We start from the raw sequence: 121,941 nt of genomic DNA on the forward strand, positions 1-121,941 counted from the left end.
TTAAGTATGTATTTATGCAATATTTACTACGGTAATTGAAGAAACGAGTCAGGTTTTGCAGTTTTGTTTTTACTAAAATTTGTGTTTAGTCGAATAGGTAATGGTGGATTATATACGGAACTATTCCCACCTTTCGTTCCCACCGCTGCAACTCCTGTGTAGCCAGGATCTACAGCTTGACCGCCAATAACCCAACCAGTAAAGGTTAAGTTTGTCCCGGGGGAAAGTTGAATTGTCATTGGACCTGCAACGAAATTGAAGAACTGGAAGAAATTAAAGAACTTATGAGGAGTTCGAAGTTAAGGTTCGATTTCCCTCCAGTGCAAAGCGGATGATAGGAGACATCGCCGCAAGATCTCTAAAAAAATCTGTATGTGGTTCCAGTAGAGTCACATCTATGTATATCTAAATTTAAATAACTCAAAAGTGACTGACTGACATAGTGATCGATCAACGCACAGCTCAAACCGCTGGACGGATCGGGCTGAAATTTGGCATGTAGGTAGATGCTATGACGGAGGCATCAGCTAAGAAAGGATTTTACGAAACTCCACCCCTAAGGGGGTAAAGAAGCTCAAAGTTGCACAGCGTGCTATGGAGAGGGCTATGCTCGGTGTTTCTTTACGAGATCGAATCAGAAATGAGGTGATCCGTAAACGAACTAAAGTCGCTGACATAGCCCGACGGATCAGCAAGCTGAAGTGGCAGTGGGCAGGGCACATAGTACGCAGAACTGACGGCCGATGGGGCAGCAAGGTACCGGAAAACGCAGCGTGGGACGTCCACCCACAAGGTGGACCGACGACCTGATAAAGGTAGCGGGAAGGCGCTGGATGCAGGCCGCTACCAACCGTGCGATGTGGAAGTCATTGGGGGAGGCCTATGTTCAGCAGTGGACGTCCTGTGGCTGAAATGATGAAGGGGGTAAAACGGTAAAAAGTCGCGGGCGGCCGCTAGTTGAAAATAAAGAAATAGGAGGTTATTTATCAATCTAGATTAAATCCTTTTGCTACTTCTCAGCCTAAGCACCAGCTGAATATTAAATGTTGTTCCAAAGTGGTGGTAGAGCTAGTAAGTCATTGGAACGTGTACCTAATTTAAGTACCTATAGGTACCTAACTACCTACTCTGAAAATGGCCTACCTACGACTATAAAGGACGAAGCACGCTTATCAACCCGGAAACGGATTGAAACCGTATCAACTCGAGACGGTCATTATTCTTTGTATGAAACTCTGTACTGCAACGCACACTTATCCGCATCATGTAGGGAAACTCCGAGCGAGCATAGCCATCGCCCTTTGGATGCAAACAATTTGAATGTGATTTTAAAAATCCACACCATTTATTAAACCAATGAACTACAGAGCATAATAATAATTAGCATTCATACACGCTGCACTCCATCATGGCAGTTTTCCCGCGGAATTGAGCCGCCATTTTCGATATTTTTTGCGGAGATAAATTTGAATAACGTCGTCTGCGCCCGACAGTGACGTATTAACGGGAATACCGCTTTAGGTGTGGGCCAGAGCTGACGGGAATTTTTTTTCGTAAGTCCTGGTTTTTTTTAAAGCGGAGCGGAGCGGAGAATGTCGTTCCGTCAAATCTATATCTATAAAAGCGAAAGGTCCCTGATTGACTGACTCACTCATCACGAAATCTCAGAAACTACAAGTGCTAGGAGTCTCAAATTTTGCATGGGGGTTCATTTTAGAACGTAGGTGCTCACTAAGAACGGATTTTACGAAACTCCACCGCGGTGGGAACGAGAGGTGGGAATAGTCCCGAATTATCATCAGATCATTACTCTACTAAGGAGTAAGATACTTTCTAAACCATAGGCATGGAGGCTTTGGCCTACACTCCTCACAGGTGTTGATTGCTTAGGGCTTAGGGCATCAATTAGGTAAATACATAGCCTTAATCCGTCACTGCCTTTCCTCTCCGCTTTGGTGGAAGCCAGGGTTATTTGGCGTACCATACAACCAATACAACTAGGTAAAAAGCTAAAAGTAGTATACCTACTTATTATTTAGCTTAATCTCGTGCTTTCGTAAGCAAGGCGCTGGATGCAGGCCGCTACCAACCGGGCGATATGGATAATCATTGGGGAAGGCCTACTTATGTTCAGCAGTGGACGTCTAAGGGCTGAATGATGATTCTCGTGCTTAGAGCAGAAAGAAGCTTACCTAGCGAAACGAGTGAACTGCCCTGCAGTGCTCCATCACGTTCATCATCGTTACCTATAAAAAAACATACAGATGAATTTGAGAACCTCCTCTTTTTTAAGACCCCCAAATATTTTTGTGTTGGTTTTGGTTAGGTAAAAAAGGCCATTAAAAGTTTAGACATCATGCTATGACCAATAGGAGCGGAGTATCAATAAAAGTTTTTCAAAACGGGGAAAAATTTTCACGCGAATAATCTTATTAATGTACAGTTTAGTCAGTGTGAATCGGCTTTTAACTCCGTGGGAACGCGTAAATATGCTTTTATAGATCTGGAATATTACCCCAGACATTTTCCACACACTTTTGTTGAATAGTGGAGCTCGCGTTCCATATTTGGCCCATTGTGGCGACAATAGGAGTGTGACATATCCTATTATAATATTAGAATAAATTAGCTGTGCCCGCGACTTCGTACGCGTGAAAAAGGCTTGAAATTTTTTCCGTTTTAGCAACATTTTTCATTAATCCTCCGCTCCGTAACGAGATGTTTGAAATAAATGGACACAATAACACAGAGCAAATACTCTTCAGCTTTATGATGTAATAAATAAGTAAGTGTAGATCTTAAAACTACTATAATGTGGATGGATAAATTTTTCTAACATTTAGGTACGCTTAGGCGGTTATCACACTGCGCTGCGCTCCGCCGCGGTACGCGGGACGACAGATTTAATCATTGTATGCAAGTACCTCAGTTTGTATAGAAAACACGCGCGGCACAACACACTGACAACGCGTCTGCGCACGGGATTTTTTATATGAAATCACGCACTCGCGGCGCAGACCACCGACTTTTAGTTGGCCAATAGTTGAGTCGGGCTGTTGATCATTATGGAGATGTATGAAAGTGCGCACATTACACCGATTTGGTATCGGCCGATTCTTCATACAAATTATAATCAGGCCCAACTATCGGCCAACTAAAAAGTCGGTGGTCTGCACTTAGGCCTAGGCTTAAACTGAAACTAGGCTCAAACACGAAATTATTATTAAGTAGGTAATAAATACATGAGCACTTACAGCTTAACGTTTCGCAGTATAGCCGTGGTCACAAGCAGACTGGCGGCTCGCGGCAGTCGCGGCATTGTTGTGGCTTGAAGTTCTTCAGCTACCCTCAAATTGTCCCTTATGTAATAATACATTGTCATTCATCACTTCAATGTTTATTTTTTTGAAATATCATTTCACATAACACTGGCTGCCTAAAATTGAAAACTGCAGAAAAAAGCTTTCGAAAAAAGTTTTTATCAAGCTTTTTTTTAAATGATGTTTTACGGCTCTGGGTACAAGCTGTGTCCCAGATAAAATATGACATTGATAGGAGGGCGCTATTATCAATTTGGGTTAATAGTTCCGATTTTTGCCGCTTGACGTTTCAGAGTCGTTTGACTATAACTTTTTAAGGACAATGTCTTTAAATATTAGCCTTTTGTTGAATAATTTTACAAGATGGTAACGCAGTAAGAGATGAGGCGATTAACACAAGCAAAGATTTGTATCTGCCCCCCTAGACAAAACGCACTTTTTGATCGAATCGAAAATCGAATCCGTCAAAACTCCATACAAAAAAGGGGCTTTTCGACCACTTTTCGACTGGTTTGCGATTATAATTTGCACTTTGTCTAGACCCACTTTATACGAATGTCTGTGCTGACGTCTTGCGTAGTCTGACCACAGATTAATAAAATAAGTACTGTCTGACTGACAAGGGCTTTCTATCCCGCTTGCACACTTTAGCAAGAGCGAGGGAGCTAGTGTATTCGATATTTGAACTTGAATTAATGTCATTATTTGTTGTTCTTGTTAGTGTTCTGTATTCAAATAAGTATTACATTCTAGATCCAAGCAAAATGGCGACAGCTACGGCAGTTTATTTATTTAATAAGTAATAGGTATATTATACTACAGTTGACAATCGAGTTATTTGTTATTAGTTTTCGGCGAGGACATGGACACGTTTGCCAACTCCAATAGTGACGTGCTTCATTCATTATTTAGCAGTGACAGCGCTTACCGCTTAGCGATCGTCATTTTGCTTTTTAACGCTTACAATTTCGATTTTCTGGCTCGACTATTGTGGTGAGCTCACTTGTGACACAAGCATACTATTATTAATTTGAGCAATAATAAATTACTGATAAATAATCTTTAGTTTCCAACATGGCAAAAATCGGAACCAGCGATTCGGTATTGACGGTGGCGCCCCCTATCAATGTCACGGGTGCGTGGGATAGTTCAGTGTATTTTATTGGGTCTATACAAGTCTGAAGAAGTCTCGCTGACGTTTGACGTCACAAAAACACCCTCCCGTGCCGCTCCCATGCCTCAGGCACTGACTTAGTTAGGCGCCAGACCTAAAGTGTACCTACTAGCTTTCCGCCCGCGAATTTTGTCTGTCACAGAAAAACTATCACGCGTGTCCCTGTTTCAAAAACCGGGGTAAAAACTATCCTATGTCCTTTCCCGGGACTCAAACTATCTCTATGCCGAATTTCATCAAAATCGGTTACGTGGTTTAGGCGTGAAAGCAAGACAGACAGACAGAGTTACTTTCGCATTTATAATATTAGTATAGATGACATGCCCATGTCTGTTGTGTCATATTATGAGGTAGTTTAAATAAAACATAGTAATTTATTTAAACAATTTATTCTATTAATAACTAATGTTACAATTCCAGATTATAATGGTCGTTACAAAAATACAAAATGCATTGTTTAAAATCTCATTATTACACTACAAAGTCTTTTTATTTGCACCAAGTTATTAAAAATAATTATAATTAATTTTAAACTTCGTCTTCAGTACAAAACTCGAAGGCAACTGAAAAAATTGACATAATACAGGGTAGAAACGTTAAGTGATCTCACTCGATTATCTCTAAACTATAAAAGAAATGGAAAAACTAGTTACTGATCCTGAAAGTGCTTCACGAGCTCGATCAAACGGTATCAATAATAGGTTACAGAATAAACTGGATCTATCCAAAAATTCTGTTTCCAGCTTAGTTAGTGCATGAAGGATGCTACTTCGATTAATATTAGAAGTGTTAAATTTTTTAATTTAACTTATAATAAACTCAGTAACCAGTTTTTCGATATCTTGTACAGTTTAATAATCGAGTGAGATCACTTATCGATCCATCCTGTATAGCAGCAGATCGGACGTAACTCATTGACTTAAAATCATCTTATTACGCAAAAAATAAGTGTCTTTTACAAAACAACTGCTACGTTAGACATACCGTCGGTAGTAAATTTTAATACCTATTGAAGACTATAAATCGTTTCATCCACTCAGACGCGCCCCACCATTCTACCGCGAATGTTTGAGTGTTATCGGTACACGCTAATGCTCCATGAGTGCACACGCACACTACAGTAATGCCTTACGGATTGCTCGGACCACACTCCCCGCACCCCGCGCGACCGGGACCTAACATTGGCAAGGCGCGTCCGAGTGGATGAAACGATCTATACCTAATAATAAATCAATCTTCATGAACATTAAAATTAGTTGGATTCCTAAGCCTCGACCTAGTAGGCTTAACATCTTTAGTCAATTTACCTGGACTAGTAGCCCTTTTCAAAGTCTTTTTGTCCCTTTCAATTTTCGCCCTTGTCGTCCTTGTAGCTTTAGGGATTTCTGACCTCTCCCCATCAGTTTTTAAGGTCGAATTTCCCTTATCAGCTTTCGGCGTGGAGAACTCAGCTTCTAGATTTTTCACTATATTGTTCCTCAATGATTTTTTAGAATAGGTTCGTAGGGACGTCATAGGAGTGAAAAATTGCTCTGCAGGCGTCGAGTTTGGAGTGAAAAATTCACTTCTATCAAGTTTTGGGGTCTCTTTTGTATCGTCTGTGGGTTTTGTCACTAGTATTTCGGGTCTGGACCGAGTACGCGGCGTGATATTTTCAAGAACAGGTTTAGTTGTCACTGGAACAGGTATTTTGAACTCTGGTCTCTTTCTTGTAGGTTTTGGGACTTCTGGCTCGTCTGATGCGTCGTCTAAATTGAGTTTTATAACTTTTCTTTTGACGTTTGGTAGTTCTTCGTTCTTAACAATCACTTTAGTCATTTTGGGGGGTAGTTTGGGCTTGTTCAAAGGCGTTTTAGGTTCTTCGTCTGTAGGAGTCAGTTTCAAATTCTCCATTTCACTCTCAAGTCCGGTATCAGAAGGTTTCTTGACGATTTTTCTGATCTGAGCTGAAGTCGTCATCAAATTCATCACTTCGTTTTTTAGATAGACATTTATATGAGTCATGTCTTGCATTATTTCGTGTATTCTAACGATCAAATCGTCCGCTTTCTCGTACTCTTTCTGAGCCAGTTCAAAGAAGGCTGCTTCTATTAATACCTCAATTTGCACATCCCTAAACTCTTGCCTCACAATACATTCAACTAAATCAACTACATACCCTTCAAATTTACTTCTAGCGACTTTAAAATACTGCCTAATTTTCGCTTCAGCATACCCAAAACTTTTGATAGTGCCTTCGAAGTAATTCCTCGCTATATCCCACTCTTTCGCTCTAAAATACATGGACGCTTCCAACCCAGAAGTAAGACAGGCTAGAATGAATACTTCAGGCTGGCAACCAAAGCATTCACAGTCCATATGTTTGAAGAACTCTGGCATTTTATAAGCCAGAACCGAAACGCAAGGCAGAGACGGGCTGGTCTGCGTTTTCTTGAACACAACGTTTTCTAGCATGGTTTCTAGGTTCTCGTGGCGTGGCGTTAAGAAGACAGGTTGGGTTTTGTCGGATTTGTGCTCTTGTGTGTCGTTAGATGGTTGTAGGCCTAGGATGTGCTTGAGTCGGTTGTCGATTGTCGTCTGGAAAAGAGAGATGTTTTAAGATTTGGAGTAAGTTCTAAGGTTGAATAGTTGTGTAATGAAAAGAGCAAAGTTCTTCAGGCTGTGGTCTCATATAAACGCCATAGGCCGCGTCACAATGCTTACTATAGAAATGTACGTTTTGGCTACAGGATACTATTCGACAAGGCCTCACATACGAGCGAACATTGACTCACGCACGCGTATTCTTGTGTATGATGGAAGAAAATAAAGAAAATGGAAATAAATACTGTGCAGTATTTAACTGCCTAAATAATAATAAAAACACAGAATGTACTTTTTTAAGTTGCCTCAAGACAGTGAGAGGTAAATAAGTAGTTAATATTATTCATGATAATTCATGCTAAATCATGTATTTCCTCCGCCATTTTCCGCAGTTTGGCACCTCACGTCACATCATTTTACCGAAGTCATCCCTATAGCTTCGGCGCAGTGCCGATCACTGACGTTTGTCAACAAAATGGCGCTTGACTCTTGAGACAGGCTAAATTACACCATATTGCTAATGACATTGAGCATACATTTTTTTAAATACCTTCGCGAAGTAAAACTTCTGTACGTAGTACTTATTATTATTCTGTGGTTTTGGTCTCTTTCAGACGTATGACGTTGTCGTCATACATCGCGTTTAATAGTAGACTATGTATTTTAACACATGTTGAACGTCTAGTTGGCTCGGGCTGTTAATCAGTATGAACATGTATGAAAGTATGCACATTACATCGGCCGATTCTTCTTACAAATTAGAATCGGACTATCGCTAAACTCGGCTCGTGATAACGTCATATTTTTTTTTTACTTAAAAGATTTATTGGCTGACTAAATTTTTAAAGAATAGTTTGTTCAACTGTTGATGCCGTTAACACAATGAAATGTGGCTCTGACCCAGAATGTGCACTTCGTGTTTTTTTACACTTGTAAGGGTTTTTTAAATATTATTAGTAATTTGTATTGCACAAATTACTAATAGTCCTGTTAGCCTCTCGTGGTAAGCTAAACATGCTTGTTACGAGTGAGCTCACCACAATAGTCGACGGCGGTGGGATTCGAACCCGCGTTCCTTGGGTCACGAGTCGGCCAGTCCGACCCCTTCACCGTAGAAAATATGTACCTATACAGGGTGTTAGGTAAATGGGTATATGAGCCGACACTAACCCATGTTAACATGGTCATATAAATGGTATGGTGAAGTCAGAAAATTGATATCTTCCTTTTAATTATTTCAATTTTCATACAAATCGGATTTTATAAAATTTATTTAGAATGAAAATTAAAAAAATAAAATGATGACATCAAATTTCTGACTTCACCATACCATTTATATGACCATGTTAACATGGGCTAGTGTCGGCTCATATACCCATTTACCTAACACCCTGTATTTAGTATCTACCCACCTGAGCCACGTCCATCTTACTGGTATTCGTCACAGCTGCCCACAGCAGGCACTGAACCCGCGCCGCCGCCGCTCCTAAGGCGGAGCACGAGCCGCGGGCGCGCCGCCACGCGCGCAGTGCGCGACAGAAGGTCGCTGTGCGTAGGCTGGTGTGGCTTATGAGGTGCTTGAGGGTTAGGGAGAAGAGACGACGGGAAGACCACTTAGTTGCTAGAAAAAAGAAAGAAAAATTATAAATGAAGTAAAATTACTCGATTTCGGACTCTATTACAAAGACACAAGCTTGAAAATACAGCTGCGCAGTGCGCGACAGAAGGTCGCTGTGCGTAGGCTGGTGTGGCTTATGAGGTGCTTGAGGGTTAGGGAGAGCAGACGACGTTTGGTCCACTTAGTTGCTAAAAATAAAAAAAAAACGACAAAATTAGACGATTTTGGACTCTGTTGCAAAGATATAAGGAACAAAATTAAGCTGTGCGCGACAGAAGGTCGCTGTGCGTAGGCTGGTGTGGCTGATGAGGTGCTTGAGGGTTAGGGAGAGGAGACGACGGGTAGACCACTTTGTAGCTAGAAAAAAAGAGATCAATTACTCGATTTTGGACTCTATAAAAAAGACATAAGAATCAAAATTACAAAGACGCAAGCTTCAACATTAAGTGCGCGACAGAAGGTCGCTGTGCGTAGGCTGGTGTGGCTGATGAGGTGCTTGAGGGTTAGGGAGAGGAGACGACGGGTAGACCATTTGGTTGCTAGAAGAAAGTGAAAAAAATTATAAATGAAGTAAAATTACTCGATTTCAGACTCTATTACAAAGACACAAGGTTGAAAATACAGCTGCGCAGTGCACGACAGAAGCACGCGGTAGAGAGAGAAGTGGTACTGATATGATGCTTGAGGGTTAGGGAGAGGAGACGACGGGAAGACCACTTGGTTGCTAGAAGAAAGTAAAAAAATACACTTATAAAGAAAAAAATGGCGCAAAAAATGGTATTCTAGATAAAACTACTCGATTTTAGACTCTATCATAAAGAGATAAGGGTCAAAATTCAGCTGCGCGTGCGACGCCACGCGCGCAGTGCGCGACAGAAGGTCGCTGTGCGTAGGCTGGTGTGGCTTATGAGGTGCTTGAGGGTTAGGGAGAGGAGACGACGGGAAGACCATTTTGTAGCTAGAAAATTTTTTTTTAAGATAAAATTACTCGATTTTGGACTCTGTTACAAAGACACAACGTTATAAGGACGCGCAGTGCGCGACAGAGACACGCAGTAGAGAGAGACGTAGAGCTGATGAGGTTTTTGAGAGTGAGAGAGAGGAGACGACGTTTGGTCCACTTGGTAGCTAAAGCCCGGTCTGTGAGCACGTAGAATTTTGTCCAATGACCCCAAGCTACCCATCCTTATCGCTCGCGCGTAATTATGTTGCTGTCGCGACTGTGCGACGGGCGCCCGCAGTGAGTGTGCGAGCGCGACAGCATCATAATTACGCGCGAGCGATAAGGATGGGTAGCTTGGGGTCATTGGACAAAATTCTACGTGCTCAAGGACCAGGCTTTAGAAAAAAAAGAGACAACATTTTGGATTTTATTGCAAAGACTTATGATTCAACATTTAGCTGTGCACGTACGTAGTAAGCGACAGAGGATAACTGTAAATAGGCTGGTGATGCTTGAGAGAGAGAGATTAGACGACGGAAAGACCATTTTGTAGCTAGAAAAAAACTCAATTTGGACTTTATTACAAAGACATAAGGTCCAATATACAGCTGCCCACAGCAGGCACTGAACCCGCGCCGCCGCCGCGCCCAGGGCGGAGCACGAGCCGCGGGCGCGCCGCCACGCGCGCAGTGCGCGACAGAAGGTCGCTGTGCGTAGGCTGGTGTGGCTTATGAGGTGCTTGAGGGTTAGGGAGAGGAAACGACGTTTGGTCCACTTGGTAGCTAGAAAAAAAAAATAAGGTAAAATTACTCGATTTTGGACTCTATTGCAAAGACACAACGTTATAAGGACGCGCAGTGCGCGACAGAGACACGCAGTAGAGAGAGATGTAGAGCTGATGAGGTTTTTGAGAGTGGGAGAGAGGAGACGACGTTTAGTCCACTTGGTAGCTAAAGCCCGGTCTGTGAGCACGTAGAATTTTGTCCAATGACCCCAAGCTACCCATCCTTATCGCTCGCGCGTGATTATATTGCTGTCGCGACTGTGCGACGGGCGCCCGCAGTGAGTGTGCGAGCGCGACAGCATCATAATTACGTGCGAGCGATAAGGATGGGTAGCTTGGGGTCATTGGACAAAATTCTACGTGCTCAAGGGCCAGGCTTTAGAAAAAAAGAGACAACATTTTGGATTTTATTGCAAAGACTTATGATTCAACATTTAGCTGTGCACGTACGTAGTAAGCGACAGAGGATAACTGTAAATAGGCTGATGATGCTTGAGGGAAAGAAAGAGCGAGAGAGTAGATGACGAAAAGACTATTTTGTAGCTAGAAAAAGACTAAATTTTGGACTCTTTTCCAAAGACACAAGGTTCAATATACAGCTGCCCACAGCAGGCACTGAACCCGCGCCGCCGCCGCGCCCAGGGCGGAGCACGAGCCGCGGGCGCGCCGCCACGCGCGCAGTGCGCGACAGAAGGTCGCTGTGCGTAGGCTGGTGTGGCTGATGAGGTGCTTGAGGGTTAGGGAGAGGAGACGACGGGTAGACCATTTGGTTGCTAGAAGAAAGTGAAAAAAATTATAAATGAAGTAAAATTACTCGATTTCAGACTCTATTACAAAGACACAAGGTTGAAAATACAGCTGCGCAGTGCACGACAGAAGCACGCGGTAGAGAGAGAAGTGGTACTGATATGATGCTTGAGGGTTAGGGAGAGGAGACGACGGGAAGACCACTTGGTTGCTAGAAGAAAGTAAAAAAATACACTTATAAAGAAAAAAATGGCGCAAAAAATGGTATTCTAGATAAAACTACTCGATTTTAGACTCTATCATAAAGAGATAAGGGTCAAAATTCAGCTGCGCGTGCGACGCCACGCGCGCAGTGCGCGACAGAAAGCTGTGCGCAGGCTGGTGTGGCTTATGAGGTGCTTGAGGGTTAGGGAGAGGAGACGACGTTTGGTCCACTTAGTTGCTAGAAAAAAAGAGATCAATTACTCGATTTTGGAGTCTATCGTAAAGACACAAGGTTGAAAATTCAGCTGCGCAAGCGCCGCTACGTAAGTGGTAAGCGACAGAAGGTAGCTGTGCGTAGGCTGGTGGTGCTGATATGATACTTGAGGGTGAGAGTAAGTAGACGATGAGAAGACCATTTTGTTGCTAGAAAAAAAAGAGACAACATTTTGGACAAAGTTTGGTCCACTTGGTAGCTGAAAAAAAAATATTTGGGGTAAAATTACTCGATTTTAGACTCTATAATAAAGAAATAAGGGTCAAAATTAAGCTGCGAACACGTTGCTACGCGCGCAGTGCGCGACAGAAGCACGCGGTAGAGAGAGAAGTGGTGCTGATGTGATGCTTGAGAGAGAGGGAGATGAGACGACGAGATGACCACTTGGTTGCTAGAAGAAAATAAAAAAATACACTTAAAAAGAAAAAAATGGCGCAAAAAATAGTATTCTAGATAAAACTACTCGATTCGGACTCTATAGCAAAGACACAAAGTTAAAAATTCAGCTGCGCGTGCGACGCCACGTGTGTAGTAAGCGACAGAGGCACGCAGTAGAGAAAGAGGTGGTACTGATATGATGCTTGAGGGTTAGGGAGAGGAGACGACGTTTAGACCATTTTGTTACTAAAATAAATAAAAAACGACAAAATTAGAAGACTTTAGACACTGTTATAAAGACACAAGGTTGAAAATTCAGCTGCGTATGCGCATATTGCGCGCGCGACTGTGGAAGGTGGTACTAATGAGGTTCTTGAGGATTAGGGAGAAAAGACGACGGGAAGACCATTTGGTAGTTAGAAAGAAGAAGAAAGATATGTCATCATCATTTAGCCTCCACTGTACGAGCCCGACCCTCTTTATGCCAAAGGCAAATGGAAGATTTAATATAAACACATTTTCCCTTACGCTAGCATATGACGCTCGCATATGACGCTCGCATATTCTCCTTTAAGTCACTTTTAGTTCAATGCTTGAGGCTAAATAACAAATTATCTCGATTTTGGACTCTATTACAAAGATAAAAGCACGCGGTAGATAGAGAAGTGGTACTGATGAGGTGTTTGAATTTAGACGATTTTTGATTCTATTGCGAAGATGTAAGGATCAAAATTCAGCTGCGCATGCGCATCCACGCGCGCAATGCGCGACAGAGGGTAGCTGAAGAGAGGACGAGAGTTTGATGTTGACTGTACTGAAATCTTAAGCACATAAGAAATAGGTACATATTAATCTTATGCCAGTTTTCACCATCAATCCCTAATTTTTAAGTGACCCCAATGATATTCGTCTATGAAAATCGTTTAACTAAAGTGATACTTAGTTAGGGAACACATGTATTGATGGTGAAAGCGGATATTAGTGTATTATTAAAATGTCCACTGACCAGTGTTGCTGACAGCCAAGTAGTGCCGCTGCGTGTTGGTGACGGCGCTCAGTGTGGCGCCCTCAGTACTGCCACAAACTTCCACTTGAGCCTCTAGTAGGCGGCCTACTGCTAGGTCCACTGAAAAGAAATATGTAGTTAATAAAACCGGTTGCTACAAACTTATAAATTAAGATTTTTGGTAAGTAGTATGATTAGGGTTTTCGCGAATGAAAGATCCGCTAGATGGCGGGACGTGGATGTGGGGTCTGACTGCTGCGTGATTGGTGGATTTTGACATATCTGTCAATGTCATGTCAAAAATAACCAATCATGCAGCATTTGGACCTCACGTCTACGTATTATATCTGGCGGATTTTTCATTCGCGAAAACCCTCATTGAGTTGACAAAATAGTGACGTCACTTGCTTGTATTGCCATACAAAATCTATGGGATACTCGTTTTGACAGTTTTAAAAGTTCCGTCAATTGATTGGTGGTGGCAACTGGCAACACGTCTATTCTTACGGTAGCTTAAAAAGGCCCGAGATTCTTCACTCCTTGAGAATCACATTTATGGACTTTCCCAAAAACGCTGGCATAATTTGTTTTACAACAAAATCATATTATTTATGTCACCGTAAAATTGTGAATTCCGTCAGATTATAATCTGACGCAGTTAAATTAATTACAATCTAACCTGACCTAACCCACTGTTAGTTTACAATCTAACGCGTTATATTATAAACTGACTAAGATCACAATTTCACGTTGACATTTATAACACAAAATGTATACTACAAAATACTAATAAATACTCTTAAAAAGGTCACCCACACGGTGGACCGACGACCTCATAAAGGTAGCAGGAAGGCGCTGGATGCAGGCCGCTACCAGCCGCGCGATGTGGAAATCATTGGGGGAGGCCTATGTTCCGCAGTGGACGTCCTGTGGCTGAGATGATGATGATGTCACACTCACGGTTGACATCGGGGTTCTCTTGCAAGGCTCGCAGCGTGTTCGCCTGCACCGCTTGAAGAAGTCTCGCCGCTATACCGGTCGACCCGCATCGGTAGTAGTACATCTGAAGGAAGTAAGGAAGAGAACAGAGGGCTTAGTGTGAGTTTACATCAGGGTTGCATTGTAAAAACTCATAAAACTCATTTATTTCTGTAAATAGTCTTTAAAAAAGCACTTTTACACGTCCCAGTATTAACCCTACCACTGCTTCGGGACAGTAAATGGGCCAGTGCTGAGAAGAAGCAGCGCAAGAAACTCAGTCACTATTGTCAGCCTTAATGAAAAGAGTTTAGAACAAACTCTAAATGACTTACCGCAGTAGTGGCCAAGAAAATAGCCACTATTCCGTAGTCCACAGCGCTACACAACGGCACACACCGCGAGATGAGAGTGGCTATGTCTTCGCAGTGGCTATGTGCATGGTAGATGAGAATAGTGGCTGATCGGATGTAAGCTTCACTGTGAAGAAAAGAAAAATACTTATAACTAGCGCCCGCCCGCGATTCTCAGCCCGATCCGTCCAGTGGTTTGGGCTGTGCGCTGATAGATCACTGTGTCAGTCAGTCAGTCAGTCACCTTTGAGTTACATATTATATTTAGATGGGTAGTTAGCCACTGAAGATATAAAGCGAGATGGGAGTGGCTATGTCATTGAAGTGGCAATGCGCATGGTAGATAAGAACTGTAGCAGATCTGATGTAGGCTACACTATGGAAAGAGAAGAAATGTCATCAAAATAAATATATAGCCACTCAATTGGCCACCGTAAGATAAGCGTGGCTATGTTTTAAAGGTAGCTATGGAGATAACAGATTTGATGCAGATGCTATATGGAAATCATTGGTGGAGGCCTATGTTCAGCAGTGGACGTCCTGTGGCTGATATGATGATGATGATGATGTAAGTTTTGTTGTAAGGAGATTAAACTTAGCCACTAGTATGCGCGTGGTAGAAGAGAGAAATGGATATCCAATAATTTTAATTGTGTAATGTGTTAAAGTCTGGTCGCGGAGCACGTAGAATTTTGTCCAATGACCCCAAGCTACCCATCCTTATCGCTCGCATGTAATTATATTGCTGTCGCGACTGTACGACGGGCGCCCGCAGTGAGTGTGCGAGCGCGACAGCAACATAATTACGCGCGTGCGATTATTGGGTAGCTTGGGGTCATTGGACAAAATTCTACGTGTTCAGGGACCGGACTATACTTTTAATATGGCAATCTAGGGATCATAGCCTGTTTTTTTCTTCCTTTTTAATCTGTACTTTGACAGCTGTCAATGTCACTAACCTGTCAGACACATGAGCGGCGACCTCGCAGCACAGGTGAGCGAGTTGTAGACCGTGCGTGGTACTGCCGAGGTGTAGGAACTGCTGGATCCAGACTTGGTATAGCTGGAGACTGTGGGAGACGATGGTAGATCGCTGGACTGTGGAGGAAATGGAATTTGAAGGTATAGCCACAGAATAATAATAAGTACTACGTACAGAAGTTTTACTTCGCGAAGGTATTTAAAAAAAATGTATGCTCAATGTCATTAACAATATGGTGTAATTTAGCCTGTCTCAAAAGTCAAGCACCATTTTGTTGACAAACGTCAGTGATCGGCACTGCGCCGAAGCTATAGGGCTGACTTCGGTAAAATGATGTGACGTGAGGTGCCAAACTGCGGAAAATGGCGGAGGAAATACATGATTTAGCATGAATTATCATGAATAATATTAACTACTTATTTACCTCTCAGTGTCTTGAGCAGTGTTGCCAGAAGGTTACTTTTGTAACCTTTTAGGTTACTTTTGAACTGCATTGGTTACTTTTAGGTTACATTAATGAAAAGGTTACTTTTAGGTGATTTTTCAGAAATTGTAGAATTAACTTCAGGTTATTCACTAAAAATATAAATAGTGACTTGACAACTTAGATTAATAAAACCTAGATGGATAGTCTTCATACAAACGCTTCGTCAAGAGTGAGGCAAAAATCTTATGTCATTAGTGTCAATTTTGTTGGGGAGTGTAGACAGTGAAGGCGATTTTCCCGAAAGTAGGGAAATTTTTAATACGTTTTTAATTATTTTATAATTAACAAAAACAAAACGCATCATGTGTAGCGAATATGAGTTTTAAGTTTTACTTTGTGATATTAAATTAAACACAGTTTTTACGATCTTACGAAGGCAATCGCCGCCATTCTTTTATTTTTCAATAGACCACAGAGAAACTTCAAAATATATTTTTAATCATAAAAACGTTAAGGCATTGGAACAGCGATTACCAGCCAGATACAATAATCGATAACACCACCTCTTAATTGCTGTCCAATTATGCATTAAGGTTTTCTTACAAATATTGAGTTAAACTAATTTTATAACTAAACTAATTACTTTATTATTTATTTATTTAACTAATTTTAAACAAATCTATGACTCTAAATTAACAAACATAAACCATACCGTCGGCTGATTGCAAGAAGTCATTAACTAGCAGAAACATGATTTCGAGAAATAGCTTAATGAAGTTTGGAGAGAAAAAAGCCATTTAAAAAAAATATATAATAGGTAGCGCCGCAATGAAAATGCCGATACATAAAAATAAGTCTTAGTAAAAAATTTTAGTTACTGGCATTTCAAAATAACGTACACAGTATTTTAAAAAAATCAAAATATGAAGTTAATGTCTTTTGACTGACGGCCAACTATAACAAACCAAGAAGTAATTACTTTTTACTTTATCGGATTACCGTGATACATGTTAAATCAAGTTAAATTACGTTTAAAATAATATAATAAACAATCATAATAACGAAATATGTATTATGACCTGTCATCTTCTGGGTCACATTCTAAACAAAAAATTCAGAAACAGTGCAGTGTGGATGACATAGAAAAGACAACACACGAGATGTTTTCTTCATGAATTTTCGCAACTACAGATGATATAATTTTGTAAATCTGTAGCTACGAATTCTTACATAACCGATGCTAATTGCTAGATAAAAATAGGGTATACACGAGCACAAAATAATCCTCCCTCAGACACTACCGTGTAGAAAATTTTCATGAAGAAAACATCTCGTGTGTTGTCGCAAAATTTTCGCAACTACAGATGATATAATTTTGTAAATCAGTAGCTACGAATTCTTACATAACCGATGCTAATTGCTAGATAAAAATACGGTATACACGAGCACAAAATAATCCTCCCTCAGACACTACCGTGTAGAAAATGTTCATGAAGAAAACATCTCATGTGTTGTCTTTTCTATGTCATCCACACTGCACTGTCTCTGTTGGCAAGATTAAGAAGAGGTGCAGCAAACGCAGTTAAGGAACGGCTGGGATGAACAAGGATAGGCGCATTATAAATCTTTATTAAGTTCTGGCAGTTAGTCAAAACAGTGTGTGTATCGACTATGTTACGACACAAAATCATTAATGGACAATAATTACTTTAATACTATAAAAATTGACGAAACTGTATTTATCAAGTTTTACAAAAATAAATCTTCCAAAGTACGGCAGATATCCATTTACTGATTCTTGCATAATATAGTATAAGTCGCGGCCAATATCGCCATGCTAGTATGGACACTTAATGACTTTTTGTAGTTAATGACTTCTTGCAATCAGCCGACGATACTTTCTATTAAGATAATCATAAAATTGCTAAGCAATTATTTTAGTGCATATGTTACTAAACTTTTCAGAACATAAACTTTTAGTCATAATATCAGCAAGGTTATTGTTAGAGTTTACATATTGAATTGATATGATGTTTTTACTTATGATATCTTTTAAGAAATGGTATTTGATGTCAATATGTTTGGCTCGTTTTGAATTTTCAAAACTTTTTGACATCAGTATTGCACTTTGATTGTCAACAAATAGTTTTACATCATTCAGACAACCCAAATTACTTGCCACTCCGATGAGGTTCAGCAGCTCTTGTGTAGTTGCAGCAGCGGCCACATATTCCGCTTCTGCCGTTGAGAGCGCCACGCAGCCTTGTTTTTTGGAGAACCAAGTAACTGGATTGCAACCATGCAATATGATTCCTCCGCTTACACTTTTTCTGTCCTTGTCATCTCCTGCCCAATCTGCATCTGAAAAAGCATGTAAGTCATATGTACTTCCTTTCCTGAAAATCAACCCTTTTCCTTTTGTAGCTTTCAGATATCTCAGTATTCTTTTAGCAGCTTTCCATGTACTCTCATTTGCTTTATCTAGATACCGGCTTAAATAGCTCACTGAGTATGCAATGTCTGGTCTTGTAGTCGTAGCTAGATAAAGTAGACTTCCCATTAGTTCTCTGTATCTCTCTTTAATTTCATCTTTACTTTCCTCTTCGTGTAGTATCTTGAAGTTTATTTCCATTGGAGTTTTCATATCTTTACATTCATTCATATTATATTTATCTAATAATTTTTCTATCATTTTTGTTTGTGTAATTTCAATAGAGTCCTCTTTTCTTGTAAATTCTACTCCCAAAAATGTCTTGATTTTTCCCAGCTCTTTTGCTTTAAACTCCTCCTTTAGTTTGATTATAATTTCTTCATAATTCCCTATTAAAATTATGTCATCCACATATAATATTATCCAGCAATCATTTTTATAGTATAAACAGGTATCATACTTTGATCTTTGGAAATTATTTTCTTCAAAAAATTGATTTATTCGTTCATTCCAGCATTTGGGTGACTCTTTCAATCCATATAGCGATCTCTCCAATTTTAATACTGTATTATTTTCCTTTGTTATATAACCTTCTGGTGGTTTTATGTATATTTCAGACTTCACTTTACCATTGAGAAAAGCAGTTGGTATGTCTAATTGTTTGATATCTAATTGTTCATTTATTGCTTTCGATATTAGTAAACGGACGGTAGAAGCTCTAGCAACAGGTGAGTATACTGTTTCTAATTCACTTTCTTTCTTTTGTTGAAATCCACGTGCTACTAGTCTTGCTTTCTTTGTACCATCATCTTTTACTTTAAATACCCATTTCGTATCAATTGTTTTCTTATTTTCAGGTAATTTTACTTCTTTCCAGGTTTCATTGCTCTCCAGCGCTCGTAATTCTTTGTTTATGGCTTGTATCCAATCTTCTTGTTCAATGGCTTCTTTATATGTCATGGGTGCTTCTTCTTTTCTTTCTTCTTCACTTGCCAATAGTGAGTAGTCTTCTAAGTAATTAGGTTTCTTTAAGGTTCTTCCAAAACGTGATTTAGAATTTTGTGTACTTTGTCTTGTTTCTTCTGAACTTCTCATAGGGATTCTTTCTTCTTCATTGAGTGTTTGTTCTGATGTTTCTTCAGTTCTTATTTGGCCTTTTCCTTCTTCTTCTTCTTCATTAAGTATTTGTTCTGATGTTTCTTCGGTTCTTATTTGCTCTTTTTCTTCTTCTTCTTCTCCAATTATTATTTCTTGAGAATTGTCGAAAACGAATTTTGTTTGTTGGTCATCTTGTTTTACTTCTCGTATTTCTGGTTTCTTGAATATAACATCACGTCGGATTACGATTTTTCTAGTGTTTGGATTCCATAGTCTATATCCTGTTGGTGCATATCCAACCATTATAAGCTGTTCATTTCTTTCATCCAATTTTTTAAGCGCTACGAGTCGTTTCGCATATGCTTCTGACCCAAACGTTACCACATTTTTGACATTAGGTCGTTTCCCTGTCCACTTTTCAATGGGGGTTTTAGTATCTTTAGGAATTCTATTTATAATATAAGTCGCTGAACATACTGCTTCACCCCACATGTCTTTTTCGAGACCTGACTGAAACAGCATAGCTCTCACTTTTTCCATCAGTGTGCGGTTAAAGCGTTCTGCTTTCCCGTTTTGTTGTGGAGTGTATGCGATAGTATAGTCCAGTTTTATTCCTTTATCGTTACACCACTCTGTCAGTTCAGTGCTTGTATATTCTCCTCCATTATCACACCTTATTTTGCTGACTTTCAACTCAAACTCTCGTTCAACTTTTAGTATGTATCTTTTTAGGTACGTTGAAACCTCGGATTTATACTTGAGTAAATAAGTTTCGGTGTAGTCTGTAAAATCATCTATTATTGACAACACATATCTTTTTCCGTCATAGGACACAGGGGTAACTTCAAGTAAGTCTGTATGTATTGTGTGTAATTTTCTCTCAGATTTCTTTCGATTATAAAATGGTAACCTCGTTTGTTTTGCTTTCAGGCAAATCTCACAAGTTGTCAATTTGTTTATATCATCATTTCTTATGTTCATGCCATCTACACTCTTTATTATATTTTTCAAAGTCTCTTTACCAGGATGGCCAAATCTTATATGCCAATCTTCAGCTGTAGAGTAGTATGCCTGTTCTTCAGTTTCAGCATTTAGTTTTATGCTATAGGTCCCATTTTTATTTTTATCTCCCATCAATATTGTGTTGTTATCCTTTTTAATAATTACCTTATTCTTGGTGAAGGTGACTTCTCCATCCTTTTCTGTTATTACATTTACTGATAGTAGATTCTTTTGTAGGTTAGGTACAAAAAGTACATCTCTGAACGTAACATTCTCTAACTCTATTGTACCTTTATTTTCTGATTCAATTTTAACCTCTTTCTCCGCTGTCTGTACTTTAACATTATATTTCTTTTTATTTTTTAGAATATCCTTATTATTGGTCATATGGATAGAGCATCCGGAGTCAACAACGAAGTCTTCAGTTGTAGTAAGAAATGAGAAATGTTCTTTGTTCTTGTTCTTGAAAAAACAATCTTTCTCAGTATGATTTGTTTTCTTACAAATTGAACATTTTCGCAGACCCTTATTTTTAAAGAAACAATCCTTGTCAGTATGGTTGTTCTTTTTGCATATCGAACACTTCTTTTCAAATTTCTGATATTTTCTTGTTTGTGCTCTAAATGCTACTGTTGTGGTCATGACATCTTCTTTATTCTGTCTCAGTTCTTCCGATAACAGTCTTGACGTTAGTTGATTTAACGTTCTTTCTGTCAATGGGGTTGAATCCCAAGCAGTGATGAAATAATTCCACTTTGGTGGCAAGCTTGAAAGTATCTTCGATATTATCATATTTTCATGGATGTTCTCTCCTAGTGAATTTAGCTTTTGGGCAATGTTATGTATGTTTGAAACGTTATACGTGATGTCTTTCGTCTGATCAAACGTATACTTGTAGAACTCTTGTAACAAATTGCACTTTTGCTCACCGGATGTTTTTTCAAATATGAACTCGAGTTTGTCATACATCTCTTTAGCGTTTTTCATGCACATGATCAAGGGTATATGTCGCTTATCAATTGTTTGAACAATGATTTTCTGTACCTGTGCGTCCCTTTTGACGTCCACAACTCTTTGTTTTTCATTAGGTTTTTCATCTTGTAGTTGTATTACGTCCATCAGACCATAACTGTTTAGTAGTATGGTAAATTGGAATTTCCACATGGAATATGAATCGGCGTCCACGAGGCGCACAATATTATTTACTTCCTCATATCGCACCTCCATTTTGAGGAACTACGCTCTGCTACCATGTAGCGAATATGAGTTTTAAGTTTTACTTTGTGATATTAAATTAAACACAGTTTTTACGATCTTACGAAGGCAATCGCCGCCATTCTTTTATTTTTCAATAGACCACAGAGAAACTTCAAAATATATTTTTAATCATAAAAACGTTAAGGCATTGGAACAGCGATTACCAGCCAGATACAATAATCGATAACATCATGTACTTACTTATTTATTGAATTCAAAGTACCTACCTAATAACAATAAGATAAATCGACTTAAAAGTCTCGATTTCATAAAAAAGGAAGTGTATTTGTACGGCGAACAATTGGGAAATAAATTTTCTTGTTACTGGTATCATTCCCGTATTTAATTTTTGAAAGCCAAATTCAAGCAAAATACGCGTCGAATTGTAGTACTTACTTATGAAATGTACCACTGGTCACTTTCTTTCGTTTTTCTGATGTATTTTAGATACCCTTTCACAGCTCAAACCGTTTTAATTAATTAAAATTCGTCGGACGTGTTTACCAATTTTTCACTTTGACAGTTCATGTGACGTTTACGGGTAAGCCGTGCCGGCTCCCTAAAAACTGCCTCACCTTTCGTGCACTGACTATCTATCTAGGTTTTATTAATCTAAGCTTGACAATTTAAAAATGATGTCATAAACTGCATTTAAACATGAATTTGATTGATTATTAGTTAAAGAAAATGAGTTTTAGCGAATGTTTTTCGATAATAAAACGCAAATCCATGAAACGGTTTTAAGCGAACCGGTCACTTTTCGGGTCTTCATGGAATGGCAATTTCCATGAACAACCATAAACAATCGCTCCGCACCCCCCCCCCCCCCGTATGAAGGTTACTTTTTATTCAAAAAGGTTACATTTTTTTATATTTCTGGTTATTTCTGACAAGACCCGACTGGCAACACTGGTCTTGAGGCAACTTAAAAAAGTACATTCTGTGTTTTTATTATTATTTAGGCAGTTAAATACTGCACAGTATTTAGTACACCATTTTCCTTTATTTTTTTCCATCATACACAAGAATACGCGTGCGTGAGTCATTGTTCGCTCGTATGTGAGGCCTTGTCGAATAGTATCCTGTAGGTGGGCCATCGTGCGTGTTTTGTTTTCGATGTAAACTCGCGCAGATGAACAGGCCTGGTATAACTGACAATAGTCAAGGGTCTTCTAACTAACTGGGAGCTCTGGACATCTAAGAACTGTTTCCCGCGGACCATCCCGTTTTTTGCAGGATCCCCTTTAGTTTTAATACTCAACATTAAGGCGGGTTTTAGAATCGCGCTGACCGCTCGCTGATCGTCGGCGCTGACAGATCAATATGTATGTAATTGAAGGGAACGTTCCTGAGTGACGCTGATCGCTCGGCGCCGACGCTTCATACATTTCGGCTGTCAGCGTGACTCTAAAACCAGCCTTACTGGACTGTTTGTCCTAGGTATACATAATTGTCAACAACTTCGAGTGTAGACATAATTAACCCTACACATTCAACAAAAACATCTGAACATTCAACATTTTTTGTAGGCAATTTTGTTGAATGTTGACATGTTTTGTTGATTGTGTACGGCAAAACACGCACTGGAGACCCGGCTTAACAAACACTTACTGCTTGTAATGTCTTTAACAGCTTTGGTCAGTAGATCCACAGCGTCCACCGCTCGCCTCATGGCTGTATGCTCTTGCGGCAACGTCCTGCTGGCTTGGATCAGGTCTGGGTCGATATTCTGAAAGATTATACAGGGTGTTATAGATATCAGTTTTTATTTTTAAGTTTTTTAATTATTAATAATCCCGTTAACTGTGGACCGACGACCTCATTAAGGTAGCAGAAAGGCGCTAGATTCAGGCCGCTATCAACCGGTCATTATATAAATTAGAGGCCTATGTTCTGCAGTGAACATCCTAACAGTTGAACGACGATAATGAATCCCGTTAACCCCTCGTGGTAAGCTAAATATGTTTGTGTCATGAGCCAGCGGCGGGAATCGAACCCGCGTTCCTCGGATCACGCACGAGTCGGCCAGTCTGACACCTTCACCATTTTGTCACATGAATCTCTAAACAGATTGCTCTGGGCACTATCTGCATGTCAAAGTTTTCATACAATACAAATAAATTCTCAAACAAAATGTAAACTGTACTACGACGCAGGCATCCGCTAAGAAGAAATGGGGGGTCTCTGAAGTAAAAACTTAGTTAAATAAGTTAAAAACAAGTTTTACTTTCTTCTCAGCACTAGCCATATGTTTGTCTCGAAGCGCTGGTAGGGCCCAAAAGATAAGGAGACATGTAAAGTGCCCCATAAGGGCTACCTTTTCTTTTTTATTATTTACTATATTTTGACGTTCATAAGTGCCACTTGGGGTCTAAACTGAATAAATATTTTTGATTTTGATTTTTGATCGATAGAATTAAAGTACTCACAGGTTCCGTGATCTTCCATCCGTGCTTCTGGCTGGCTTCAGTCATGTCGTACTCTGCTTTCAGGAAGAGAAGGGATGATTGCACGAATTTCAGGTCCGTTGTGGATGCCTGGGAAGCAATAAAATATAACAATAACAGGTAGCGCATAACGGAGTCAGTGCCTGAGGTATGGGAGCGGCGCGGGAGGGGCACTGACATATTCCCCCTTCTTATGTTCTTCTGATTAATTTCGTTGCGGGTCCAATGACAGTTTAACTTTCCCCCGGGACAAACTTGGCCTTCACTGGTTGGGTTTGGCGGTCAAGCTGTAGATCCTGGCTACACAAGAGTTGCAGCGGTGGGAACGAGAGGTGGGAATAGTCCCGTATTGTGCTGGAATCGAACTTGCGACCACTATTCTAAGCGGTCAAACGCGAAAACCTAAGCTAAAAAATAAAGTAGAATAACTTACTGGGCGCTTCTCAAATCTATCCAGCAGTTGTGTGACTATATCCGTATAATACTCGCTATGTATAGTCCTCACGACAGTTGGAGTCTCCAAAACCACTGCGTACAGGGCCCACAATAATTCTTCTTCGTTCTCAGCTGAAAACATGAAACAAAACATTTATTTTAAGTTGAATATGAATTATGTAATACATCGTAAGACCCGGTTCCCACTACGGACCGGTAAAACTCCCGGAAGGGCTAGTGGCTGTACAATTTATACAGTGTGTTAGGGATAGGGCTAGCGATAATTTAAGACGTTGTTGTGATGTCAATTTTATCGACAAAAATGCCCTCATATGTGGGCCCACCCTCTCCTCTTGAAATGGGAGGGGCTTAATTTTTTATGTGACTACCTAAAAATTGTTTGTATTTCTTACGTGACCGTCTTACAGATAAATAAAAAAATGCATTTTTAAGCCTATAATGTGTCATTAAAAAAAACACAAAAATGAAAAATAATGACCAAAAAACTTAAATGAATTTTTTGTGAAAAAATTTAGTTTTGACGGGCAAGTTTTTGAAGGCATTTTAGCCCTTCCGGGAGTTTTACCGGTAGTGAGAACCGGGCTTAACAGCTAATAACAATAAAATGCAAACTACCACGTAAAAAAATCAATTGAACAAAATTCGGCAGGTTTGCCGCAAATGCCGGTCACCGCCAGAAATAATTCCTTTAGACTTACGTGTTTTATGAAAAAATCTTACCTTTACACCAAGATTCGTGCTCGTTCTTCAGTAGACTATGGAGGGATTTCCATACGCCCGCTATTGGCACTATGGAAGGCCATAACTTGGCGTACATTGAGAATTCGTGCCTTAGGAGTTCGCTGTGGAAATATAATAAGGCTGTTAAAATACATTTAAAATTAGCTATTATTTTTAATAACGTAACATGCGACGTCTGCCCACAAAGTGGACCGACGACCGCATAAAGGTAGCGGGAAGGCGCTGGATGCAGGCCGCTACCAATCGGGCGATGTGGAAGTCATTGGGGGAGGCCTATGTTCAGCTGTGGACGTCCTGTGGTTGAAATGATGACTAATTCATAAGATTTGTGAGAATGAATGGATAGAGGTTTAGTCTCTTCTCACGCAAAACGTAATGAACGTATTTTGATGAAATTTGGTTATAGAGATAGTTTAAAACTCAGAGAAAATCGTAGGATAGTTTTTATCCCGGATTTCGAAAGGGTTTAAGACCTAAATTGACGCGGACGAAGCCGCGGGCAAATGCTAGACCTAGTACAGTCAGCGTCAAATAGTTCGTAACACCCAAAGTGGCCAAAAAGTTGACACAACCTTATTCCAATGAGGGCTATCGTTTTAGCGCTCACCAGTTAGCGCCTCTGTAGAGTAAGGTCCTGTCACTTGCTAGTAGCGAAGACAGTGGCACCAACTGGTGAGCGCTAAAGTGGTAGGAGGACTATCGCATTTGCACTCATCAAGATGGCGCCACTGTAGAGTAAGGTCCTGTCAATCACCAGGGGTGCTAACTGTTGAGTATAAAAACGATAGCCCTCATTGTAACAAAGACGTGTATGAATAATAAGTACTACGTACAGAAGTTTTACTTCGCGAAGGTATTTAAAAAAATGTATGCTCAATGTCATTAACAATATGGTGTAATTTAGCATGTCTCAAGAGTCAAGCACCATTTTGTTGACAAACGTCAGTGATCGGCACTGCGCCGAAGCTATAGGGCTGACTTCGGTAAAATGATGTGACGTGAGGTGCCAAACTGCGGAAAATGGCGGAGGAAATACATGATTTAGCATGAATTATCATGAATAATATTAACTACTTATTTACCTCTCAGTGTCTTGAGGCAACTTAAAAAAGTACATTCTGTGTTTTTATTATTATTTAGGCAGTTAAATACTGCACAGTATTTAGTACACCATTTTCTTTATTTTCTTCCATCATACACAAGAATACGCGTGCGTGAGTCAATGTTCGCTCGTATGTGAGGCCTTGTCGAATAGTATCCTGCAGGTGGGCCATCGTGCGTGTTTTGTTTTCGATGTAAACTCGCGGAGATGAACAGGCCTGGTGTCACGAACTATTTGATGCTTACTGCACTCCTAAATATCGACAATAAACAGTACTAAAAAAATACTTACCTAAACTTCAAATGGCAAACAAAAGGTTTCAAATTCCCGTACTTTTTCTCTTCCAACACCTTTTTACATACTTCTAAAACCGAAAACAGCTGGAATTCGTCTTTGTTATCTTCCTCGTTAGTTTTCGACTTCAATTCTTTCGCTTTTATATCCATCACTAAGCTCATATGTTTCTCCGTCTTCAAGCCATCTGGCAGCGAGAAAAGCAAGCTCAAATATGCATCTTTTAAAGCGTCTTCATATAATTTATAATCCAGTTCGCATATACTTTTGTTGTACAGCGCTCTGCTAATATTCTTCAAGTCACTAGTGTCTTTAAAATGACGAATCTCCAATTCTACGTACAAATTGAAGAGTTTTATCGAGTATTCGTAGTAGTGAGCCTTGTTCAACGTTATTGCTGTATTATGGATGTCCGTTTGAAGCTTTCTGAAGCACTTCTCGTGATTTGCACAACCTAATGCTCGTAATTCTTGCAATACTTTGTGTTGAATTGTTACTAGTTTGTAGTAAATTGGTAGTATAGGTTTCACGTCCATATTTTGAGCGATAGATATGTATGGAAAGTGCTTGATTAAGAATAGCAAGCGTAGGGTGTCGTGGAGACCTGATTTGACCTTGCAGTTGTCACATTTCAAAAACTGATCGCTTTTCTTCGTTGAAAGATACATGATCACATTTAGATAGCTGTACTGAATCTTGGGATTGAAGACTTGAGACCAATCTGCGATTGTTACAGCATTGTCAATGAGTAGCCGGACGATTTGGTTCAAAAATGGATACGTTACTTTCATTACTTTTTCATAAAGTTTCTCATGACTGACAAACGCAGCTAAAATTTGGTTTAAGGTACTCTCAACTGTAGAAGCTTCGTTTGTGTTTTCGATTATTTTACAAAATCCATTCAAATAAAAAGTATCAATGCAATTTAAAACTTCAGGATTGTGTTCGAACCAACTCCTGGCAGTTTCAGCAACCAAAGTCAGACTGCAACCTTTGAATTGGAACTTCGAAGCATTCTCAGCGATTACATAAAAGCAATCGTTATATTTCTGATACAAATCCATCGTTTCTTTCTCTTTCAACTTTCTAAACGAACTCAAATCTGTCTTCGCTTGTATACTTTGGAATATTTGTCTAAAAACATTGTGCAGTTCTTTGGAATTTAAATCGTTATACAAAAAATGAAGTTTCTTTACCAGAAACGTTAATATATTCACACATAGCTGAACAGTGTCAAATATTTGGATAACTTTGACGGTGTCATCAATGAGTTTTGGCAGCAGTTTCATCAGATTGATCTTTGGTTTGAGTTTCTCCATAAACGTGATACGGTCGATGAGTATACTCCAGTACGTTTTGCTGTATTCGTGAAGCAAATGTTTTGTGTCGTATTCGAATGGCATAAATGATAGTTTGAGAATAAGCTCTGGTGGGATTGTTGAGTGCTGAAAAGATAAAAGTTACTGGTCATTTGGCATATTAAGAGTAGGCGCACACCGTTGATTTTTAGTTGGCCGATAGTTGTGCCCGATTTTAATTTGTATGAAGAATCGGCCAAATCGAATCGGCGTAGTGTGCGCACTCCCATACATGCCCATACTGATCAACTGCCCGACTAAACTATCGGCCGACAAAACATCAACGGTGTGCGCCTACTCTTACACATTACAGCAGCGCGGCAGCGGCGTTTTTATAATGTGAAGGCAGGCATCCGCTGTCATATAGTATGAAATTTTCGGCAGCGCGTCTGTCGCGCGTTTGTCGCGCTGCTAATGTTACCTAAATGTGAAAGCGCTCTAAAGCCTTCAGACTAAAGGCTATGTATTACTATGAAATACCATCCATAAGTAGCATGTCTTCAGAAGGTATGTCATAGAAATACTTAGAAAGCTAGTACCTCGATGGGGTCAGCACAGGACTGGTTGTTATGGAATTCCTTGGGGAAGGTTTTGTCCAACAGTGGACGTCATTTAGTTGAAATGAACAAATGGACAAACATGGAAATCAGTGCGTCTCGACTTCAAGTCATCTGCTGCTACAAAGACTCTGCTATGAACTTGTAAATTAACCCTTAGCCAAGCTCTGGTATCCACAGAGCCCATATCAATTTGAACTTTATTCTATGAAGATATGTTTCAAGAAAACCAATTTTTTGAGCCTGGTTAATGGTTAAGTCTATAATGTATGAAGCGTGTATAGTCTGAGTTGCTGTCGCGCTCGCACACTCACTGCGGCCGCCCGTCGCACAGTCGCGACAGCAACATAATTAGGCGTGAGCGATAAGGATGGATAGCTTGGGGTCATTGAACAAAATTCTACATGCTCACAGACCGGGCTTTAGTCAGTTACTTACCACTTTGACAGCATGCTTGTGGATATGATAAATACACGCCAACGTCTTGACTCGGTCTGGCTTGTCGGAGCACCTGGTCTCTCGCACACAGCTGATGCTCAGTTCTAGCAGTAGCTTGGCATCGATACGGTCCCGCCATGTTGGAACTTTGTCGATGTTCCTGAAAATTTGTGTTCCGAGGTGAGAAATAAGAACTGACTAAAGACGTGCTCGGGGCAGGGCACCGACGAGATGGTCGGACGCGGTGAGGAAGACAGTGGGCGGGAGTTTGCATCGTGCGGTCCACACAGCTTATGACCGCAGTCTGTGGAGGAACACTATCTGTGGTCGTGACCCTCATCAGTGAGGGACCGAGGAAGAAGAAGAAAGCAGTGGTTCCCAAAGTTGTCTGGGCTACGACTCATGTAATACAAGTTCCCAAACACGGGACCCACCTATAGGATAAACCATTACCAATATACATGAAATAAAGGACTTTCTACAGGCAGAGCCACTCAATGTTCGCTCGTGACCCACCACTGGGTCGCGACCCAAAGTTTGGGAAACCCTGGACTAAAGATTAAAAAGGAAGACAGTGTTAAGAGATGTCATTATGAGAATAGGCGATAATTAGCTTGATCTAGCCCAGTGGCCTAATTCACGTATTTTGACAGTCAAAATTTCATTAACGTTCAGAAGTCGTCCCATTGAAAAACAGTTCTAAATCCGTATTCACAAGGGTCATTTTGATAGAAAGATAACTCGATAGGATCGCAACTCAGCGATTTGTTGTGCGAAGTTTTGTAACGTGAATAAGGCTACTGGACAGGCAAAAGTGGAGCAAGTTGGAGGCTTTTGCCCACACAGGGTGCCACAGGAATTAGCAAAACAAATATTTGTTAATAATTTATTTATTGTAACCAAACTGTTTTTGGGGAAATAAAAGCTTTTTATTTATTTAAAGATTTAAAAAATTTAGACTAAAAGCTAAGATATCATGTCAGTTACTCATCAAGTCACAGAACTAGCTGTGTCCTTTGAGATTTACACTAAAAAGATAAACTTAACTTTTTTTCTATTTTTTATTTGTACTGAACTAAACTAGTAACTTATTTCACTGAAGTACTAGATAGTAAAGAGGATATCTCTATCCAAATTTATTATTAAAATTTGTCAGTAAAACACTTGCAAATGGTCAGACTAATAAAGTAGAAAGAAAGATTCCAAATTGAGTTTTCTGCTAGATATACACTTTTAAATTAATGCATAACAGCAATAGAAATATCAGAACTACAAATAAATGAATCTGTGGAATCAAAAAACTTCAATATTAAGCAATATATTAGGCAAACTCAGGATTAAAACGACAAAGCATGGCGCAGACTGAGTCTAAAAATTATTGAAGTTTAAAGTATTTTAACAAGGATCTAAGTACTAATACATACCTGCAGAGTATGCAGAGGACATTCAAGGAGAAGGGTGCTTTATCTTTAGTACCTAAACCACTCAAAATCGCCTTGTATTCATCAAAAACTGTGCTCAAGTCACACATATCTTCATTATTCCCGTTTGCCTTTAATTTTGCAACAAAATCGTTGGCTTCCATATTTAACACTTTAAGAAACACTAATACCGCTTAAATATAAAGCTTTTAAGCATTTTATTTGTAACAAAACAACTAAAATTAGTGAAATACTTTCAAAAATGATCAAAACCGTTGGTGAGCTGTCATCATGAAATGAAATTGTGTTCATATTCGCAACATTCCATAAACTTGAAAACTCAGATTTCAAACTACCTATCACATGGCTTCATCAAGACCAATTTTTCGAAATAATCAAAATAAAATGTAAACGGAACATGCCCGATGAAAATCCGTTTCATTTCACGTCCTCATGTTTAATGTTGATATTTTAATAACAATAAAAATTGATTAGCAATTACGAAAATTACAAAACAAAATTAATTTTCTTAAAAAATATTGAAATAAAAATGATATGGCGAGTAAATTTTAAACTTCTTTCGATTAATTAAAGTGAGATAATAAAGTAAATTGGATTTTTGTGCTGCGTGTAACGAAAAAAGGGTACACTGCGTTTAGTTATCTTACAATAAAAATAAGTACCTACGTGTGTATTAAAACATTTGAAGAAATATAATTAATTTACAGTTCATTGATAAAATTCATTACATAGTTATGAGCATAATTTATAAATTATAATATCCTTACTTTATTTACTTTCTCCACAAAATCAATAATTACGTTTAGTTCATTTCATTTGCAAAAAAATGTCAAAAACTTGCCGCGCCGCCGCCATTCTTCTTGTCAGTAATTTTCGCCCGGCTTGTTGTATTTTTCTGAAATGTTAATGTAAAATGCGCTCCGAACTGACATATTATGAATGCAAATTAGTCTCCCAGTGATAAGGCTACAGTGTATGCGATAACTCCTATTCCCGAGGTAATTTAGCCATGTATTTTGTATCACTATACTTTTTCTATTATTTTTCTAAAATTACTCAGTTTTACCGTAATTCGGCTTTCTTAAAGGACCTTCAAGGATTGTAATAAGGTGTAATTAGTCTATTATTGCGTGTAGTCATCATAGGTAGTGGTTCTATAATTTCATAGAATATCATAGACTTACACATCTACATTTTATAAAATTAATTGTTTTGCTTTTTATTTATATCAAAACTACATCTTAAACCTTTATCATTACATCAAACATCTAAAATTCTAGGGGCTTTAGGCTTTGCAATTTACAATAATCCAATGTACTTATTCATTTTTTACAGATAACCAATATCCAACATTGAAATCATGGTCTACATATTAGGAGTTTGGTTTCCCAAAAGGCGGCTAGTGTATCTAGGGGCATTGATCCTCTACTTTGCAATATCCAAAACATTGTTCGACAAAATATTCGCTACGAGCCACATAGTCATTGATGAGCTCTTCCACATACCCCAAGGAAAGGTATTCTGCGCTGGAAATTACAGCCACTACGATCCGAAGATCACCACACCGCCTGGCCTGTACGTCATCACCACAACACACCTCGGTAACATGTTTTTCTCATGCAACATCTATAATCTTCGATTTGCGAACCTGATGGGCTCATGTTTCAACTTCCTAATCATCATGTTCCTTTTAATATTAATTTATGGACGAGGAATAGACATTTATTTACTCATGGCTCAAGTGTTCACGTTAAGTACACTCCCACCGCTGTATTTCTTCTCTTTTGTTTATTACACTGACGTCTGGTCGCTGACGTTCTTGTTGTTGTATTCAGCTGTGAGTTCTTTAAATAATCGGCATATGTGTATAATCACGTTTGGTATAACCGCCATCGCGATGCGGCAGACAAATATCGCTTGGATAATAATGTTTTTCGGCCATAAATGTCTGGAGGTTTTCATCAAAAGCTCCCGAGTATTCGGCAACCGAAACTTGACTTCTGTTCAGCTGGGTGAAAACTCTTTGATTGGACAAGACACAGATACATCGAAATTGAAACGCCATTATGAATTTGAAGACTTCTGGATTGCTCTCAAATACCATTCCGGCACATATTTGACGACGTTTTTTAAATATGTAACGCTCAGAGATGCAAAGACACTTGCCAGTCACTTGTTCATTATACTAACATTTGCAACGTTCCTTGTGTTCAACGGTTCCGTTGCTTTTGGTGATAAGCAAGCGCACGAGGTTACTATCCACATACCTCAGCTATTTTACTTTTTGCTATTCTACGGATTCTTTGGCCTACCGTTTGTGGTATCGAAGGTGCCGGATACGCTGAGTCTGATTTTCAGAAACAAAACTAGAGTTTTACTTATCGCATTGTTAATGTTAGCCATAGTACACGTCAACACTCTAGTTCACCCGTATTTGCTCGCTGATAACCGTCACTACACATTTTACATCTGGAACCGCTGGTACGGTAAATACAATTTTGCCAGATACGTAATGGTGCCCATATACACGTTCCTTTTGCTGAATCTGTATGAGAACTTACGGAAGCATAACTGCGTTTCATTATTGATTGCATTCTGTGTGAGCATTTTTATATCGTTGTGTTTCCAAAAGATGATTGAGATCAGATACTTTTTGGTTCCGTACATGATTTGTAGGCTTCGTTTCCGACCACCCACGTACAAGTATGTAATTCTAGAGTTCTTGTGGTATACTATTATAAATGCTGCCTTTTTCTACGTATTTTTCACTAAAGAAATTAAATGGGAGAATTTTGAACAAATGCAGAGGATAATATGGTAATAATTTACGTTTCTTGTACGATTAAATAATTTATTAAGATGTGTATGTAAATAACTAAAATACATTTAAAAAGAAGACTAAGGCCCAGAACAGACGGTGAAACGCAACTGCAACGAAACTGCAACTGCTAGTTACTTTTGAGTTGCATCTAAATTTCTGCCATAGCGTCCGTCGAGAGACCACACATGACGCGACCAGTTTGAATTTCAGTTTCATTCATCAGAATCATCACAAAGTTACAGTTTCGTTGCAGTTGCGTTTCACCGTCTGTTCTGGGCCTAAATATATAATATTCGCGCAGGGAGACTTGAGGCCATCAACACAAGCAAAGATTTGTATAAAGCCAGGTCCAGACCGGTGTAACGCGTAATGGAATGTATCGTGTATGTAAATAGGTAGTTTCTTCCACGAAGACGCGCCCCACCAATTTTTGGGCCGGTGCTGCGGGGAGTTTGATCCGAGCAATCCGAGCGTCATTATTGTAGTGTGCGTGTGCACTCATGGATAATTTAGCGTGTACAGATAACACCCAAACATTAGCGGAAGAATGGTGGGGCGCGTCTTCGTGGATGAAACGATCTGTGTGACTGACAAGCGCTTTCTGTCTCTCTTGCACTCGTTATATTTAGCAAGAGCTAGGTAGCTAGTGTATTCTATATTTGAACTTGAATGTATGTGTGTTCCTGTATGCAAATATTACGTGAGTGAGTACCATAATATGAATTCGCCTCAATTTTCGTTGTGCGATCTATAATTATGATGATTCCAAAGGATTAAAATAATAAAATCAAAATAATATCTCTGATTGCATATCGGATGTGTTATCAGATATCATCTAAGATAGTTCCACTACATCCGGAATTAAAATAATAATTAACATTTAGCCTAGGCGCAGACCACCAACTTTAAGGCCCAGAACAGACGGTGAAACGCAACTGCAACGAAACTGCAACTGCTAGTTACTTTTGAGTTGCATCTAAGTTTCTGCCATAACGTCCGTTGAGAGACCACACAAGACGCGACCAGTTTGAAACTTTCACTTTCATACATCAGAATGATCATAAAGTTGCAGTTTCGTTGCAGTTGCGTTTCACCGTCTGTTCTGGGCCTTAGTTGGCCGATAGTTGGGTCGGGCTGGAGATGTATGAAAGTGCGCACATTACACCGATTTGATATCGCCCGATTCTTCATACAAATTAGAATCGGGTCCAACTATCGGCCAACTAAAAGTCGGTGGTCGGCGTCTAGGCTTAATTTAAGTCGCCAACTATTTGTTATGGCAGACATTTGCAGGAAAGAAATCTGCGAAACTATGTTATTAAAGTTTTCCTAAGTGTGCCAATTCTAATGTAATGAAGTCTTAATATAATACTGCATTCTTTATCAATATCAAAAACTAATAACTATCTTGTATTCTCAAGGTTAAATGCACAATGGTATACTCCTCACAGACTACACTTTGAGTCGGCCGATGTTGGGTCGCCTTCCGATTTGTATGAAGAATCGGCCGATACCAAATAAAAACTCTATACTCACCATCATCATCATTTCAGCCATAGGACGTCCACTGCTGAACATAGGCCTCCCCCAATGCTTTCCATTTTGATCGGTTGGTAGCGGCCTGCGTATGTATACTCACTCATAAAATTCATTTTATTTTTGCGAGTAGGCTTATAAGGCCCAGAACACACGGTGAAACGCAATTGCAACGAAACTGCAACTGCGACCACACATGACGCGACCAGTTTGAAACCATTTTGAAATGGTCGCGTCATGTGTGGTCTCTCAACGGACGCTATGGCAGAAACTTAGATGCAACTCAAAAGTAACTAGAAGTTGCAGTTTGGTTGCAATTGCGTTTCACCGTGTGTTCTGGGCCTAAGTATACGTCCCAGTACTAACCCTACCACTGCTTCGGGACAATAAATGGGCCAGTGCTGAGAAGACGCAGCGCAAAAATCGGTTTAATGTGCGCACTTCCATACATGTTCATAATGATTAAACAGCCCGATCTTACTATCGACCGACTAAAGCCTGGTCCGTGAGCACGTAGAATTTTGTCCAATGACCCAAAGCTACCCATCCTTATCGCTCGCGCGTAATTATGTTGCTTTCGCGCTCGCACACTCACTGCGGGCGCCCGTCGCACAGTCGCGACAGCAATATAATTACGCGCGAGCGATAAGGATGGGTAGCTTGGGGTCATTGGACAAAATTCTACGTGCTCACGGACCAGGCTTTAAAAATCTGTAGTCAACAGGGTGTTATTGGATTAAGTTATAATAACAGATGGATGTTATTAGTTAGTAAAAAATAATGTTTTAGCTCAAGTCCCTAAGGCTAATAAAGAATTGTTATTTTTGAATAGGTATCCCATATATTGGCGTACTTTAATTTAGTAAAGAAATTCAAAATCTTTAGTCTTTATAATATGTAATTTATGTAAAATATAGAACCTAGATGTACCCAAAAATATTACATAATATAAAACATTTTAATAGGTATGATGTACCATTAAACATGAAAAGAAAACTTCTAAAACATTACCCACCTTTGCGTTGCGCAGTCGGGTAAATATGCCACGATATTTTGAACCAGGGATGTTGTGAAAATTAAGTTAGAAAGAATAAATAAAATATTTTTTCCAAATCTAAATGTTGTAATAAACTATTTAATTTATAAAAACAATGCATAAAGAGTCATATCGATAATTTATTTTGTTGTGATATTATTATTTAATTGTATTGTATGAATGATCTACGAATGATTTAAAATGTATGTATTAGTGCATGAAATGTGTTAATAAGTATGATAATAAATAATTTCATGTGAAATACGATTTTATTTACTTCCCTAAGGCACCTTCACCACAAATCCCAAATTTTTAAGTGACCCCTATGGTAACATAACAGGTCTTATAGTTCTTGCAACTCACAAAGGCTAGTGAGCTTTATTTGTGCGTGTTCATCTTCCTTACTAGGTTTTACAATAAAAATGACTAGTACAGTAATAAAATATTTAATTCTCTAAAATTGTACTTTACGATGTTGATTAAAACTTTAAATAATAAATAATTTACGTTAATTTATTAATAACAAATGTTTATATCGTTTTCTTTACATTTTGGCATGTTTTTAATTTAAGTACAAATACTCTGTATAGGATGTTCTGTTTAAAAAATAATCACAATCATTACTTTAGTGGTAACGTAAATAAAAGTAACTATCACAATAATTGTAAATAAAAAAACTAACAAGTAACAACACTTGACAATAAGTAAGTAAGTGATTACAATTTTTTCTCACGTAATAAAATGCAAAATGTCTTCAAAGTTACAATAATTACGAACAATAATATTATTATCATCAAATACTTCTGATTAAAATGCTAAACAAACATCAATTAAGATGTCTCGGAAAGCTGTTTCAAATGATGTAAAAATGTCTCAAAAAGCGATACTAGCAATAAAACTTGCAGAAATTTACATCCGCAAGCTGTCACCACTGTGTAAATCTTGCAGAAGTTGCCTTGCCACAGTTATTTACACTAGTAAAGATCGTTTCATCCACGAAGACGCGCCCCACCATTCTTCCGCTAATGTTGAGTGTTATCAGTACACGCTAAATCATCCATGAGTGCACACGAATACTACAATAATGCCTTACGGATTGCTCGGATCAAACTCCCCGCACCCCGCGCGACCGAGACCAAACATTGGTGGGGCGCGTCCGAGTGGATGAAACGATCTTTAAACAGCTTGCGGAAGTCAACTTCTGCAAGTTTTAATGCTTTAGTCTGGTCTGTGAGCACGTAGAATTTTGTCCAATGACCCCAAGCTACCCATCCTTATCGCTCGCGCGTAATTATGTTGCTGTCGCGCTCACACACTCACTGCGGGCGCCCGTCGCACAGTCGCGACGGCAATATAATTACGCGCGAGCGATAAGGATGGGTAGCTTGGGGTCATTGGACAAAATTCTACGTGCTCACAGACCGGGCTTTAGTCTAAACCTCGCATAAGAGTAGAGTTGTGGAGAAATTTTCTTTCACCAGTTGGCGCCACTAGCGAGAGATAAGACCTTACTCGACAATGGCGCCAACTGGGAGCAAAATCTGTAGCTCATTGACTTTTTTCAGTTTTAACAATGTTTCGGCGCGCCGTAGTCACTCTAGAATCATTGGAAGTTTGAATCCATCTGTATTTTAACAAAAAATTACATTCATGACAACAAGCAAATAAAATAACTCAATATAAACGTTCACAATACTTTCAATTACAAATAAATTCGATAATTTGTACATAACATCATTATAATAAAATCACGTTGTAATTAACATCAATTAAAATTATATAAATGTATAAAACTAATAAATAACACTGGTATTAAAGTTCAAAATTAAATAATATAGGTACAGTCAGCGTCATATAGTTCGTGACACCCAAAGTAGCCAAGAAATTCGCAACACGTCTTTGTTACAATGAGGGCTATCGTTTTAGCGCTCACCAGTTGGCGCCACTGTAGAGTAAGGTCCTGTCACTTGCTAGTCGCGAAGACAGTGGCACCAACTGGTGGGCGCTAAAGTGGTAGGAGGACTATCGCATTTGCACTCATCAAGATGGCGCCACTGTAGAGTAAGGTCCTGTCAATCGCCAGGGGTGCCAACTGTTAAGTATAAAAACGATAGCCCTCATTGGAATGGTTGTGTTGTCAACTTTTTGCCCACTTTGTGTGTCACGAACTATTTAACGCTGATACATAAGTATATTTTATATAAAAAAAAGTTTAACATACCACGGGGTAACAATATTCGTTTGTTAAAACTTAAAATATCTTGCCACTCATGCTAGATCATATCTATTTCATTACGTATTATAATTACATACAAAAGAAAGATTCAATACACTAAAATAATCAATTTTTCTTCTTTCTTTATATTAATGATTATATTAAATAAACCTTTTAGTCATAAAAATAACACCGTTCTAAATATGCGTACGATTTTGTCTTTTTTTTCGTCGTAATTTACAGAATTACAGAAAAAAATAATACAAAAACCAAAAACAAAGGAAAAATAAAAATGCTAATGAGTGGGCCATAGTTCCAGCTACCAATTCCCGATTTTTCTCTCGCTCTATCAAATGGCGATTCTTTGCGATAGAACGAGACGACATGACCGGTAATGGGTAGCTGGAAGTCTGGCCCATAGTACCTACCTAGGTAAGTATACTTATGCCTGTTTTCACTTCAGATCCCTAATTTTTAAGTGACCCCTACCTATGGTAACACATAACAGGAATTTTGTTTTCACAGTGGTCACTTAAAAATTGGGAATGAAAACGGGCATTAGTCACACATTAACGTTTTTATATCAATGAAAGGATAGTGTTTTTTTTATTAATAAGATTCATCTATTTTATTTATTAATTAATTATTCGTGTAAAAGTCACTTATGGTCAATAATCAATATAAATCATTTCAAAATTGCTAAAACTTAACGATGCATCTAACAAAGTCGATTTTTGAGATTAAAAATATAAATAAAAAAATTCTACTTTTAAACATCAATCTTTGCGTTGCAGTACGGAGTTTCATACGAAGAATACTGACCACCTCGAGTTGATACGGTTACGATCTGTTTCCGGGTTGATAAGTGTGTTTCGTCCTTAAATCCATAATTATTTCCCATCATTCTGCTTAAATACAAATCTGATGAACATGACTTAACTTTCCCGCCAAAAAAATCATTTTTTTTATATAGAGGGTGGAATTTTGTAATGCCACCTGAAGGGAAAGTACTCTTAACACTGTAGATAGTCAATTTTACTCAAAGATTTTCAAAAATTTGCTTGCTACACTCGGGAATCGAACCAACTAAAATCTGTTAAAAATTACACCCTGTATTTTTATTGCATCGATCGTTAGGGTTAAGTATAAGGATAAGGATGAAATCTCTCAAACAAACTTGATAAATCAAATAAAAGGAAAACTATGATATCTTAAATTATTGTAATTATTTACAGAAAATTGTATGGTAATTGTATTGTATCGAAAAAAATTCGAAAATCTTTGAATGCAGTTCTCTTTCTTTTCAAAAATAAAGGAATGTCTTCTTTGAGTAAAATTTCTATCTACAGTATTAAGGGTACTTTCTCTCCAGGTGGCATTACAAAATTCCACCCTGTATTTCTAACCTCAAAAACGACTAAAACAACGGCAAACGGCATTACAGACTTCTAAATGCTATATCTCACTATTCTGTATTATAACTGGACGACTATCTATTTTAACTATGTCTTTATATTAAAATGCATTTATCACACATTAATTAACTTCTCACTTGGAATATAACTTTCGATTTTAGTCGGTTATTTCACAAACTACAATAATGTAGCATGAAAATATGTATATTGTAACACAAATAAAAATACTGGGTGTATTTAATATGTAACACAAAAAATAATTAAATTCTTTAACTGTGCACCAAGAACTAAAACCTTTCGAAAGAAGGAATTACTTTTTTCTTTTGTCGTTAGATTGGCAGCATTGAATCATGGCTGCCGTATTTCCGTTCACCAGTTGGCGCCGTTATCGAATTACTTATTCGCCGATGGCGCCAAGTGGTTCATTATCACCACAGTCAATTGACGTACTTTTAAATGTACCAAAACGCGATTTCCCCGTAATTATGTACGTAACTCAAATGACTATAATCATTGCTTGATTTTAAACCTTCAAATAACTAAAAAATATATTGGGATTAAGCTTAAAGTTCACTGGTATTAATTACCCAATGAAGGCTTCAGTGTTTTCGCTCATCAGTTGGCGCCAAAGTCTTAGCCACTAGCGAATGACAAGACTTTGCTTGACAATGGCGCCAACTGGTAAACGATCAAACTATACGTCTCATTGACTGTGGTGTTAAAACGCTCAAACTATAGGTCTCATTGATTGAAGTGTCAAGTTGACGTGTCGTCAAGTTGACACTGTCAACTGGTCACTTGGCGCCACTAGCGAGTCGGTACTGTACTTCGATAAAGGCGCCAACTGGTGAACTCAAATACGGTAGCCCTCATTTTACTGTTTTTTTATTAACTTGTAAAATGGTGGTTTTCGAAACACTAATATTTCACAGGTGCACAGTTAAAAAAATTGGTTTATAAATAAAAAATATCTCGTTAGGTAGCTTTCATAAAGCCTTCCCATAAACAATCAATTCGTTCTCAACAAAAAAGTCATAAACTTCTATTCTTAAAGAATAGACAAAATATGTTAGACTAGCACTGGTAACTTTAGTTTTAACAGCTTAACTATTGTTTAACTGCATCGTCGTTGTAACATAAAGCCATTAATCTCTATGGATTAGCGATAAGACCTTTACGTACCTACTCAGAACCTAACGCCCGTATTCACAAACATTACTATGAGGACTCACAGTGCGCGCGGACTCACAGTGCGCGCGGACTCACAGTGCGCGTAGACGCACAGGGTGACACACGAACCAATCACAGAGTGAGATTCAACGCTGTGCGTTCGATTTGTTACTTCACATAAGCAAGCATCGTTTGTGAATACGGGCGTAAATTTCTCTCGTTTGATTCCCAGTGGGAGTAAAATTTTCTGCTCACTTTGGTTCCTGGTTCTAACATCCGTATTCACAAACGATGCTTGCTTCAGTGAAGCATCAACGCTTTGCGAAGTCGAACGCACAGCGTTGAATAGAGCTCTGCGATTGGTTCGTATGTCACTCCGCCACTCACGTATTGTCTATGAATAGGTTTTTGGGACTCTAGGTGCGTTTACGCGCACTGTGTGACCTCGTAGTAATGTTTGTGAATACGGGTGTAAGTCCGGTAGCTACCTAAATCTGTCGACATAATAAACAAAGTTAACAGCATTATTGTTCCGGCAGTTGGAGGTAAGATAGCCAGTTCCTCCGTGGTTGAGGATTCTGGGTGAAGCTCCTTAACTCCGGCCTGATCATCATTTTCCATCCTGATCAAGTTTATACACAACAATGCTGTTAACATTGTTATTGTGACGTCTAACTGAGGTTTTTGATTTTAAAGTAAATTTTTATTTCTACTCTGCTAAAATTGGAAGTCCTTGTGAATTGATATTTACAACTGCTCTGTTCATTATTTCTTTCTCCGTTTTTTCTTGTACTAGTGTTTGTTTTAATGTTCCTATTTATATCTGTTTAATTTTTTATGTGTTTTTTTCTCCTTTCGCTTTCTGTCACTTTATTTTTCCGTGTTTTCTTTTTCTTCTGTTATGTTTTCGAATATTTTCATGTGATGTCTCATTGTAATAACATTTAATTTGTTGTTTCTTGACTTTTTCTGATATTATAATTAGTAGGTATTCCATTTTTTTCTTGTCTTTTTTCTCATAAATATGAAGTTAAACAACGAAGTCTAAGTCCTAAATCCATTTAACCATGTTTTTTCTTTCTTTCTTGTCTTTTTTTCTATTATTTTACTTTAACTGGTTCTATATCCACTTGTCTTCTTTCCTCGCACCGTTTAAAAGCGGCGTCGACTCGATCTCCTTGCAGTCTCCTTTGATCGGACTGATGTCGGATTTTCCGTTCATGTATTTGACCATATTTGAGTTAGAGACTATGTAGGGAATACCTGATAGATCGGAGGACAGAGGATTGTAGTACTGACGGTAGCAGAACACTGCTGTCGTGAAGCCGAGGATCGATCCGACTAGGACGTCTGGAAATTAGAAATAAATACATAATTATATCATGTTCATGGTTTATGTTGTAATTAATAAATAAGGTATTTTTTACTATTTGCAAATCAAAATCAAAAATATTTATTCAGTTTAGACCACAAGTGGCACTTATGAACGTCAAAATGTAAATAATAAAAAAAGAAAAGGTAGCCCTTATGGGGCACTTTATATGTCTCCTAATCTTTTGGGCCCTACCAGCACTTCGAGACAAACATATGGCAAGTGCTGAGAAGAAACGCCGGAACAAACTCAGTCACCACTTATTGCAAGGAATTATCTAACGGTAAGAATAGCCAAATTTAAGTACATCAAATAATGTGCAGACTGAACTGACCACGCATCCTTGTCATCAATATAGTCTCGAACCTTGTAGTTCCCTTTGGACATAAGGGTATTTTTTATATGTATCTTAAATTTGTTTTTTGGCAATTCGACAAGGTTGTGTGGTATTTTGTTAAATATGGTAATACATTTCCCCAAGAATGAATTACCTATTTTATGCAACCTAAAAGATGGAACAGTAAGTTTATTATTATGTCTCGTGTTAAATGAGCATTATTTTTGGAGCGCAGGCTAAGTGCATGCGGTTTCTAAAGACTTTTATTATTTTTTATTTTTCATAAACAAACAAACAGCATGTCATGTGTAGCTTAAAAATTAAACTTTAGACCGAATGAAAATTCGACGAGCGTTGACACAGTAGAAAGATTCGCATCCTAAAGGTTTCCTTAATTAAGTTAAGCCTGGGTGCAGACTACCGACTTTTTGTTGGCCGATAGTTTGGTCAGTTAATCAGTATGGAGATGTATGAGAGTGCGCACATTACACCGATTTGGTAACGGCTGATTCTTCAACAACTTAGAATCGGGCCCAACTATCGGCCAACTAAAAGTCGGTGGTCTGCGAATAGGCCAACTGGTTAACGTAATTAAGGAAACCCTTTATCCATTAAATTTGATATTACACTGGGAAAGGCACCCAAAAATTTATTTTTTTCACTCACCCTGCCAATGGTGGTGGTAGTCGCATGTCCTGGACAGCGCGATGCAGGCCGCAGCCACCAGCGGCGCCAGGCAGCATACTACTCGGGCGCCGCTGCCGCGCCCGCGAGATAGGACTCCGAGGCGACCGCAGAGCCAGACTGATGCCACGCCCAAGGAGCACCAGGATACTAGAGGAGAGAGTGAGAGAGAGTCACGCTGACGTCACGCTGAGGAAATCAAAGCCAAACTGATGCCACGCCCAGGGAGCACCAGGATACTAGAGAAAGGATAGAGTAAGACAGCCGCTTACACACATAGAGAGCGAGTGTGAGAGAGAGAGAGTAGGAGCATTAGAAGTCAGTGGACGCCGAGGCGCCCGCACAGCCAGACTGATGCCACGCCCAGGGAGCACCAGGACACTAGAAGAGAGAGTGAGACAGACGCTTACACACTTAGAAAGCGAGTGTGTGTGAGATAGAGAAGGAGCATTAGAAGTCAGTGGACTCCAAAGCGACCGCACAGCCAGACGGAAGCCACTCCCAGGGAGCACCAGGACACTAGAGAAGGAGAGAGTGAGACAGACGCTTACACACATAGAGAGCGAGTGTGAGAGAGAGAGAGTAGGAGCATTGGAAATCAGTGATACAGAGACGAGAGAAGACACCAAGACGACCGCAGAGCCAGACGAAAGCCACGCCGAGGGAGCACCAGGATACTAGAAGAGGCGTGAGTAAGACTTTTAGAACATAGTGAGAGCGAGACAGTCACTAATCAGGCCCCTCTTTCCCACTGGGCACTTTGGGCACGTGCCCAGGGGCCCCGTCTGCTCAAAAGACCTTTTTCCAGTTGATAGGGTCCCCCTTAAGTGCCCAGGGCCTCTAGTAAGTTAAAGACGGCTCTGACTCTGATGTCATGCTGAGGAAATACCACGACACTAGTAGAATTCGAGGTTACATAGACTTGAGACGCTCGCGCATGTGATGCGTGCTATTAACATTCTTAGAAAGAGCGAGACAGTCGCACTGATGCCACGCCCATAGAGCTAGACCGATGCCACGCCCAGGGAGCACCAGGATACTATAGGAGAGAGAGAGACAGCCGCTTTCAAACACGTAGAAAGAGTACGCTTAATGTAAAACGATAATGGAAAAGGAGTGAGTGACACACGCGCTTCCAGTTAGCCGCTAACATGACACAATGAGAGAGAGAGAGAGAGGAGCGTTGGAAGTCTAGTATGAGCCACCAGCGGCGCCAGGCAGCACACTACTCGGGCGCCGCTACCGCGACCGCGAGAAAGAACGCCGAGGCGACCGCAGAGCCAGACCGAAGCCACTCCAAGAGAACACCAGGACACTAGAAGAGGCGTGAGGGAGACTTATGTACTAGAAGAGCCTTGAGTGAGACTTTTAGAGCACTTTCAGACAGCCGCTTACACACATAGTGAGTGAGAGAGAGTCACTCTGACCACGACACTAGTAAGAGTGAGTATTCGAGGTTGAAACTAATACTTAGAGAGAGCGAGACAGTCGCACTGATGCCACGCCCATCGAACACTGGCATATAAGCGGTGGAAGCTGAATTTTTTCACACACAGCACAATTGGCCGCAGTCACACTACGACTAGTAGGGGTAATGTTACACACACAGCACAAATGGCCGCAGCCCCTAGTAAGATTGGAAGTCTCATGAGACTGCGACACTGTCAGCAATAGTAAGATGCAGGCCGCAGCCACCAGCGGCGCCAGGCAGCAGACTACTCGGGCGCCGCTGCCGCGACCGCGAGAAAGAACGCCGAGGCGACCGCAGAGCCAGACCGAAGCCACGCCCAGGGAGCACCACGATACTAGAGAAAGGATAGAGTGAGACAGCCGCTAACACACATAGAAAGCGAGTGTGTGAGAGAGAGTAGGATCATTGGAAGTGTAGTAAGCCACGATACTAAAAGAGGCGTAAGTGAAACACTAGCACTTTCAGATAGCCGCTTACACACATAGTGAGTGAGAGAGAGAGAGTCACCCTGAGGAAATCAAAGCCAGACTGAGGCCACTCCGAGAGAGCACCAGGATTCTAGAGGAGAGAGTGAGGCAGCCGCTTTCAAACACGTAGAAAGAGTACGCCTAGTGTAATACGATAATGGATGGAGAAGGAGTGAGTGAGACACGCGCTTCCAGTTAGCCGCTAACATGACACAATGACAGAGAGAGAGAGGATCATTGGAAGTCTAGTATGAGCCACCAGCGGCGCCAGGCAGCATACTACTCGGGCGCCGCTGCCGCGCCCGCGAGAGAGAACGCCGAGGCGACCGCAGAGCCAGACTGAGGCCACGCCCAGGGAGCACCAGGACACTAGAAGAGAGAGTGAGAGAGAGTCACGCTGAGGAAATCAAAGCCAAACTGATGCCACTCCCAGGGAGCACCAGGATACTAGAAGAGGTGTGAGTGAGACTTTTAGAACACTTACACACATAGAGAGAGCGAGACAGTCACTAATCAGGCCCCTTTCCCACTGGGCACTTTGGGCACGTGCCCAGGGTCCCCGTCTGCTCAAAAGACCTTTTTCTAGTTGATAAGGGCCCCCTTAAGTGTCCAGCGCCTCTAAGTAGTAGGTTAAAGACGGCTCTGACTCTGATGTCATGCTGAGGAAATACCACGACACTAGTAGGAGTGAGAGAGGTTGAAATTCAGACGAACTCGCGCGCGTGATTCGAGCAAGTGACATTCTTAGAAAGCCCATAGAGCACTAGCATAGGAGCATTGGATGCTAAATTATTCTTTGCACAGATCACAAATGGCCGCAGCCATTATAGGGGCATTGGAAGTCTCATGAGACTGCGACACTGCCAGCAATAGATAAGATGCAGGATGCAGGATGCTACTTGGGGGGAGCACCACGATACTAGAGAAGGAGTGAGTGAGATAGCCGCTTACATACATTGAGCGAGTGTGAGAGAGAGAGAGTACGAGCATTTAATCCTGAGAAGAGTCCAAAAATCCTGAAATCTCAAGATAAGTCCTGAGATATGGTAACCCTACATTTACACGACTCTGGTAGGAACATTAGAAATCCAGATAGCCAGACGAATGCCACGCAGAGGGAGCACGATACTAGCATTGATGTTAGACTAGACCCCTTATTTACATGACACAGTTTAAGATCGACTTTCCTCCAGAGTAAAGTTAATGAGAAATGACAAACAATAGATCTACTTGCCTGCTACTTTTAATGTTCTTGTAAGCATTAGTAAGTGTCTTAACCTTGACTGTATAATAGCTCAGTAACATACAAATACACTAATTAATTATGCGAGGCAGGCATAGGTAACCTAATGATTGATATGTAAATAAGTATCTGTCTGCAAAAATACATATTAAATGTCTAGCGCTTAACAAAGTTAGTGCCTGAGGTATGGGAGCGGCACGGGAGGGGTAACACGACAACATTATGACGTGACAGAGCGTTCTGAAGCACATAAGTCTCGCTGATAGACTAAGTAGTCCAGTCAAAATAGACATGAACCCTGCAATAATTCGCATACAGCTGAAAATCGGTACGAATGTTCGGAGCACCATTATGAATTAACTGTGAAAAGTCCCCATCGATCCGACATGTGCTAAAAAAAAAAAATTCTAGGTCAAACTTAAAAAATACGGGTTTTTGAGATTCGTATTTTTTAAGATTGACCTTGAAATTCATAATGGTGCTCCGAACATTCGTACCAATTTTCAGCTGTATGCGAATTATTGCAGGGTTCATGTCTAATTTGACTGGACTAAAGAGCTAGTGAACGCCAGACCTAACTACGACATTTTATAAAAGCTGAAAGTTTGTCAGCGTATGCTCCCAATATAGGTTACGTAAGAAGAATCAGTCTATTGAATATACAGAAAAAGCCACCATAAAAGTTAGGCTTACGTTATACCATAAAAGCTGATTTTTACATATAATATTTGGACAATAATTAGAAGTAATTACCTCATCAGCCAGACAGTTTTGACAGTTCCAACTCCTTGTCAGACAGTTTTTTTAGGATAGCTGCCAAAGCCACGATGACCCAAACGTCATGATTCACCAACATTCTAAATTATATTGGGAGCATGCGCTAACAAACTTTCAGCTTTTATAAAATGACGAAGGTCTGGCGTTCACTAGCTCTTAGTCTATGACGTTTGATGTTACAAAAACACCCTCCCGTGCCGCTCCCATTCCTCAGGCACTGACTGAACTAACTATTATTATTATTATTACATTATACATTATATTATTATATTATTACGAGACTTATACATAGTTTACTCACAACTGCTGTGTCCGCTCGGGAAAGACTTGCGTCCGTCCATGATTTCCATGGGGTCCCCGTTGCATTGCATGTCTTCAGTCTCTATACCATCTTGGAAGCAGCGGTAGAAGAAATCTGGCCTGGGGCGACCTGGGTCAAATCAAAACAAATAAAAAATTATTCTGATGTTTAGGCAATAATACTGTAGTTTCATCAAAATTCCTTCAGTAGTTTTTGCGTAAAAGGGCAACAAAACAAACATTATACCTTTTACCATTTTCCTTACAAACTTTCGCGTATAATATTATTAATATTAGTATACACAATTAGGACACAACCGTATTCACAAACATTACTATGAGGTCTCAGTGCGTGTGGACGCACAGGGTAACACGCGAACCAATCAAAGAGCTCCATTCAACGCTGTGAGTTCGATTTGCTGATTCACTTATGCAAGCATAGTTTGCGAATACGGGCGTTAGGCCCTTTCCAGGGCACTTATACACGTCCTAAATATAGCTTGCCCTACCACCACTTCGGGACAACATATAGGCTGGTGCTGAGAAGTGGCGGAAAAAAACCTCAGTCACCTTTGTCAGGTAAAACTTGATTTGTTTAAACCAGAGAGCGCCATAAAGCATGACCTTCCGGTTTTTTCTTTCAGTTAAATACATGAGGTCGGTTTCATAGAGTAAATAAAACATAAGAAATGAAATGTTACGTGCCTGCTACAAGTTTTATAATGTCCGTTAGAACTCCATTTATGCCAAGCGCCAGAGACCATGCCAGCAGGATCTGAAACGAAAAATTACATTTTGTCAAATACACACACATTGCTGACCAATCATAATCATGGATCACAAATCTAAAGTCCAGGCCAGCTCTGGGGACACCTTTTGAGTGCCTCTATTTACAGAGAGGCAGTTGCGCCGCATGACGATTTTAAATCGGACAGGTGAATCACAGCTTTGGTTCCATGTAGCTGTGGTGTTTTGGGCCCTATCAGCTTCAAGATATAAGTCCACCACCAGTTGCCGCGACTATCTAAACCACAAGGAAGTAACAGGACATAGTTCGCTAGAGGCGCCAACTGGCTCAAGCAAGTGACAGGATCATTCGCCAGAGCCGCCAACTGGTGAGCGCAGTTAAGGAAGCCCTCATTGAAAGGTGGTATTGAATGTTATTGCTGTTAGTTTTTTAATGGGACATAAAGCGTCAGATTTTTTGATAAATATTGGATAGTGTGCCGTTTTAGCGCGGCGCTATATAGCAAGTACCTATAAAGTAACATGGCGCCGCAGCGCTCGTGTGCCCACCACAGATATTTCTATATGACGAAGCAGCGAGATCGCTTCCGGCGTCGTACAATCGCAGCAAAGCATCGTGTGCTTGACTCTAAGAACTGGGTGCCTTATTTTCAACGATTGCGTGAGACAGCAACAACGTAGAGAGATGAGCGCAGTCTGCTGGCCTAGGAGCTGATATCCAAGTCACACTAGCTGATATCCTACCTCCAGCGCGTCGCTGCAATCGTTACAGGCCGCCCAAGCGAGCAGCGAGAGAGCGCAGGGCACCGACAGCACCACCGCCCAAAGCAGCCCGCCCGGCACGTAAGACTCCTTGCGCGGGTATTTGTACGTAGACTCCAGGTCGGATTGGTGGATCACTCGGACGAAGGGCGGCATGGATTCCATGTAGCTGGAATTGAAAGCATTAAAAGTCATTTAATTTTTGTAAAGCGCTTTTACATGTACCACTTAAACCCTGCACTGCTACAGAACAATAATAAGGATCAATATTTTAAGGCACAACTATAAAATAAAACTCTATTCTAGCTATAAAAACTTAGTTCCGCTTCAATTCAGTTTCAAAAATTTGATATTAATTAGATTTTTAGTTTTCAAATGATTAATATTGAGTCATTCTGGCTCACCATCTGGCTTCAACGCGAGATCGGACCTCTTCCTACTAATATGTATTAATTATAAATGCGAAAGTTTGTGTCTGCATGTTTGTTACTCTTTCACGCAAAAACTACTGAACGGATTTTGTTGAAACTTTACAGTATTATTGTTTATAACCCAGAATAACATATAGGCTATAATTTATGACGATCTGTAAAGCCGCGGGCAAAAGCTAGTACTTAATAATGGCTCCAACTGAAGTGGTGTAGGATTAGACTCCATTTGCACCAGTTGGCGCCACCGTCAATTCTATCTGACATTCGTTGGCGGCGCCAACTAGGGAAATACGGTAGCCCTTACTATGTCGGCGAAATAGTAACTTATTTGAAAAATAGGAGAGAATGTCAATTGAATGTATGTTACAGCTTATAAAAAAATAACAATTTAATCAATCAAAAATCAAAAATATTTATTCAGTTTAGACCACAAGTGGCACTTATGAAGATAATTTAACTCTATTTAGAAAAACATTTGTTTTAATGGAGTAAAGATTTTACCTACACCAAAATTAGAGGGATCTTACAGGGTCAATATTTGAGTCGTCTAGTTTCAAAACCCGCTAAAACGCTCCTGCAACTAATTTCTGTTTATATCTCTAAATGATGCTACTGCAATTTTCTCATCATACTGTTCAATCCTCAGATCATAGAAAGGAATAGATGTGAAACGGGGGCGTGGCGCGTGTCTCCGCGATATGCCCAGAAACGAACATCGGCCGCGTAGCTAGGTTAGTCGCGATTCAGTCGTACTAAGGAAATGTTCTCCGAATTTTTTGGATAATGCGTCGATACGTGCAATAAAACAAGTGAAACGAAGAACTACAGGAACAATGGAGTCATTTACTACATGTAAGTATTGCAAATCCATTGGTATTTTGGTTATAAATAAAAAAAACTTAACATTTTTACGAACGAATTCAGTGCCGTAACAGTTACTGCGATATCGAAATCAGTGGTGATAAAAATTCTAACATACTTGTACATTGACGATTTAGTTAGCAACCACTTTATGTCATGCTCAACTACTGCGCGGTGTATTTAATTTCTTCCGATATCCACTGTCGTGTGAAAATACACAGTACGGCCGCATGTGCCGGTCGTAACATAGTGCCGTGCTCGTGATCTAATGCAGTTTCCTATTATCGATAAATAGAAGTAAATTATAATTTTCTATTTTGTAATTTTAAATAAAAAAATTATGTGTTACTTGCGATTATAAGATTTTACAAAAAAAATAATAACAGTAGAAGTAATTAGTAACTGTCAACTATGTAATTACTATAAGAGCTAGTTGAAAGCCTAATATAGGCATTATTTTTGATAAACATATGCGGTACGCAGATCGCCATAATTAATCCTTCAAGGCCCGCGAATCTAGACACAATAGATAATCAATTGTTATGACATTAATTAATGCCGTCTGGGACTCAAGCGGTTAAAAAGTAAATGCGTGATAGTAGGTTAATAATAACGTATATAATGATATTGTTCGAAATAAAAGCATTTATGCGTTTCTGAAAATAAATAACAGAATTAACATTCAAAGCTCTTATTCCGTTTCATTAACCGATTTAAAACAATATTAACATTTTATCGGTAATTTATAAAATACATCTCCATGACACATGACATGCTCGTGTCACATGACATTTTACTCTTAAAGAAAAAATAAACCAAAGACAACCTCAAAATAGGTTTTCTTTACATCTCCCCCCCTAGGAGAGAACAATTATTTTAAGTAATTGTTCATTCATTATGCATTGGGTATAGTTTTGTAATGTGATAGAAATTTGATTCCGATTTCTGGTGGCCGGTATCTACTTCATAGATTGTATTTGATATCTTCTTCAAAATTTTGTATGGACCAATTCTCAATTCATCCATCTTCTTCCTATTCAATCGATTTCCGTTCTCTACGTAGACTCTATCTCCCTCTTCCAATTTATAGTCTTCTCTACGCTGGTCGAATATCTTCTTATTATAATTGTGAGATTTTATTGTGTTTTCCAGAGTAAACCAAAATTTTCTTCATTTTTGTCACCTAGTACATCAGGAATCTTGACAGAAATCTTTCAGCATCAATGTGTTCATTAAAATTTATTTCACATTTATTTACATAACTGTTTTCTGGTTTTAATACCCCAGTTTGTAAATTTTCTTCATTTTTGTCACCTAGTACATCAGGAATCTTGACATTTTGTGAATTTAAACAAACATTATGCTGGTAGTTAGTCTATGTTACTTAAGTCCTCTTCAATACAAGTTTCATCTCTTTGTTTTCGATTGTTACCCTGTACCTATGATGTTTAATTCCTCATCTTGCATTAGTTTGAAATTTTTGATACAATCCAAATGGTGTTTGACTTTCCATCTCCCGTTGGCTTCACCATAAAGTCAAATCTCAACTTCTCCATTTTTCTTGAAATAATTGCAGCGAATGTTAATTTATAATGATATTGTTCGAAATAAAAGCATTTATGCGTTTCTGAAAATAAATAACAGAATTAACATTCAAAGCTCTTATTCCGTTTCATTAACCGATTTAAAACAATATTAACATTTTATCGGTAATTTATAAAATACATCTCCATGACACATGACATGCTCGTGTCACATGACATTTTACTCTTAAAGAAAAAATAAACCAAAGACAACCTCAAAATAGGTTTTCTTTACACGTATAATAATAAAAAGGTTTTCATACATAAGCATTTTGTGAAACCAGTTTCGAGCCTTGCCCCTAGCGATTTAAAGTATCGATATCTTGTCGACTTCATTTTATCTTTGTTCTCTCACTAGTTTTCAAAGTGTGCGTCACGTCACGCGGCCATTGATTGGCCATAAGGCACGCCTTCTGGCCAATCACAGCACTTTTAAGCCGGTTGCACATGTTGTCGTAGACTCTCAGTCGCTTTGTTTTTACACATTTGAATGTGTGTGTGGGAGCTGTGGTGGGGGAAATGTGGGGACACTGGTTCTCGTTGTAGTTACGCGCGACTTCATATCTATTCTCTTTCTATGATCTGAGGTTCAATCATTTTCGATCAAAATACACTAAAAGACTACTAAACTAAACTCTGATTTTTAATTCGACGGAATTTTGACATTTCAGAAGTGTTGTCAACATTGAAACATTCCCACTAAGAATGGAGAGCATTTTCACAAATTAAAAAATAATCCTTTCTTGAATTTAAAGTTTCACTTGAAAAACTAAGGCTTAAAAATGTACTGATCATTTCAAAACGGTTATTTGAATTTTTATTATCATATTATGGAAGTTACAAAAAAAATTGGGAAAATATTTTTCTATTACTGGAATCCCTGCCCAATAATCCATGGGTTACAAACCTTTTTTATGAAAATCCTTTTGTTAATAAAATCTTAGCTTCATAAAATAATCAATTTAACAAAATGCCAATTTTATAATCCAAGTTGATTATGATGACGACAATGATGATTGATGATCAATACATATTTTCGTTTATGTTAATATGTTGTTTTACTGGGTTAAAAACACGTTTTTTTCTATTTAATCTCTAAAATGTAGGGTAAACCAGAGAGTGATTGCCCAATGGTAGTGATTGCCCGCTTTAAGAATAATATTGTCAGGTGCTGACTTTGAATCACTCTAGTTAGATTTGAATTGACTAAGTAGATGGCTCCGTGATCAATGTACAGTAGATTTAAAATTTACAATAGGAAACACTAAAAAAAACAGTTATGGCGGATTTTGTCAAGACGGGTGAGAATGTTACTCAAACAGGTAAAGACTTTAACAATTTTACTAAGGAATTACTTGCTTAGAGGTTAAATTTTTTTTCCAAGTTATTTAATATTCAACTAATGGTGTATAGTCATGATGAAATTATAAGTGTTTTCTTCATTATCAATGAAAATAACTGATAAAATTTGATTTCTAACGGTCATTTTAACGGTGGGTAATCACTGCACGTAAATCTGTATATTTTTAGTTATTGCCCACCATCATTTCAGTTATTGCCATATGTTAATGTATAGTTATTGCCCAGGGCAATTATTACTAGAGTGTTGCCACCATGCAGTAGCAGTGTTTAAGTTGCTCATTGCTAGACTTGTTTTGCAATTTACAGGCATAAATATTGAAATGACTTTCAATGTTTCATTTTCAGTATGCCAAAGACTCCAAAAGTTCAATATAGCATAGAAAATTTGCAAAAAGCGATCGAAGCTGTACAAGATGTATCCAACAATTTATCTACAAGATAAATTGCTGAAAAATATGGTTTGGCTTGAAAAAATTGATAAAAATTCAAACGCAAATACAAAAAATGAAAAATCTACGTTAAATATACTAGTGAAAATGTTAATTGTAAGGAAATAGATACAACTTTAGGGAAGAATAACCAACAGCTAATTGAACATTCTGAGCAACCACTTGAACTGATATCAAAGAAGATAAAAAAATAAATACATATAACATTTACATATAAAATTCAAATTTTTGCGTCATCTATGTTTTGAAGTAGATGATTCTGTCTCTACCGATTCTGACTCATCAACATCAGCTCAAGAAATATTTGATAATATTTATGTTAATAAGGCCAAACGCAATTTATTTTGAAATTTTGAAGACTGTACTACTAGAATTTAAGTTTAATGTTTTGTTTTGTTTATTTAAAGCCTATTTTGTCATTTTAAAATTGATTATTTTGTTTTAAGATACTGGGCAATTACTGTGCTTTGATGTGGGCAATTAGTGTAAGTAATGGGCAATGACTGTACTTTTTGGACGATTTTAAATTTATTTCAATATTTTCTAAGTTACGTAAGTTTTAACTAAAAACTGTTAATATTCTGTTTAACAGTTTATTGAGTTATAAGAAAAAAGTCATAAATGGTCGATAATTAAAATACTTTCTTTAATTTTTCATCTCAATGTGTTTGAAATCTTTAAGTGGGCAATAGCTATACGGTTTACCCTACATAATAATTAGTGTACATTGAATTCACAATACAAACAATAGTTTATTCTTGTAAATTGTACTTGATGAAAATTAAATTAAAATTATTTATTATTAATTCTAAGCAAAAAAGGCTTATTACATCTGAATTATCAAAAAATGACAGCTGTCAGAATTCCGTCGAATTAAAAATCGGACTATAGCACTTAAAATTAGGTTTGTTACAAACTCCGCTAAAACGCCGTCCGTTTCTTTCAAAACCCTCTAAAAGTTGATTGACCAATGGTAGCACGGTATTTTGGTCACGTGACTGCGAAATCAGTATGGAGATTTTTTTATAACGTGGTTGCTTCATAATTTGCTCTTATCAAATCCCGCTAAAATACAACATGTCCGTTTCAAATCCCATTAAAACCGAATGTTCGTAACAAAATACGCCAAAATGAAAATAGTTTTCATTATAATTCAAATTATATTTAACTAGCTTTCCGCCCGCGGCTTCGCCCGCGTGGAATTTTGTCTGTCACAGAAAAACTTTATCGCGCGCGTCCCTGTTTCAAAAACCGGGATAAAAACTATCCTATGTTCTTTCCCGGGACTCAAACTATCTCTATGCCAAATTTCATCAAAATCGGTTGCGAGGTTTAAGCGGGAAAGCGTAACAGACAGACAGACAGACAGACAGACAGACAGAGTTACTTTCGCATTTATAATATTAGTTGGGATTTAAAGATAAATAGCAATTACTGTTAGTATTGCCAGATGACAATAATAATTCGTATCATATTTTTTTTTGCCTAAGGCCAAAGCTATATGGATAAGCGGTTTTTTTCAATTTCTCGAAATCTTATCAAAACCGTTTTAGCGGGATTTGAAACTAGACGCCTCATTTATGATGCATGTTTTGTATGATAAAAAATTTTTTGGCTAAATTGCTTTTCAAATATTTGTGTAGATTATTTGCTCTCATCGCTCTGACTGTGTCATCAATTCACAAGAATTAACGCTATACTTTCTACTTAACATAGTTTTTTATGAAGTGTAATGAATAAAAAGCTTTTTGTTTTTGGAAAGATAAATAAACAAAATATAGCTCTTAACATTGTACTTTAACAAGGGGTCAGATGTTTTGTTACCTCCAATTTTTTAAGTAGTTTGGAGCAAAGGAATATAAATAAAAATTGATATCAATATTTTGTCACCTTTTGACTGAGTTTGAAGCTGCTGGAAATCTATTTTTAATACCAATTGTGTCTGAAGTAAAATTGCAATTATTTTTTAAATGAGTCATTGTATAAAATATGTAAAGAAGTAAATGTAAGTAATTAAATATTTATAAATAATAAACATACATTAATAATTACATCCCACTTAACATGAGGTGCGATTGTGGTCAAATATCTGCCTTGATATGCATAAAAGAAAATAAAAAAATTGGTGTCCATAAAAATTACCACTACTGCTGAAATGAATGACACTCGCGGGATTCGAACCTACAGCCCAGAGGTGTTTCAGTTTGAATGTTAAACCTCCAGACTAGTAGCATTATGGAAAACATGCTGTGTGACAGTAAAATATTAACATTATCATTCCAGTAATGGTCTATATGGGTTCTGAATAACCATACAAATATAAATATGCGTAATGTTATCAATTTAGCATGAGTGTTTGACGTTATCAGTCTGTTTAATTACAGATAAGACATTTTACAATACCTGCCGTTTTCCACTAAATTTGACATTGCACGTGTACAAACAAGACAAACAAAAAGTAAACAACAACTTTAAAATAGATTCAAGCTATACTTTACGATGAAACATGGTAAAATTCAGTTAAATACGGTATGGAGTATAGAAGTTTTATAATCGATTTTGACTTCTTTTCTCGTGGTTAGGACGAACTAAGAACTGTAAGAGGCTAAATAATACTTAAACTTACAATAAGACTGCGAAATTTAGTGGAAAATACGGAATTTCAGTGATGAAAACTAAAAATTGCGAAAAGTTAACGTAGGCAACATACTGTTGCAACTTACCAGAAAGCGGAGACCAAAGCTATCCGAACTAGAATTTCAACGAATAAATTAAAGTTTGCGGAACGTACTAGAGGCATTTTTGATCACCAAAACACAGTTTTCAGCCAGAATTAAATAGTTTTGCGAACTTCGCAACGCGACACGGACTGAGAATTTTGACGGCTGAGTCATCCGTTCAGAAATTTTGCAACACTGCAAACTGTCAACGTCACCTGTCGTCGCAGATTTCCGAACGAAATTGCGTTTCGTTATGGCACTAGACGTTTCTGCAAAAAGTTTATATTCGCTTAATATTTTAAATTAATAATAATGGTTAACCTTTTGAGCGCCATGGTCTTCCATGTAAGTTAATACTATCCAAATCTTAACATTTCGTAATAAACATACATAAACAAATATAGTAACTTTATTTTGTGCATATTTTTAGATAATTTTTAAAGGGTAGTTTGTTTATTTTCAAAACAGTAAATAAAACTTTCTTTCTATTACAGGCTTATAGAATCTAGTCGTTAATTCCTCAATGATTCCATGCCAAAAAGCTTCGCGCCTGATATGGGTTGCATGGCGCTCAAAAAGTTCGAAAAATAAAACACTTGATAAGTATTTTGTGATAACTGTATTCAGAAGAAAAATAAATAAAATGTATTATACTATAACAAAATAAAGGTTTAAGTACAAGAACATAAAAATAAGCAACAATTTATTGTTACATTTCATACAATCACACTATTGTCTCTAAAAATATTGCATTTTCGTAAGCTACAAAAAAATGCTGTGAGAAAATACTTAAAAGTAACAAAAACTGGTTTTGCAACAGTCAACGTTAAAAGTTATTTGTCAAACCGTAAAATCTTATTAAATTAATACAATAATAATTATTTTAAACTTATGACTATGCTGAACATCTTCTTTTTTATAACTTTTATTTAATAATTGCAAAACCAATTCAGAAGTTGTACCTTAAACTAATTACTTTTTCTTACTTACCTATTACATAATATTCATCTTGTGACTATAACAGACTTATACAATTTTTATCATATCAAAATATTGTTTTCGATGAAAGATCGTATAAATGCCGATTATAAATACATATTACACCTAATTTACAGATCTTTATACCTCAATTTGACAGTATCTTAAAGGCTAGACCGCTTAACTCAGTCACTACCTGTGGGTCTAGACAAAGTGCAAATTATAATCGCAAACCAGTCGAAAAGTGGTCGAAAAGCCCCTTTTTTGTATAGAGTTTTGACGGATTCGATTTTCGATTCGATCAAAAAGTGCGTTTTGTCTAGGGGGGCTGAGTGAGATAAGGAAGCAGCACGGGAGGGGTGATATTGACATAAACGTGACAGAGCATACAAATCTGAAGCTTTTCTGAAGTCATGCTAATGTTTGACGTCTCAAAAACGCCCTTTCGTGCCGACTGAGTTAAGAGCTAGACCTATAAGCTCGATTCACACATATCAGTGAAGTCACAGTTCAGGCTCAGTACCGGCACAGTGCGAAATATTCTTTCATATAGTTTCTATGAACGCTTCCCCACTTGTCAGTGTCAGTGACGACACCGGCAATACGGACGTATTCGTTGGCGACGATATTTTTTGTCGGATCACGGACGCCGCCGCGGAATCAAAAACAAAATAACTTACTTCATAGTTTCTGAACAAGAATATTGAAACAGCTCTCTGACATTTTAAAATATTCAAAATATTTCACTGACGCAACACTGTAGCACTGATACTTACTGAACTGAGCGGACACTGTGACGGAACTATGGCTTCACTGATAATGTGTGAATCGAGCTATAAGCTCCAATCTGGACTAGTCACAGACTTTAATTTTTTTTTTATACTTGAGACTAACATACTTGACTATAATTTCATAGTACGAGCTTAAATCCTGCATTAAATGCTTTTATGATATAGAAATGCGTAACATGTTTTTTAAATATCAAAATGCTCTGATAACTTTGAATTTTCAAAAGGCAAAACAAAATAGAATCTTTTAAATGCATTTTTTAAAACAGTGGTTCTTACAGAAAAGTTGTTGCATACTTTTACAATAGCATCATCAACTCACAACACAATAATATAACCAGCACAAGTTTCACGTGATAATGACTATCAAATTATAAAATAAACGACTATAGTCTGGTCTGTGAGCATGTAGAATTTGGTCCAATGATCCCAAGCTACCCATCCTTATCGCTCGCGTGTAATTATGTTGCTGTCGCGCTCGCACACTCACTGCGGGCGCCCGTCGCACAGTCGCAACGGCAATATAATTACGCGCGAGCGATAAGGATGGGTAGCTTGGGGTCATTGGACAAAATTCTACGTGCTCACAGACCGGGCTTTACCTAGATTACATTTCGAATGAGCATGGTAAAAAAGAACGGTGGGTGCTAACCACACGTGGTGCTAACAAAAATACCCACTCACTGTACGAGTACAAAATAGAGGCATGAGAATGATTACTGTTCTTTTTACTATGATCCTATAAAGGTGAGTATAGACTTTAGCATTTACTTGTAACATAACAACGAGTCACTCTATGAAGTGTTATACTGCGCTCTATGAAATGTTCTAATGTTCACCCTTTCACAAACCAAAACGTCGTACATTTTACCTGTATTGTATTACCATTTGTAAGAAATTTACATTACATAGAAATGTTATAGTCTATACTCACCTTATAGATCGTTTCATCCACGAAGACACGCCCCACCATTCTTCCGCGAATGTTTGAGTGTTATCGGTACACGCTAATGCTCCATGAGTGCACACGCACACTACAATAATGCCGCTCTAATTGCTTGGATCAAACTCCCCGCACCCCGCGCGACCGAGACTAAGAGTAGGCGCACCGCACACCGTTGATTTTTCGTCGGCCGATAGTTTAGTCGGGCAGTTGATCAGTATGGGCATGTATGGGAGTGCGCACACTACGCCGATTCGATTTGGCCGATTCTTCATACAATTTAAAATCGGGCACAACTATCGGTCAACTAAAAATCAACGGTGTGCGCCTACTCTAAACATTATGGGGCGCGTCTTCGTGGATGAAACATTCTATAACACCGTCACAGACCTTATATTTACAAGTAGTACCCCATAGAGTGCGCCCGCGCATTCTTGTAGTACTCAAAGTACTCAGCTGGAGAGTTCGAGTGTTTTTTGACTACATCATCCAGCTGCATTTGGTCGCCCCAATCCGCCTGGAAAGAGTACAAATACTAAGTACCTGACCCAAAATTAAATATTGACATTACTAAGGGCCCGGAGTTCCTTTCGGATCAGAAATGAGGAGATCCGCAAAAAATTGCTAAAATCAAGTGGCAGTAGGCGGACATAGCTCGTAGAGATGGCCGTTGGAGCAGAAACGTTCTTGAGTGGCGACCACGGGCCGGAAGACTTAGTGCAGGCCCTCCTAGGTGGACCGACGATCTGGTGAAGGTCGCAGGAAGAGCCTGGATGCGGGCACCGCAGGACTGGTCGTTATGGAAACCCTGGGAGGCTTTTGTCCAGCAGTGGACGTCATTTGGCTGAAACGATTTGTGTGCGTTTGTGTGCTGTGCCCCTTAGTGTAATCATCATCATGAACCATCATTTCAGGACGTCCACTGCTGAACATAGGCCTCCCTCAATGATTCCATTTATCGCGAGAGTTTAGGTAGAGTTGAGGAAGTGTTTATAAAGAGATAAGGAGGAGTATTCATAATAAAGTGATCACAAACAACTCACAAAGTTAGGGAACAGCGACCGTTTCTCATCGAACTTGGCCTCGTTGACGCACCGTAGCAGGTACAGGCGTTCTACCCACGGCCAGATCATGTAATCCAGCATGCCTGGCTTGTTGCCGCCGAAGTAGTTCGTGCCTGGGGAAGAGAGAAATAAAAATTGTTTATTGTGTTATAAAATTATGTTATGTTTTATTGTTGTCTGACAAATTGTATGCTCTTTGAGCGGAACATAGTGATACTACCTAATGTAACATGTCACCATTTTACCTATGATTCACAATAAATGATTTTGTATTTGTATTTGTAAATTGTGAAATGTAGACCGACGATCTGGTAAAGGTCGCGAGAAGAATCTGGATGCGGGTAGCGCAGGACCGGTCGTTTTGGAAATCCTTGGGGGAAGTCTTTGTCCAGCAATGGACGTCATTTGGCGAACGAACGAGGCAAGTGTCATTGTATTAATCGCGCGCAATCAATCATTCGATTGCACAGACCGGTTTTGCGGGCGTCGAGACACTCTTTACGAATATTACACATTAACACAATATTACTTTACCATTACTACACACACACCTATACAAACAGTTTTATCTTTTTATTAGGATTCTTTTCATTAGTATTCTTAATAAACGTAGTCTTATCATCCTTACCGATTTCCCGCCTTTTGTATTTATCTGTGCACTAATATTACTATTATTTATGTATGTTTATCTAGACAATTTTATGCAGCTTACTATTTTATTTATTTTACCAATGGTCCGTGACCCTCACTTGGCATGGGACACACTGAAAACCAGCGCCGTGGCCTTCGTCACCGTGGGCCACGGCATATGCTGAGTGGGGTCCCGACCCCGTGCAGTGGGCATCTTGTTGGTGAATGGGTGGCACTGCTCAGTTTACTCTTGTTTTTATTTTTTCTTCTTCCATTATTATGTGCCACTGTCATGTCTATGTAATTGCCTGTATTTGTGTGATGTCCATTGTAATAAATGTATCTTTCTTTCTTTCTGTTGGGTGTAGGATGTCGTAGCCATGTCGTGGCTTATTCCACTATTCCCCGTTGACAATCTCCGTCAAAGGGGATTAGTGAAAGCCAATTGGAGTATAATGGAGAATAATGAACTAAAAAGTTCATTAATCCCCGTTACGTTCAAAATAAAATCCTAATATATCGGGGAATAAGCCGATGTCGGCGTTAAGGCGATTTAGCCCATCTAGACAAGTTACAAAATGTGACAGTTGTAATCCGAAATCGATTCGCTTAACTTACTTATTATTCTCGTTTGTTCTACAGTACACTAACAATTAAAAGGAAAAATACAAAAAACTTTTCAAGGGTGCATAAATTAACATACCTCTTAACGCCAGTTCCTTCTCGAATATGTCCAAAGTCTGCACGATCTGTTCGCTGCCGAAAGCAAAGTTTGTGTCGAAGCACTCCAAGCTGCCTTTTATTAACTGGAACATTTAAAATAACGTTTTTTGCGTTTTGTTTCTGCAAGTTGCACTAAGACTTAGAAAAAAGCGCGGGAAAAACTAAGGCTGGGTTGGACCATTTTACTTTAACTTTGACAAAAAGTCTGTCAAACTATACAAAACCACCGGATCGTAATACTGACGGTCAAAGTTAGGTGGTGGCGTGGTGCAACTCAGCCTGAATAAAATTATAACTGTGGGGTAATCCTTGAAACTTTTGAAATTTTAACTTTTTAAATTACAATGGTAATTAATGCACGATAATTTACTTTGTTGCGCCATCATGACAAGTTCATGCGGGTAGATGTTAGATGTCAGCGCTATTTTATTTCTTTTCAGGTAATTTTTGCGTCTCTATCAGAGATAGCTGTATTAACTTAAAAACAAATGGACCTATTTTCAACCGACTTCAAAAAAGGAGGAGGTTCTCAATTCGACCCGTATGTTTTTTTTTTCTATGTTTGTTACGCGATAACTCCGCCAATTATGAACCGATTTGAACAAATCTTTTTTTGGCGTATAGGTAATACCTCAAGGGTGGTCCCATTTAAATTTAATAATAGAAAAAACAACCCCCAAGGGTGGAAAATTGGGGATGAACTTTTTTATACGCAATATCTCCGCCGATTATAAATCAATTTGAACGATTATTTTTTTGTTGAATAGGTATTATCAAAAGGGTGGTTTCATGCGAATTTGAAGAAAATATTTCATCCCCAAGGGTGTAAAATTGGGGATGAACTTTTTTATACGCAATATTTTTAATTTTTAGTTTTTTTTTTGTGTTCACGCATTTGAAGTCGGTTTTATTTTTTTAAAAAGTTAATGTGTGTAATAAATGTATCGGATTCATTAAGGCTAAAGCGCATTGGTAACGTCATAATGTATCCATTACCTATAGGTACAGTCAATATCAATGGGATTTTTTTAAATGATGTGCCCTAAAAAGTTTTAATACTTAGTTTATGTTTGGCGGACGCGGTTTGGGTCCCAACAGCTGATCCCTAGGGAAGGGTACTCGCTGAAAATCAGCGTCGGGACATTCACTTATGTCCCGAGTATCGCTGAGCGGGCGCCTTTTTGGCTCGGGATTTTTACTGGTCTGGCTGGATTATTTCACTGTTTTTTATTTTATTTTTTTTCTTCTTTATGTGCCTTTTTACACTTGTAATTGTCATTTTTTGTCCCGTGCCAAATAAAGATTTATTTATTTATTTATTTATAAAAGGGATTCCTAATTTAAGTAGACATCTTTTATACCCTCGCTATTTATTGCATCGGGAGGTACAGTCAGCGTCAAATCTTTATCAGCTTTTTGGCCACTGGGTGTCACGAACTATTTTAATGCTGACTGTACCTAATTCTTTTTTTAAAATTCTGATCAACGAGACTACCCATCCAATAAAAAAAAACAAGATATCCTTACCTCATTAAACCTCTCGATCAGTAATCGGTCCTGCGCCTTCACGTACGGATCCCTGGAATGGAGCGGGTTCCGCACGTATTTCTCGTCCAGGTAGTCGCAGATGACCACGCTCTCGAACAGGTATTTGTCGCCGTGGTCCGTGGGAATCTCGAGGACTGGGATTTTTACTGAAAATAATCAAAAAATATCTCTCACAAAATGTTCTAAAATATGCCGTAATAGTAGTACGATAGGGGACCGTAAGACTACGTCACTTGACACTAAGATAATAAGCTCCATGGCACAGTTCAGAAAAGTTGTGATAAAATTAGAACAATATTAATATTAACTTTAAGTATGGGAACGTGCGATGGAAGTAGGACCTTTAGATAGGTAGGTGATACTGGAGCCCGTAAAAGCGTTTTCAAAAGCCTACTTGCAAAAAAATTACAGATTTTTCTATTTGTACTTTGTGAGACTCATTTGGAGAGACTTCAAGATAGACAGGACAGAAGTTTGGTCAAAATAACCAGGCCAGGAGCACGTTTGTAAGTACCTAAGTACATATTGTTTAGTTTTAGCTTAATTTATGGGTCATAAAAATAAGTAACTAGGTAAAGTTTTTTTTTAAGTGCACGTTGTGGGCAAGTGCTAGGAGGAAGCAGCGCAAGAAATTCAGTAATTCTTTTTAGTATTTTTTTTATCTATTACAGCTAGTTCTCTATCACTTACATCTAGGGTTCTTGATCCTGAACCATTCCGGCAGCCGCAGAGGGTCCAGCCTGTAGACCTCGTATTTGACCTTCTTAGCTTCCAGGATCAGCAGCACCCGGTGACCGTAGGGATTCATATCTACATGGTATAACCTCAGCTTGTCGGACAGAGCTGGTGGTGGTAGTGCACCTGAAAATGGAGAAAATTAGGAGTCGTTATCATTTTAGCCACAGGACGACCACTGCTGGATATGTAATATGTAATTGGTAAATGATTTCCAAATTGGCAAGTTGGTAGTGACCTGCATCCAGCGCCTTCCTGCTGCCTTCATGATGTCGTCGGTCAACGTTGTGGGTGGCTCCCGTTATTAAAAATAATCATGATGAAAATAAGTGCCAAAAATTTGGACACAGGTAAAAACCCCAACAGTCGTTTCACGTCCACTGCTGGACAAAGGCCTCCCCCAAGGATTTCCAAAACAACTGGTTCGGCACGACCTGCATCCAGGCGCTTCCCGTGACATTCATTTTACGTAGAATCGAAACAATTAAAGAAGAACGATCATCTGTGACCCAGGCCCGACAGAAACGAAACATACCTCAGTTTTTTTGTCATGTGTCTTAATTAGTTAAATTAGGTATATATTTTTATAATCACCCTGTATAATCCGGCTGTATTTCCATGTCACCTAGATACATTCCATAGCAGCTGTAATAGACATTTAGGTAGATACATTTACCAATTTTGGTGATAAATAGGCATTTTGTATTAGTTTTTGTATAACGCCTGAACAAAAACAAAGGGTAATATTTTGGTGTTATACATAGATTTCGAATATAAAAAATATATAATTTAACTAATTAAGACATGACAAAAAACTGAGGTATGTCTCGTTTCTTTCGGGTCTGGGTTTTTTTTGTATGGGGCGTTACCGTTCTTCTTTCTTTCTTTCTATCCTACGCCTTGACGCAACGTCTACCGGGTCAGCTATTTGGAAATAAAAATACATAACTGACTCAACCAAACGTCACGAAAGGTCAATGCTCACCAGTAGGTAGGTATTGGCTTATCACATAATGATGTCATTGATAAATAATTCTGTCACGAAGTTAAATGACGATACAATGGCTCTCTTGAGGATTTATTTAACTGTACGCCTTAACAGGTTTTCCAGTAGCATAAGACATTCACTATGACTTTAATGCTCGGTTTTATTCAGAGGTTCCGGGTTCGATTCTCATACCACACATTGCACATTGGTGGCTGTATTGTACCACCATAGTGTCAACCTAATTTGATAATTAATTTAAAAAATAATATTTTTATGCTAGGTGGTATCAAATAAACCTGTCTCTTTCTTTCAAATTGCCTCAAAACCTTAATTCAGTTTTTTATCAGCAGCAGCTTTACGCTGCTAGGTTTTATCTGGCATTTAGGAAGTAGGACAAACGTTGAAAGCATCTACTAAATCAATAACGCCCGTATTCACAAACGATGATGGCAAAAGTTGCAAATCGAACGCACAGCGTTGAATAGAGCTCGGTGATTGGTTCGTGTGTGACCTTATGCGTCCACGCGCACTGTGAGACCTCATAGTAATATTTGTGAATACGGTAGTCGGTAACTCTTGCTCATAGCTGGGCATTAACTCGTTAATCCGTTAATCGTTAATTAACGAAGTTAACATTTCTATTAACGGTTTAACTTTTAAGTTAACTTTAAAAAATGTTAACGGACTCGTTAACTTCCGTTAAATTATCCTAAGTCCGTTAATCGTTAATCCAGTACCTACTATTCACCAAAAAGATACAGCAGGCACGCTGAACAACGCGTTCTGACAAGTACGTTCGGACTTCCAGAACTTCCAGCAGAACCCAAAACAACAGTTTTTGTAACCATAACGAAACGATATAAAAATGCTGTTTTTTTATTTATTTACAAGCTTTATATTGACTTCACTTGTTAGTATGTGTGGGACAAATCTTGCAACTGAATTTAAGACCAGTTGTAGAAACCAGTACGATGAAAATGCAATGTTATGGTACCATTAAGCTGGTCTGATGATGGAGTCAGGAGGTGGCCATAGGAACTCCTAAATGAAACGGCGAATTTGGGTTCGTTGGATTTGTCTTTTCGAGCACTTTAATACTAGATGATGTCTAGGTAGGGTTGCCAGGTGTCCGGCTTTAGCCATGTTTGGCTTTTTACGGTCTTGTCCGGCCAAATATTGCCTTGTCCGGCCTGTCCGGCTTTTGTTAGGCCTTTTATTTGGCTGCCGCGCCAGGCAAAAGTCGAGCCACAGAAATATGGAGCGCACGCATCAGGATGGTTGGGCAACCGATGATGATAATACTCACTTAGGGTGAAATGTCCGGCCAAATGAAGCACAAAGTCCGGCTTTTGTGTCTTTGGACCTGGCAACCCTATGTCCAGGGTCCTGATTATGGAGTCAGGAGGTGGCCATAGGAATTCCTAAACGAAACGGTGGAAACTTATCGACTTTGGATTTGTTGGATTTGTCTTTTCGACCACTTTAGTGCTAAATTGTATTGTAATTAAACCAAGGCTCTGAGATTGAGATACTATAGAGTCTACGGCGTTCATGCATCATTTTATAAAAGCTGAAAGTTTGTCAGCGTATGCTCCCAATATAGGTTAGAATGTTGGTGGATTATGAAGTTTGGGTCATCGTTGCTTTGGCAGCTATCCTAAAAAAACTGTCTGGCAAGGAGTTGGAACTGTCAAAACTGTGTGGCTGATGTCGAAACAACTTCTAATCATTGCCCAAATATTATACATAAAAATCAGATTTTATGGTATAACGTGAATATACTTACAGAAATAGCCACCGTAAAAGTTAGGCTTACGTTATACTGATTTTTATATAAAATATTAGGGCAATAGAAGTAGTTTCCTCATCAGTCAGACAGTTTTGACAGTTCCAACTCCTTGCCAGACAGTTTTTTTAGGATAGCTGCTAAAGCCACGATGACCCAAACTTCATGATTCACCAACATTCTATCCTATATTGGGAGCATACGCTGACAAACTTTCAGCTTGTATAAAATGACGTAGGTCTGGCGTTCACTAGCTCGGCCGAGCTACTACTAAAAAGTGTAAAATAAAATTATAATAATAAAATACTTTTTTAAAAACAAGCTTTTATTCTGAAATGCAGTTGTTACTAAAACGAAAAAAATAATTGTATGCTAAGTTCAAATAATATCGAAAGCTTGTAGCGCAAACATAAAAGAGGAATAAATTCCGTGAGCGATACAAGCTTTCGAAATTATTTGAACCTTGCATAGGTACAATTACTTTTTTCGTTTTATTATCAAGTGTTAACGGATTAACGATTAACGTTAACTTGCGTTAAGTCTTGCTAAATGTAACGTTTTAACGTTTAACGAAGTTAACTTTTTTATTAACGGTTTAACGATTAACGAAGTTAACTATTTGATTAACGGTGCCCAGCTATGCTCTTGCTTTTAAGCAGGTAATAAAACAGATGTTGACAATGTCACATCTGGAGTAGGTATAATAACATGTTATTCTGTTGTTTGTTACAATTGCTATGTTGCAACAAAAATCTATTTATAGTATGACATATGTTTTGTAGTTCTGTAGGCTGCAGGTAGGTACATTAAACTCAATCGTCATGCAATACTCCAGCCAGACGGGCGATTACGAAAACGTAAACAAACTACGCCGCCGCTACGCCACCATTTTCGTTTCGGGTCAAGGATGCGACAACATTTATATTGCAACATACAACGCTGGTTTTATAAGCGCATCATGTTCATATTGCACTTCAGAAGCAGTGTTGTAATGCAATAACTAAACGCTTCAAAATTTGGCGCGGTTGACCTTAATTCATGAACCTACGCTACCGGTGGATGTTTAATTTCGAGATTTAGGCCAAATTGATTGTTAGAATAATATTTTCGTATTTTTTATCTACACTACTCAGCACTTCTGTCTGTATGAATGATGAAAATAGATAGTCCTATATAAATAAAACCATTGCTCATCTACTCCATAAAAATTATGATGATAATGATATTTTGAAAGCATAGGTCAAAGAATTAAAATCAATGTTTTTCGTGAACCCAATTAAAAAAAATGTTTTTATTTCAGATTTTTTTTGTGGCATAAATAATTGCTGCTTTCGAATCGGTCGATCATTAATTTATTTTGAAGGTATTTTAATATTTTTTAGAATCAATAATTTGAAATAACAAAACGTTTAAAATGACGTCATCGTAAACAGCTGTTCAATGTTTTTATTGAATTTTACATGACTTTCTAAAAAAGTAATTGATTATTTTTTTTTTTAAACTTGAAAACTGTTTGTTGTTTAACAACCAATTAAATAAAATGTTAAGAAAATAAAATTTTCACTAATAATTTTACAGCGGTGTGTGCGATCAATTAAAATCCCCGATAAAACTAACTTTTATTGAAAAAGCGTAGGTTTATTACCGACAACATTTTTATCACGCTAAAATCATAGCCGGATTAGAAACCGAATAGACAATTTTTTTGACGAAAATTGTCATTACTCAGCCGAGCAAAACAAAACATTTATTTATTAACTACTTACCGGCCGTCCTGTGTTCGTAGTAAGTCATGATTTTCTTTCCAAATGCACTAAATACCAAATATCACAGAGGCAGTGTTTATTCTGCTAAAACCAACGTAGAAATAGCTTAACGTCACTTTTAAAATTATTCTACGAGCGGCATGACATCATACCGAGCGACCCGATTACACGCAATGCTGCTGAATCAATACGACCAAAATACTCCGGGCTAGCACACGGCAGACGAAGCCTATTTGATTTGTTAGCATTATATCACAAGGTCACGATTTAACTATTCAGGTCATTACGTTTTTTTGGAAATACCCAATGATATTAAAGAACTATAGATATGTTACGTTCATAGAAATTACGATTTGAATCCGTGCCGAGCTATTCCAAATTGCACACATTGACAAATGTAACTGATAAGTGAAACAAAAGATACGAAATAGCACGCAAATGAAAGAGATAGCTATAGTTTTAACGATTCTGCACTAACTAATCTATGTCCGCAGCGCACGCATCCTTATCGCTCTAACGTCAAAACAAGATCGCTTTCTCTTTCTTAACTTGAACATGGCGCATGGCGTCTTGATTGTTTGCATAAATAATTGAAAATATAAATACTAAATAATTTTGCATAATCACATGTGGTAAGAGATCCCTTGTATTTTGTTTACTTTACGGCCGAATACTGAAACGCCATTTAAATATTTGACGGCTTCTCAAATAGTTAAGCAGCTCCTAAACTTACATTTCGCATACTCAAAACAATACCTGAGCAGTTCTCAATTTTTAAGCACCTCTCAAATTAAGTTGCACTCAAACGCCACTTAAATGAATTTTCGCATACTGAAACGCCATTCAACGCTAAGCATTACTCAAACAACTGTCAAATCGTCTTAAGCAGCTATTAAATTTGAGAGTGCTTGCGCGGTATCTTAAATCCTATTCTTATACCTAAATCGACCTAAATAGTGGTAAATAATGTGTGTCATCGTTATCATTTCTTTCGAGCCTCGAGGAAATACCTAGATCTAATCGCAGGAACGCAATAAGGCTGAACGCTATTGAAAAATATTATTATAATGACATGCAATTCCGAGCGAGGTTCCGCGTCTCTAAAGAAACGGTGTTGTTTCTGGATTCATAATTTGGAAGCTCTTTGAAACCCCTCACCAAATGCCATACAACCAGTGGACCAAATACTTATTATAACCCTACTGTTCTACGCAACGGGAAGTTATGAACGTGTACTAGGTGATATCTTCCACATCTAACAGCCAACTGTGCATCGTATAGTGCACGAAGTAACAACCAAAATAGCTGCTATGAAATCGCTTTACATAAACATGCCTATTTCTGAGGATTAAGGGGACATCGCATAGCAGCATTTTCAAGAGTTGTTGATTTGTCAATTTGATGCTCTGTCAGTCAACAATGATAAATGTCAATTGTGGTTACGTTTCGGTCCACGATCGCCACTTAATAGATTTCAACAATAAAAAGTATCACATTTAAAATTATTTTTTTAATTAAATAAAAATGCAAGCATTAATTTTTTTATATGATAAAACGAGATTTATATATAATAGAAACTAAAAATAAACTGTTCTATGTTAAGTTGATTGAGTATATTTCCATAAAAGACAATACATAACTAAACGATGCTGCGTGTAATGGATAAAAGACGTAAAGTTATCATTTGTGTAAATGAAAACATACTTTTTTTGGTAAATGTTGCCATTATGTAAACATTTGAGAGCTGCTTAGCTGATCACGGCTTCAAATCCGTTGAGTAGCGTTTGAGAATACCATTTAAAATTGAAGGATACTTAAATTTAGGAGCCCGTCAGCTGAGTGACAGATTTGAGTAGTGTTTCAGTATTCGGCCGTTAGAGTCATAATTGGTACACTTTCGAAACACACACGATGGCATTTTTTATTTATTTTGGTAAGAACAGGAACTTACGGTGTGGTACGCACGTGATTGCGCACGACGCAGGCCACACGAAGACTAAACACAAGACGTCCCAATTGGGACGTATTTGAGTATTCACAGCGCGAGCGCTTATAACATATCTGCTTTTGTTTTTATATAATATCATTGGAAATACCTATCTTCATTGGTAAAATAAATTAGAAAAACAACAACTTTATTTTATGTATGAATTGAAAATTATGTTTTAAAGTACGTTGAAGTACTAGAAACTAGAAGAATGTAAAGGGTTAATAAGAGATTAATGGATGAATAAAAAGTAAAGAAAACAAGACTTCTTAGTCTTGTTTTTTTTTAGTTATTATTATTTAAAAAATATTAATGTGAAAAAATAAGCATTAAAATGATGAAACAAAACGCAATCGTGTGTTGCCCTAACACACTTTTTGTACAGATTGAGTAACTTCTTTTAAGTTAAAACACATTTAGCTTGACATTATTAGTAATTTTTTGTCAGACTTAAGATTCAGAATGTTGATAATTATAATCTTTTTAAATAAGTTTTTTTATAGTTATTATTTCGTATCTTCTATCGAGGTAATATTAATGGACAATTTGTGGATTTATAAGATCACCGGATATTGAGTGCTTAGCTAAATTGTGTTCATATAATATTCATAACATTTCGTTCGTTCGTTTCAGCTAAATGACGTCTACTGTACTTTTCTGTGTACTATTTCGTGTACAGTATGTGGCAACATTATTAAAAACTGTCAAAAAACTACAAAAAAAGCTTGACAATTCTTGATCTGTCAGGTGTACAAAATTAATTACCTGTAAAAAATAATTAAAATAAGCAAAAGTAGTCTAAAACGATGCTTTACAATAACTTAATGTAGTGTAGTGCTATGTAGTGTTAAAAATAACGTCAATTAACCTAAAAGTAAGTGTATTTTGATAGTAAACAATGTGAGAGTTCTAACCAAACAAAGATTTGTGTTTTTTTTGTATTGTGAATTGTGAATGAAACCCATTGTGTCCGATGTACTGTTAGCTTATTACGTTATTTGAGAATTATTCTAAGGTCAAAATTACCAAATTAAGTTAGATCTGATGATGTTTTTTTGCAAGAAGTTTGAAATATCATTAAAAACATTAATGAATAGTTAGTTCCCCTCTATCTTCTATAGAAGGAACAGTATTTATTTATAGTTGACAATTAATTTACAACAATTAAAAACTATACACATAGTATAATATTTTTGTCATGGTTCTGAAGAAAAAAGATTTCAATGTTTATTTATTAGGAATAAATTTAACTAGTTAAAAACTTATTTAATTACTTCGACATTTTGTATTATTTATTTCAGAAATGTCCGAAACTACTGCAGGTGCAGAGACGAAAGAAGTCACGTGTGAGTCAAACGACCCGGGCGTGGAAGAGGTGGTGATAAAATGTGACGTCATTGAGATTTCGGACGATGACGAGGAACCAAAGCCCAAGAGGTTGGTAAAATTCAAAGTAAGAGAACAATTTAACTATCATAGTAGTAAGTTGGTTGTTGTCTCTATTGTTTTACACCCATATTTACAATAAACATTACTACCCCCACTAAGGTAAAAGCTATGTATAATATTAGAAAAAAGTAGTAGTATATTTGTTAAGCTAAAGTCCGGTCGCCGAACAGATAGAATTTCGTCCAATGACCCCAAGTTACCCATCCTTCACTCGCGTGCAATTAATAATAATAAAATCATATTTATTTCTCTCACATACAAAAACGAAATTACATTATTATATTGCCGTCACGCTTGCACGCTCACTGCGGCCGCGGCCGACAGCATTATAATTACGCGCGAGCGATAAGTATGGGTAGCTTGGGGTCATTGGACGATATCCTATCTGCTCGGCGACCGGACTTTAGCACCCATAATACGCATAATAGTTGCTTACTTTGGGGCTAGATGGCGCTATGTGAAATTGTCCAAAGATGTTTATTTAATTATAAAAGCCTCCCACCATTTTCTTCCTTTCTCTATTACTGGCTATGTGTGTCCAATTTTGTCCCTGCCTTGTTTGTCATGTCATCAGTCCATATTTTCTTCGGCTGTTCTACGTTTCTTATCTCTGTTAGTTGAACTGGGCAACCATTGCTGGGCAAAGGCCTCCCCTAAGGCCTCAGCCTCGAGTTTAGCGGGCAGCGGGGCGGGAGCGGCGGCGGCGCGGGAGCGGCAGGATCTTATGCGTAAAATAAAATAGACCGGTTCTCGAAAACAGCTGCGCGGGAGCGGGCAACGAGCGGGCAGCGGCGCGGGAGCGGGCAACGAGCGGGCAGCGCATTCCTTCTTTTGCCCACAATAAATCGAGCGTTAGGAATAAATCTGAATCGAAATAAAATTGTCGCCGTTGTTCAGACATTTCGTTTGCGAATAAAAACAAATATCTCGACAACACAACCCCGACCACAACACTTCGCCGCCGCTCCCGCCCCGCTGCCCGCTAAACTCGAGGCTGAGGCCTAAGGATTTCCACAACGACCGGTCCGACGCCGCCTGCATCCAGGCACCTCCCGCGACCTACACCTCAATAACTTTTCTGCCCCATCGGCCATCAATTCTGCGAGCTATGTGCCCCGCCTACTGCCACTTGATTCAATGTCGGTCACTTTGGTTAAAACTCATTTATTTCTGTAAGTAGGCTTTAAAAAAGCACTTTTACATGTCCCGGTATTAAGGGTCCCAGGGTTCTCCTACGGATCTCATTTCTGATTGGATCACGCAGGGAAACTCCGCCCTTGTTATATAACATATCTTTATCCACAGGCGTCGCAGAAAGAAACCCCCATCCGACCAGCGGCACCCGTGCGAAGTCTGCGAGAAAACCTTCCAAACAGGTTACGAGCTGAAGAAACACGCTCGCACGCACACAGGCGAGCGTCCGTATATGTGCACTACTTGCGGCAAGACTTATACACAGCTTGGGCACCTTAGTATACACCAGCTCGCGCATAAAGGTTCGTATTGCCATAGCTATAAGGCTCAATGTTGAACTGATTAAAATAAGATCGTAACCACGGGACACTTAGGCGACTAGTGGACACTATAAAGCAGTCAGGGGACACTATAAAGCGATTAGGGGACGCTATAAAGCGACTAGAGGACACTTAAGCGACTAGGGGACACTATTAAGTGATCAGGGGACACTATTAAGTGACCAGGTGACACTATAGAGCGACCAGAGGACACTTAAGCGACCAGGGGATTCTTAAGCGACTAGGGGATACTATACAGCGACCAGAGGACACTTAAGCTGCCAGTGGACACTTAAGCGACCAGGGGACACTAAATCGACCAGGGCACGCTAAAGCGACCAGGGGACACTTTAAAGCGGCGAAGGGGAAACTATAAAATGACCAGGGGACACTTAACTAACCAGGGGATACTATACAGCGACTAGGGGACAACAGCTATCATATAAAGGTCCGTATTCCCATGGCCATAAGGCTCAGAGCTGAAGAAACATGCTCGCACGCACACAGGCGAGCGTCCGTATATGTGCACTACTTGCGGCAAGACTTACACACAGTTGGGGCACTTGAGCATACACCAGTTAGCGCATAAAGGTTCGTATTACCAAAGCCATAAGGCGCAAAGCTGAAAATAAGGTAAAATTTTCCAGGGGACATTAGGACAAGAGATCAGGGGACACTATTAAGCGACTAGGGGACACTAGGGATGACCAGGGAAATCTAAAAGATCATGGGACAACTAGGAGACGATCAGGGAACACTAAGAGATCAGGGGACACTAGGAGAAGAGATCAGGGGACACTATAAGCGACCAGAGGACACTAAGAAACGACCGAGGGGACAATAGGAGACGACTAGGGGAATCTAAAAGATTATGGAACAACTAGAACACGTCTAGGGGACACTAAGAGATCAGGGGACACACAAGAGACCAGCTACCATATAAAGGTTCGTACTCCTTTAGCCATATGGGCCAGAAAGCTACCGTAGTTTCGATAGAGTAGCATAGGACTTCCTGGGGACGACATCCTCCGTTCATTCGTTTGTTTCAGCCAAATGACGTCCACTGCTGGACAAAGACCTCCCCCAAGGACTTCCACAACGACCGGTCCTGCGCCGCCCGCATCCAGTTAACTCCCGAGACCCTTCTAGATCGTCAGTCCACCTAGTCTGTGGCGTTAGGCACTACGTCTTTTGACCCGTGGTCGCCACTCGAGTAATTTTCTCCCCCAGCTCTACGAGCATTGATGATGATTGTTATCGTTGGCAGAAAATAAAAGACTGTGTTGATGAACAGAGGTTTCCTGTATTTCCATTAAAGTACTTAGTTGAAAATTCACACATCGTACATAGCAGTGAAAAGCAATGAGCATAGCAATGGCCGGTCCTGTCATAGACCAAAGACCCAATTAGATTTGTAATCTATGACAGAACGCTGTTGTACTCTATAACTCACTTGATAATGCTACGGGTATAACAGTCTTCCCCCAACAACATTTATTTCTGTTACAAAAATGCTAAGCTTTTATTTCAAGAACTAATAACTGTATCTAATCTAATATTATGCATTAAATAACAAAACTTAGTATAGTACTTTCTTACTCTATTATAGGTTTAATTTAACAACTTTTCTTTTTATTCTAGTACTTCTTCGTAAAGGGACCGCTTCACTCTCTGTGTTATTTCTACCCTCATCATTAAGTAACGGTATCTGAGATTCATCTCTTCCTCCCAGAACAGAAGGTTGAGCAATACAATTATCACTGTGATCATCGCTAGTATTATCAAAATTTTGATTGTTTGCTTCAACATTAGCAGAATTATTATTAGTACTCTATACTTTATCATTGGTTGCTTCAACCCTCTCTTCTGAGTTACAATCGGTTGGCTTATATATAAAACTACTGCTAGGGCAATTATCATTAGAAATATAGTCATAGTCATTTATTGGTCTAAATTGCTGTTTTGGTATCTGACTGCCGACTCCCCTTATCTGATTTATGTGTCTACGCCATCTCTCCCCAGAATCTAGTTCAACTGTATAGTGTAATGAGCCTAATTTGTTCAAAATAGTACCAAATTTCCATTTTTCCCGATCACTGTAATTTCTAGATATAACTCGGTCCCCTACCTGTAATTTTCTTAACACATTGTGATTATTTTGTCCATTATTGACGTTAGGTTTGGGTAACAATAATGACAACCGTGACCGGACTTTGTAGGAAAAAAGTAAATCAGCTGGAGATTTTTTTGTAGTAGTATGAGGGGTAATTCTGTACTGATGTAAAAAATGATTTAGTTTTTCATGAATATTATTGTTGTTAGCTTTTAACGATCTTAACTTGTTTTTTAATATTTGAACATGTCGCTCTGCTTGCCCGTTTGTGGCTGGGTTATAAGGGGCCGATCTCTTATGAAATATTCCTCGCTGTTTTAAAAACGCAGCAAATTTTGGGTTTACGAATTGAGTTCCATTATCACTAACTAGAACTTTAGGATAACCAAATCTAGAAAATATTTCATCTAAAGTTTTTATCGTGCTATCTGTATCGATTTTGTTAATTATGTAAATTTCTGGCCATTTCGAATAAGCATCAATTAATAAAAGGAAATATTTACCTAAAAATTTACCTGCAAAGTCAATATGAACTCGCTCAAATGGTTCTGAGGGATATTCCCAGTGGTGTTTCTCTACTTGTTTTGGGTTATTTTTTTGTTTGCAACAAGCTATACAGTTATCTACCATTAATTTAATATCATTATCTATCTCTGGCCACCAGCAAAAACTTCGAGCGAGGAGTATCATTTTGTTAATACCGAAATGGCCACTGTGTAAATCATGTAAAACTCTGCAACGGGGCGTCTAAGCTAGCTCAGTCTGACACCCCGCTGTTTAGTACTGAGTCCCAGTTCGCCTTCTGCGATGAGGGATGTGTACCTATCCAGGATGCCTACAGGGATATTTGACCAAGGGAACGCACAATCAATAACACAATGGCACTTATAATTCAGGTTCCACAATAGTTTACTTATTCTAGTTTCACTGACTCTAAATTACTATTATTTAAATAATGAACAAGTTATTCCACAATTGCAAATCTACTATGACGAGAGGGATAGCGACGCGCCCGGTTCGCGTCCCGAGACTAGTTTACGTATCCGCGAGAGGGGCGGCGCCCTGTGCGAGGTTTAGCGAGTGTTAGTTTGGATACTTATAAACTAGGGGGGTAGGACGGTTCGCTCCCAAATCGGTAACCGAGGTCAACGAAGTGGGGATTCGTGCACCGAAGGTAAAAGGCTTGGGACCTACGTGGCGAGTGGGGAGGAATTACAGGAAGGGTGGCAGCGGGATTGCTACCGCAGGTCGGGATTGAGTAAAGCATGCACTCGGTAGGGATTTGGATGTGAATACAGGCAGCGATGGTTCGCTCGTGTCGCGGAAACCGCGCGAGCAGAAAGTCCTATCGAGCCAGGTTAGTGGGAACAGTGAGGGTAGCTATTCGCTAGGGACTCTTGCGCAATTAACCGTAGACGCGCGCGCGATCGTCTGGCTGTTGCGATGGCTCCCGAGCGAATGCTAGGCGCCCGCGGTCGCCGCCGTCTCTTATATTAACTCGGTCCGTGCGGCGTGCGGCCGCGCAGCCGTAGGGTTGTCAAAATCTCCGCGCTCGGTGCTAGGGCTGTCGATGCGTCGCAGGGCGCGTCACATCCTCCCTTGTTTTGGAGATTTTTACCTGGAAAAATCACAAGTCTGGTACATAAAGGTTCTTTAAGAACAACTAAAAGTCATGTTAATTATAAGTTATTTTTGGGTAACTTCATGGCGAGTAAAAATTAAAATGTAAAACATGACTGAACTTATATTTAATCGTTAGCCCAATAATAACTCTTCCTTTAAAACATGACGGAACATTACTTATTTACTTATAATAATATTTTATTAGCTAACTTGGTCTTGAAACAATGTTATTGAGATACCCTTAACTTTTTTCTTACAATGAACTAATTAAACGCTAATATAAGCTAACTTAGTTTTGAAACAATGTTGTTAAGATAGGTAGGACCTTTGACCTTTTGTTTACAATTAACCCGTTAAACGCTAATTTTAGCTAATTTAGTTTTGAAACAATGTTAGTAAGATACCTTTAATTTTTTTTTTTTGCTTACAATGAACTAATTGAACGCTAATTTTAGCTAACTTAGTTTTGAAACAATTTTATTAAGATACCTTTGACCTTTTGTTTACAATTAACTAATGAGCTAATTAAACGAGTTGTTTAATTTGTTATTACGAGTATTCCTACTTGAAATATTTCTTTAATACAATAATAGTATTCATGGCACTTGTTATTAATATTTCTAGTTTACTAGTTTTATTATTTAAATTACTATACTCAGAATAGTCGTCTGATTAATGTTAATAATTTCTATAATTATTAAAAGTTATACAAGACAATGGCAGTTAAGGGGTTAAGTTTTAACTACAACAATATTATTTCATAATGGAATGCAGCCTGACGCGGCGCGCAAACATTAGGCAGGTAAAATCTAGTTATGAGTCATCTAGTAAGCGAGCGCTGTTGATCGCCCGTGGCGAATAGAAAAATACATGTTTCTCTGATAATATGCAAATGAGCTCGCTCGGTGAATCGTTCTTACAATGTTTGTTTACTATTTAAAAGTTATCGAGAAACTGGTAGTACTATTGACGCGTAGCAAACCGGTTTGTTATTTATGTGAGTTTAGGTTGCGAGTTACGAGTAAATAACAATGCGATTTGCGTCAATAGTTATTTAACGAGATTAAATAGAACAATGAACTATTTAAATTATACAGGGCTACTATGTAATGTTAATTAATAGTTATAGGTTATTGATATATGATATTTAACGAGATTAAATTCAAGAACTGAATGATCTAGATTATACAGGGTTGCTATGTAATGTTACTTAATACTTTTACATTATTGACTTGTTTTTAATATTGATGAATTTACTTTAACGAGAATTGACTAGATAATTACTATGTATTTGTATCTATCTATTAGAAACCTAACTTAGGTATTAAAGTTAAGCTACGAGTAAATAACGTTACTGGCCTTGTTCAGCTGGTTCTGGATTTGGCCGCGCCTCTTCTTTCTCCCCGGCCGCCTCCTGGTCTGGTCCTCAGCTCGGGTCGGCTCCTCTCCAGGGCCGGACTCGCGCCAGTCCAGGTCTTGTGGGTAGTCGACGGTGTCGACATCGAGGATTTCAGTCCAGTCTGTGGACCGGTTTGATGATATGGGTAGTGGTCTACTCGGGTTTGTAGACACTACGCTCCAGGTTTTGCGTGCGTTGTTGACTTGGCAAGTTTTGCAGTTCTTGACATACGTTGACACATCTCTGTACATACCGGGCCAATAATATCTCTGTGATATTTTGTTCAGTGTTTTTGCTGTTCCTAGATGGCCTGCGATTGGTGTATCGTGGTTTTCTTTGAGAATCTGGTCTTTTTCTTTGTTGTTTATGCATAATTTCCAGTCTGGTGATGTTTCTGTTCTTGGTCCGTATGCGTGATTTGTTATTTTCCTGTATAAACTATTATTTGACATTTTATAATCTTTGTTTCCGTTTTTCTGTAGTTCTTGAATTTTCTTTTGGATCCAGTCTTTTTGTTTTTCTTGTGTTAAGCGTGTTACGTGTTTATTTATTACTTCTTGATTTTTAGGGTTCCGTGAATAGTATTTTTTCTTGATTGGTTTTTCGTGTGCGAGTTCAAGTTCGTGTACGAGTTTGATTTTGTGTTTTTTCTTGCTTGTCGGTATTTCAGCCATTTCGTATGTAGGTACGATGTTGGCTTCTGTAGTTTTTCTTGACGTTGTTCCCACTTGTTCCCCTTGCTTGGTACTATCTTTAGGCCATTCTATTTTGGCTCCTATTCTGTTCAATATGTCCATGCCGATCAGTATAGTCGTGATTTGTGGATGATATAACACTTGGTGGTTAATTGTTTTTCCTTTTATATTTATTTGCAAGTCTAGTGCTTCTTTAATTCGAGTTGTGTGCCCATCTGTCATGCTAGCTGTTATGCTTACTGTTTTCGGTTTCAGATTTCTTTTCACGAATTTATTGTACGCTTGGTCGTTGATGTATGATCTTGTGGCGCCGGTGTCTACGAGTGCTTGATATTTTTCGCCTAGTATCGATACATCTACGAATGGACGGTTATCTTTGAGTTGCGGACTTGTGTTCATTGTCATGGACTGTGTGTACTCATTTGTTTTCTTACAACACTGTTTACTCATTTTGCCGATCTTGCCACAACCGTTACAAAATAGTACCTTTTTGCTTCTGCAATCTTTCATTGAGTGTCCTTGTTTTCCACAGCTCCAGCAGCAAGTATTTGTGTTGTAATTGTGTATGTATGATGCCGTCTCCTTGTGTTCTTGATTTATGCTTGTTTCGTGGTGATCATTTCGTGGTTTTCTTTCTGTGAAGCTAGTTTGACGTTCTGCTGTGACGTTCTCGTAGTCGTTTGCCAGTTGTATCAATTTGCTTATCGAGTCGACTTCTGATTTCTTGATATAAAACTTGTATTTTGTGTTCATGTTTTCGTAGATTCTATTTAGTTCTTCTTCTTTTGACATTTTTGCGTATCTGCGCATGAGTGTTTGAATTTCAATCAGGTAGTCTGTGAATTTTTGGCGGTAATGTTGCCTATAGTTCACTATTTTAGCTAACAGGTCACTGTCACGGCTCACAAATGTCAACGTGAAGAGTTCTATGAATTCGTTCCATGTAGTGAACGAGTTTTTATTATTTCTATACCACAGTACAGCTTTACCTTTCAGGAATCTGGGGAGCACTTTGAGCACTTTATCTGGCTTGACCTCGCCCGACGATATTAGTTCGTCCAGTTGCTCTAAAAACTCCACTGGGTCGTTGCATGTGTCAAAACTTATGTTCCATCTTGCCGTTATGTTTTCAGTCTGATCTATGGTGTACGACATGTTTGGTTCTTGGTGCATCTCTGTGTCTTCGAAATCGGTTTCTGACTCACTGTCTTCGGCGGACTTACTGGCGGACTGGATTGGTTGACGTGATTGCTTGGTTCTGAGTACTTCTGTGAGGTTCTGTCTCAGTTCTTGTACGGTTCTGTTCTCCGTTTTTATGTTTCTTCTTTTGCACTCGTTCTCAAGTTCTGTCTTCTTGAGTTTGTATATCCAAGATGTCGGTTCTGACATGTGTGTTTATCAATTTGGTCGGGTGCGAAGTTTTGCGTTCCTTTTGGTCTTTCGCTTCTCTAGCGATCTGGTGATCCTTGTAGGTTCCGTGGGTTATTTAGTTGGGCGCCATTGCAACGGGGCGTCTAAGCTAGCTCAGTCTGACACCCCGCTGTTTAGTACTGAGTCCCAGTTCGCCTTCTGCGATGAGGGATGTGTACCTATCCAGGATGCCTACAGGGATATTTGACCAAGGGAACGCACAATCAATAACACAATGGCACTTATAATTCAGGTTCCACAATAGTTTACTTATTCTAGTTTCACTGACTCTAAATTACTATTATTTAAATAATGAACAAGTTATTCCACAATTGCAAATCTACTATGACGAGAGGGATAGCGACGCGCCCGGTTCGCGTCCCGAGACTAGTTTACGTATCCGCGAGAGGGGCGGCGCCCTGTGCGAGGTTTAGCGAGTGTTAGTTTGGATACTTATAAACTAGGGGGGTAGGACGGTTCGCTCCCAAATCGGTAACCGAGGTCAACGAAGTGGGGATTCGTGCACCGAAGGTAAAAGGCTTGGGACCTACGTGGCGAGTGGGGAGGAATTACAGGAAGGGTGGCAGCGGGATTGCTACCGCAGGTCGGGATTGAGTAAAGCATGCACTCGGTAGGGATTTGGATGTGAATACAGGCAGCGATGGTTCGCTCGTGTCGCGGAAACCGCGCGAGCAGAAAGTCCTATCGAGCCAGGTTAGTGGGAACAGTGAGGGTAGCTATTCGCTAGGGACTCTTGCGCAATTAACCGTAGACGCGCGCGCGATCGTCTGGCTGTTGCGATGGCTCCCGAGCGAATGCTAGGCGCCCGCGGTCGCCGCCGTCTCTTATATTAACTCGGTCCGTGCGGCGTGCGGCCGCGCAGCCGTAGGGTTGTCAAAATCTCCGCGCTCGGTGCTAGGGCTGTCGATGCGTCGCAGGGCGCGTCACAACTCTCTTCCTTAAATTCACTGGTATTACTACTCTTTGGCCCCTCATAATACATCCGCTTTGAACAGAAAATTCACTTTGGTCAATGTTAAATCTGTCTTTAGGAGATAGTTTTTTACCTAATAATAAATTTTCCAATAGTATTTTTAATTGCACATCATTACAAGTTTCAGCAGATAATTCTTGTACTGTTATTGGTAGGGTTGTGATCTGATTTATTTCAATAATATCAGATTCTTCACATAAGTTTGTTTCTTTCATTTGAATTGGTAAACGTGACAACCCATCAGCATTACTATTTTCTTTAGAAGATTTATATTTTATCTCATAGTTAAAAGTTTGTAAAAATATGGCATAATGTTGCATTCGAGTAGCCGACATGTGTGGTAATGGTTTGTTTGGAGCAAAAATTTGAACTAATGGCTTATTGTCTGACAGCAAAGTGAATTTTCTGCCATATAAATATTGAAAAAATTTCTTGACTCCAAATATTATAGCATATGCTTCCTTATCAATTTGAGACCATTTTCTTTGTGTTTTACTTAATGTTTGTGATGCCATTTGTATTGGTCTTTCAGTACCATCTGGCATGACATGTGATATAACTGCACCTACTCCTATTGGCGAAGCATCAGTTGCCAAAATAATTGGTAATTTTGTAGAATAGTGTACAAGAAAAGTGTCAGATTGCATTTCCTTTTTTATTTTTTTAAAAGCTATGTCACAGTCAATCGTCCACTCCCATTTTGTTTCAAGTCTGAGTAGTTTATGTAGTGGTTCAAGTGTTGTGGCTAGGTTCCCTAAAAATCGCCCATAATAATTTACTAACCCTAAAAACGATTTTAGTTCTGTAATGTTTTTGGGTGGTGGGGCTTTTTGTATAGCATCTATCTTAGAGGGTAACTTATGTATCCCTAGTTTACTTATTTTGTAACCGCAATATTCTATTTCTTTTTGTAAAAAGCTTGATTTAGTTAAATTAATCTTTAATCCATATTCTGCAAGTCTAGAAAACACTAATTCTAATCTCTCTAAATGAACTTTGTCATTTTCCGCAGTAATTTGAATGTCATCGATGAATACAGCTATCCCTGGTATACCTTTTAATATGTTTTCTATTTTCCTTTGCCATTTTGCAGGTGCACAGTTTAAACCATACATTAAGCGTGTACATTTATAAAGTCCTTTATGTGTGTTAAGAGTGAGATATTTTTGATCCTGTTCCCGGACTTTCCATTGTAGGTACGCACATTTTAAGTCAATTTTGGAGAATTTTTCCCCACCAGCAAGTCCCGAAAACAATTCCTCTGTAGTAGGCAGAGGGTGTTCATCAACTATTATTTGAGAATTTAAACTGACCTTAAAATCACCACAAATGCGAACCTCGCCATTTGGTTTTGGTACTGCAACAATAGGTGTGGCAAACTCACTATAATCAACCTTTAATAAAATACCTTGTCTTTCTAATCTATCTAGCTCTCTCCCTACTTTGTCTCGCAAGGCAAAAGGTACAGGCCTTGCTCTAAAAAATGTTGGCTTTGCTCCTTCTTTTAATTGAATTGACACAGGTTCTCCTTTTATTTCACCCAAACAAGAGTCATCAAATAATATGCTATATTTCTTTAATAAGCTGCCTAGCGCATGGTTGTTAGAGTCATTACTAAAATTTACTGAGTTTACCTTTAAGATATCAGTTATTCTACCTTGGAAAAAATGACGTAGCCACTGACGACCAAACAAAGGGGTGTTGTTGTCCACATCAGATACCACGAACAGCTTCAGGTTTCTCTGCTTTTCATTTTGTATCTCCACCTCTACGGTAGCAACTCCTACAACATGTAATAAATTATTAGAATAAGAACGCAACCTTATTTTTGTTTTTTCCAATTTAAGAAAAGGGAATTTTCTAAGAAACTCATTGTGTTCTATAATTGATACTGCAGCTCCACTGTCTAATTCCATATTAGTAGGTATTCCATTTATTTTTGTTTTAATCATGATTTTGTCAGAATCCACTTTATTAATACACTGTACCTGGTATTCTTCTAGTTCCTCTACTGCATTGCACTCTTTTGTCTCTCTTCTCAGACTCTCAGTTTTAAACACGATCTCTTCAAATGTCCTTTCTTCTTGCAATAACTGCATTCCGCATCTAAATGTCGGCATTTATTTGCAAAGTGTGGCCCTCCACACCGATAGCAGACTAATGACTTACTTGTAGTAATCCTTGTGACTTTGTTTATTGTGTTAGAGTTTTCAGAGATTTTACGTGTTTCAGCCCCCACTGCAATTTGAAGTGCTGTCTCAAGGGTTAATTCCTTCACTTCAAGCAATTTTCCCTGCACACGTTTGTCTGCAATTCCGCAGGTAAACTGATTTCGCAATGCTGTTGTGAGGAATGGTCCGAATCCACATGTGGCCGCCATCTTACGTAAAGCTGCCAGGTATTCACGAGCCGATTCGCCTTCCTGTTGCTGTCTGTGGTGGAATGTATAATATTCTGCAATTTCCAGGGGTTGAGGGTCAAAGTGATCCAGCAGTATCTTCTTAAGATTACTATACGTTTGTGTCCTTGGCTCCGCCGGTGACAACAAGTCGCACAACGTGTCATGTACCTCAGTACCAATATAGTGCAGAAAATAGGCCACTTTGATGTCTTCATCCTGAATTCCAAATATTGTATATGCTCCCTCTAACCTGTCCAACCACCTGCTGAATCTGGTTTGTTTCCCTTCATAAAATTCTATGAAATTAGGTGGTACGTGCGGACGATCTTGTGGGTTATCTTTTTGGTTACCTTTTGATTTACTTTCTGCCATCCTCGTCGCCAGTTGTTATCGTTGGCAGAAAATAAAAGACTGTGTTGATGAACAGAGGTTTCCTGTATTTCCATTAAAGTACTTAGTTGAAAATTCACACATCGTACATAGCAGTGAAAAGCAATGAGCATAGCAATGGCCGGTCCTGTCATAGACCAAAGACCCAATTAGATTTGTAATCTATGACAGAACGCTGTTGTACTCTATAACTCACTTGATAATGCTACGGATATAACAATGATTATAAAAACATGTCGCCATTTGTTGCAGGTATAAAAAACTTCAACTGCGTTGAATGCGGATCATCGTTCTATAGAAAAGCAGACCTAGACCGCCATGAAAAGGCCCATAAGGGCATCAAACCGCACACCTGCGAGATTTGCTCGAAAAGTTTCACGCAGAAGAACAATTTGGTTATGCATGTGAAAATGCACATAGGAGACCGTAGGTACGAATGTGAAGTATGCAAAAAACGTTTTATGACGCGAAGCAAGCTAGTATTGCATTCTAAAAGACATGAGAAGGACAAAAAAGCGAAGACCGAGATGATAGGGCATTTGATCGATTGAGATTTTGTGCGTAGTGTCACATTTGTTTATTATTTCAAAAAGGAATCTAGCTAAAGTCCGGTCGCCGAGCAGATAGAGTTTCGTACAATGACCCCGAGCTACCCATCCTTATTACTCGCGCGGTGTTGTATAGCTGTCGCGCTCGCACATTCACTACGGACGCCCGTCGCACAGTCGCGATAGCAATAAAATTACGCGCGAGCGATAAGGGGTCATTGCACGAAATTCTATCTACTCGGCGACCGGAATTTTACCATGTTACAACTCGATCGAGCTAACTAGTTGGAATTTTCCTACACAATGTATATTGTAAATGAAATGAATAAATGCGTTCGTTCGTTTCAGCCAAATGTATATTGTAAATGGAATTAATCAATGAATGAATGAAATTAATGAACGAACGAACGACTCCCCCTCCTCCTTAACCGCACAAGAGATCGTCAATATGACGTCACGGCTGCTAGGTACGCAGTTAACTGGACCGGGTTGTACTTAAGTCTGTCGCCATAACAACAATGTTAACAGCATTGTTGTGTCAGCAGTTGGAGGTAAGATAGCCAGTTCCTCCGTGGTTGAGGATTCCGGGTGAAGCTCGCTTCCACCTTCGGCCTGATCATCACTTACCATCAGGTGAGATACAGGCCAAGAGCTTCCTCGTTGTGATTTTTTTTAAATCTCACCTGAAATGATCGTCTATAGATCGTTTCATCCACTCGGACGCGCCCCACCATTCTTCCGCTAATGTTTGAGTGTTATCGGTACACGCTAAATCATCCATGAGTGCACACGCACACTACAATAATGCCTTACGGATTGCTCGCACCAAACATTGGTGGGGCGCGTCTTTGTGGATGAAACAATCTATATGGACTATGGATGCAAGCGTCACCCGGAATCCTCAACCACAGAGGAACTGGCTATCTTACCTCCAACTGCCGGAACACAACAATGCTGTTAACATTGTTATGGCGACAGACTTAAGTAAGATGGTGGTAGCTAGCCAGGCGGACTTAGAACAAGCCCTAAATAAAATATGTTTTTTTTTATTTTTTAACCCGGAAAGGGATCGTAACCGTATCAACTCGAGGCGGTCAGTATTCTTTGTATGAAACTCCATACTGCAACGCACACTTATCGGGACCGTAACGTAAACGCCTCGCCTCGCGGTTGACAGTGCGCGAAAGGCGATACGTTGTTGATCCCTTTCCGAGTTGATAAGTCTGCTATGACCTTTGTATACTCTATTTAAAAATTATAGAAAGTAAACTGTTTTTTAACGCCATGGTTGATTGACAGAGAAGGCGTGTGCATTAAGTCCGCCAGTTGTACTTCTGTGCAATAATATATAAAATAAAATTATAAGCAATAAATTTTACTAATAGAAAACTGTGTTTGCAAAGGTAGATAATTTTTTAGAACGCAATTCTTGCCAGATTTAAAATAGAATATTTTTTATGCAATTTTATAAAATGTGACATACGTGTAGACTAGTATTAGGTACTTATTATGCAGGTGAATGAATTATGGCAACACTGTTGAATTATTATTTTTCTACATGGCAATAATCGGTATGTTTTAAGGTTGTGAATGAATTTGTTTGTAAATTGGTACTTTATGGAGTTTAATCGTTTTCTATGTATTTAACCTGATTTAATTTTCGGTTTTCCGTAAATGGTCGAATCAGAAATAAGCATAGGTATTACGCTTAACTGAATGGCGGTTATCACACTGCGCCGCGCTCCGCCGCGGAGCGCGTGATTTTCATATAAAAAATCCCGCGCGCGGACGCGTTGTCAGTGTGAAGTGCCGCGCGTGTTTTCTATACAAACTGAGGTACTTGCATACAATGATTAAATCTGTCGCCCCGCGCTCCGCGGCGGAGAGCGGCGCAGTGTGATAACCGCCAATCAGTGCCTGGAAGTATGGAAGCGGCACGGGAGGGTGTTGTGGTGTCAAATGTCAGCGAGACTTCAGACGTGCTTCAGACTTGTATGCTTTTTCACGTCATGTCACCCCTCCCGTGCCGCTTCCATACCTCAGGACTGAGTTATGCCAGAGTAAATTCAAATGAGTAGGTCATCTTCATAGAAACGCCCGAGCGTGGTTTGTATGTGAGCGCGCCAATACGTATGCGGCGCGCACGCACACACTGACATAATTTAGCGTGGATTAGTGGTGAGGTCAGAGGTGAGCTGAATTTTGTCAGTGTGTGCGTGCGTATAATAGTGGCATCTTATTAAACTGTAATAGGTGCTATTTTCCGACAAAAAATGTGTAATAATATGACTACTATAAATTCATAAAGTTTTTCACAATTAAACTTCTTTAATTGGATAAATTAAAACGGACTCCGTTTTAAATATTTTTATTCAACAAGCTGGTCACAGTCACATGTCAAGAATAGGCTAGATGACAAAATTTCAATTATTCATCCGTCAGACAGATAATTAGAAAATATTAGCCTCATATTTTTTATTTTCTTTCATAATTAAATAATAACAGTGCTACATCGAGTTGAAATGGTGCGATACGTCACGCTTGAGTATGTGTCCAAAATTTTTTTATTATCTGTCTGACGGACTAAATAGAATTTCGATTGTATTACCCAGTCATCATCCCTATTCAAGATGTGTTACATACACACATATTATGTGCAAATGTTTTCCAAAAGGTTGACAATGATTTTTCCAATTTTTTTGTAATTTTTTGCACATAATGGACTACTAAATCAAAAATCTTTACAGGTGTAATTTTTTTTGTCAGTTACTGACTATTTTGTATTATTTAGTTAATTACCATTGGGTATTGAGACAAATAACTCTTTATTGTACATATATTTTAAGTTTAAATTTGATTTTGAATTCGGTGTGTATGTTAAGTAAATCATTCCAATTTATATGTTGCGTTTTATTGTTCCTTTCAATGATCATTAGATTTAGCGGTCACGCGTTCGATACCTGGTGAAATCTTTATTCTTGAGAGAGTAAGAAAATAAATTTCAATTAAAGGTCATAGCAGACTTATCAACTCGAAAAGGGATCAACACCGTATCGCCTTTCGCGAGCTGTCATCGCCTTAATTCGCGTGCTGTCAACCGCGAGGCGAGGCGTTTACAGTGCAGATAATTGTGAATAAATTGCACTATGGAGTTTCTTCACGAGCAGAAAGACGTAGTGAGGGCAGGCCTCCCACTAGGTGGATCGACGATCTGGTGAGGGCCGCAGGAGGTGCCAGGATGCGAGCGGCGCAGGGCCGGTTTTTGTGGAAATCCTTGGGGGAGGCCTTTGTCCAGCAGTGGACGTCTTTCGGCTGAAACGAACGAACGATGGAGTTTCATACAAAGAATATCGCCTCGAGTTGATACGGTTACGATCCCTTTCCGGGTTGATAAGTGTGCTACGTTCTTTAGACCTAACTAGAAAACACTGATTAATCGCGAAATCGCAGAAACTATAACATCTAACTTTAATTTGGCAGGTAGGTTCCTTATAGGGTGTAGACATCCGTTAAGAACGGATTTTACGAAACCGCCCCTTGGGGGTAAAACGATGTCCACGCGTGCGAAGTCGCGGGCAGAGGCTACTTATTTATACCTACATACAGGAAGCCTTCACAAAATCCGCTTTGAGTATTACCTACTACTTATAGATCGTTTCATCCACGAAGACGCGCCCCACCAATGTTTGGTCTCGGTCGCGCGGGGTGCGGGGAGTTCGATCCGAGAAATCCGTAAGGCATTATTGTAGTATACGTGTGCACTCCTGGATAATTTAGGGTGTACCGACCGATGTAACACTCAAACATTAGCGGAGGAATGGTGGGGCGCGTCTTTGTGGATGAAACGATCCAACTGCTCTATGCAAATCGAAAGCCTTTGAGAACCGCTGCCTTCACACAACCCCGTTCAAACAGTAATATGAGACTAAAACACCCTGAGTTGGAAGTCGTGTTAGTAAACAATGCTATGAGTGTATGACACATCAGAACGATTTCTTTTAATACTAATATTAATGGGATAGTAACTGTCTGTCTGTCTCAAGTACCTAACCTTAATTTCGAACTCCTATGTTCTTCTGATTAAATTCGTTGCGGGTCCAATGAGAGTTTAACTTTCCCCCGGGACAAACTTGACCTGCATTGGTTGGGTTTTTATGGCGGTCAAGCTGTAGATCCTGGCTACAGAGGAGTTGCAGTGGTGGGAACGAGAGGTGGGAATAGTCCCGTGTCTGTCTCAAGCATAAATCACTGTAGGCAGGTACTTAAATGAAATTCACGCCCGTTCACAACATTATGAGAGGCTCACAGTGCGCGTGGACGCACAGGGTGACACACGAACCAATCACAGAGCTCCATTCAACCACGATAGCCGAACCAGCCGAACGGTGAAGGAAGTCGGACTTGCCAACTCGAGATCCGAGGAACGCCGGTTTGAATCCCGCCGCCGCTTGACTATTGTGGTGAGCCCACTCGTAACACAAGCTTATTTAGCTTAACACGAGGGGCTAACGGGACTATTAGTAATTTGTGCAATACAAATTGCTAATATCTTAAAAAAAAAAAGATGAAATTCAGTTATTAGGGCCTTTTCCCACGGCAATTCTGAGGAATCCAGTATTGCCGGATCCTGCAAAACTGTCGTGTGAACACAAGTGTGTGTCAAATTCAAATTCGAACGGATTACTGCAAACGGGATACTTTTTTGAGGGACACTGCAAACGGGATGTGCGTGTGAATGTAATAAAATAAAACACGTTGCAAAAAAACGGTTCCTGCAAACAACAGGATGTCTCCAGAAGTTTTTATTCAGTACCTAAATTACATGCTTAGGTCCTTTCCAGGGCGCTTATAGGTACATCTCAAATATAGCTTGCCCTACCACCACTTCGGGACAAAATATGTTCGTTTTTATCCCTATTTTTCAAAGGGGAACACAGTGAGATTCTTTCTGTGGCAGACCGAAATTTACGCGTGCAAAGCCGCGGGCAATACCTAGTTTAGGTTAATTTAAAAAGTTTAACATCATCATTTTAACCCAAAGCTACTTTGTTGCTATTTTGAACTTATTATCAATATTCCATCGCGCGTCCGAAGTTTTTCTATATAAATGTAAAGCGATCGGACAGGAGACGTGCTATGACTATGGTATTGAATACCACCTCTTTAGATTGATTGAGGTGGGTCCTCAGGCACATAAAAATTTCATAAAACTAATTTAATTTTGTAAGTAAGTAGGCTTTTAAAAAGCACTTTTACACGTCCCAGTAATTAACCCTACCACTGCTTCGGGATTAATGGGCCAGTGCTGAGAAGAAGCAGCGCAAGTAACTCAGTCACTATTGTCGGTCTCCTTTTCAAGGGTTTACAGGTAGTACCTATACAGTGTGAGTCACGTTAAAGTGTACATATGAAAATAGATGAAACTAGACCTATTTTAATCGACAAAAAAGAGGTCAAAATTTTTTTGACTTCTTTTTTGTCGATAAAAACAGGTCTAGTTTCATCTATTTTCATATGTACACTTTAACGTGACTCACATTGTATGTAGGTATACAGACAGTCTCTTTGCGTCATCATTTCAGCTATAGGACGTCTACTGCCGAACATAGGCCTACCCCAATGATCATATTGACCGGTTGACAGCGGCCTGCGTCCAGCGCCTTCCTGCTACCTTTATGATGACGTCGGTCCACCTTCCACCGATGACCTAATAAAGGGAGCAGGAAGGCGCTGGATGCAGGCCACTACCAACCGGGCGATGTGGAAATCATTGGGGGAGGCCTATGTTCAGCAGTGGGCGTCCTGTGGCTGAAATAATGATGAAGATAAACGAATTAATGAAAACAAAGATCCGTTCCTAAAGGTGACCAACCCGAAAAGTTGGTTTTAATTGAATTTCAAAAATATTTTGCTTATTATAGCTCTACCCACCCACCAGCAAGACCTAGTACTACCTACCTGCAAATCGATTTTTCACTGTCACCCAAAAGGGTACACTTGCCTGCATCTCACCTGATGGAAAGTGATGATCAGGCCAAAGGTGGAAGCGAGCTTCACTCGGAATCCTCGACTACAGAGGAACTGGCTATCTTACCACCAATTGCAGTCACATTATGGCGACAGACATGGATAAGATGGTAGGAGCTAGCCAGGCAGACTTAGAACAAGTTCTAGCATCAACCAAATCGAAAAGAAAACTTTGCAACTGTTGAGAATCGAATCCGGGACCACTGGCATAGTCGTTCGGTACGCGACCCACTTCTCAGTGGTTGATAAAAAACCAATATACTTATTCGTATGTAAGTTTTTTTAATGCTTATAACAAGGCAACTTATTTGACCGCAATTGCACCTGATGTTAAGTGAGATGCAGTCTAGGATGGTACATATCTGCCCTGTAAGTGCCTATTCACTCTCGCTTAGAAAAGGCCCGGATTATCTGTGTTAAACAGTAGGAAGGTTTTGTAAGCAAAGTTGAGTTAGGTAACTTGTATTTTTAACTGAAATTAAAAAAATATATAACTTGTGACATTTCGTGAATAAAAGAAATTATCTGTATTACGGGTTCCCTAAAACTACAAATCTAGCACAGATTTTTCGAAAATCACAAGAAATTGTAAGCAAATGCTCCAAGTATCTTTCCACCCCTTGAAATCACCCACGCATATAAAGTAAGCAAACTCCACCCGATATAAAAAGGGGTAAACCGTGGAGATCCACCATTCAGTCAGCAGCTGCTCATCCGCCATCTTGTGACTTTTGGCGGGAACAGTTGACGTTTTACTTTTTAAAGATGTTGAAGATAGCAGCTATTGTTTCATTGATGCTGATTGGTAAGTTTAAAAATTAAATAATATCAAAAAAAGAAACGAGACTTTCTAGCTAATTTATTTTTATAAATTACCACAAATCTTTTTATGTTTACTTATTAAATTTACCATCTTTTAATATAGGACTAGTAAAAAAAATATTATTGTAATAGTTTTCCAGATTCCAGCCGTTTATTTATTCGTATTTTATTTTAAACTATTTATTTATTTATTGATAAAGGTACACCAACAGCAAAACACATTTAAGACATTCACAGTATACAACACATATTGGGGTTTTAGTTTAAATATGTTTGCCAATTACAGGTATACACGGGTCATTCCATAAAAATCTGTATATTTTCGACGTCATTTTGTCCGTAACTTTTTTAAGATGCTTTTGAATACTTTATTAGTGTAAATTATAGTTTATTAATTAATTATGTTATGTCTAAAAGGGCCAGTCATTTTATGCTTTATTTTAGGAGAAATTATAATTTTCAATTTTTTCATACTACATTACTCCTATATGACTTCTAATAAAGTATAAAACTTATAACCTTAACATTTATAGATAAGTTAATATACATAATGTAGTTGTTTTGTTATTATCACTATATAAAAAACACCATTCCCTAACTAGTAATATAGTCCCAAGTGCCGTTTAAAGCTAGGGCCTGACGCTCTAGGGACTGACGATTCGGAGTAAAACTTAACACAAATGCAGATTAACTTTATATTATAAGATGCTTAATACGATGTGCCGAAAAAAGCCAAAAAACCACACGTAAATACTAATTAAATTATATACAATTTCTTATTGTAATCAATAAAGCTACTCAACTAGGGACTGACGAAGTGACTGGATTAACACATGTTTCCGCAACAACTGGCACGTTTGCACTAATTCAAAAAACGGCTACCGCAAAGCAAGTATGGTCTGAAGATAACTTCGTATCGTACTTTAAACTCAACTAAATGGCATTCACTCTAAATACATAATAAAGCGCAAAATTATAAAACCAGTGCGTGGCGAGGGAATGACGCTAAAAGCTGTAGACTCTTTTTCAACTAAAGAAAATCAAATTATTGTTTATTGCAACCGCAAAATATTAATAGAATTTGGTGTAATATACATTTATATAGATTATTCGTTAATTAAAACAAAGGATAAAGTTGATGTTTTTATAACTGTGGGTCCCAAAACACAAACTTTTGGAGTACGGACATGCCTAGGGAATGACGTTTTGGGTCATTCAAAAGGAATTCAAGATGGTTTAAAAATAGTTTCAAAAAATATAAATGGGTGATGAATAAAGCACATTGCGAGCTGTTATTTAACAATTTTGGAATAAAATATTAACAAATATTTCATGTGAAATGTGGCGCGGACTAAGAGTTGACATATTTTTGTGGAATGACCCACACAACAATTTCCAAAACATTGCAGCTTGCTAAATTTTTTACTAACTAAACTACTTGCTAGATTTTTTTGAAATATTTAATACCTACTAATTTGGAAGATGATATCGGTATTGTCCATACGTAGGCACGTAATTACAGAATTTTAATGTAGTTTATAGAATTTAATGTAGTTTTCATTAAAAACTTATCGCTTTTGTCAGCGACATGGTCCCAGGCGGACTCTAGGAAACACAAAAAGGATGCTACGGCCCCGGAAGACTTTGAGCCATCAGGTAACATTAAACTTGACGACCAAACATAGTCCTCTTAATTTTCAATTTGAGCCAGTAAAATTGTCTCTTTTTAAAAGAACTCTTTTTTCTTGTTAATGACAGACAAACCTCCTTTATGGGAGGTTAAATTTCTGCCAATGTGGAGTATTAGTTTTGATTTGAATTAGTTGTACAAATAGAACACGGGTGTTTTAGTTCTATTGTTTTTCGTTGATTTTGTAGGCGGGTTGTTCATACAACAACCCACTCGACACTCAACGTGCGCTCAAATTCGAAGTGTTTCAATGTTTTTATATTAATTATCACTTCACTGCACTTTAAAACACAAAATAACACCATATTTGAGCACTTAAGTCCATTAAATAATAAATTAAATCTAATAAAACAGAGCGGCATTGCTTTCCGTTCAAAACTACCCTCCACGGAACTAACTGACATTTAATCATATCATTATCTGTGGTGTAATCCATAAACAACGAACAAATCTCTAATTCACACTACCCTCTGCGTCACGCAGTGGGTAGGTACAAATTTTAACGTGAAATCAATTAACGACAAAAAAAATTAATTGATTGATCATTGGTTTAATGAAGGAACCGTAACAGCTCCAAAAGTAAATTTACCGACTTGAATACAAAGGACTACTTATGTAGAGATGGACGTTAAGTTTAGTTGGGTGTATTCTTCTCAGAGTAAAGTAAATAAAACTTAGGTTATTGTTACTAGTGATGTTGCATGATTAGTTGCAACTTTAGATGTCTGTTGATTCAGATATTTTTAATGTTAATTTTTTAGATGAACTTTTTTTAGATTTCGTCTAAATCTATCATGTTCTTGTCTCTTCCGACTTCCTTTTTTTGTTTCCTATAGTATGTCAATGTCTCTCTTCAGGGCGTCCCTTGTAGTTATTATGGCATGGTAACTGTGTATCTCTGTGTTAGAAAGTTAGTTAAAATTTTATTACACAGGACCGCAAAGAAAAAGGGTCGGTTAGAAAATCTTCAAATCTTCAAAAGTGTTCTGACCATAGATACATTTATCTATGTCCTGACCTGACTATTCAATTTTTATTTTATTTTCAATAATGCAAAATAAATAAAAATAAATAAACCTACGATTTTCCAGTATGTTTTGTTTTACAAAGCTAGTCAGGTACCTACTTACTTTTAAAGAATAGAAGACTAGCGGCTGCCCGCGACTTTGTACGCTTGGAGCCCGTTTTAGCCCCATAAAGGTAGAGTTTTGTAAAATCCGTTTTTGGCGGATGTCTACACTCCTATATGGATCTTACTTGCCTTTAAAGTTTGTAGGTAATAGTTTCTGAGATTTTGTGATTAATCAGTGAGTGGTATTTGCTTAGGTATAGCTTTTCTAACCTTTTCCTTTGAGGTCCAGTGTAGAATAGAAATTAATAGATAAGTGGGAAGGTAAGAATTTGCTATTTTCCTTCCAGGCAGCACCCTGTGGGCTGCTGGCATATCCTGCGACTCCTGCGGGAGTGAGTGCGCGTCAGCATGCGGCACCAGGCACTTCAGGTCGTGCTGCTTCAACTACCTGAGGAAGAAACGCGGCCCTGAAGGCGTTAAGGTGAGAGAGTTAGTCGAATCGAAGTTTGTTTTGTGATACGGTCGTGTAAGCAGGTTTATAGTACCTATTAGGTACGCGCAGAAGAAGACGGGACTATTCCCACCTCTCGTTCTTACCGCTGCAACTCCTGTGTAGCCAGGATCTACAGCTTGACCGCCATAACCCAACCAGTGAAGGCCAAGTTTGTCCCGGGAAAAGCTAAACTGTCGTTGGACAAAACAAGAGGTAACGTACTGCTAGTGTGAGATTGTTGAGTTTTGAACATATTTTTTGTCACCATCATCAGGTCATTAGTCTCTCTCCACTCTCTAAACCAGAGGCGAATGGAGGATTAGGCTTACACTCCCCACGCTGGCCAGACGGGTTGGGGGATGCCTAGTAATTCACATATTCTCTCAGTCACCTCTAACGACGTCCGTGGGACGAGTTAGGTCGTTGCAGGTCCAATGTCAGTTTAACTTTCCCTAGAACAAAACTGGCCTTCAATGGTTGGGTTATTGGCAGTCCAGCTGTAAATCCTGGTTACACAGGACTTGCAGCAGCGAACGAGAAGTGGGAAAAGTTTCATTCGTTCATTCGTTTCAGCCAAATATTGTCCACTGCTGGATAAAGGCTTACCCCAAGGATTTCCACAATGACCGGTCCTGCGCTGTCCGCATCCAATACTTCCTGCTACCTTCACCAGATCGTCAGTCCACCTAGTGGGGCCTTTATTAAATTTAATTTTTCTTCCGCAGTTCTGGTCTCCCAACCCTCAAGAGACGAAAGAGAATCAAGTGGAGAAAATGCCGGTATATTTGGTCAAAAGCCTACCAGAGCCTTGGTACGCCAGCCTCTCAAACGATTTCAAACCTTACCCCTTCGAAGATGCGGTCGACAATCACATGCAGATCGTGTATGATGCTTAAGTTTTAAATTTTTAAAGGCTGCAATACCATTTCAAAATGTCTCTATGGCCAGCAATATACCTTTAAAAAAAGTTTGGATTGCGCGTCTGGCGTTTAGCCACCATATTTTTTTTACAGATTAACTATGAAGTGAAAAATAAACATGTAAAAAAGTTGACAAACTTTTTTTTTTTTAAAATGGTCTTTTTGGCCAGTAAATTGCTGAAGATAGAGCATTTTGACCGTCAATTTTGTAAGAATGAGAGTCACCTGAGTATATTTTTACTAAATTATAGCAAAGCTAGCTTTTAAGTACAATATTAGATTTAAAATTAATTATTAGGGTACCATGTAAACTAGCCGAGACTGACAACTATGTATATCTATGGACATTTTTTGTAATAGCTAACTTAAACTGAATGTAATTTTGGAATTTTCTTTGGTGAGTTTTCAAAAATCCGCAAGCCTTTTTTATTTTGTGTCGATGTTGGCTGGACACGATACAAAATCTCAACAAATTAAGTTAAGAATTTTAAAAATTAAGTAGCTAGGTATTTACTAAATTATGAAATAAAACTTTGGTAACCATGTGAAACTCTTTTATTTTCACGTTTGAAACATTTATAATAATATCCTTACACTAAAAACTAGAATTAAGGACAAATACAGCTCTTTGGGTGTGCTTAAGTTAAAAAAAAGAAGTAAATTATGACATTTGGGCGGGAAATCGAACTATCAAATAATATGCAAGAAATCCCAATAATTCGATTCACCGCCCTAATATATGAGAGGCTTATGAGTGACTTGAAAAAAAAAATAGTTTTCTAATACAGACAGAGATCGTTTAAGTTTTTATAAAATTGCTATAATATTTTATTAGCCAGTAAGGAACTTAAAAACTATGTAAATAATCATCTACCTATACAAGTAACCTATGTCACCTCCTAGACTTAATTAAGATTAAAAAACAAAAACAACTTCCTTACATTAAACATGTGTTTTAAAATGGAATAAATTAATTTTCTGTAAGATTACGTACAAAGAAACGCAAACGTCAAACGTTGGCGCGCTTTTTGACAGTTGTTTAAAAACTTTTTTAATTTTTACGGCTCGAGGTCCGGTATTATATTATCGACGAAGGAATACTGTAACATGTTGAGGTCCAACAAAAATAACAACAAAGAAATACAACCGTACAGCCTTTTAGAGATTATTTAAAAACTTGAGCTAAACGCTACGGCCATCTAGTTATTTAGCCAGTGGTGTCATTTTTAAACAGCGGTATTTATTGGTTGTAGTTGATTTCCTTCTGCTTTCGTCTAGCGATTTCGGCGCTGGCCTCCTGGATCGCTTCCCAGAGTTTGGCTTCGGACAGGATTTGGCGGGAGAGTTCTTCAATGGCGTTTTCAGAGTCCAGGAATGAATTTAGGGCGTCGTCATCTACAAACTGGAAATATAAAATAATGCTTTTAAATAGGTAATCTGTTGTTATCCTCAACATATTTTATAATAACATTGTTTTTCAGGATGTGTTATGATATTTAACACGTTGAGTGCGAAACCAGGTCTATAGACCTTGTGTACGTCTCGCTTACCGTGCGGCTAAGAAAATTATAGTCTTCCTTGTCGTGCGAAAGTCATAACTTCAATTGGGTCCGGTGTAGGAAAGTGATGAATATATATCTATGATGTATTCTTAAAATAGAATGTAATGATGTACCTACCTTAATACCAGGTTTTTAGACCTGGTACCGCACGGAAGTAATAAAATGTCTTCACAATGCGAAACCAGGTCGAAGCACCTTGTACCCTGCGCACCTGGTACCGCACCCCACGCTAGCTTCGTGCAGCCAGTGTTGCCTCGCATTCGTAAGAAACGCACATGTCGACATGGCGTCAAGAGAAACAAACAAAATCAAAACTGCAAATTGATTATAATTTAATTTGCTACACGATTTATTGCTAATTTAAGTAATGTTTTTCGTGACAAACATTTGAAGTTGTAACTAAATGTTATTAAATAATATGTTTTCTTTAAATATAGCTTATTTAAGTATTTATGCACGTATGTCTTATTTGTAAAATATTTAGACTGAATTATTAAAACATCTTTGTTTGTTACTTTTTTAAATTTTTATTAAAACTTAATTTAAACTATCGATATTTGTATTTCACATCCCTAAAATACCCACCAGACTTCCCTACTTCAGTGCGGCACAGGGTGCATAAGCCTTGTATTTTGAATATAGCTATAATTTTTATACTAAACAAGTTATTCACGAACGCCTTCAGGTGTATGTCAATAAATGCATTATTATTAACATGCAAAGAAAAAAAACACAATATCTATTAACATGAAGCCAAAAATAAAATTAATATATCTTAAATATTACAAGGTCTTTAAGCCTTGTGCCGTCACAATGTAAGTTTTAATACCAGGTTTACTGACCTTGTACCGAAGGAATGGAAAGTATTAGAAAGTTACTGCCGCAGCAAAGGTGTTAAGAGATAATTTTTATGATCACTTTTACAAATGAAGGGTCTATTTTGGTTACTTGGGCTTTTGGAACATTTATTTATTTATTTGGTACACCAACAAAGTCACTTACATACAGGTCATACATTTATAACACATGTGCGTATATGACCTTAATTACAGGTATACACAGCATTTCTTTTTGCAATGTTAGGGTATAGTATAATACACTAGAAAAAACAAAAATCAATTGAATAGAGTTTAAGCACCGAACAATTTTATTATAAAGGATTGTTCATTTGTGTGTAATTGTTCATTTTGTAACATAATAATTTATAGGCTGATCATTAATGTATTTAGGACTGCTTATGTCGTATATTGTACGAACGACGAACGAACGAACAGTCAGAAGGCAAGCAACTGCTGGACAAGGCCTTTACCTATTTAATCTCACTGCGATTTTTGGCAAGAGAGTAAAGGGTTTTTGCAATGTGCTCCATTTGACAATAGAACCCTGGACCTCTGAGTAGAAGTGGTCACATCAGAGAATTGAACCCGGAACCTCTAGTAGAGTAAACCTACCTGTCGCTGCCTCATCAGTTCTTGGACCGGCATGCCTGGTGCACCCTGGGACCGCTTGCGACCACATCCTGAAACCAGGGGTTACCTACGTGAGTGCGACAAACGTTACATCGAATTTTGTTTCTTCGAAAACCTTTCTGCGAAGTTATTATACTGCGACGCCTTGTTATATCGATGCCTTGTTACTGCGATGTTACGTTACATCGAAAAACTTTACTGCGAACGATTTTACTGCGAAACCTTCTTTATTTGACTTAGCAGATAGATAAAAAAAATGAAATTACATACATACATACATAGAATAAAGTGGGCGGTACAAAATTATAGATGAAATAAGATTATAAATACATTACATTTTATTTACTTATTACATATATTTAACAGTTACATCCTTGATTAAATAACATAAGAATAGAAACATCAACAATCGTTCGCAGTAAAGTTTTTCGATGTAACGTAACATCGCAGTAACAAGGCATCGATATAACAAGGTGTCGCAGTATAGTAACTTCGCAGAAAGGTTTTCGAATAAACAAAATTCGATGTAACGTTTGTCGCACTCACGTAGGTAACCCGTAAAAGTAGTTCTGTAAATACAGTACTTAGTAATAGCAATACTTAATACTATAGTAATATTATTTAGTATTTATTTAAGTATTAACCGATCTTGTCAGGGCAAGGAAAACAAGGAAACAACTTAAAGGCAAAGTTCTATTTGGTGTCTAGCTAAATAAACGTACTAATATTCAAATTCAAATCATAGGTCAATAGTAAACACAAGCTAGCTTTCCCCTGGGAAACTTTGATTCTTGACTCTCATTTGTTTGGTGGTGTTGTTATCGATCAAGCTGTAGGTCCCAGCTACATACTTAGGAATTGCAGCAGTGGAAACGAGAGGTTCCATTATCTGCGTTTGAATTTAATTAATTGAATTGTACACCAAATCTCACCTGTGAAAGCATTGCAGAAGGGTCTCTTCTTGGGCGTCATCACCATCTCCTCCGAGAGCCGAGGGTCGAAGGACCTCGGGATCTGAAGACAAGACAAATACCTCATCAATCGTCATCATCATCATCATCAACAACCCTTTGTAGTCCATTGCTGGACTATGCGCCTCCTACACTTTAGTGGAGGGTTTCGCCATAATCTCCACGTATGGCAGGCGAGTTGTAGATCGCAGTTTAAAAGATTAATGTCTAGGAAATACCTTGTGAGTCACTGAAATTTTCCCGAACACTAAGATCTGGGTCTCATCAAGGCGAGAGTGTTCAGGCTTCCCACTCGGTGGACCGACGATCTGGTAACGGTCGCGGGAACCGGGAACCATCTGGATGTGGGCTGCACAGGATCGGTCGTTGTGGAAATCCTTGGGGAAAGCCTTTGTCCAGCATTGGACAGCATTTGATTGAATGAAACGACATTTGACCCAAAAACATACTTAAATAAATTACGACAGAAAACGAACAGGCTAACACTAAATTATTTAAATATGAAACGAAAATGTTTCAATTAGGTATAAACCTATTCGCATGGACCATTTTTAATTTTTTCGTAGTAAAGGACTGCTAATTTCTCTTCACAAATGAATGTTGTGCTAAAATAACATACCCTAATTAAATCATTACAAACTTCGTTATGTTGAAAAAAAGTTTTTATAATAAAGTGGCGCCCAAGTTTTATTTTGGTTTCTAGACCAACTTTTTTTAGATGGAACCTGTTAAAATCTTTTTATCCGACTGCGTCAGAAGGAGGGTTATGTTTTTAGATGGTATTGATTAGTTAATTAAAAATATAATAGGTATTATGGCATCCTTGAAAGAAAGTTACCTGTTGAAAATATTTTTTTACCAATTTATACAATGAAAAACATACCGTGGCCGAATAGCAGCAGTCCACCAAAATAACGAACACGGCGAACAGCACGTAAACGCGGGAAACGGGCGCCATGACGGGATATCTGACAGCTGCTGAGCAAAGATGGCCGACCTGAAAAAAAATGAAATAATTTTATGAGAACTGACGGCCGAAGGGGCAGCAAGGTTCTGGAGTGGAGGCCGCGTACCGGAAAATGCAGCGTAGGACTACCTACAAGGTGGACCGACGACATCTTAAATGTTGTAGGAAAGCGCTGGATGCAGGCCGCTACCACAACCGGTCAACATGAAAGTCATTGAGGGAGGCCTATGTTCAGCAGTGGACGTTCTACGGCTAAAATGACAAATTTTGTAGAAACCGACAAAATTGACATACATGATGCGTGCTGCGTTCACTTCGACCTGACCGCAGACCGCATTCAGTGTGTTCAATCCTTTAAACTATAATTTAATTTATTAAATCAAGTCACAAAGCCCAACGACAATAAAACACTCAATACCAAGATTAATTTCTTATTACGACGCTCATATTTTGGAGCCCCGCTGAGCACAGCGGTCGGCTTTATTATGGGAATATGCCTGAAGAATAAAATAAATATTATTCAGCCTCTGAAATTCAAGAAATGTTCTCAAAGAACAAGGAGGTTCTAATTTTCACGCTATTTTAAGTTCCGACGAAAAAGGAAGTATTTAATTTAATATTTTAAAATCTCAACTCAATTTAAATTATAGATTGAACTTCAATATTTAACAATAAATAATCATTCAACTAAAATACGTTTATTAATGAGTTACATTAATTAATGTCTTACTATTTTAGTTGAAATGGAACGCGAAAGTTTAAAATCTTAAAATAATCATTCACTTTAGTTTAGATAAGACATAGATTAAGAAAAAAATAGCGATAATTAATTAATTTTAAATTTAAAAAAAAAATTGAATTGTCAGGTGGGAATCGAACAAAGGATTTATTTTTCAAGTTATTTAAATAAAAAAAATGCTTGTTACCTTTCCCCCTTAATAAGAAGTGATACACCCTAGTTGAACTCCTAAATTGTCATTTAGTATGGAAATGTCGTTTAATCCGGGGTTCTTCCTAGGCGTAACTTTTTATTCATAAGGGGTGTTCAATAAGATACTAATTTATTTTTACCATCTGTAATATTGTGTTTGTTCCGGCGTTTCTTCTCAGCACTTGCCATATGTTTGTCTCGAAGCGCTGGTAGGGCCCAAAAGATAAGGAGACATGTAAAGTGCCCCATAAGGGCTACCTTTTCTTTTTTTATATTTACTATATTTGACGTTCATAAGTGCCACTTGTGGTCTAAACTGAATAAATATTTTTGATTTTAATTTTGTAAGGTCGTGCCAATAAATAAATAATAAAAATCACGAAACTAAAGTACCTAGACGTTACATGTCTTCAAAAAGCAGCTACCAAATTGGTAGAGGGCAAGTTAAACTCAAAAGTTAAGCGCTCATTGCTAATATTGTTAACTAACTTAACTCCGTTGATTGCTATCCACCTGCTAAATAAACTGCCAGTTAAATGCGTTACGAGTTTGTCCTTTCGATCAATTAGGAGAGTTCTATCCTACAGTTCGGGTAATTGTGTAAATAACTGAGTTTACAAAGAGTTTTACACAGACATAAAAAAGTCGTGAAAGTAATTTATTTTCTGCTATTTAGGTTTCGTAAAGCGCTTTAAACGTCATAATATTACTTCAATAATATTGCTTTGGGACTATAATGGGACCAATACTTGAAGAAGCAGCGCAAGAAACTTGCACCAAGTCAGTCCTATCCCGTCTGGCCAGCAGCGTGGGGAGTGTTTTTATTTATCCACAACGAGGAAGCTCTTGGCCTGTATCTCACCGGATGGTAAGTGATGATCAGGCCGAAGGTGGAAGCGAGCTTCACCCGGAATCCTCAACCACAGAGGAACTGGCTATCTCACCTCTAACTGCCGGAACACAACAATGCTGTTAACATTGTTGTTATGGCGACAGACTTAGGTAAGATGGTGGTAGCGAGCCAGGCGGACTTGGAACAAGCCCTACCACCAACCAAACCAAACAGAAAATTCTGCCCCCACTGGGAATCGAACCCGGGATCTCTGTGTCTGAAGCAGGTGGTCTAACCACTAGACCACAGAGGCGGTGTAGGCCAAATCCTCAATTTGCCTCTGGTAAATTAGATAGTCGTGATCCTGCAGTGGAGACTAAATGACCTGATGATGATGCCCTTAACTTAAAGAGTTTAAACTGCTCTTGCTTGCTGTCAAGCAGTAGACCCTTCGAAACTCCTCCTATGTTCTTCTGATTAATTTCGTTGCGGGTCCAATGACAGTTTAACTTTCCCCCGGGACAAACTTGACCTTCACTGGTTGGATTATTGGCGGTCAAACTGTAGATCCTGGCTACACAGGAGTTGCAGCGGTGAGAGCGAGAGGTGGGAATAGTCCCGTAATTTGTATTTTTTATGAAAACAGCTGTTTGTGAGACTTTCTCCCTAATTGCAAACGCTTCTGTAAGTATAATGATTTTCCATTTATTTGTAATAATATTATCTCCATTTCCATGCAAATCGGTGATTTTAGATCGATCCGATAAAAACGAATGGGTTTGAGAGCTTTTTTTCGGTAATTTGATCAGACCTACTTGATTGAACTTTACGTAAGTAAACATAAAGAAAGCTTAGTTTTATAGTTAACACTGTGGTAATTTAAATAAATAAATACCTATAGGAAACTGGTTGAACGATGTATTCCTATGGGTTACTTCCTAAAATTGTTACGTTCATATTGCGAAAACCGGAACTATTATAGTAGAACAAAATTCTGGCACACAATTTCTAATTTATAGCCTGTGAAATTAATTTTCACTAGCTTCAATTTTCCTGGCAGCAAGGTTCTGGAGTGGAGGCCGTACCGGAAAACGCAGTGTGGTCGTCCACCCACAAGGCGGACCGACGATCTCATAAAGGTAGCAGGAAGGCGCTGGATGCAGGCGATGTGAAAATCATTGGGGGAGGCCTATGTTCAGCAGTGGTCAGTCCTGTGGCTAAAATAATGATGACTTCTAGCCTATTATAATATCAGTGCCACACCTACTTCTGGAAACACCGCGTTATTACAAGTATTACACCCAAATTGCTATGACATCTACATTATGGCAATTGTTTTATTACAGCCTGTAATAAAATTTATGACAAGGCGAGCCACGCAATACTATCTTATTACGGTAATACTAAATATTATGACAAGTAAACAAGTCGTAAGGGCCCTTTCCTATGGCACTCCAGTTTTGCGGAATCCTGCATTACAGGATATCTGACAATCCCGATTTTGCGGTATTGCAAAAAACGTACCATGCAGGACGTTGTACTAATGGGAACAAGTCTACTAAAAATTACTTGGAATTAAACAGGATCCTGTTTTTGCTGGTCCAGTTTAATGAAAACCCGTTTTTTCCTATAAATCTTCTAAATATACTATAATATAACTCAAAGGTGACTGACTGACTGACTGACTGACATAGTGATCTATCAATGCACAGCCCAAACCACTGGACGGATCGGGCTGAAATTTGGCATGCAGGTAGATGTTATGACGTAGGCATCCGCTAAGAAAGGATTTTACGATACTCCACCTCTAAGGGGGTAAAACGGCATCCACGCGTACGAAGTCGCGGGCGGCCGCTACTTATAATCTAGTTTTGACTGCAGGTTTGTCTGCGCGAATTGCTATTTGCCAAAGAAAGTCTTCCAGGCTGTAGTAATATCGAAGATAAGCTTTATTTTTAATTGAAAAACCAGAAAAAATAACTAGAAATGTTTGTGAAATACTCATTGCGTATTGTGTTATAATGGACATTAGACGAAGAAGGTACACTTATTTTTTAACCGACTTCAACAAAAGGAGGTTCAATTCGGTTGGTATAATATTTTTTTAACATGGCGTCGTGCGGTTTGATTAAGGGTTTGATAGTGTTGGAATCGCACGAAAAAGAAATAATCCACCATTATTAAAAGAAACTAAATCAAAACTGCCACACGCTCCACTTTTCCGCTTAAGGGCATTTCTACTGTACGGTGTATTTTTTCTCAATTCGGTGCTAAAATTTATATTTAGTTTTTTAAGTAGTTTCAATACAAAAAAATAAATGTTACTCCATTCTGAATGTAAAAATAGCATTGTCACTAAATATTGTTAAGTGGTTTATGAGAAATGTTAAGCATCGAATTGAGAGAGCACTGAATTGAGAAAATGAATCACGGAATTGAGAAATGAATCTCCAAATATAAAAATCGCTCCGCAAACTTAGAATTGATGACATTATGAAGTAATACCTAATGTATTTCAATAATTAATATAATAAATACTTAAAACGTTTTGATATCTGATTGCTGGTCTATTATTTAGATGGTTCATTTTAGGTTTATGTGTCTGAAATACTAATGGAATAAAACAAAAATCCTAATCAATATGTTTATTTTTTTAATAAGGAACTATAATAAATTCTTAATTTTTATATATTATTTTAATTTTATTTAAATAAAACAAATAAAGACATAACACAGGGTCTCTTTGTTTATTTATTCTTAACCTTAAACATAAAACAAATATTGCAAAACCCAAGAGCTAGATTATATCGGACGTCAGTTTGTACACGATTAAAATGGCACTCAAATAGCTGAAATACAACAAGGCACCAGGTGTTACGTTACGGCATTATAGCTGAGCTTCGCCGGTACTAAAGGCTCTACAGAAGCAGTTCAATTCCGTCATTCTCGAAGAAAAAACGCCTCCGGCATGGCACAGAAGTGTGGTGATAGCATTATAGACTCATCTCACTTATAAGGCGTGTTTACAAGCTGTTTTCGAGAGTCCTTACGAATCATCTCGCTCGCAGACTCAACGACTTCCAGTCTTCCGAACAAGCTTGTTTCCGAAAAGGCTTTAGTATTATGGTACACACACAGGTACGCTACGGCAGATTATACAGAAGACCAAGGAGTCGCGATATCGGGGATGATATCGGAGTCATGGCCTCCGTAGAGCCTTTCAACAAGTGGGTCTCAAAATGAACATGGACAAGACAAAAATCATGTCAAATGTCCGTGTTGCACCCACTCCTCTGAAGGTTGGAGACTACACTCGAAGTTGTTGACAATTGTGTATACCTGGGACAAGAGTCCAGATAGTTAGGTCCAACTTTGAGAAAGAGGTCTATCGCTGAATTCAACTCAGCTAAGCATCGATCGGGAAGCTTCGCTATTACGTCTGAAATACCGCAGCGTCTTAAGACAAAAGTCTTCTACCAGTGTGTGTTGCCAGTGATAATGTATGGATGTGAAACTTGGTCGCTTAAAGTGACCGGCATAGTCCGTAAAATTGCATAAATCAAGTAGCAGTGGGCGGGGCACATAGCTCGTACAGATAATGTCTGTAGGGACTGAAAAGTTGTCGAGTGAACCACGGACCAGTGAGCAGGCCCCCACTAGGTAGACCGACGATCTGGTGAAGGTCGAGGGAAGAACCTGGAAGAATTATTTTAATAAGATAGCAATAGCAGTGTTTTTTTTTTAATGAAACCTTAAAAAAATAGTTTTATTGTCTTCTGTCCAATTACTGGTACGGTCCAATGATTGGTAGTTCACCCTATTATTATGCTCTATTGATTTCATTATTATTTTAAGTTACACAAACAATTTATAGCACAATAAAAGTATCTATTTTCATTTAATGTCAATTCGGTGTACGTGTTTTCTCAATTCGATGCCCCATATTCCGCGGAATTGAGATCCACGGAATTGAGGAAAAATCACATTTCATCAAATTCCTACTCGAAAATATTATAAATTACAACGATTTCTACCAAACGTAATGGCAGATATCAGTTAAATACTTAATTAATTCAGCAGTAATCTCATTAAATACTTCATGAACATTATTAATATCGCACACCGGTTTGAGAAATGACCAGTGACCAAAAATTCTGAGTGATTTCAAACCTCTGAAAAATGCTCCTCAAAGCGACTGATCCCTCTTTTATACTGCTCGACCACTCGAGTGCAACTGCTAGTTTATGGGAATCAGGCGTGGGTGTTCGTATTGTTCGTTGTTAGTGATATAGGAGCACAAAAGTAAAAATCACGGAATTGAGGCACACACGTCGGACAAAATTTAAATGTGTTACTGTATTAAAACCCAAGGACTTGCAATAAAGAAACTCATTTATATAGCTTTATTAACTATCCCTTGTTCTGTGAATGTGGGTTTCATAATGGGGAAGTTATTATTTCAAAAGTAATGAAGCAAAAACGAGTTAATTCTGGAAACCGGACACTCCATTTTAGGCCAAATTTCGCCCGTTTTTGAACTTTCGGATTTTTTCAAGGCGAGATGTAAAACCTGACGGTCTTCTAAATATGCTCTCCATCAAGTCAAGAGTTCTATAAATACGTGTGATTTTTTTCAAGTCCGTACTTCAATTTTAAAGGTACTTTTTTCGCCCCAGTAGGTCGATCGGTCGTCCCCGTAGAAATGCCCTTAACACACTTATTTAAAAAGTCTATAAAACGAGAGAGAGAGAAATAAAATAATGTTAAATTCGTAGGAGAACCAAAGTAACCGACATAGCCCGCAGCATTGCTAAAATCAAGTGGCAGCGGGCAGGGCACTTAGCTCGCAGAGCTGATGGCCGCTGGGGCAGAAAAGTTCTCGAGTGGCGACCACTGGCCAAGACGTAGCGTGGACAGGCCTCCCACTAGGTGGACCGACGATCTGGTGAAGGTCGCGGGAAGCACCTGGATGAGGGCGGGACAGGCCGTTCTGGAAATCCTTGGGGAGGTTTTCCAGTAATGGATTTGAAGTAATTTATGAGTTTCTTTTTTACAGAGGTCCTACTGATACCAAACTATTTCATGGCAAATGAGTTGCCTGAAGATATTGTGGTTTGATTTTAAACGAAAGAGAACAAACGCAACAATAATTGTGTTTCAATGTATATTTTCCATTAAAAACTTGATTGCAACGTGAGGTTCGCGATGCAATTGGAAGTAAAAAATATTATTCATTGTACACTATTTATTTTTCATATTGTGGAGCCTTTTATATTTCTGTTATTGTGAAACTGATTACCTACAAAATAATATATAGAGATATTCCTACTTCCCTTCAAGTAATCCACATCTATAAAAGCGAAAGGTCACTGATTGAGTCACTGATTGACTGACTCACTCACTCATCACGAAATCTCAGAAACTACAAGTTCTAGGAGTCTCAAATTTTGCATGAGGGTTCTTTTTAGACCGTAGGTGCTCACTAAGATGGGATTTTGCAAAATTCAACTCCTAAGGGGGTAAAACGGATTCCACGCGTACGAAGTTGCGGGCGGCCGCTAGTCGATATAAAAAGTGAAATACCACTCTCTGATTAATCACTAAGTCTCAGAAACTAAAGCACCTACCAACTTGAAATTTGGCAGGTAGGTTCCTTAAAGGGTAACAACCATCCGCTTAGAACAGATTTTTACGAAACTCCACCTCTAAAGGGGGTAAAACGGGATCCACGTGTACGAAGTCGCGGGCGGGCGCTAGTTGTACTATGTTCCCCCAAATTCGTCCCACTGGACTTCATTATAATACAATAGAATGCCTTATCAAAGGCTTGGGAGCGCATGTTTTATTAACGACCGATTATTAGCTTATCTGAGATTTAAACTACAATACTGGTCTCAGGCATGATTCGGCCATTTTAACTGTGCTAGAGAATCCTTTCAAATCAATTCAAATAGTTTATTCAGTACCCAGGGCGCTAAACGTCCCAAATGTAGCCTCCCCTGCCACCATTTCTGGGCAACACATGGGCTGGTGCTGAGAAGAAGTGGCGGAAGAAACTCAGTCATCTCTAACCGTATGAAAGTGAACACTTTGAGAAAAAACTTTAAGAAAAAGTGAAATGGTGGTCGTATGTGCTCATAGGTCCCTTTAAAAACTGTAACCTAACTAGTTGACTACGGAAAAAAATATTAAAAGAACACAACCGTAATTCAATTGTAACAAAGATTCGACCTGTTGCGAACTTTTTGGCTACTTTGGGTGTCACAATTATTTGACGCTGATTCAAAATAGACATGACCTTTACGATATCTTAATCTGGCTTAGTGACAACAATTAGTTAGATTTATCAATTAATTTGATTATTAATTTGATGACTAAGCGACGATTAGTACGGTGAAGGTGTCGGACTGGCCGACTCGTGATCCGAGGAACGCAGGTTCGATCCCCGCCACCGCTCGACTATTGTGGTGAGCCCACGTAACACATAGGTATTTAGCTTACCACGAGGGATTAACGGGATTATTATTCATTTGAATAAAAAAAAAACTTAGACATGACAGAATATCAGAAACTAGCTGTGCCCGCGACTTCGTACGCGTGAAAATAGTTTGAATAATATTTCCCGTTTTTGCAACATTTTTCTTTACTGCTCTGCCCCTATTAGCTGTGTGTTGTTGTTATATAGCCTAAAGCCTTCCTTGATAAATGGGCTATCCAACATAAAAATATATTTACAAATCGGACCAGTAGTTTCTGAGATAAGCGCAGTTCAAACAAACAAACTCTTCAGCTTTATAATAATAGACAAGTATGAATAACTAGTATTCACAAACATTACTATGAGGTCTCACAGTGCGCGTGGACGCACAGGGTGACACACAAACCAATCACAGACCTCTATTCAACTGTGCGTTTGATTTGCTACTTTAAGCAAACATCGTTTGTGAATACGGGCACGGGCGTTATTAAGTTAACATAAAATGTTATCCCTACTTACAAGTATGGTGACAGGGCATTTTTATGTGGTTTTAATGGAACTCCCATGTTGTGGTGATGCGATACAAGATGCAACACAAATGTGCATGTAAAAATATAATATTAGCATGTATAATAAACTAAGTATCAGTACTAGTTTTAGATCGCGGTTTTTCCCGGATTAATTTTGATATGCCATGGGTTTTGCTTACACTTTCATTGGTTTTAATTCTTTTTCTATAGGTAATAAAAAAGCATCTCTTTTAATATAACACTTTTTCAGTGAAATTATTGTCAAAATCTGTCCAGCCGTTTTGGAGATAAGCAAGTGCAGATAGAGAAAATGTTGTAGAAAATACCTACGATTGAAAGTTTTAAAAATAATTGTTTTGCATTAAACTTTATTATTTGTACCTAATGAAGAAAGATAATAATAATTCTGCAAAATCTACACTTTTATAGGGAGTTTTCAGAATTAATTTAAATTATTTTAAGGGACTTTTTTGTAAAAAATATTCTTCTTCTCCGTCACAATTATCCTCAAATTAAAATTCTTTACAAGTTACGTAGGCTCATAGCCCACTTCTACACATCCCAAACACAACTAGTCCACTGCAAATCAAAAACTATCCTAACATCAAAAAAATCCCCCAAATTCAAAGTCAAATGTCAATAATTCTTCATTTGCGTCGACTATTAAAAATACTGCTTACAAATCGTCAAATACTAAAAAAAATCTCTCTCTCATGGAGCCTTTACACGTCTAATCTCCACACAGAAACAAATATCCACTTACCTGGACTTCTTCCGGGAAGAATGGACACTGTACCTGGACTCCAAAGACTGAATGCAGGCGTCGGGAACGCGCCTGTTATATAGGGAACCGTGGGCACGGGACAGGGGACGAATGGAGTCGGTACCATCCACGCGGGGATGAAAAATATTTTGAGAAAACAATTGCAGGCAGCGTGAAGGGAAAAAATAATGTTAGCCAGGTAAAACTATTTATTTGTATATTATTGTAACTATGTATTTTTATTTATTTTGTAGACACACATTGTCTGAAAAAGTTTTATTTTATTTGAGTGTAGGTTTTTATCTATGGAACTAAGTGAAGAGATATTTTAATACCCTCGTCGTTTCGGTCAAATTATCACCGTGAGATAAATCTTTCTTTTTTACACTTTTATAAAGGGAAAAAGACAGACAACGTAGTTTATTCTTATCTATGAAGAGACATATTATCGGTCACGGTGACAAAAGTCACCGGAGCGCGCGCGCCTTTACGTAATGCGACTACGAAGCTAGTGCACTACGACGCCTAGGCTACTACGAATCGTAGTCTGCTACGATGCGTAGTCAGCTACGATGCGTAGGCGACTACGACAAGTACCCTACTACGACTCAAAGGTGCCTACGACGCGTAGTCAGCTACGACGCGTAGGCGACTACGACGCGAAGGAGCCTACTACGACGCGTAGTCTGCTACGACTCGTAGCCAACTACGACGTGTAGCTACTACGACAACGAGAAGACAACTACGACCCGAAGGTGACTATGAAGCGTAGTCTACTACGACGCGTAGGCTGCTACGACGTGTAGACGACCTACTACGGCGCGTAGCCGACTACAACGCGTAGCTTCTACTACGACAACGTGTAGGCGACTACGAAACAACTACGACGCGTAGTCTACTATGACGCTGAGTTTGTCATTCGCCAAGAACAACGGGTTAAATATTGAGCATAAATCTTATTTATTTACTTATTGAGAAACTCAACAATAAATTTTTCAATTTACATGGTTGAAAAATGAAATTAGGGATACTTATGCCCGTTTTCACCATCAATAAAATTCCTGTTATGTTTTAAATAAACCATAGAGGTCACTAAAATTAGGGATTGATGGTGAAAACGGGGATTAGTCAATTACTGAGTTTCATAACTGCTACAAATTCTTCATTTTGTTCGTGGAATCCCAGTACTTTCTTACTTTTTTAAAGTCCTTTTGGACATTCGTCATAATTATATTTTTTTAAATTTGAATAAATAAATATTGGACGTTGTCTACTCACGGACATTGCCCGCGGGCGGCGTGACCGGAGGGAGCGGCGAGCGTTCGGCGAACGAACGAGCAATGTTCGGTTCGCGAGCGAACATCGAAGAAGACGATCCTGACGCACTCTCAAAATCAAAATCAAAAAATCAAATCAAACTCTCTTCAACGACTTTGCACTAAACGGTCTCAATATCATTGTTAATTTATACCGAATAGACAATTAATTGTATACAGTCCACTCTTTCATTTAATTAACTTCCACTACACTCACTATCGAAGTAACAGACGTGTAGTCCAGCAGTGGACGTCATTTGGCTGAAAAGAAAGAAAGAAAGAAAGAAATATTGATAATAAATAAATAAATACGTTGTAAATATTGATTGTCTTCTAGCGTATGTCTTGTTGGTTGTCCTATTAAAAAAAATCATACATTGTGAAACTCTGGCGACTCCACGCCGCTTCTGTCCCGGGACCGCCCGCGGCGACCTCTCACGGCGTCCGTCAGAAAAGCCCACATTACCCGGGACAATCGAGTGCATAGACTATTAACCACGGCAAATGTTGTGCGCCACTTTAGCCATCGTTTACCCTATACTTAATCGTTGAATTATGGTGTAACTATTAGGAAAGTTAGCATTAAAGACTTCTAGCAAAATAAGAGAAAATTAATGCAGAAGAATAAGAAGAAATAAAAAACTATTAAGGAATTGAAGAATTAAAATACTCGCAGAACAGAATTCCATAACAATTCGTAATTTTTTTGCAGTTATTACAGGATTTTTGTTTATTTAAATATATAGGTTCCTTTGACGGATAAAATATCTTATCTACGTGTATTACTTTAGCCTTAATAAGTAGCTAATGTCAAAATCGAAAATCTAACTCGATCTTTATTAACCTAACCTAATCTAATTTTGAATTAGTACATTAATAAAATAAATTTCATTAATAATGCTCATAAAGAAACGCTTCAGCCAACTCAGTCAGCACTCTATTGGTTTAAATACAATATTTCTAATTTATGATTGTTAATAACGTCCGTATTTACAAACATATGAGATCGCACAGTGCGCGTGGATGCATAGGATGTTACACGAACCAATTACAGAGCTCTATTCAACGCTGTGCGTTCGATTTGCTGCTTCACTTAAGCAATTATCGTTTATGAATACGGGAGTTATTCCCATTGTAACGTCGAACGTCACTAAATGCTGACGAAACAAAAAAATAATGAGACATCTTCAACATTTCAGGGAAAAATTATTAGGCAGGTTGGAACACGTTATTATTTTAACGTAATTGTGAAAACGAACCCCTCATTTTGTATCTTTGCTATTTTTATTCCGTGGAATTCAAATTATATCATCCTATATCGCCACTTCTTCTCACCACCAGCCCATGTTGTCCCGAAGTGGTGGTAGGGCAAGCTTTATGTATTTGGGACGTGTATAAGACGTGACCTGGAAGGGCTTATGTACTGAATAAACTATTTGAATTTAAATACAAGAAATTGCCCGCAGAATTGATAAACTCTAGTGGCAGTGGGCAGGGCACATAGCTCGTAGGGCTGATGGCCGCTGGGGCAGAAAAGGTCTCGAGTGGCGACCACGAGCAGGAAGACTTAGTGTGAGCAAGCCAAATGACATCTATTGCTGGACACGGGACTATTCCCACCTCTCGTTCCCACCGCTGCAACTTCTGTGTAGCCAGGATCTACAGCTTGACCGCCAATAAAAACCCAACCAGTGAAGGTCAAGTTTGTCCACTGCTGGACAACGGCCTCCCCAAGGATTTTCACAACGACCGGTCCTGAGCTGCCTGCATCCAGGCGCTTCCCGCAAGCTTCACCAGATCGTCAGTCCACCGAGTGGGAGGCCTGCCTACTGAGTCTTCCGGTAATTTGTTGATTTTATACTTGACTGACTTTTTATTTCATCAAAAGACAACATCTTTTTACATAATTTCAGCGCGAAATTTCGACTCCATATCACTCAATTTTCCGTTTCATTTCAAGACAAAATTGTGGTTTTGACGAATCACATACATAATATTGAAATATTGATAACAGTTTATCACGATCATTTACTTATTCACCCTGAATGTTGTTAGACTAGCTGTGCCCGCGACTTCGTACGCGTCAAATTAGTTTGAATAATATTGCCCGTTATTGCGACATTTTTCTTTAGGTACTGCTCCGCCCCTATTGGCCGTAGGGTGATGTTATACAGCCTAAAGCCTTCCTCGATAACTAGGCTATCCAACACAAAAATATTTTTTCAAAACGAACCAGTAGTTCCTGAGATTAGCGCGTTGAAGCAGACAAACTCCTCAGCTTTATAATATTAAGTAGAGAAGTAGAGATACTTAGTATAGATTTTTTAATAGAACACATTAGGATTAAGATTAGTGGATTCACTCGACTCTTAGGGTTCCGGGTTCGACCACCGTCCATTTTTGTTATGCTATAACTGTTATCTTCACTTTCTTCTTACCATGACCTTTCGAAGTGATTAGAGAGAAATTAATGAAGCATTCGTTATTTGTATGAAAGTTTTGATGGTTCCGTACTAATTTATCTGTAGGTACTTATTTATAGTTAGAGTTAACAATAAATTGGACATTTTACACTGCGCCTCTAGTCCCAAACTAAGCAAAGCTTGTACTATGGGTACTAGACCGTGGATGTAAACATATTGAAATACTTTTTTTTAATATCTATTTAGTTATTATCATCATTTCAGCCTTAAGACGTCCACCAACGATTTCCATTCATATTATTTTCAGGATAATTTCGAGATTAAAAATAAACGTAAATACTGATGGATTTCACACTGGATGCGGCCTGCGGTCGGGTCAAAGTGAACGCATCCCGCATCATGTATGAAATTAATATACACAGAACAATGGTGGCAATGGGCAGGGCACATAGTACGCAGCACTGACGACCGATGGGGCAGCAAGGTTCTGGAGTGAAGGCCACGTACATACCGGAACACGCCACACACGCCCACCCATAAGGTGGACCGTCGACCTGATAAAGGTAGCAGGAAGGCGCTGGATCAAAGTCAAAGTCAAAAGTCAAAATTTCTTTATTTGTTTGGACTAATAAATAGTTCTTACAAATCGTCATTTTGCTCTTAAGGAGCCTCTACATGTCTCATAATCTTTTTACCCTACCAGCGCTTCGAGACCAACATTTGGCAAGTGCTGAGAAGAAGATGACGGATGCAGGCCGCTACCAACCGGGTGATGTGGAAATCATTGGGGGAGGCCTACGTTCAGCAGTGGACGTCCTGTGGCTGAAATGATGATGATGACATAAAATAAAAGTGTTCATTTCACTAATTTCGTCAAATGGTTTACACTAATTTCTACGGCACCCTAAAAAACTCCATTTGTATGCGAGATACTCGTCGTTGACGTAAGAAATTCCTTTTTTCTTAAGTTATGATACTTTAATAGACATTATTAGATGCATTCTTGACCTTCAGTTGAAAGTTACGACTGGTCCAGCGCTTAACTCTGTCAGTGGCTGAGTATCATTGACATAATTATTATGACGTGACAGAGCATATTTTTTATTTTTTTTTATTTATCGGCACCCAAACCTCTCTGGGAGTCAAAGTCAAAGTCAAAATTTCTTTATTTGAAAGAAAGAAAGAAACATTTATTGCCATGGACATCACAGAAGACAAAAGATGTAAATAATAGAAAAAAAAGTAAATAAGACATAGGTGACATAAAAAATACAATGAAAGTGAAAGTAAACTGAGCAGTGCCACCCTGTCGCACAGCGATGTCCATCGCAATGGGACCCCACTCAGCATATGCCGTGGCCCCCGGTGAGGGAGGCCACGACGCTGGTTTTCAGTGTGCCCCATGCCGAGTGGGAGTCACGGACACTATTATTGCATAGACTATTATAATAGTGCTTACAAATCGTCAAATATTTTGCTCATAAGAAGCCTCTACATGTCTCATAATCTTTTTACCCTACCAGCGCTTCGAGACCAACATTTGGTAAGTGCTGAGAAGAAGCGCCGCAACAAACTCAGTCACCACTGTCTGCCGGTTAATATAAATAAATAAAGGTTTATTTCTGCCAATGTCGAGTGAAAAATTGACATAATATTTTGGTGTCTACTCTATTTGTGCGTGTATGAGGGTCCATAAGATAAAAGAAACGTACACTTTAGATGATGATTTATTAGACACTGACTTGTCACATAAGATCTCAAACAGTTTTGTATAACGCTTTACATAATAGGAATACGTATGAGTAATCTCGCTAATGCCCGCTACAATACATCCCCCTTTCTTAAAAATAAAATACATGGTTACATAGATGGTTAAAAATACAATACCTATTCAATTGCTTTAATTAAAAGATAACACTTTTTCAAATAAGTAATAGTTAATAATAGGTACCTACATACATGAGTATACATAAACGAGTAGATACACAAAATACGATTACACAAATAACTTTTTTTTTAAATTTGCGCACTTTTGGAACTTTGCACTTTCACTTTTTCACTTTACACTATCACTAATGTTGTGTGTGCTGGGCGTGAGGGGAGTGGCTGATGAAGCCTGACTCTCCTCTGCGTACTGCTAGCACAGGAAGTTCTTGAAGTTCTCTCCTTACGTATCTTCCATAGTTTCTTTTCACTCTCTTCCAATAGAAATAAGCGATAATTATGATGATGAAAATGGTAATAAATATCAGGTAAAATTCCATTCTCTCTCTATCCATTTGTGTAGCGGCGGCAGCGGCGGCACTATTTCCGGCTCCGGTTTGGGCAATTATGATTTTTTCGTCAGCAACTTTACTTTGACTTTTTCCCATTGTAGATAAAATCAATTAGCAAAAGTGATTCGTGATTACGGGGCGAAGCGCACAACAGGTTTGACTATTCGTCCCGATCTAGTGACTTTGGGCTCATTGTTTACATTCGTCGTTGCCTTATTTGTCGCAACGGGATCATCGGGTAGCACGACCTTATTTGTCGCGTTCGCTTGTTCATCAATCTCTAGCATAAATGCAGGTTTCAATCGATCAATACTAATTATTTTCTCTGTCTCTCCTTGCAATATTTTAAAATATTTATCAGTCTTGCAAATAACCTTATACGGACCTGTGTAAGGTTGCGTTAAGGGTTTAGTCACTGAATCACATCGGACAAATACGTAGTTGCACTCATGTAACTCTGGATGTACAAACATTTTTCCTTGTTTAACATTTCGCTTAGGCACAGATGACAAGTTAACTATCTTGTTTCGTAACTCCTTTAAAAAATCAGGGCTATTGGAAATTTCTCGCGTATTCGGCTGGAAGAAATCTCCCGGTAGTCTAATGGTTTCTCCGTATACCATCTCGGCTGCGCTTATCTGAGTATCTTGTCTTATGCTTGCTCGTAACCCTAGCAATGCTGATGGTAACTCTGATACCCAGTGCTCTGTGTTTCCTCTACACATAAGTGCTGCTTTCAAAGAGCGATGCCAGCGTTCCACCATACCGTTCGCTTGAGGGTGGTACGCGGTAGTTCTTAATTTCAAAATGCCCATTCTTTTCGACAGTTGGTTGAATAATGTAGACTCAAATTGTCGACCTTGGTCTGTCGTTAAACGCAAGGGACATCCAAAACGTGCAATCCATCCTGAGTAAATAATATCGGCAACTGTCTCAGCGGTAATATCCTTAACAGGATAAGCCTCTGGCCAACCTGTGGCTCTGTCTATCATAGTTACTAGGTATCGATAACCATTGCAGTAAGATAGTGGACCCACAATGTCCATGTGTAGATGTTCAAATCTGTCACTATTTTGGAATTTTCCTAGTGGTGATACAGTATGTCTTTGAACTTTGGACTTCTGACATTCAAGGCATGACTTAGTCCAAATCGAGATGTCTTTGTTCATTCCTTTCCAGAAAAATCGATCGGTGATCATCTTGCGTGTTGTACGTATGCTTGGGTGGCTTATTTCGTGTATGGCTTTGAAAGCTGATACGCGAAACGCTTGTGTCAAATATGGTCGGGCCGCTTCTCTAGAAACTTCGCAGTAAATCGGGATGATGCAATTTGGAATAGATATTTGTTTAAAGTGTAATGTCCTCGATTGCATCAGGTTTTTTAATTCAGCATCGTTACTTTGTTCTCGGGCTAATTTTGATGTTGGTCGGGGTCACCACTTTGGTGTCTACTCTATTTGTGCGTGTATGAGGGTCCATAAGATAAAAGAAACGTACACTTTAGATGATGATTTATTAGACACTGACTTGTCACATAAGATCTCAAACAGTTTTGTATAACGCTTTACATAATAGGAATACGTATGAGTAATCTCGCTAATGCCCGCTACAATATTATCAATAGAACGTGGGTGTTTTAGTTCTATTGATTTTTCATGGATTCCGTGGAGTTAAGTATGCCCGTTACAGGTTTCAAGACGCTACCGGGTCCAAAGCGGGTTGTTCATACGACAACCCACTCGACACTCGATGCGCGCTCAAATTCGAAGTGTTCAATGTTTTTTTATTATTTGGTACAAAATTTGTACACTAAAGTCCATTAAATAATAAGTTGAAACCATTAAAACAGATCGACCATGCTTCCCGTTCAACTACCCTCCACGGAATCCGAGCATATTATAAATCTGAAGACCAGATCTTCTAGCTGATGTTTGACGTTACAAAAACACCCTCCCGTGTCCCTCTCATACCTCAGGCACTGGCTGAGCTTTTCGCTAGACCTATAAAAACTCGTATTGTAAAAAGGAAAAATTTGATTGTTTGTTTGTATTGAATATCCTCGAAAACTACTGGACCGATTTTAAAAATTCTTTCACCATTAGAATTTTACATTATTTTTGAAGAACATAGGCAATACGAAGTTCGCTGGGTCAGCTAGTCCAAATTATAAAACTCAAAATATACAACATCAACGCACAGCCCAAACCACTGGACGGATCGGGCTGAAATTTGGCATGCAGGTAGATGTTATGACGTAGGCATCCGCTAAGAAAGGATTTTACAAAACTCCACCCCTAAGGGGGTAAAACGGGATCCACGCGTACGAAGTCGACGGCCGCTAGTTAAAGATAAATAAGCTACATGTTTATATTGAACCTCCAATCCTCTATTGGTATTTTCGTGAATTTGTGAAAGCTTCGTCTCCTAAGCTTTAGCACCGGAAGCTTTTCATTCGCTAGTCGGATTAGCTAAGTAAGCACATGATTACAAAGGCCCACTCTACGTAGAGTTGTGTTACTAAACATACTTCATTTTATGTAGGCATTATTTCGTATGAAATTACTATAGACACACATAGTACGCAGAACTGACGGCCGATGGGGCAGCAAGGTTCTGGAGTGGAGGCAACGTACCAGAAAATGCAGCGTGGGACGTCCACCCACAAGGTAGACCGACGACATCATAAAGGTAGTAAGAAGGCGCTGGATGCAGGCCGCTACCAACTGGGCGATGTGGAAATCATTGGGGGAGGCCTATGTTCAGCAGTGGACGTCCTATGGCTGAAATGATGAAAGATGATGATGATTGATTGTCCCTTAGTTATCTTAGGTAGTAGCATTGGGCAAGTATATTCTTCGCAATGTACAAAACTTTTCACATTTGTACGGTTTCTTAGGCACATTTAGAAATTTGATGTACGTAGGTTATTCTATACGAATCCAGAAAAAGAAAAGTTTATTGTATATTACAGGAAATACGATAGGTGATCTATTAAAGTTTTATTTTGTTTGTAGAGGACTTACGTTACTTTTTGAGGTATAAAATCGTACAAGTAAAATAAATTAGGAAAATAGGCCGTATCAAATTGGATACCTACACCATTATTGTGAACTAAATTTTCTCTATTCCATTTAATCTCGACTGTAACTTTTTCATTAAACTGCTAACTGAATCAATAAGTAAGTAAAATGATGCTTTAAACTTATTTGATTAATTATTTTGATTATTTTAATTATTACTGTACTTATTATTATTCTGTGTTATTACGATGGTAAATGAGGTATTCATACCGGGTGGTGGTGTTGGTAGATTTAAAAGTAGGTGGTACATAACTAGAATTGCTAAAAGTTTTTAAAGTCGTATTACCTAAACTTTTTTACTAATTTTAGAATATAGTTACTTTCATGACTTTTAAGCCAAAAGTTAGTGGGTTTTTTTAGTTCCTTATAGTCCAACGATTCTGAAACGTCAAGTAGCAAATAACAAGTATTGATATAAAGCGCCCTCCTTTAAATTTTTTTTCGTTCAAACCCATGTTTATTTATTTATTTAATGGGACAGTTATTTACAATTAATTTACAATGAACTAAGAAATTAAAAACTTTGTACAAAAGTAAAATTAATAAGGTTATTAATCCAGTATTGATAGTAGCGCCCTCCTAACAATCATAGCTGGGACGGTTCATTGTTGGACATCTACAAGTATACGTATGTACTACAGATGTTTTTAAATCATTGTTTTTTCGTAGAGTTAGCAATCAAAAACAAGTTGTTTGCGTGGAGCTAACTGTCTTGTTTGCCCACAACTTGGATCCTTAACTTTTACGTACTTTTAATGCTCTTCATTAGTCTAGTACGGTAGAGACTTTAATGTAAGAATCTACGAAGCTATACCTACATCTAGTATGTTACAGTATTTGTCATACCTCAGCAATCCCACAGGACTATTGTTGATATCTTTTTGCTACAATATTAATTTGTCCCATAATGTTGTCCCGAAGTGGGGTAGGGAAAGATTGAGATACATACGTTTTCATTCATAAACGATGCTTGCTTAAGTGAAGCAGCAAATCAAACGCATAGCGTTGAATAGAGCTCTGTGATTGGTTCGTGTGTCACCCTGTGCGTCCACGCGCACTGTGAGACCTCATAATAATGTTTGTGAATACGGGCGTAAACTTCGAATTAAGTAAGTTACCTATTAAAAATTCCTTGATATTTTAAAATAAAATTACCTATAACTGAACGTCCGAGGCACTGACCGCAGGAAATATTGCATCGTTTTTAAATGTAGCCATTTTATTAAGGAAATGCTCACATTATTTTTATAATTAAACTTAGCAAGATAAGTAAGTCTTGTACATTATAAGTACATTGTATAAATGTAGTGTAGGTAAACCTTCTCGATGGACCGACGATCTCAAGAAGTTGCAAGTGGATGGATTATGGCCATAAATGTTAAAATCGAGCAGCGAGGTTCTGGAGTGGAGAACACGTATACAAGCGCAGCGTAGGACATCCATCCACAAGGTGGACAGACGACCTCATGAAGGTACCAACCGGGCAATCTAGAATCATATTGGTATTGGGGGAGGCCTATGTTCAGCAATAGACGTCCTGTGGCTGAAATGATGATGATGAAGCTAAGCTGATAAGTAAATATTTTTGATAATTAGATTAGCGAATCCAATCAATTCTACTATTTTCATCATCATTTCCAATGACAGTTTAACCAGTTTAACTTTCCCCCGGGACAAACTCGGCCTTCACTGGTTGGGTTATTGGCGGTCAAGCTGTAGATCCTGGCTACACAGGAGTTGCAGCGGTGGGAACGAGAGGTGGGAATAGTCCCGTGCTCCCGCCATCATCATCATCAAATCATTAAGTTCACTACCGGAACAGGACTCCCTCTATTTTATTTACCAGAAGCAAAGATGTATATCTAACTAGATCTAACTATAGCCTTCTTTTTTGATTCAGAATCGACAAAGTTTGGATAAATCTTGAGTTCTCAATTGACATTTGACAGACGTCAAAGTTTCCAAAAAAAAAATAGCCTGGATTTTCAAGGTAAAATATTTTTCTCATTTTTCTATTAGAACTAGATAACTAATTTAGAGGAAAGATTTGTCTGTTTGTATTGAATAGACTCCGAAATACTCCGAATACACGGGACCGATTTTGAAAAGTTCTTTCACCACCAGAATCCTACATTTTCTGATAATCATAGGCAGTACGAAGTTCGCCGGGTACAAAATACCTATTCTAATTCATTATCATTATCATCATATCAGCCACAGGACGTCCATTGCTGAACATAGGTCTCCCCCAATGATTATCCATATTGCCCGGTTGGTAGCGGCCTGCATCCAGCGCCTTCCTGCTACTTTTATGAGGTCGTCGGTCCACCTTGTGGGTCCTAAGCTGCGCTACTTATCCTAGTTATTTCTTTATTTTCAGATCAAACCAATAATCCTGAAGCGAACCACACCATGAATCTCTATGGCCTCTTGAAGAAAATTCTCCGGCGATTCGCAAAATTTTACTAAACCAATGTATTTAATCAAATTCCTTCTGTTTATGTACAGATACAATATAAATTGGCAGAGCGAATTTAGGAAACAAAAATTGGGATCAATATTTAGTTTTCACTTTTAACTCTGCTTTTTAAACTTATCTTATTCGAATAAGAACATGCTTCTATCCATATGTGTAGATTTGGTGAATTCGACATACAGTGCCATAGCGTACTACTACTCACAATACAAAGCGTC

The 121,941-nt window shown here is 38.6% G+C and overlaps 9 protein-coding genes and 1 long non-coding RNA gene across 11 annotated transcripts; 4 read left to right on the top strand and 6 right to left on the bottom strand.

The window, feature by feature from the left end:
- Window positions 1–4,867: 4,867 nt before the first annotated feature.
- On the bottom strand, window positions 4,868–8,675 carry LOC135086021 (uncharacterized). Its single transcript, XM_063980793.1, has 2 exons — window positions 8,490–8,675; window positions 4,868–7,071 (listed from the first exon to the last, which is right to left on the bottom strand). The coding sequence occupies exons 1-2, from the start codon at window positions 8,502–8,504 to the stop codon at window positions 5,725–5,727; spliced, it is 1,362 nt and encodes a 453-aa protein (XP_063836863.1). The 5' UTR covers window positions 8,505–8,675; the 3' UTR covers window positions 4,868–5,724.
- On the top strand, window positions 4,915–87,524 carry LOC135086038 (uncharacterized). The gene is made up of 2 exons (XR_010260272.1): window positions 4,915–5,519; window positions 85,328–87,524. It is a non-coding gene; the product is annotated as an uncharacterized LOC135086038 (long non-coding RNA).
- Window positions 13,706–23,807, bottom strand: LOC135085860 (uncharacterized). The gene is made up of 6 exons (XM_063980643.1): window positions 23,787–23,807; window positions 23,171–23,288; window positions 15,322–15,460; window positions 14,345–14,489; window positions 13,992–14,094; window positions 13,706–13,710 (listed from the first exon to the last, which is right to left on the bottom strand). The coding sequence occupies exons 1-6, from the start codon at window positions 23,805–23,807 to the stop codon at window positions 13,706–13,708; spliced, it is 531 nt and encodes a 176-aa protein (XP_063836713.1).
- LOC135085861 (uncharacterized) lies at window positions 25,024–30,714 on the bottom strand. The gene is made up of 5 exons (XM_063980645.1): window positions 30,377–30,714; window positions 28,953–29,112; window positions 26,597–28,044; window positions 25,183–25,304; window positions 25,024–25,052 (listed from the first exon to the last, which is right to left on the bottom strand). The coding sequence occupies exons 1-5, from the start codon at window positions 30,535–30,537 to the stop codon at window positions 25,024–25,026; spliced, it is 1,920 nt and encodes a 639-aa protein (XP_063836715.1). The 5' UTR covers window positions 30,538–30,714.
- Window positions 31,242–36,049, top strand: LOC135086020 (putative Dol-P-Glc:Glc(2)Man(9)GlcNAc(2)-PP-Dol alpha-1,2-glucosyltransferase). The gene is made up of 2 exons (XM_063980792.1): window positions 31,242–31,392; window positions 31,730–36,049. Exon 2 carries the CDS (start codon window positions 31,755–31,757, stop codon window positions 33,213–33,215), a length of 1,461 nt encoding a protein of 486 aa, XP_063836862.1. The 5' UTR covers window positions 31,242–31,392; window positions 31,730–31,754; the 3' UTR covers window positions 33,216–36,049.
- LOC135086034 (phospholipid phosphatase 5) lies at window positions 40,458–56,329 on the bottom strand. The gene is made up of 6 exons (XM_063980807.1): window positions 56,157–56,329; window positions 48,730–48,916; window positions 47,944–48,013; window positions 47,240–47,368; window positions 42,963–43,130; window positions 40,458–41,937 (listed from the first exon to the last, which is right to left on the bottom strand). The coding sequence occupies exons 1-6, from the start codon at window positions 56,231–56,233 to the stop codon at window positions 41,708–41,710; spliced, it is 861 nt and encodes a 286-aa protein (XP_063836877.1). The 5' UTR covers window positions 56,234–56,329; the 3' UTR covers window positions 40,458–41,707.
- LOC135086028 (pyrimidodiazepine synthase-like) lies at window positions 56,754–68,309 on the bottom strand. The gene is made up of 6 exons (XM_063980800.1): window positions 68,103–68,309; window positions 63,518–63,688; window positions 62,807–62,973; window positions 61,260–61,362; window positions 59,906–60,039; window positions 56,754–59,379 (listed from the first exon to the last, which is right to left on the bottom strand). The coding sequence occupies exons 1-6, from the start codon at window positions 68,128–68,130 to the stop codon at window positions 59,260–59,262; spliced, it is 723 nt and encodes a 240-aa protein (XP_063836870.1). The 5' UTR covers window positions 68,131–68,309; the 3' UTR covers window positions 56,754–59,259.
- Window positions 70,803–73,069, top strand: LOC135085862 (zinc finger protein 526-like). The gene is made up of 3 exons (XM_063980646.1): window positions 70,803–70,963; window positions 71,391–71,526; window positions 72,844–73,069. Exons 2-3 carry the CDS (start codon window positions 71,393–71,395, stop codon window positions 73,067–73,069), a joined length of 360 nt encoding a protein of 119 aa, XP_063836716.1. The 5' UTR covers window positions 70,803–70,963; window positions 71,391–71,392.
- Window positions 87,525–91,362: 3,838 nt separating the features above from the next.
- Window positions 91,363–96,169, top strand: LOC135086199 (uncharacterized). 2 transcript variants are annotated; one of them, XM_063980998.1, is made up of 4 exons: window positions 91,363–91,457; window positions 93,059–93,130; window positions 94,584–94,717; window positions 95,455–96,169. In XM_063980998.1, the coding sequence occupies exons 1-4, from the start codon at window positions 91,418–91,420 to the stop codon at window positions 95,623–95,625; spliced, it is 417 nt and encodes a 138-aa protein (XP_063837068.1). In that variant the 5' UTR covers window positions 91,363–91,417; the 3' UTR covers window positions 95,626–96,169. The 2 variants fall into 2 exon arrangements, with proteins under 2 accessions (XP_063837068.1, XP_063837069.1); XM_063980999.1 differs by lacking the exon at window positions 93,059–93,130.
- Window positions 96,170–96,220: 51 nt separating this feature from the next.
- On the bottom strand, window positions 96,221–110,186 carry LOC135086200 (cardioactive peptide). Its single transcript, XM_063981000.1, has 5 exons — window positions 110,153–110,186; window positions 100,535–100,648; window positions 99,613–99,694; window positions 98,663–98,730; window positions 96,221–97,051 (listed from the first exon to the last, which is right to left on the bottom strand). The coding sequence occupies exons 2-5, from the start codon at window positions 100,607–100,609 to the stop codon at window positions 96,890–96,892; spliced, it is 387 nt and encodes a 128-aa protein (XP_063837070.1). The 5' UTR covers window positions 100,610–100,648; window positions 110,153–110,186; the 3' UTR covers window positions 96,221–96,889.
- Between the last annotated feature and the right edge of the window lie 11,755 nt (window positions 110,187–121,941).

This window comes from Ostrinia nubilalis, chromosome 30, assembly GCF_963855985.1.
Source record: "Ostrinia nubilalis chromosome 30, ilOstNubi1.1, whole genome shotgun sequence".
Lineage (NCBI taxonomy): Eukaryota > Metazoa > Arthropoda > Insecta > Lepidoptera > Crambidae > Ostrinia > Ostrinia nubilalis.

Excerpts from the sequence above, each read along its gene's own strand:
- LOC135085860 (XM_063980643.1), bottom strand. The coding sequence starts at position 23,807 with ATGGCTAGTGCTGAGAAGAAA. Across the intron at positions 23,289-23,786 it reads TGGCTAGTGCTGAGAAGAAA|AATATCGACCCAGACCTGAT; the intron begins GTAAAACTTGTT and ends ATAATCTTTCAG. Across the intron at positions 14,095-14,344 it reads TTTTCTTGGCCACTACTGCG|ATGTACTACTACCGATGCGG; the intron begins GTAAGTCATTTA and ends TACTTCCTTCAG.
- LOC135085861 (XM_063980645.1), bottom strand. The coding sequence starts at position 30,537 with ATGGAAGCCAACGATTTTGTTGCAAAATTAAAGGCAAACGGGAATAAT. Across the intron at positions 29,113-30,376 it reads GTCCTCTGCATACTCTGCAG|GAACATCGACAAAGTTCCAA; the intron begins GTATGTATTAGT and ends ACAAATTTTCAG. Across the intron at positions 25,053-25,182 it reads GCACGAATCTTGGTGTAAAG|CTGTTAAGCCCGGTTCTCAC; the intron begins GTAAGATTTTTT and ends TATTGTTATTAG.
- LOC135086020 (XM_063980792.1), top strand. The coding sequence starts at position 31,755 with ATGGTCTACATATTAGGAGTTTGGTTTCCCAAAAGGCGGCTAGTGTAT.
- LOC135086034 (XM_063980807.1), bottom strand. The coding sequence starts at position 56,233 with ATGCCTCTAGTACGTTCCGCAAACTTTAATTTATTCGTTGAAATTCTA. Across the intron at positions 48,917-56,156 it reads GCTTTGGTCTCCGCTTTCTG|CTACATGGAATCCATGCCGC; the intron begins GTAAGTTGCAAC and ends TTTCAATTCCAG. Across the intron at positions 47,369-47,943 it reads CATTATAAAACTTGTAGCAG|GTCGCCCCAGGCCAGATTTC; the intron begins GCACGTAACATT and ends GATTTGACCCAG.
- LOC135086028 (XM_063980800.1), bottom strand. The coding sequence starts at position 68,130 with ATGACTTACTACGAACACAGGACGGCCG. Across the intron at positions 61,363-62,806 it reads TGATCGAGAGGTTTAATGAG|TTAATAAAAGGCAGCTTGGA; the intron begins GTAAGGATATCT and ends TAAATGTTCCAG. Across the intron at positions 60,040-61,259 it reads GAAGGAACTGGCGTTAAGAG|GCACGAACTACTTCGGCGGC; the intron begins GTATGTTAATTT and ends TCTCTTCCCCAG.
- LOC135085862 (XM_063980646.1), top strand. The coding sequence starts at position 71,393 with ATGTCCGAAACTACTGCAGGTGCAGAGACGAAAGAAGTCACGTGTGAG. Across the intron at positions 71,527-72,843 it reads GAGGAACCAAAGCCCAAGAG|GCGTCGCAGAAAGAAACCCC; the intron begins GTTGGTAAAATT and ends CTTTATCCACAG.
- LOC135086199 (XM_063980998.1), top strand. The coding sequence starts at position 91,418 with ATGTTGAAGATAGCAGCTATTGTTTCATTGATGCTGATTG. Across the intron at positions 91,458-93,058 it reads TGTTTCATTGATGCTGATTG|CGACATGGTCCCAGGCGGAC; the intron begins GTAAGTTTAAAA and ends CGCTTTTGTCAG. Across the intron at positions 94,718-95,454 it reads GCGGCCCTGAAGGCGTTAAG|TTCTGGTCTCCCAACCCTCA; the intron begins GTGAGAGAGTTA and ends TTTCTTCCGCAG.
- LOC135086200 (XM_063981000.1), bottom strand. The coding sequence starts at position 100,609 with ATGGCGCCCGTTTCCCGCGTTTACGTGCTGTTCGCCGTGTTCGTTATT. Across the intron at positions 98,731-99,612 it reads CTTCTGCAATGCTTTCACAG|GATGTGGTCGCAAGCGGTCC; the intron begins GTGAGATTTGGT and ends CCCTGGTTTCAG. Across the intron at positions 97,052-98,662 it reads AACTGATGAGGCAGCGACAG|TTTGTAGATGACGACGCCCT; the intron begins GTAGGTTTACTC and ends TTATATTTCCAG.